The sequence below is a fragment of the Mustela nivalis genome (assembly GCF_964662115.1).
Source record: "Mustela nivalis genome assembly, chromosome: 1".
Classification (NCBI taxonomy): Eukaryota; Metazoa; Chordata; class Mammalia; order Carnivora; family Mustelidae; genus Mustela; species Mustela nivalis.
In genome coordinates, this window is record NC_139020.1 from 10,138,926 (window position 1) to 10,280,767 (window position 141,842).

General features: G+C 47.7%; 5 protein-coding genes and 3 long non-coding RNA genes across 15 annotated transcripts; 6 read left to right on the forward strand and 2 right to left on the reverse strand.

The window, feature by feature from the left end:
• Nucleotides 1–31,047: 31,047 nt before the first annotated feature.
• On the forward strand, nucleotides 31,048–43,560 carry KCNE1 (potassium voltage-gated channel subfamily E regulatory subunit 1). 4 transcript variants are annotated; one of them, XR_014315481.1, is made up of 3 exons: nucleotides 31,630–31,715; nucleotides 40,365–42,262; nucleotides 42,392–43,560. XR_014315481.1 is itself a non-coding variant. In XM_082745258.1 (3 exons), exon 2 carries the CDS (start codon nucleotides 40,416–40,418, stop codon nucleotides 40,806–40,808), a length of 393 nt encoding a protein of 130 aa, XP_082601384.1. In that variant the 5' UTR covers nucleotides 31,630–31,715; nucleotides 40,365–40,415; the 3' UTR covers nucleotides 40,809–40,815; nucleotides 41,733–43,560. The 4 variants fall into 4 exon arrangements, 3 of the variants coding, with proteins under 3 accessions (XP_082601385.1, XP_082601384.1, XP_082601383.1); XM_082745258.1 differs by having other exon boundaries at nucleotides 40,365–40,815; nucleotides 41,733–43,560; XM_082745259.1 differs by lacking the exon at nucleotides 31,630–31,715 and adding an exon at nucleotides 31,048–31,226 and having other exon boundaries at nucleotides 40,365–43,560.
• An 8,650-nt stretch (nucleotides 43,561–52,210) lies between these two features.
• On the forward strand, nucleotides 52,211–53,537 carry LOC309843392. Its single transcript, XR_014300113.1, has 3 exons — nucleotides 52,211–52,425; nucleotides 52,796–52,920; nucleotides 53,113–53,537. It is a non-coding gene; the product is annotated as an uncharacterized lncRNA (long non-coding RNA).
• A 6,039-nt stretch (nucleotides 53,538–59,576) lies between these two features.
• On the forward strand, nucleotides 59,577–62,996 carry SMIM34 (small integral membrane protein 34). Its single transcript, XM_082688743.1, has 2 exons — nucleotides 59,577–60,358; nucleotides 61,821–62,996. Exons 1-2 carry the CDS (start codon nucleotides 60,352–60,354, stop codon nucleotides 62,231–62,233), a joined length of 420 nt encoding a protein of 139 aa, XP_082544869.1. The 5' UTR covers nucleotides 59,577–60,351; the 3' UTR covers nucleotides 62,234–62,996.
• A 5,841-nt stretch (nucleotides 62,997–68,837) lies between these two features.
• Nucleotides 68,838–71,780, forward strand: LOC309843421. Of its 2 annotated transcripts, none has more exons than XR_014300136.1 (3): nucleotides 68,838–68,952; nucleotides 69,583–69,677; nucleotides 71,472–71,780. It is a non-coding gene; the product is annotated as an uncharacterized lncRNA (long non-coding RNA). The 2 variants fall into 2 exon arrangements; XR_014300137.1 differs by lacking the exon at nucleotides 68,838–68,952 and adding an exon at nucleotides 68,976–69,428.
• A 9,835-nt stretch (nucleotides 71,781–81,615) lies between these two features.
• LOC309860702 (uncharacterized protein C21orf140 homolog) lies at nucleotides 81,616–82,579 on the forward strand. Its single transcript, XM_082723082.1, has one exon. It carries the CDS (start codon nucleotides 81,638–81,640, stop codon nucleotides 82,391–82,393), a length of 756 nt encoding a protein of 251 aa, XP_082579208.1. The 5' UTR covers nucleotides 81,616–81,637; the 3' UTR covers nucleotides 82,394–82,579.
• A 7,564-nt stretch (nucleotides 82,580–90,143) lies between these two features.
• SMIM11 (small integral membrane protein 11) lies at nucleotides 90,144–100,650 on the reverse strand. Its single transcript, XM_082723150.1, has 4 exons — nucleotides 100,542–100,650; nucleotides 96,772–96,867; nucleotides 92,558–92,735; nucleotides 90,144–90,537 (listed from the first exon to the last, which is right to left on the reverse strand). Exons 2-3 carry the CDS (start codon nucleotides 96,781–96,783, stop codon nucleotides 92,571–92,573), a joined length of 177 nt encoding a protein of 58 aa, XP_082579276.1. The 5' UTR covers nucleotides 96,784–96,867; nucleotides 100,542–100,650; the 3' UTR covers nucleotides 90,144–90,537; nucleotides 92,558–92,570.
• A 3,630-nt stretch (nucleotides 100,651–104,280) lies between these two features.
• Nucleotides 104,281–110,866, reverse strand: KCNE2 (potassium voltage-gated channel subfamily E regulatory subunit 2). Of its 3 annotated transcripts, none has more exons than XM_082723123.1 (2): nucleotides 110,689–110,866; nucleotides 104,281–104,980 (listed from the first exon to the last, which is right to left on the reverse strand). In XM_082723123.1, exon 2 carries the CDS (start codon nucleotides 104,966–104,968, stop codon nucleotides 104,597–104,599), a length of 372 nt encoding a protein of 123 aa, XP_082579249.1. In that variant the 5' UTR covers nucleotides 104,969–104,980; nucleotides 110,689–110,866; the 3' UTR covers nucleotides 104,281–104,596. The 3 variants fall into 3 exon arrangements, with proteins under 3 accessions (XP_082579249.1, XP_082579250.1, XP_082579251.1); XM_082723124.1 differs by lacking the exon at nucleotides 110,689–110,866 and adding an exon at nucleotides 107,604–107,685; XM_082723125.1 differs by lacking the exon at nucleotides 110,689–110,866 and adding an exon at nucleotides 105,101–105,241.
• LOC309860746 lies at nucleotides 107,220–115,767 on the forward strand. 2 transcript variants are annotated; one of them, XR_014309600.1, is made up of 4 exons: nucleotides 107,220–107,404; nucleotides 107,490–107,575; nucleotides 112,335–112,452; nucleotides 115,500–115,767. It is a non-coding gene; the product is annotated as an uncharacterized lncRNA (long non-coding RNA). The 2 variants fall into 2 exon arrangements; XR_014309599.1 differs by having other exon boundaries at nucleotides 107,220–107,575.
• The last annotated feature ends 26,075 nt before the right edge of the window (nucleotides 115,768–141,842 follow it).

Sequence of the window (141,842 nt, forward strand, 5' to 3'; positions counted from 1 at the left end):
ACCATTATCCAGTGCCCCAGCCCAGTCTGGGCTAACTCCATAATGCTAGACACCCCGTGAGAGCAGGCCCACGTCTGCCATCTGAAACTCTGGCAGCTACCACTGAGCCCTGCCCGCAGCAACCGATAAATACTGCTGACATAATTAACGGACTCACTGATACTTGTCCTATAGTTCTGCATCACCGATGCCTCTTCCTCCTGAGAATCGTTTCCAGCCACTCCTGCTGTGCCATACTTTCCCTTTAGAATACACACTGACTCTTCTAGCATAATTGTTAAATTGTTTGTCTTCCCGGTTAGAACCCAAGTCAAGGGGAGACAGGATGTTGGGGGACCTGTGCTTCAGAGCAGACATTCAACACAACTTAGACGGATGGATGGATGGATGGATGGATGGACGGATGGGTTGGGTGGATGAGGATTTCAGACAGAGGAGTGAGAGGTCATTGAGAAAAAATAGGAAAATAATGAGGCATACTCTGTCCTAGTCAATAGAGCCAACAAACAGCTCAGTGCTTTAATCCAACAAATTGCCAGTCTTCTGGAAAAATAACAAAACAGGGAGAAAAGGAGACATAATCGTGTGGGTAGAGTAATAGATGAGAAAAGAAGAAAAATTTTGCTTTTACGTTTCTTTTCTCCAACAGAGTGGTCAGCCAGAAGGTGAGTGACCAGGAAGAGCAGGAAAGAACTTTCCAGGTTATGGAAATGTTCTCTGCCTTGAGTGAACAACACAGTAGCAGCGGCAAGGGTGCATTTGCCCAGAACTGATCCAACCACACATTTACACTGGGTGCATTTTGTTGTATGTCAAGTGTGCCTCAATAAAGTTGGCTTAATTTTTAAAAATCAAGATAAAGGAGAAAAAATGTTCAAATCTTTTTCAATGGACAACAGTTGGCAGAAGGCCTCCATTCTTCACATCCCTAGTAAAAATATTTTCTGAGTGTATAATGACTTAAAAATCTTCCTAAAACAATATTAAACAGCAAGGCAAAGCAGCATCCCAAATTAGAGCGTGAAAATTCTAATAAACTTAATAAAACTCAGTGTGTCCATTGCAATTTGTCCGTTTGAGAAATCTGCATGGGTCCTATTTACTTAAAGTTTGATGCATAGGACTAATGTTTTCATATGTTCAGAACGAACACATTGCTGACTTAAGAATAATCTACACCCACATATAATCAGCGGTCAATGGCATTGACTTTAGTGTGTCTTTAACGTCAACCCCCACTCTCCATGAGACCTCGGGTAACAGCGACATATCCAACTAGGAAAGGCATTTGCAGTAATGCGTTTGGAATGAATGTACTATTGGGAAAAAAAAAAAAAAGAAAAAGAAAAACCCCACTTTTCTGCTAGGTCAGTTTTATTTTTGAAGCTTCCAAAACACTTTTCCTGCAAATCATGCAAAATGTGCATCATTCTTTTTCTCTTGGAAATAAAAAAATTTTAAGCACCACAAATGTTGGAGAAATCATTTTTTTTTTAAATAGGAGACATTCACAGAGGAACATGTTTTTTTTAAGATTTTATTTATTTGACAGAGGGAGCACAAGAAGGGAGCAGCAGAGGAAGAGGGAGAAGCAGGCTTTCCACCAAGCAGGGATCCCAATGTGGGGCTCAATCCCAGGACCCTGAGATCATGACCTGAGCCAAAGGCAAATGTGTAACGACTGAGCCAGCCAGGCGTCCCTGGAGAAATCATTTTTAAAAACCACACTGGATCATCGATAACCATTACAAATAATGCGTTATACCATATAAGCATCTTTATGCCGTCCAAATTCTAGTACTTTTCATGTGGTAATTGTAGGCTCAGTTGCCAAATATCCTCTTTTAATTGAGTTAAATTCAATATTTTTATACAGTAAAAACATTTCCAGTTTTTGGTATTTGTAACAAGTCTTTTGAGAAAAAAAAACAAAAATTCACTATATAGAGGTACTAATGGGTGAGCAAGGAGAATTTTCTTAAAAGTCACTCATATTATAGCACACTTGGGTGGCTCCGTGGGTTAAGCATCCGCCTCTTGATTTTGACTCAGGTCATGATCTCAGGGTCATGAGGTCGAGTCCCACCTCGGGCTCCATGCTCAGTGGGGAGTCTGCTGGAGGTTCTCTCTCTCTGCCTCTCTGCCCCACCCCCTCTCGCACCTGCTCTTTCTCTCAAATAAATAAATGAATTTAAAAACAAACAAAAACCACACTCCCATCAAATAATCACGAATGGGGGGCATCACATAGATTAAATCGCATATGGCATGATCTACCTCGTTTTTATAAACATGCCTCACATCCTCAAACGCATGAAAGAGAAAGGCTACCAAGGAAGCAGATGCAAGCCAGGGAAACGTGCTCACAGCCTTCACCCGTACCTGGATTTGCTGCAGGCTGCTTCGCTGGCCCTGCGAACAAAGGAAGCTGATTTCCTAGGAAGCTCAAGGAACCATTTAACCTTCAGGAAGATAGGAGATCACCTGGGAAGAGAGATTCAAAGTGGACAGAGCTGCCTGCCCATCTCCGAAGCTGCTCCTAAGCCAGACTTCATTTTATCCTGGGCTTGTTGGATCTGTGTGTTCCTTTTCACTCATTCAGGCAAAAGGCCCCAAATCCAAACTTCTCTTTTGTTTGTTTTAATATCTTTATTTCTACACAAAACCCTTAAGCCTGAGTCCCTCCTCCAGTGACTGGTGACAGCATTCACCCAGCTCAACCCAGACACCCTGAGGTCACCCCGACTGTCTGCTTTCTCACTCCCCATGTTCGATGAGATTCTCCTGGGGTACCTGGGCAGGCCCTACATGCAGTCACAAGGGTCCTTATAATAAGGAAGCTGGAGGGGCACCTGGATGGTTCAGTGGGTTAAAGCCTCTGCCTTCGGCTCAGGTCATGATCCCGGGGTCCTGGGATCAAGCCCCGCATCAGGCTCTCTGCTCAGCAGGGAGCCTGCCTCCTCCCTCTCTCTCTGCCTGCCTCTCTGCCTGCTTGTGATCTCTGCCTGTCAAATAAATAAATAAAATCTTAAAAAAAAAAAAAAAAGGAAGCTAGAGATATTTGACAACAGAAAAGACAGAGATGCTATACTCCTGGCTTTGAAGACGGAGGGAGGGGCCCAGAGCTCAGGGAGGCAAGGAACACTGCTCGTGAAGCTGGAACAGGCGAGGAAAAGGAGTCTCCCCTCGAGCCTCTGGAGGGAGGGCAGCTTTGCGGGTGCCTTGACTTCAGCCCTGTGAAATTCATGTCCCTCTGGCCTCTGGAACTGAAAGAGAATAAATATGTATTAAACTCCCAAGCATGCCGTGATTTGTTACAGCAGCAGCAGGAAGCTAATACTCCCTTCAATCTGGAGTGGAATTTAAAATCCTTACTGGGTGTTGCGGCTCCCTCTGTCCTGCTCATTGTCCTTCCTCACCGACCTCCTCATGTACATATGCTTTCCCTGGCTTGGCCCTGTCCAGCAACACCAGTGTGCCAAACACACTCTCCAGAACTCAAGTTTGCCAAAGGTAATGATTTCTGTGCCATTCCCAGGAAAATACTGACAGGGGCATGGGTGATAATTCCAGGCTTTTGCCTGGGACCCCGAATCCTGGAAACAAAAGAATTTCTTCACGGGGAAGAAATTACACCATGGATGGATGATACCAGCCACCCAGGACATGAGATAACCCCCTATTGCCCCAGAATGGTTATGCCACATGGGCTAGGCAGCACGTGGGCCACTGAGCCAGCTTTGGAAATCATGAATTTAAAAAAAAAAAAAAATCAGAGTAACTTCTGGAAATCAACTTTCCTCCCCAGAGAGCAAGGTATTTGAATCTTGCCTGGGATAAACTCCTGGGATGCTCTGACGACAGTTGTTCTCAGGGAAGCAGAAGCCTGTGACCAACAGAGGGCCAGCCCTAAATGATGTGGGAAACAGAAGCAGAGGAAAATTATGAAATTTCCTTATTACCTACAGCCCACTGACAAGTGCCTGAAAGAGGCAGAGTATCATTCCTCTAGGGACTCAACTGCCTTGGTGTTGATATTTTGCGAAGGGCAAAAGGCAATCCTAGCCCCACCTCTACGCCACCCCCCAGGATCCTGTAAGTTGATTTTATCATATAAAAATTCCTTTAGAAATTCCCTGTATCTCTAAACCCTCAAGATACATGTTGGCAATCATCCCCCAAGCACATGGCCCACCGATACACATCTGAAAGATCTCATGACTCATATTTTATTAGACGGTAATAAATGACCTTTTCCCAACAATAGCCCCCTCAAGGTCCTGGAAACCTTGCTTCCAAAATTCCTAGAGACTTGTGCTATCCCTAAGTCCCTTCCAACTTGAAATCATATAATGCACCACTCTTCATTGTCTCCCCGTGCTTTAATAAAACCACCTTTTTGCACCAAGACTTCTTTCTTGGCTGTCGGCTTCGAACCCTAACGCTCCTTCTGACAATCCCACTCCCAATACGCTGTCTTGGGGATTGCAGCAAAGAACCCAAGTCGCTGGGAGCAAGGGTTTGGGTGGGTGGGGTGGAGCTATACAAGGCCATAGGGACAGATTCCTGGCAGAGGCGCAGACTGGCGGAGAGGAGGCCTCAGGCATAAGCATGGCCAGTTCCCTCCCATTGCCAGGGTTCTGACCGCGGTAAGAACCTCTGGGGGATCTAGGAAGCTCAGCTCCCACGGGGACAGGTTAAGCGCCTGAGCGTCCTTCGGTGCCTGCAGACCAGTCAGGCCAGCAGCGCCCCCTGCTGCCCGAACTGAGCGGCACGCACTTAGTACCGGGCAGGGAAATAAGCTGGACAGGGAGGAGGAGAGAGGTAATCTGGGCAGGTCCCGCAGGGCTGAGTGGAGAACGTAAGGGCGCTCAGCATCTGGGTGTCCCTGGCCAGAAGAAATAGTTCCCACATCCCCAGTCACCAGCGAGACCCCAAAACTGTGTCCCAGGGTTGGAGAGAATGGATTAGCGAGAATTTCTGAAGGTGTGTTTGGAATGAGGGGTGGTGGTAGGCAGGATGGTCAAGATGGCCCCAAGATTCCCAGCCCTGCTCCTGGTGAACAGGACCTGTGGCTATGATGGGATCTTATATCCATGGTTATATTATTTTAGGTGGAAAAGGGGATTTTGCTGATAGAACTCAGTGCCCTACTCCTGGACTTAGAGTTAATCAAAAGGAAATTCATCCTGGGTGGGCCTGACCTAATCAGGGGAGCCCTTAAAGTGGACAAGAAGCTGCAGCAAGGCTCTCCTGCTGGCAGGAAAGGGTGAGCTGCCAGGTGATGAAGGAGGGGGTGGCGTGTGACAAGGACCTGTGGCAGCTTCTCAAAGTTTGAAGCTGTCCCTGACCAGCAGCCAGAAAGAAAAAGTGGACAGTTGTCCCAAAACTACAAGGAAATGAATTCTGCTAATGACTGAATGGGTTTGGAAGAGGACTCTGAGCTCAGGTAAGACCCCAGGTCTGCCTACCATCTTGATTTCAAGGTGATCTCACCTAGGGAGAGACCCTGAGCAGAGGACCCAGCTAACCCAAACCAGGACTTGTGACCTACAGAAACTGTGAGGTGATAAATGTGTATGTTTTAAACTTCTATGTTATTAGTAATTAGTTCTGCAGCAATAGAGGTGCAAGGTGCCACCTCAGAGAGGTCATGTGCCCTCTTCATCAGGTCGTCGCTCATGACCATAAAGCCAGCCCCAGGCCAGCCCAAGGGCTGAGTGTGTGTCCTGGGAGCCATCAACCCCAAATGAGCCCAAGCCATCCTCAAGCCATCCCTGTACTACATGCCACAGGCCATGTCCACCTAAGTACTGACCTTTTGCCCCCTTTTTAAGTGAATACACTTAAAATATTTTAGAAATCTCCTTCTTACACAGTTTTGCAAAAAGGTATAGCCATGAATTTGGCTTTTGTTTTTGTTTTTTTGTTTTGTCTTGTTTGTTTTTATTATTTTTTGTTTTGTTTTTATTTTTATTGAAAGAGTACGATCCTCTTGGTATAAAGCATTTTTGTAAAATACACCAAATTTAAGTTACTATGATTTAAGAGGTCAGGCTTCCCCCGATTATTTGAGCTACTAGACCGACGACTCCACACACCGGCTGTTGGGCTATTGCAACGCTGCGATCAGTGCTCAGGCAGAAGTTACTGACTGACCATCCGGACGTGCGGGCGCTGAAGGGGGGATGAGAAGGACAAAATGGCGCCAGCCTCACCGAGCTTAGTCAGAGGAGCTAGATGGCAAAATACAAACGAATAATTTCAGGAGAGCAATGCTGTGAAAAAGATCAACAAGACCCACTCGTTTTCTGTTGCCACCGGTTAACCAATCACCACAAACTTAGTGCCTCGAAACAACGCAGACTGATGCCCACAGCGGCGGACGTCAGAAGTCTTTAAGATCATGGTGTTCGTTTTCCTTCCAGAGACTCTGCGGAGAACCCATCTCCTTGCACGCTTCTGCTTCCAGAGGCTGCCTGGCTCCTCGGCTCCCCTTCCCAGAAGCACTCCAGCCCTGGCTTCTGTCATCTCTGTTTATCACCTGCTCCTCACCCCAGGGGTGAGGGAGGGATTCCTGGCCCAAAGTTACGGGGACGGTGAACACGCCACACCCGACAGGGCCAGTGAGGCCATCAGCCTGTTTTTTTTAGTTTGACGTACTGACAGCCAGAGGAGGGGGGACCTGCGAGCCACGCAGGGCCACGCGGAGTCAGGCTCAGGAACAGTGTGACCAGGCAGGGCCGCGAGAGGGGCAGGCTCGGTAGTACCAAGAGGCGAGGTGCCCCGGTTCCCAGGGGAGGGTGTGAGGGGCTTGTCTGAGTCGTTCCACGAGCTGGGAGGGAACCGGAGCCCACTACCGAGGGGGTCAGCAGGCGCTGCTTGTCCTGTGTGACAAGAAGGGGTGTTTGGCTGCAGGACCTTCTCCACAGGAGCAGAGCGGGGGAGGGGAGGCTGCTGTTCACAGCCCTCTGATTCCTCCAGACATCAAGGCAGCATGTAATATTGAGTCATACTTTATGTCTTGTGCCATATGATCATATTTTCTATGACCGCAGGAAGCGGATGAAACCATTTTAGCCCCTATTGGTCTGACTTAGAGCTGTTGCTCTAACCGCCACACCACTCGGACTCTTCCACGCCGTGGGTTGTGACAGCCAGTGGGCGAAGACGGCCGGCGGGAGCCACATCTGCCCCCGCGTATGTCCTGGAGACGTGTCCTCCCACAGTGAGCCTGGGTTGACTCAATTTAACCAATAAAACATGATCAAAGGGACACCGTACTTGTTCTGGGGCCTAAGAAGGCCTGGCAGCTTTTTCTTCTGTCACCTTGGCATCCAGCTGCCATGGAAGGAGTCTAACTACTTCCGGCTGAGAGAGGCCACAGGGAGAGGCCTCGTGTGTGAGACGCCTCCACAGAGGGAAAGGCCACAGGAAGGAGCACCAAGGTATTGGCCATGTAAGCAAAGGAACCACCATGGAATGTTCTAGAAAAACAGAGCCCCCCAGGGCCTGCAGCCCCAGCCCACCTCACAGAGCAGAGAAACTGGCAGCTGAAGCCGGTCGATCCACAGCCATACTGTGAGAGAGTACAGCTGTGGTTGTTGAAAGCCACCGCCTCGGGGTGATGTGTTACTCCAACAGATAATTAAAACTCTGATTTAAATCTTTCCTTACTGGGGCACTTGGGTGGCTCAGTCAGTTGAGCGTCTGCCTTCAGCTCAGGTTGTGGTCCCCGGGGTCCAGGGATCGAGCCCCACGTTGGGCTCCCTGCTCAGTGCGGAGTCTGCTTCTCCCTCTCCCACTCCCCCCGCTTGTGCTCTCTCTGTCTCTCTCAAATGAATGAATAAAGTCTTTAAGAAAGAAATTCTCCCAACTCTCTCTGTGTGTGAGAAAAACACTTGGGTGAATATACTTACAGATTAATAAAGAGGGATGAAGAAAGACCTCTAGTTGTATTGCATTTTTTTATCATTTCTAGTTCCTTCCATGGATTTTTTTTTTTTATAGTTGTCTAATGGCTGCCTCCTCACTCTTTGCCAATTTATATGCTTTCAAAAACATATTCTGGGGGCACCTGGGAGGCTCAGTGGGTTAAGCCTCTGCCTTCAGCTCAGGTCATGATCTCAGGGTCCTGGGATCGTGTGTGAGTTCCGCATCAGGCTCTCTGCTCAGCGGGAGCCTGCTTCCTCCTCTCTCTCTGCCTGCCTCTCTGCCTACTTGTGATCTCTCTCTCTGTCAAATAAATAAATAAAATCTTTAAAAAATAAAAAATAAGATAAAATCAAGTTGGGGGCACCTGGGTAGCTCAGTGGATTAAGCCTCTACCTTTGGCTCAGGTCATGATCTCAGGGTCCTGGGATCGAGCCCTGAGTTGGGCTCTCTGCTCAGCGGGGAGCCTGATTCCCCCTCCCTCTGCCTGCCTCTCTGCCTACTTGTGATCTCTGTTTGTCAAATAAATAAATAAAATCTTAAAAAAAAAAAAAAAACATATTCTGTCACAACGCTTGGTCATTCTGAAGGCTTTCCAAAGAGTTCCTTCACAGATGTTCTTCCAGAAGCACTGAGAGCACGAGTTACAGAGACCAACTAACTGTGACATGAGGTCATGCCTTGGGCTGTTTGTATGACTCCAAAGAAAGATGGTGTGTACCTCCAGGTAGTGGTATCATTAGCACAGGCCCTATTCTCACTGATACTCTAAAAGCCAGAGTGGGTGTCTTGACAATTTTGCAGATACATGCCCAGGCAGCTGAGTCACTGGCAGCCCTCCCACCTCTCACAGGGCTGGTGATGTGGTGGAGTTTTGAGGAAGGTGCTGCGTTAGGGGGATATGGCCTGCTCAAAGTTTCCTCATCGCTGTTCACTTAGATCTTCTCTGGGGCAAGGCAGGTCCCGGGATACTCCACCCCTAGACCCTCCCTTAATCCCCAAGAAAGTTGTTCAAGCCTGACACGCTGACGTGTGTTTGTTTCTGTCGCCGTTAGAGACGAGCTTCTCTGCCCTCAGAGAGACGTCTTGAAACACTCCTGGGGGCCCAGACCCTTGTTCTGCACAGCACTGCCGCCCAGCCCACTCCCAGGGGCTCCACAACTGGGCATCTTCCATATTCCCGCATCTCAGCGATGGGGAGCCCTGCTCCTGGTGACTGAAGGGGGAGCTGGTGGGAGGTGCCCTGTCCTTGTCCCCCCCTCACGCACTCAGGCCTTCCTCAGGTCTCCCTTTATATGGGCAAAGCCTCCCCACCCACTGTCACCCTGACGCCAGACCAGGCTTTCTAACACGTATGTCTGATCTTCATACTTCCGCTCGCTTTCGTGCTCCGTCCCAAGTCAGTCTGCGGACGCACGCCCGTCCACCCTCTTTCTTTCTCACCTCTGCAGAGACTGACGACCCCGTGGGACATCTGCTCTACTCAGACCATGCCGCCCTTGCCTCCGGGTCCTCACCCCCAATGCCTTCCTCTGACTTTCCAGGTTCTCGTCATTCTCCAGGATGCTTGTCAAGCATCACAGCCTTTGGAAAGATGTGTCTGAGGCCGCAAGTCCCCCTGAACAGAGCTGTGCAGCCCTGCTCTGGGTTCCTGCAAAGACGTTGTGTCCCCAGTGCAGGTCTGACCGCTGCTGTGGCTTGGAGAAACTCGAGTGAGACCCGAGCGTCGCCGGGTTCTGCCCAGGTGTGCCCGCCCTGGGGAAGACCGGTCACCCCAGGAAGCCCAAGCCTCCCCTCGCCATCCCTGCTTCCACGTCCCCACCGGCCTCTGCCGCTCTTACCGCCGCGCCGACAGGGCCACAAAGCGTGCCTCCGTCAGTGATCTCCGCAAGAAGTCAAAATGACCGCAAGAAGTCAAAATGACCGAAAGAAGACCTGGGGTTTCATTCTGCTTGCTTCTTCTTAAATGGCTTTGTCAACCCACAGTCACGTAGAATTCATCCATTGGACGTGCACAACTCAGCGGTGTGGGTGTATCCACAGAAATGTGCAACCAGTACAACCGTCCATTTTCGGACATTTTTACCACCTCACCAAGAAACCCCAGGCCCCTTTGCTGTTATGCCCTGTGTTCGCTGTCCCCCCGCCCCCCCGCCGCCCCGCCATGCCCACTCCCGGCCCATCCCTCAGCAACCAGGAATCTACTTTGTTTCTCTCCATTTCTCCATCCTGTAAAGGTTTGTAAGGGTTTTCCTCTTGGGGCCCCTGGGTGGCTCAGTCAGTCAAGTGTCTGCCATCAGCTCAGGTCATGATCCTGGAGTCCCGGGATCAAGCCCTATATCCGGCTCTTTGCTCAGGGGGGAGTCTGCTTCTCTCTCTGCGCCCCACCTCCCACTCCTGTTCTCTCTCTCTCTCAAATAAATAGATAAAGTCTTATTTTTTTTTTTTAAGGGGTGGTTTCCTCTTGGCGGCCTTGTCCCTGCCTGCCTTTCTTCCAACTATCCTTCATTAATTACACGCACCATAGAATTACGTGGTTCATCCACGCCGTATCACGTATCAGTACTTCATTCCTTTTTATGATGGAGTAACAGTCCATTGTGTATTTTTAGCCCATTTTGTTTATCCGTTGATGAGTTGATGGGTGTTCCATCGCTCCTGCTTTGGGGCTATTACTCACAATGCTGCTCTGAGTTTTTACATGAAAGTGTCTGTGTGAACATTTTGTTTCTCTTGGGTCTCTGTGTAGGAGCAGAATCGCTGGGTCGTATGGTAACTCTGTGTTCAATCACTGGAGGGACTGCCCGACTGTTCTGCAAGGCAGCTGAACCACTTTATGCGGCCAGCAGGAGTGGACGAGGGCTTCGATTTCTCCACATCCTTACTGATGCTCATTGTTCTCGGACTGTTTCATCCTAGTCACCTAGCAGGTATGAAGTGGTACGTCCCTGTGGTGTGCATTCACAGTTCCCGGTGACAAGTGATGCGAAGCATCTTTTCCTGTGCCTAACTGGCCACTGGTGGTGGGTTAAGAGGAGGGGGTTCATCTTGCAGAACATTCTACCATCTCATTCTCCCTTCCGCACTCCTCCTCCTTCACCCTCCCCAATTCCACCCAACCCAAACATACAGCAAAGTCTAGACTTTTCATTCCCCTTCCTCTGACGGCCTGGTGCCAGTCCACACAAGGGTGCAGGGTCTGCCCCCAAGGGCTTGCCTAACAAAGGCAAGACTTTCCACCCCAGGTGCTTAGATGAAAAGTTCTCCGTCTTCTTCCATTTGTGAAGCTGGCACAGGGGAGGGGCCTACTGGAGGATGGCTGTTGATATGGACATGTGTTTGGATGTTCGTGTTCCTGCTTTGGAGTGCTACAAATTCACAGGGCTGAGGAGCTCCTCCAAAAATTCAGAGGGAAGCAAAGGATTTGGTGGCATATGTTGAAATTCTGGACCCCCAAACAGCCCACTTTTCATAAAGATCTACTTCCCTTAAAGTAAAATAGATGGTTTTTGATAGAAGAAGGTGCCTTTGAAAGATGAGAAATTCACCCATGCCTCATGGTAGCCATGATGAGATTTGTATGGGAGCTTGGAAATTCTAGAGCCAGGCTTCTTAAGGGAAACTGCTGTGGCCAGCTAGGAGTATTGTGGTTTCTGATCGTTATGTGAATACCGGCCTTGGCTGAATTCCAGTCCCGGACGTGAGCTGACCATCTGTTTGCACTTCCCATGTGTTGGTAAAGAACAATTCACAGAGGGCCCTCCACGCAGTCTTGTTGACAGATGGAGGGACCCGCAGGCCAAGTCTTCAGGTGGAGTCAGGTGAGGGGCTTCAAGAGGGCGGAGTCCGGGGGAGGATGAGCCTCTCCAGTCAGAGTACAAGGTGAACGCCATACGGGTAAGCGCCAGAGGGCATTAGGAGTGACTAACAATAAGAACTCCAAGGTACATCTTCACCATAAAAAGGACAGCACCTGCCTTGGCATAAAAAATCCCATCAGCGTTTTGGTCTTTATTCCTGGTTGGTGCAAAGACACAAAAAATAACAAGCTAAGTGACTTTGTCTGGTAAACAAATCACCCTCAGGCCAGTTTCTTCACCTATGGAATTTATTCATTCACCCCTGAACAGTTATTGGGGACCAATGAGGTGCCCCAAACAGGGCTAAAAGTTGGCGTTAGAGAGGAATCGAAATCTTCAGCATCCAGCCGGGATTAAATGTGAGAGGAAAGGTGAGGCCTTTGTATATGAGGGGGGCCAAGAGAGGTTCATTGGGCAAGATGATGCTGATGCTGATTCTCGACAGATGGGAAGGACTCTGTGGCACAAGGATTAAGAAAGGAAAGGCATTGGAGATGGTTGGCCTAACAGCAAATACTGGAGAAACAGAGTTCATGTCTTCTGTCCCCAGTTCCCAGGGCATCAGCATTTCCATTCATCCCAGGGCGTGAGACTTCCGGGTCCACACCCACTGGCTGGTGACAACAGCAAGTCAAAGGCCACCTTGAGATCCAGTGATCCCCCAGGGCTTACAGAGGTCTGGGGTTATGATGGGGATCATTGTTTCTGGAGCCCAGCAGGTCACAGAGGTGTGCCTGGACCAGAGGTTAACAGATGCTGTCTTTAACCTTCAGAAGCTACAGACACTCCAGTTGTAGAATAGGGGCCTCCTGGGAATGAGATCATGGCTCGGGGTGGATTATGGTGTCTTGGTTTTTTTTTCTGGGACACTGGTGCTGGCCTGAGTTCTTAAAGCTTTTCTCTGTCTACCAACCCTTACTCCCCAGGCTCTGCTGGTTCTGTCCTCTTAGACCTAGAAACTGTCAACCTTGGCATCCACCCCCAGGAGCCAGAGATGCTGTTTGTAGGGCCTGAAACCAACAGCATGAGGTCATTTTCCTTCTCAGACAGTTGGGTATCTCCCTCCAGGACATGCTCTAGCTGGGGAGGTGCCCCCCTCTTCTGCCTGGGGCCGACTGCTTCAGCGGTGAAGAATGTGCGGGCCCCTTTTCCAGTTCTTCTCTGGGCAGTAACTTATCAAGGCGGATGGCCTTGACTTGCCCGGTCCGACTCCCTGCTGAGACTTGTACATCACCATCCCCTTCCTTGAGACGGATTCCAGAGCCTTCCTCTGATCCGCCGCATGGGTTTCTTGGCAGCCCAACTTCCATAGCAGTGTCCTCTGCCCCTGGCATTTACACAGGCTTGATCCCACCTTTGTGAAAGCAGGGAACAGCCGTGGCATGGGCCAGAAATCCAGAGTCTCCGGGCCAGCATAGCTGGCTCTGGAGGGATGTCGCCCCAGACCTTGCCTCCCTCATTGAGAACCCAGAGCAGAAGTTAGCAGGCAGTCGAAGCACCTAATTTTATTTATTTATTTTTTTAAAGATTTTATTTATTTGTCAGAGACAGAGGGAGAGAGAACGAGCGAGCACAGGCAGACAGAGAGGCAGGCAGAGGCAGAGGGAGAAGCAGGCTCTCTGCCGAGCAAGGAGCCTGATGTGGGACTCGATCCCAGGACCCTGGGATCATGACCTGAGCCGAAGGCAGCTGCTTAACCAACTGAGCCACCCAGGCGTCCCAAAGCACCTAATTTTAACGAACACGAATCTTCTCCAGCCTTTTCGAGAAGTAGGAAGTTACAGCCGGAAGCAAGTACCTGGGCTAGCCTCCCAGAGAAACAGGCAGAGAGGGTCCCTTCCTTCTCCACATTCACGGTTCAAAGAAGGGGCTCTGAGGCCCCCAAGAAAGACATCCCTGAGAAGCAAAACTGGTAACTAGGCTGAATTCTTTTTTTTTTTTTTTTTGAAAGACTTATAGAAGTCTCAAAGAGACTGAAAGAATGCTAAAGGAAACACTCCAAGGGAGGGAGGAGTTTCTCTTTCCCTTTGACCCCAGGGAAAATCCTCTTTCTCCTCTTTCTTTTGACTTGTATTTATCCTGACTTTGGGGATAAATTGGGTTGGGGCGGTGGGGGTTGGGGGGAGGAGGAGGGAGATGGTCGTAGGCCCACTGCTAGGGCACCAGCCCTCCATGCCCTGTTGGCTGGCCGCCCCTTCCTACCACTGGCCTCCTGAGCGCTCACAAGCCCTCGGGGGTGCAGGCTCCCACATTTCCTTCCCTCATTTTCACCGCCTACCTCCGTCTTTCCATTGGAAATCTACTGCGTGCTGTAGTGGGGTGATCTTAGAGCCACAAAAGGCCTGCTTCTATCGAAGCCACTGGAATCAGAATCTGCAAACAGTTCAAGGAGGTGTCAGCAAGTCCTGAGGAACTGAACGAAAAATCTAGGTACCTGGGGCTCCCTCCACCAACCCCCATCACCTGATTAGACCAAAACCACCGGACCGTCCTTAAAATGGTCCCCTGGATACTGAAGTGTAGCTGAGTATGAAAAGTGCCAGCAGGGGGCGTAAAGAAGAGGGCTATTTTGCGTATCACCCAGGAGCCCGGATCAGAGCCTGAGAGCAAGGAGAGGCCTTGTCGGGGAAAGGGATAGTGAGATTTGGGGTTTTGAAAGATCCTCTGGCAGCCGCGGGGAGGGTAGAGAGGAGAGGGACAAGGCCTGCAGACCGGGGAACTCACCCAGCGATGCAGGTGTGGGCCATCTGGGCCCGGCCAGGGCTACAGGGCAGGACAACAGGAGAGAGTCCTAGAAGTCCTAGGACCTAGAAGGACCCTCAAGGTCATCCTCTCCCACTTTTCCCTGACCTCAGGTTCCTACAGTCTTGAAGTCAGTTTCCAGAAGAGTGCATGTTAGTGTTTGCACCCAGAAGGGAAGCAAAAATCTCCTCCTGAAGGGGCAGAAGCACCTCCTTCTATCACTCAGCAAAGATGAATTCAAGTGTAAGGTCACTCTAGACAGGCTGTGGTAGGGAAGAAAGGCTCTGGATAAGTTTTATCTACTGTCGATTTTACAGATTGTCATAACACGGTTTTACTGCTTAACTAAAGAAAAACCAAATTCATGATAATAAAAAGTATCACCACACAATTTCTGCTCATGGTTAACATTCTTGTGGCTGATTCAAAGTTCGTGGGATGGCTTGCTATCTTCAGTTTTCTGTCCCCTGCTCTCAACAGTCTGGGAAGGAGAATGACCATGTTCCCAATCATCTTGATAACAGAATTCTCTAAAATGGAACATCTGGGCCTTTAGTATGTGGTCCAAGGCCTGGGTTTGGGTTTCAGGCTAATCGCAGTCTGGGATGTGGTCATCCTCCAGTCGTGGAACCCAGCGCTGGGCTGGAAACTGGGAAGCCTGTTTGCTGTGCAGACCTCACCTGGGATGCAAGGTGCCCCCTTTGCTTGCTAGCTCACCGTGTTGCTTCCTGTTGCCACTGGAAAATGTTTCTCATGCTTGGGAACTTTTGCTTTTTGTGTCCTCAGTGTGGGAGGCCACGTTAAGGACCTCCTTAAAAGCTGAATAGCGAAACAAAAGGCTAAGGTCGATAAAGTCGAGTAGCACTGAGAAAGGGTCTGTGCTCTGTGTGGGGCGCTCGCCTACGTGACTTTCCACACGTTTGCTAGTCAGCTAGAGACGATTTGGCCGGGGTCAGAAATTCTTGGCCGGACCTTGCTGCCCTTGCACGGGCTATAGACTACACCATTATAAGACTGAGCTGTGCTAACACAAACTATGTCTTGAGTGGCCTTGAAGTCAGTACATCTGGCGCTAGAAGGTCTGCTATTGGTGTTTGGGAAATAGATAATGGGAAAGCTTGAAGGGTTTTCTGTGCATGTTGCAAACTCTTTAGTAATCAGCTAAAAATAGATACTTTTCTTATGATTGTTTCTGTTAGCTCTATAATGCCTCACAGCCTTGAATAAAATCGGCACTATGGGACATCCTCCTTGGTGCTCCTCCTGCCTTCATCTCTTTGTCTTAATTTCTTTTCACCATCCTCTTACCCTCTCGACCCTGGTCGGTTTGTCGCGCCGGCCGCGACACCTCAGCTCATCAGATGTGACAGCGACATTGGACAGAGTTAACCAGCCCCTCCTGTTTGAGACACTTCATTTTCCTGACTTCTGGGACGAGACTCTCTTAGTTTTCCTGCCACCTCTCCAGCTGCTCCTTCTTAGTCTCTGTTCCTGGTTTATTCTCTGAGAGACTGACTATGCAAATGGACAATGGCCAGATCATCTCTAGAGAGAGGGCTCTGACCCACAGCGGGCAGCAGACTTCCCAGGAAGCCAGCCTGCTGGAAGCCAGACGGGATCTCTAGTCACAGTACAGAAAGATAATAACTTCCACAACACTTGGTCTCACATGGCCAGGACTTGACCAATAACTGATAGCTTCCAATCTAGGACCATCAAGAGAAAGCCAAATATCCACCCCTAACCAATCACGTGAGACACCCCACTTCTAGCCAGCCCACCTACCGTTTGCCTGCGCCAACAATCTCCAATCAGGGCACACCTGAAGTCTTCTCTTTGGTCTGCCAGGAAGTTTTCCCATTCCTCCGCCTGCCTTTGAGCCTCTGCCAAAATGCAAGTGATGGTGGCCCACCCCCTTGCTACCACAAGTTCCCAATCGAAAGCTTTTGCTGCAGGCACCTGAGTGGTTCAGTTGGTCAAGTGTCTGCCTTTGGCTCCAGGATCCTGGGTTCGAATCCCATGTCAGGCTCCCTGCTCACTGGGGAGCCTGCTGCTTCTCCCTCTGCAGCTCTCTGTGATTGTTCTCTCTCTTGTTGTCAAATAAATAGATAATTTTTTTAAAGGACAGTAATTCAAAGGCAGAGAGGCAGGCAGAGAGAGAGAAAGAAGCAGGCTCCCCACTGAGCAGAGAGCTTCATGTGGGGCTCAATCCCAGGACCCTGGGATCATGACCTGAGCTGAAGGCGACGTTTAAAGACTGAGCCTAGATAAAGGCTGCTCCTAGATAAAATTTTTTTTAAAAGGCTTTCTTATCTCATTGGGCTCCTCTATGAAACCAATCACCGGAGCATCTCAATATGTGATCCTCAGACCTCTCTTCTCCAACAGGGGACTCAGCAAGTCCCATGGCCTGCAGTCACCAATACACTGATGACGCCCGAGTGTGTGTCTCTAGCCTGACTCCTCCCCATGCTTCGGCTCCAATGTGCAGTGGCCCCCATCTAGACTTGGACTTTGAAAGGCATCCCCAACTTCATACTTTCGAAAGACACACATCTTAAAAATCTCCCCCATGGTTCCCATCTCCGTGAACGACCCAGCCTCCGCGCGGACACTCGGGTCAGCTCCTCCTGTTCTCTTCAATTCCTCTTCTCACTGCTGGGGCTCAGCCACATTATTTAGAGCCTCTCAGGGACCTGGAGCCACTCTGCCTCCAGAGGTTTCCCAGAGCTCTTTGCTTCCAACTCTTCTCCACAGCCAGACTCGTTCAAGCGCTGCCATGTCGCTGTGGACCGCGTGCGTGGCTGCTCAGTTCTGGAGTGAATGAATGAGCCACTGGGTTGCTCTGTCCTTGCTCACTCTGACCTCCAGCCTCTGACTATTCCCAGTGGTTCTAAAGAGACTTATCAGCAGTTAGAATTTGTCTCCCCGGAAATTTTGAAATTACTTTTCATGAAAGATACGATGTTAACAAGGGGCTGGTGAAACGCCAAGGTCACCAGTTTTTGAGTTAGAACTCGCCTTATTAAAAAAGAAGCTAAAGGTTTCTGTGTTGCCAAGAATCTGTGGACCTCTTCATCCTCAGCAACACGGAGGCCAAGTGTGGATCATAAAATGCTAGAAAAAATAGAGGTTGGATCTCCTAGAGCTGTTACCTGTTCTTACAGACATAGACACACATGCATATATGAATATATTGCAAAACTAGAAAAAAGAATAGAGATAATATCATGATTACCCATGGAGCTGAACCCAGCTGTATTATAATTTAATATTTTCCAATTTGTGCTTCATATTTTTTAATATGTATTAAATATTATAGGTAGAAGCCGGACCCTCTGTCCCCGCGTCTGTCATTCTATTTCCCTTCCTCCCTCTGCAGAGGTAACTGCTATCAGGAATTTGGTATTTATAATCTCATGTGTGTTTCTATACAGTTTGACTAAATCTTCTAAGTCTGCAAGCAAGCTCCTCTGTGCCACATTCTTTCCTTTTGTTTAGCCACAACTTTAGTACACCTTCAGGGCAAAGCATCCTTGATCTGGCCTGGGGACAAGGACAGTGACACACCTATTTTCCAACATTCCCATCTGAGGTGGTCCCTCTGCTGTACTCCCAGCCCCTAGGGTTATGAAAGCTATTCTTAAGGGACATAGGGGCTGGGAAGCTCGACTTGGCTGGTGGCCCCGAGGAAGATGAGCTTCTGTCTATAAATCCTCTTAAGAAACCGTTTCTTGTCAAACTGGATTTGGTGGCCTTTTTCTTTTGTCTTTAGTCTCCTTTGGCCTTTGGAAGTCTTTTAATATAAACCCCCCTTTCTCAGAACAGAAACATAGTTTGTTCTACCAATAGTAAATTTTAGAAACTGGTATATTTTAGGCATGATTTGTCAGATTACTATTTTCTTTGGCAGATTACTTTTTAAAAATTTAACATTTTTAGTATTCATTCCTGGGGATACACATTCTGATTCATTCCTCATGCCTTTTTGCTTTATTTCCACAGTTTGGGTTTGTCCAATCGCACAGCGAAGGGCACAGGTAATGAGCATCGCCTCGATTAATGGCGGTAAAGTGAACATATCCATGGAACCATGGGACTGGAGCGAGAAAGAAAACATGAATGACCCTCCAGAAGCCGCACGCGTGACGTCACGAGCTCCCTGCTGCTGCACGTTCCCCAGAGAAACACTTCACTGACTCCTCATGCCGCAGTCGCCAGCCTTGGAATTCCGCATGCAAGAAATCATACAATATAAGCTTGTCTGGCTTCTTTTGCTCAACTTCCCATCAGAGAGAGTCATCTATCTTTCTGTGTGTGCCCGGAGTTGGTTCATTTAATTTTTTTTTTTTTTTCTTTTTGGCATGCCTGGGTGGCTCAGTTGGTTAAGCGTCTGACTTCAGCTCAGGTCATGATCCTGAGGTCCTGGGATCAAGCCCCACACTGGGATCCCTGCTTGGCCAGGTGTCTGCTTCTCCCTCTCCCTTTGCCCCTCCCCCTGCTTGTGCTCTTTCTCTCTCTCTCTCTCTTAAATAAGTAATAATTTTTAAAAAGATTTTATTCATTTATTTGACAGAGAGAGAGAGACAGCGAGAGAGGGAACACAAGCAGGGGGAGTAGGAGAGGGAGAAGCAGGCTTCCTGCCAAGCAGGGAGCCCGAGGCGGAGCTCAATCCCAGGACCCTAGGATCCTGACCTGAGTTGAAGGCAGATGCTTAAGGACTGAGCCACCCAGGTGCCCCAGTAAATAAAATCTTATTAAAAAAAAAAAAAAAAAAAAAGACTGGGTTATAAGTTACTGGGAGGAAAGTCACAGAGGTCAAGTGCTATTTTTGGCACATCGTGGCAAGGGTATACCGTCAACATGATTGATGACTATTGGTGGCCTTGGTCAGCGGCCAGAGGTAGTGTTGGTCAGGCCTCTTCCAGAAGTCAGCCTTTCCCCCTCCCTTTCTATACTGTGCAGTTTAGGAGGAAGTCAACTCAGAGTGGGGAGTTCGACTCTCCTTCAAGGCAGAGTAGCTGCTTCCACCCTTTGGAATATTTCTGCATGGGAGATTTTGTCTCTTCCTCCTCATTGATAGATTTATCCAATCATTTATTTATATCCAAATGGACTTGTGGGTATTTACTTGATACTTTGGGTTATAATCTAATACTACCTTATTTTGTAACTCAGAAGTTCCCGTGTTGACCCCTGGGAACACTCTGTAGGCTCCTGTGGTCCTTTTGATGTGGGAAACAAAGACAAAAGATTTAAATAAATATCTCCTTAAAGCTTGCAGCCCAGAGCATGACCTTCCTCGAGGAATTCATGCCTTGATGTTTAAAAGTAACCTTATCCTGGCAGCAGCTGGCCCCTCAAGGTCCTGAAAACCTCCCTTCCAGATTCCTTGGACGCTTGCACTATCCCTAACCTCCACTAATTAGAAAGTACACAGTCAGTCACTCCTCACAATCCCAGTGTAGCTCTCTCTGCCCACAGGTCCCGTTCCACGAGTAGGGAAGGGGTGAAGGTGTAGGGAGGAGAGATAGGACGTCCCACAACCACGAGGTGCTGCATAGGTAGTGTCCTGTCCCTTTGGTACTCAAAGCTACAGAGAGATTCATTACGTAATTGCATTTGGGCCATAGTACCCAGTCCACATAAAACTGACATTTAAAAAATGTGTTGGGGGGTGCCTGGGTGGCTCAGTGGGTTAAAGCCTCTGCCTTCAGCTCAGGTCATGATCTCAGGGTCCTGGGATTGAGCCCCATATTGGGCTCTCTGCTCAGCAGGGAGCCTGTTTCCCCTCTCTCTGCCTGTGTCTCTAGCTGCTTATGATCTCTCTCTCTGTCAAATAAATAGTCTTTAAAATATAAGAAAATAAAAATGTGTTGGGACTTTTTTGTGACCAAGTAAGTGGCCCATGTTTGAAACTATTCCACAGATACTTGGTGAAGAATGAATATTCTCAGAATGCCTGGTTGGCTCAGTCAGTTAAGTGCCTGCCTTCAGCTTAGGTCATGATCCAGGGTCCTGGGATCGAGTCCCGCATAGGACTCCCTACTACAATATTCATATATATATACATATATATATGTATATATATATATATATACACACATACATACCACATCTTCTTTATTCATTTATCTATCGATGGACACATTATCTATCGATGGCTGATTCCATAGTTTGGCTATTGTAGATAATGCTGCTATAAACATAGGGGTGCATATATCCCTTTGAATTCATATTCTTTGGGTAAATACCCAGTAATGTGATTATTAAGCCATAGGGTAGTTCTATTTTTAACTTTTCCAGGAACCTCCCTACAGCTTTCCACATTGGTTGCTCCAGATCATATTCCCAACAATAGTGGGCGAGGGTTCCTTTTACTCCACATCCTCACCTACACCTGCTGTTTTTTGTATTATTGATTTTAGCCACTTGGATAAGTGTGAGGTAGTATCTCATTGTAGTTTTGATTTGTATTTCCCTGATGATCAATGATGTTGGGCATCTTTTCATGTGTCTGTTGGCCATCTGTACGTCTCCTTTGGAGAAATGTCTGTTCATGTTTTCTGCCCATTTTTAAATCAGATTTTTGTTTTTTTGGTGTTGAGTTGTATCAGTTCTTTATATATTTTGGATACTACCCCTTTATCAGATATCTTTTGCAAGTATCTTCTCCCATTCAGTAGGTTGCCTTTGAGTTTTATTGATTATTTTCTTCATTGTGGAAAAGCTTTTTATTTTGATAGAATCCCGATAGTTTATGTTTGTTTTTGCTTCCCTTGCTTCAGAAGTGATGTCTAGAAAAATATTGTTACAGCTGATGTCAGAAAAATTACTGCCTATGCTTTCTTCTAGGATTTTTTGTGGTTTCAGGTCTCACATTTAGTTACATCTTTAATCCATTTTGAGTTTATTTTTGTGCATGCTGTAAGAAAGTAGTCCAGTTCTTTAATAAATTTTGACTTTATTTTTGTGTATGGTGTAAGAAAGTAGTCCAGTTTCATTCTTTTGCATGCAGCTGTCCAGTTTTCCCAACACTACTGGTTAAAGAGATTGTCTTTTTCCCATTGTATATTCTTGCCTTCTTTGTCAAAGATTAGTTGACCATATAATTGTGTATTTACTTCTGTTTTTTTTTAATTGTATTCCATTGATCTATATGTCTATTTTTATGTCAGTACCATGCTGTTTTAATTATTACTGTTTTGTAATATAACTTCAAATCTGGAATTGTGATACCTCCAGCTTTGTTTTTAACAGCTTTTTTTCCTTTTTTTTTTTTAAGATTTTATTTATTTATTTGAAAGACAGAGATCACAAGTAGGCAGAGAGGCAGGCAGAGAGAGAGGAGGAAGCAGGCTCCCTGCCAAGCAGAGAGCCTGATGAGGGGTTGGATCCCAGGATCCTGGGATCATGACTGGAGTCGAAGACAGAGGCTTCAACCCACTGAGCCACACAGGTGCCCCAACAGCTTTTTTTTTTTCTTAAAGAATTTTCCACTTCTATTTCCTATCAGTATGATAAAATATTCTATATTCACTTTCATTTTTATTTTTTTAAGATTTTATTTATTTGTGACAGAGAGAGAGCAAGTGAGAGAGGAATGGCGTGAGCAGGGAGTAGGGAAATGGAGAAGCAGACTCCCCGCTGAGCAGGGAGCCTGATCCGGCTCTCCATCCCAGGATCCCAGGAGCATGACCTGAACTGAAGGCAGACACTAAACTGACTGAGCCACCTAGGCACCCCTCTTAGAAATTTAAACATACAACTACAACTAGTCCTAAGTATTCACCCGATAAAAATGAAAACATAGGTCAATCCAAAGGTGTGTAATTAGATGTTTTTATCAATTTTACTTATAAGAACCCTAAGTTAAACCTTAAAGTAACCTAAAGTGAAGTAAAGACCCAAAGTAAATGTGAATGTTTATCAACTAGTGAAGATAAATATCATGGCACATCCATTATGAAATACTAGCCAGCAATATTAGTAACAAGCTACTGATACCTTAAACAGCACATATGAATCTCCAAATCCTTATGCCGAGTGCAGGAAACTAAATGTAAAAGTTTACATACTATATGATTCCATTTGTACCGCATTCTGGAAAAGGCGAAACTGTATGGACAGAAATCAGATTAGTGGTTGCTGGGGGCTGATGTTAGGAGAACAGATAGATACAAAGGAGCATATTGGAAATTTTGAAGTGAAGGAAAGATTCCATATCTTTATTATGATATGACTACACTTGATTATGACTGTACACTTGTCAAAATTTCTCAAGTTATACCTCAAAGAGATAAGTTTCATCAAATGTAAATTATACCTTAATAAACATGACTTTAAATACACATGAATATAATCCAGACTTTGACCATTTCACACCATTTCCTATAATACCCTCTTGGTCTGAGCCAACACCATCTCTATTTGGCCTCTTGACCAGTCTCCCTTCTTCAGTATCTTCAACTGATTCTCAACATGGTATCCACTTACCATGAATTTAAGTCATTCCTGCTTGACACCTTCCCATTTTTCCCATCTTACAAAGGCTTATGAAAGTACCTACAAGATCTTCTCCCCATCTCTTAAACACTTCCCTTGTCTTCTCTCTACTTCTTGTCCCTTCTTCCCAGGCACAGTAACTAAATTCTTTCTCCTACCACCACACCTTTCCCAACCTAGGGTCCAGGCATTCATAGGCCCCTCTGCCTCCCCGCCAGGTGCCTGAATTGCTTGCTCCTCGCTTCCTTAAGACCCTCACTGAAATCTCACTTTTTCAGTGAGAGTTCCCCCTGCCACCCTAATTAAAATTACAATCTTCCCCAGCCCCTGGCCAATACTTCCTGTCCCCCTCTCCCTTTGATTTTTTTCCATGGTACTTCCACATTTTCAACATATTAGGAATGTTATTTATTTTATTGATCCCTGGGGTCCTTCTCTTCCTCCCCCCACCAAATTGAACACATGTTCCATCAGAAAAGAGATTTTTGTCTGCTTTGTGGATCCCTCTCTCACTGTGTATAAAACTGTGTCCACACAGAATAGGGTTCAATACGTAAGTGTTGATCAAAGAAATGAATGCTCATATCTTTTTTCTCCTTTGAAATGAATCACTGAAATAAATTTGATAATAATACCATCTGCATTTCTCTCCAGAGAAGCAGGACCAATAGGAGATTATCAAAAGATTTATTTTAAGAAATTGGATCACTTGATTATGGAGACTGACAAATAGAAAATCTACAGAGCTGATGTCCTGATACTGGTCTAAAGGCAGGCTTCTATAGAACCAGAAAGAGCCTATATCCCATTTCAAAGGCTCTCAGGCAGGAAAATTCTCTCTTACTTGAGAGAGAGTCAGACTTATGTTCTATTCTGCTCTTCAACTGACTGGGTAAGGCCCACCTACTTTAAGGCATGCAATCTGCTTTATTCAATCTGTAGATGTCAATGTGAATCTCATCCAAAAACACCTTCACAGAAACACCCAGAATAATGTGTGACCAAATATCTGGGCACCTTGTAGCCTGGTCAAGTTGTAATATAAAATTAATCATTACATCAAAATATTAATATTACTACTACTACTACGTTACTTATAGACATTTAATTTCTTATATTACACCATGTGAAACCTGGCATTCCTGGAATAAACTTCTTATTTTACTTGTTCTGATACAGTGTTGATTTAAGAGCTGTTGAATTTGGTTTGCTAATATTTTTACCTAGTGTCTCTGCAATAGTTTTCAGGGTTGATGTTGATGGATTATTTTCCGTTTTTGTCCTATTGTCATGCAGTTTGGTATCAGAGTGTTCTAACTTCATAAAATGAGGACTTTCGACTGTCCTTAATAGTAGGTTTCTTCACATGTTTTAGAATTTAATTTTAGGCTCATTTCAAGTGGGTTTTGTTTCTTAACTTCTTTCCATATTTCATTTTCATTTCCGCTTGGATCCACTTGGATCCACTTGGATTCCACTTGGATCCACCTCACCTAGCCCACACTTCCCTGACCAACATCTTGTGCCAGCTTCCATCTGGACCCTGGAATGTCATCCTGGACCAGAGAATGGCAGTTTGGAGGCATCCTGACCTTGGTAACAATAGTTGGGGGTCTCTGTCTTGTAGTGATCCTGAGGACATCCATGCAGTCTTAAGGCCAGTATATGACTAGGCTCAGTGTTTGGTGGGGAGTTGGGTCTCCACTCCACATTCCTAGACCCTCATTGTTCTAGGACTGTGGTCTCCAGGCAATGGTTTCTTTCCAGGAGATCTTTCTTTCAGACTCCCACTCAGCTTCTGACTTCAAGTAACTTGGCTCCTGTCTGTCACCTTGGTTGTTCACCTGCTGTGCTTGCCCAGAGGAGCTAAGCTCCCTGCTGACTTCAGACAAAGAGCCCAGTGGGTCAGAGGCTTCCAGGAAACTTTCACTGCTTCTCTTGAACCAGACATCTCTTTTTAGCTTTCTATTTTTATACCTTATCCGTCATGGCTGTGTTCAGAGCTGAAGGCTGGATCAAAGCACGAACTCATTGAGCCGTCTTGCCCAGAACACTCTTCCCTATCTTCCTTGTTTTCAGTTCACTGCCTTGTTGCACAGGGATTTAAAGGAGCTCTTTCATATGTGCTATGGTGAGTGCTGTGAAGTGTGTAAACCTGGCGATTCACAGACCTGTACCCCTGGGGTTAAAAATATATGTTTATGAAAAATAAAAAATAAATTAAAAAAAAAAAAAGAAGCTCTTTCACTCATCACAATGTCTTCTTATCACCTGAGTCATAAATGAGCAAAACAAGAAAGGGAGGGTTCAAGTGCCTCAGCTCAGGGTTAGTGACCAGATTGTTTACATGCACAGCCATGACCCCACATAGGGTTCCTGGCCTTTCCCATTTTAGTCCCAGGTCACACTCGCTGCCAAGGGACATGGAACACTGAACAATCATGACATTTGTTATATACAATTCCCTTGTCCAATAGCTGATGCTTATGATACCTTGGGCATTTTGTGATTTCCAAATGAGCAGCATCAGAAGAGATAAAGTTTGATCTACTGTCACAACATGGATTTTTCATTTAGATACTGTCACTCACACTTATTCCAGCTACTTAATTTTCTAGTCCACACTCTGACAGTCCATTAAGTTCAACCTGACTCAGCAAATGTTCACTGAGCTTCTGTCATACACAGGTGTCACCAGGGGATCCAGTCTGGTCTACGACTGGCCCAGAAAGGGGCCCCCCCAATCCTGGACAAGTCACCAGTTATCCACTCAAGAAATATCTGTGAATCCCTGTCTAGTTGCTATAATCCTCACTCGCCTCAACAGAGCACTAAAGGCAAATGAGTTGGTAGAACTTGTCCTTCAGGAGCTTACAGCTGACAGCAGACAAGGAAGGTCGATGTGACTCTCAATTGCTGGCAGGTGAGGTAGAAAAGGAAGCACAGTATAATAGATCTCTCAAGGAGAGAGGAAGAGGGCCAGGCTGGGGGAAGAGATCAGCCTGGAAACCCTTGTTAGATTCCTGGCAAAAGTTGATACGTGCTGGCCTTTGGTGGGGCCTTCAGAAATGAAAAAAGAAGACTAGTTTTCAGAGCTCTGGAGGACAGAGTGCCATGGTCAAAGGTAACACCTTGTGCTGTTGGAACCGGTTGGGTTTAAAAACAATAACAACAATAACAAACGTAAAGGTCATGTTTGCACAGCATCTCTCCAGCAGGAAGGGACCACTTCTGCCAGAGATACTTCGTGTGTGTTGAGGGTGGGTGAAGACTGGCAAGAGAAGGGGGTAGCATCTCAGCTCTACTGGGCAAGGTGGGTAAATATGGACATACATCTGATTGGGTGCTCTCCACCCTTCCCATCTAGGAACTTGGTAAATACTAAATTAGACTGACCAGTCATCAAGAGATTTATTTATTGAGAAAAATTTTAATGGAAAGGGTTTGAGTTCAGACTCGATATTAATTAGAATAAGGATTCAAAGATCAAGGGTGTCATCAAAATCTTTTCAGTATGTACACATTTCAAACTTAAAAAGTATTTTGGAATTTGCTCTTCTGAAGACTTCCTCTGAATATAGTTCCTCCAGTCCTCCTCTGAGTCATGCCAGACACTACCTCTGATTTCTTCCTTCAGTCCCTGTGGAGGATTAATCCTCATTAATCCAGACTGCCTGGCAGAAGGGCCTGTTTGAAATAGCACAGAAATCATGACAATGGCTGTGGACAGTCCCATTTCTACTAAAAAGTGACCTTCACACACATTCCCAGAAAGGCTACCTGCACTGGTTTCCAATTCAGGCTTGCCAATGTCCTTCCGTTTCAGGGACATGGGCCACAACAGTGTTTCTGTGTTATAAGGAATTGGAGGAACACCAAAATAATATCAGAAATGCAACGAACTGAAGAGATCCTAATCTTATTCCTTCGTTACCCTGTTCTTTGGCTGACTATAACACCCAACACATTGTTACTTTCGTGATTTTAAATCCGCAGGTTTTAAAAGGATTATACATATAATCCTGCGTAAACTGGCCCCATTGGGTTAAAAAAAAAAAAAAGCAAAAACATAAGGGCAATATTTGTATTCAAATGTCAAACACTGTATTTGTCGATTTAGTGTTCTTTCCTAGCAATAAATAGCATTCCAGAGTGTAATTAATTTATCATGTTTCTATCAGCATAGCATTATTCCGGGACAAAAAGGGGGCTGGGAGGGCACAACGATGTTATTTCTTTTGGCAAGTCTTTCTTAATTGGATTTGTGCTCTTTTCATAACAAGGTGAAGGTTATGGTTATTTGTCAAATGCAAGGGCAGCTGTGATGCTTGACTTGGTGGGTCTGGAGCTGGTATCTCATCTTCCTTGGGTGACTCAAAGGTGCTGAGAACTTGTGCTTTGCTCCCGGGACCTAGGTAGAGGCAGCTTGGACAACTATGTTCATGAACAGTCTTGCTGCCCACCAGTCGGGCAACGCTCAGCATTTGTTGAGCGTAGTACACAGTAAAGACCCAAGACTCAGTCCTACAGAGTTGAATTGGCTTCACGGAAAAGATAGTCTTTGCCCTGCAGTTGGTAACATGGCCTCCATAAATCGCCCAGCACACCAGCACACATCTCCTGAATTGTAGGCAAAATGTTGCACGTCTCTGCCTTTGGAGAGAAGGGAGGAAAGCCATAGCTTTTCTCAAATTCCCAGGAAGATTCCTGAAAAATTAAGAACACTTGCCCTAAAAGGATCAACAAAGCATTCACCCCTGACACAGCTGAAGAGTACATGCAACACAGCGAACCAGCCGGGACAAAACACGTGCAGAAATGAGTTCCCAGGCACGCAAAGAGAAGGACCAGCCAGACAAGGGGCTTTGTCCTGGGAGGGAAAGTCCTGGGACAGAAGTGACCCACTCGATATCTACAGACAGGCAGGATATTGAGTAAGTGGGTCCTGCTCATTGTCCTTGTCAGGGAGGATATGGTGTGGGAGGCTGTGTGGTAAACTCTCTAGCGTGTCTTTGCAGAAAATGCAGCCCCGGTCATTGGTCGCTGTGCGAAAAGTGAGCATAAAGTTTCTAGATCTGTTGAGTTTTATAAGAGAAGCCAGACATCTTGATGTTTAGTATGAGACATCTCAATTTTTTCATCTTGAAAAACGAATTCAGAGCTAAAGCAAACAGACAGACCCTATGCCAAGAGGTTCAGAGCTGGTCACTGACCCCACATTTTAACCCTTTGCTGAAGATCTGGGATTTGAAAATATCCTGGAGCCAGTTAGGGGACGATCATCAACCTATCTGGATGGGGGAAGGCCAGGTTGTACACAAAAAACAGAGGCGTGTCTTTTGCTGGTCCGGAAGCTTGGAGGAGCCGAGCAGTGGGAAATAAGGTCATGGAATGGGAATGGCCTGTACCCAGGTTGTGGATGGTTTCTTTTTGGAACAAGAGCAATCCTCTAGGGGGTGTTAGGAGAATGCCAGGAGACTGTGGCGTTTGAGAGGGATGCCCCCGGTGTGCAGGGTCCCTACACAAAGAGGAGCCCTGGGAGGAAACTGAGGCTAGGCTTCCTACAACTGAGTGAATCAGATGGGGAAATGCTGGCCAAGGGAAGGAGGAGAGAAGAGATGAGAGCACCATGTGGCCGTCAGAGAAGACGCAGACATGCCGAGACACCTGCATGGGGTGTGATGGAGCCATGGACAGCCGTGGGGGGACAGCACCCCAGGTGACAGGCAGGGGACAGGGTGGGGCTCTCTGCCATCACTCTACACCTCATCTGTCACCAGTGGGGTGAGAATGAGGACCTCAGTGCCCTTCCTCTCTTTGTCCTTCTGGGGGAAATATCACAAGGGAGCATGTGACCGCACTCCGGATCTGCTCCACTGCTACTAAAGAACGGTTGTTTGCCTTACAAGTGTTTCTCACTGACAAATGGGGGTTTCCAGGGGACAGTAGAAGCCATGGCATAGAGGGGTGAAAAAGCAGGAAGAAAGAGGGGTCAGGGACCAGGGAATGTCCTGAAGCTAATGCAGGGGCATCTGGACACCAACAGAATCGCAGCCAGGGGTAACAGCCAAGAAGTGTCTACATATCTTGGTCCAGAGTCCATAAGAGCATCCTGGGTGGGTGGATTCCACTGCAGACCAGTCCTGTTGGCAGAGCCGTTCTCCCTCCTAGAGCATGTAAGCAAGGTCAGGAACATAAGCAGGACAGCCAAGTGTCAAAATGAGATATGGGATTTTCCTAAGAAAGAAGGAAGAGTGGCTGCAGCTCTGGCTTCAGGTGCCCCCTGCAGTGAGGTGGGAACTCACAGAAGAGGAATGTAAACCCACTGAGAAGAGCAGGGCTCAACGCTTGCCACCCCTTCCCCAAGACCCAGCTCCCGCAGAAGGAACCAAGAAGAATGGAGAAGGTGGAGGAACCAGAGAGAGCAGAGAAATGACCCACCCAAGGGCTATGCAGGCTGTGGCTCTATTGTTATGATTATTTTAAGCTTGGTCACACCTGTAAGGTGGGAGAAAGGTGTGTCTAGAAAGGTAGAAACAGGAAGAGAAAGAGAAGGAGAAACCATTTCAAGAAACAAAACACAGTCAGGGCACCTGGGTGGTTCAGTCGGTTAAGCAACTGTGTTTGGCTCCGGTCAGGACCCCCAGAGTTCCCAGGATCCGACTCCTGCATCAGGCTCCCTGCTCTATTTCTCCCTCTGACCCTGCTCCCTCTAGTGCGCTCGTGCGCACTCTCTCTCTCTCTCTCTCTCTCTCAAATAAGTAAAATCTTTAAAAAAAAAAAAAAAGAGAGAGAGAGAGAGAGAAAATACAGTCTTTCTTGGCTATAATCATGTCTTATCATTACAAACAAGAAATGACAAAAACGGTATCATCATAATGAAATAACCCTTCATCTGTGGGATGGAGAGAACCAGGAAGAGAATTAAGAGCGACATCACTCACATCTGTCACACCTTTCGCAAACACTGCCATACACACTGGGTGACAGGTGACAGGTGGGCAGGCCCCGTTCCCCCGCCAGGGGACACAGTAATCTCACAGCTGGTGTGGGGCGCGCCCCACACGGTCACCTGGCCTGCAAGCTTGCCCTGAAAGGGCTGCGCACAAATTTGACAGGACAAACATCTTTGCTTCAATCCATTACCCATTTCCCTCCAGTGTGGAGTCTTTTGTGGCAAGATGGGCAAAAAGAGACCACCTCCATATGGCATGCCCAAGGGAATTTCCAGATAAAGTGTATGTATTTTTTCCCCTAAATATTAAAGAACATAGAGCTATTGCAACAAACAAACAAAACAAACAAAAATAAGAACAACAAAAAACAGGAAATGGAAAATACAGAATAGTGTAAATAAGGAAATAGATCCCACATAAGCCACCACATAAGCCCAGCAGACAGTATCGACAGGGTGGTGTGCTTTTTTAGTCTATCCGAGGTACCCTCATGAACCACTTTTTGCTTTGAGACATTCAGATTCTAGCTATTGCAAGAAAATCGACAAAGAACGGTTTATGCATAAAGCTTCTCTAAGTTTCAGACCCTGCCGGGGGAATAGACTTCTCAGAGTACAACTAACGCATCCAGGCCAAGGGCACTTTAGGCTTTCCCAGGTGTCTGGGGTGGGTTTGTACCGGTACCCACGAAACAGGGAGGTGCCAACTTGGCCTTTGCCGGCTGAGCTGAGCCGTGGAATGTCCCATGCCGCGGCGGACCCCTCTGAGGTCTTGCTCCCCAGGACAGCACCCAGCCAAGAAGGAGAGTGAAGGAGGAAGACCAAGCCAAGGGAGCATCTTCAGGCTCTACGTCAGGAACCTTCTTCCTCTGCTTCCTGCCTGCAGAGCTGAGCCTGGACCTCATTCCCCAGAGCTTCCACGGGCCTGTCATTTGGAAATGGCCCGGGGCCCAGCCTCGCCCCCCACCCTCCCCCCACGCTTGTGGGCAGCGGCTGTGAAATTGGCTGGCAGGTCACTCGGGCCCTTGTGCAGTTTGTCCCTCGTGGCCGGTCCCTCTGCCCCCAAGGACTCTGGAGTGCCCCAACCAAGGCGTGGGTAGCCCCAGCGACTGACCCCCCGTGGGCGGGGACCACACCTGTCCCATGCCCAGCTGCACTTCCAGCTCAGAGCTGGATGCCCCCCACCCCCACACTGCATAATTCTGGCGCTTGGTTGCATGGACACAGCTCAGGTAGGGGATGCGGCTAACGCGAGTCTGCTGGGGTTGTGAGCGGCTTTGAGTTCCTGTTGGGAGCTGTTGGAAGGGACGTTTGTCCTGGCTTTTGGCCGCGGGTGGGGTCTCCCGGAATGCCTTTCTCTTGCTTCTAGCCTGCCCACTGCTAACTGCCACAGGAGGGTCTGTCTGGCTGGCTGGCTGGCGATTGTAGTAACAGGGACTTTCTGCAGACCCTGAGCCTACCGCGCGCGATCCGAGGCGCTCGGCAGGGCAGCGGAGGGCCGGGTGGGCGGGGGCTGGTCTGGGCTGGGTCGGTGGGCCCGGGCTCGGCCGGGCCGCGCGGGGACGGGGCGGGGCGCCCGCGGGCTCCGAGAGGCCCCGCCCGCCCGCCTGCCTGAGCTGCCACCCGCGGGGGAGCGCGCCGCCTCGGGCTCGGCCGTCGGTGTCCTGCGCGCGGCCCGGCGGACCCCCTGCGCACCCGGCCGCCTCGGCGCCCCGGACCCGGTAAGTGCACGCTCGCGCCTCCCGGCTCCGCGCCCCGCGCGCCGGCGCCCCAGTCGGGCCACTCTGATGGGGGCTCCAGGGCCCGGGTCACAGCCCCGGGGGCCGGAGGCGCCGCGACCACCCCGCCCCGGGAGACCAGACGGGACGGAGGATTCGGCCCGCGCCTCCCTTCTCTAGGCGGGGCTTCACTTAGAGGCACACGCGTCGGGAATGGTCTCACCACCAAAGAACCACCACATTTCCCCGTTTTAATGAAATCTCAGACATTCTTGTAGAAAATTTGGGAACTACCTCCAAGCGCCCAAAGAAAACTAAAACCGCCCGCGATCCCAGTCCCCTCTCGGTTTCAAAGACCACCATCCAGCTCAGGGGGTACCTGCAGATACATCCGGCCTCAAAGGGAACTTTTGAATTTCTTGACCAGAAAGGTTCTCGGGCCTTGGCATCTCCCTGGGGAAACGGCATGGGACGTGGAGTACATTGATGGTATCTGCTCTTGACTGTAGTACTTGGGGAGCTTCTGGAAGAAACTTGACCGAATAGCAGCCATGTGTACGTTCAGGATCTGTGTCACCCGTTACATTGTCTCCCGCACCCCCAACCCCAGCCACCCCGGATTGTTCAAACTGCTGTATGTGAACTGTTTGAGTCCCCATTTAAGGTTTAAGAAGGAGCTTCTAGTTCCACTAACGAAAGTCCTGATCAGTAACCACTGCTGTCATTTAGCATCCCGGTGGTGGGGAGCTTTGGTGTGATGGCACAGCTGTTTAAACTCATATGGGGTGACTTGCCAGAAAGCATCTTGACTCTGATCTATGGATGGCTAAGGAGGGGCCAAAACCCCCTTTCTGTGATGTTTCATAAACCCGTCAGAAGCCAGCAAAAGGATGGTTGTGAGGAAGGCGTTCTCCCTTTTAAGAATATCCCTGGAGGTCTGGCTTTGGACTGGCTCTTAGAAATTGGATTGTTTTGAAAATAAAGTACACTGTAAAGACATCAGAGGACTCAGTCTTGTCTCTGACAATAGAGCTGGTGGTTGGGGCTTTCTGGTAGTCGAATGGGACATTTACTCATTCATGCATTCCTGTATGCACGCCTGCACACCATGAATATTTATCGTGTCCCCTACCGTATGCCAGATGCTGTTCTAGACCTTGAGATGCATGCAGAAGAACACAGGCACACAAAAGCTTGAGTTTCGGTGGAGAAGTTTTGGTGAGCTTACCACCGGGATGGTAAGACAAACAATAAGCAATGGACATAATAAATATGAAAAACGTATTAGCATAGATTAAGTAACATGGAAAAAAGAAAAAAACAGGATAGGGGTTATCAGAAGTGGAGAAGGGATACAAATTCAGCCATACTGTCAACGAGTACTGACCGCCTTCAACCTTTTTAGGAAGAAAGTAGGTTGTGGATACGTATGTAACTATGTTAATAATACCAATTTTAGGAACACCTAGGTGGCTTAGTCATTAAGCGTCTGCCTTCAGCTCAGGTCATGATCCCAGGGAACTGGAATCAAGCCCCGCACAGGGCTCCCTGCTCAGCGGGAAGCCTGCTTCTCCCTCTCCCACTCCCCCTGCTTGTGTTCCCTCTTTCGCTGTGTCTGTCTCTGTCAAATAAATAAATAAAATCTTAATAACAATAATATCAATTTTCATATACAAAATAAATAATACTAATGAAATACATAAATACAAATAAAAATTGTTTACCTTTTATTATATAAAACCAGACTATATTGAAAGAGGTTTTCTTTTGGCTACTCACCAATTTCTTTCAAGAGTGTATTATACTTCATTGGTTATTTGCACTCAACACTCACATTGCATTTGTGTTGAATCTAATACTTTGCCTCCCCATTTAATTCAGCCATCTCTTATAGAACGGTTCTGCGTTCTATAAGAACGTGGGGACAAGGTGAGCAAGACAGTCTCTGACCTTCCTGAGCTTCTGGAAGGAAATGCCCAGACAAATCCATAAATCACTACGATACACATTAGAATATGGGCAGTACAGCCAAGGCACCAGGTGATCAAAGTGGGAGAGGAGCATTTGCACCCAGGTTGGCATAGGACTAGACGTTTAGAGGACCAGTAGAATTTTGACAAGCAAATATGGCGCTCACGCCCCTCTTGCAGAGAGAGCAACAAAATTTAGAGGTAGCAAAATTATGGGTTTGTTCCGTGCCTCACGGGGGTATTATCGGGGGAGATTCCATTATGCTCAGGGGAGATTCCATTATTGCCAGTTTTTGGATGAGAAAACTGAGGGTCCTCACATTTATTTAAGTTGCTGAAGGGGATCGTCCACTTGCCCTCTTTCTGTGTGACTTCAGCTGCCCTCCGGAGTATGAGAATCCTCCCGTCCCTTCTCCACGCCAAAATGCGTATCCTTTTTCCCATAACTGAGTTTGGCAGGGTCCCCCTCACCAGCTCGCTGGGTCACATGGCCACCCTTCACACCCTGGAAGGGTCTGGGGGCCCCTGTTGGCTTTTTATCTGCTTGGAGGTAAATATGTCTCCAGAATTTGTCGAGATAAAGATGAAAATAATTGACAGTGGCTTCCAGGCAAAATATGCTTGCAGAATTCCTGACGCAGTAAGAGCATATTTACCCAAATTAGGCTAATCCATAATTGGTTTTGCCCTAATTCTGCTTCCTCCAGCAAGTAAAGCCTGATGATGATGTCAGGACTGGCTGCTCTTTGAGGAAATGCTTGAAGAATGCCGTTAAGATGATACGAACGTGGGGCGCCTGGGTGGCTCAGTCAGTTAGGCATCTGCCTTCAGCTGACGTCATGATTCCAGGGTCCTGGGATCGAGCCCCACCTCGGGCCCCCTGCACAGCAGGAAGCCTGCTTCTTCCTCTCCTCTTCCCTTGCTTGTGTTTCCTCTCACTGTCTCTCTGTCAAATAAACAAACAAAATGTTGAAAAAAAAAAAAAAGATGATAGGAACGTTATGCCTGTTTACCAAGATAAGTAAACTGAGGCCCAGCGGAGGCCTGAACTCAGATCTCTTGGCTCTGAACTGGACACCCCCCAACCCCCGCCCCAACATCTAGCACTCTCAGCAGAAGTATGGATGGAGTCAGCCCACAGAAACCTTCGTTGCTCCGTAAATGCTTGAGACAGAAGGCAAGGTGGCAGGGCTGGGAAATCTGTTCTAAAAGCTTCCAGGCTGCTATCAGTGCTGACAGCGCTCGGAGCTGGAACATGTGAGAGAAATGCAAACGGGGTGATGTGTGCCAGCACCACGTGACATCGCTCACGGCCCTCTTTTCCTCTGGGTGCAGCTGGGGACCTTCCAGAATCCCAGGGTGCTGGAGACCCAGTTGGTATGTGTGAGCTTTGGAGAAAAAAGAAAATGGTACTAACCTTGGTTAGGGGCAGTATCTGTTCCGCACGTGGAGACTCAAACCCATGCCAAAGCAGACGCTTCTAGAAGCCCCCTCTTTCTAGACCCACTAAGGCCAGTCTGAGAATGTTCAGCATGGGCGGGGCATAAAACAGGTTGTGTTTAGAGTTGGACCTCCCCGGTTCCTGCTGCTTGTGCCCCACCCCCCGCAGCCCCCTTGTCACTGTGCAAGCTACAAAAAGTAGGGAAAGGGGTCTTCTAATGGCATCTTCGGGTCCCAAGCCAGTCCTCATCTGAGTAGACCTGGTTTTACCTGATATAAATGGCCAGGTCCTCAAGTTCCCTTGACCTTAATTCTAGAATCCATCACCTTTCGGCCGAGTCCTGAGAACTCCCTATTCCGTACTAATAAAACGTGAGTTCATGGCTACAAGATTACATTTGAGATGTATTTCTGGTAAGAGGCATGACCTTGGGCAGGTCAGCTGAACTCTGTGGAGTCCAGTTTCTTGTAAGTTAAAATTGCTGACTTTGTTGCTCTTCAAATCCCTGTGGGTCCAGTGGTCTGAAACAGTGGCCACTGGGCAGTGCGTTGGCATTATAATGGAAGTGAACTTGGAGAATGGGACATACACCCCCAGCTGACATGCAGATTGGGTTCGTTTACACCATGCTGATTATTAAGAGGGCATTGCCAAACACATTTTGAGACTCATTACCCAAAATACCAAGTGACCCAGCAGGCAGGCCTTGGGGGTACAGAGGGCATTTCGCAAAAGCAATACAATGAATTAAATGTAAAGTAAGAAGGAGATTTTTTTCTTTAAAAATTCAGTCATTACTTGAAAGGCAGTTAGTGAACCTGACTTTTTGGGTCTGGCGGAAGCTGTATCATTTAAGGTGCCTGTATGAGTTAGGTGGGAAGCAGCTGGGCTTATGGTGAAGACTTGAGAATTTCTCCTTGTGTCTCCTCTTCAGATTATATCAGGGACGTAAAAGACCAAAAAAGAAAATCTAAAAAACAAATGAGATTTCAAAAAGTATGTTATGAAATAATTTCTCTTATTAAATTCTTCCTGGCACCTTGCAGCATGAAAGATTGGTCAGTTTCTTAAGGTTCCATAGCCCGGTAGGTCTCAGCCTTAACTACGAATCAGGATCACCTAGGAAGATTTATGCCAGAAAGGAACCCAGATCAAGGACCTCACAGTCTTTGGAGGGGGGAATCTGACCATCAGTACCTCTCTTAAAGCTCTCCAGATGATTCCCACAGGTCACCAGGTGGGGGTCCCCAGGCCAGCAGCTTCAGCAGCACCTGTGAATTTGTTGGAACGCAAGTTCTCAGACCCCACACCAGCCATTCTAGATCAGAAACTCTGGGAGTGGAGCCCAACACTCTGCATTTTTAGAAGGTGATTCTAAAGTGTGCCAGGGGCGCTGGGGTGGCACAGTCGGTAAGCAACCGACTCTTGGTTTCAGCTCAGGTCCCGATCTCAGAGTCGTGAGATCGAGCTACACGTTGTTGGGCTCTGCACTCAGGGCAAAGTCTACTTAAGACACTCTCTCCCTCTGCTCCCTCCCCCACCTAAAATAAATAAATAAATCTTGGAAGGAAGGAAGGAAGGCAGGCAGGCATTTAAAGCGTGCCAAAATTTGAGCACCACTACCTTAAAGCAAGACTGAGGATAGTTGGCCTGCCAGGTTTTTTCAATGCAGATGTCTCTGGTTGTTTCCTCTGGCCATAGGAAAGTTCATCTCATTTTAAGTAACAGGTCTTCTCCGGGATCCCACGCATATGAATTAGGTGCAGAAGTTACTGTTAAATTCACTTGCTGTGTGGCGCTATTGGTTCTAAACCAGTTACCTCCGGAGGTTGTCTACCATCATTCTGTTTTTGTTTTTTTTTAGATTTTATTTGTTTATTTGAGAGAGAGAGAGAGCGCACAAGCAGGCAGAGCAGCAGGCAAAGGCAGAGGGAGAGGGAGAAGCGACTCAATCCCAGGACCCTGAGATCATATCCTGAGCTGAAGGCAGTTGCTTAATGACTGAGCGCCCCTCCTTTTTCCCCAAAGATTTTATTTATTCATTGAGAGAGAGAGAAAGCATACACACAGGCAGAAGGAGGGTTGGGGAGAGAACACAGGGCTCGATCCCACGACCCTGAGATCATGACCTGAGCCAAAGCCAAGAGTCAGGTAATTAATCCACTGAGCCACCCAGGTGTCCTGGCTGATTTTTCTTTAAAAAGCTGGAAAAACCAATGCACTCACCCTCAGGACCCTAAGTGGGCACCGCCATGTGTCCTATGTTACATCGCCGTCTCTGCACGCTGGGTCAGTGATCCAACAGCTCCGGATGTCAGTGATGTTTCTCCCCATTTCCAGAGGGAAAAAGACGAACAGGCCAAGGGAACGTGACCAGAGTCATGTAGCCGGAAAGCAGGAAGGCCAGAATCCAAACCTTGGGTGGAGGTGTAATTCCAACAAGGGGTCTCTTTCTCCGCCTCCACTTCTGCTCCCTGAGTCTGGGCTCTCAGAGGGAGACAGTGGGAGCATCTGTTCATTAGACACTGGGTTATGAAGAATCAGGTGTTACACCGTCAGGAGGTATTAAGGAGCTCACGGACAGCTCCTCAGCTGCTGCGTGCCAAGCGCCGGGCTAGCGAAGCTGCGGGGCACCAGGTGCGGGACAGGGATGACGACTGTTGTGACGTCAGCAGGGAGCCCAGCAGCCTTTGTGGGCATGCTTGCTGGTGCTGAGCCAGCCCCACACATCAGAGAAGGCTGAGCTGGACTCAAAAGCATGAGTACGTTCCTTGGGCCAGGAAGGAGGGGCTGCCTCTGCTGGAGATGTGGAAAGTGGGGGTGATGTGTACAGGGCTGGGCAAGCAGCCAGCCAGGCTGGAACACAGCGTCTGGGAGACTAAGTAAGAGGAGGAGGCCGGGGTCCTTGCATTTGGCCCCATATCCATGCCGAAAATGGGGTGTTTCACCCTAAAGGGGGAGCGGAACCTGGAAAGGCCTTTGAGCGAAGGACCGACCTATTGGTCGGCAGGTTTTGGGGTAGGGGGTGGGTACACGGCCCCTCTGCTCATTGAGGCGCATGGCAGGAGGGGTGTGGCTGAGGTGGAGGGGCCTGGGGTTTGGCTGAAAGTACATGAATCCTTGGCAGGTCACGGGACACCCAGCTCTGGCACTCAGAAGGGCCCCTGGGGTCATGGGCATGTGGGGGAACCTGAAGGGCAGGTGCAACCACCCAGGGAGAGGGCAGAGTGAGAAGAAAGGGCCAATGGGAATTCTGGGGTGCACCGACATCCCAGGGACGGGTAGAGGGAGAGGTGCCTAGGGCAGGTACCAAGCACCTCCCCCCAGGGCTGGGTTCAGAGGTTGCCAAATTTAAGCAATCCTAAGAAATAGCTCTAGATTGACATCTGTCCTAGCGAGACAATTTGTGATGTCACAGCCCCCACCCTGGCTGGGAGAGGCTGAGCCTGCACCACCCCCCGATCCTGCCCAACCATGTACATCGGAATTTCTCTTTCCATGGGGTTTCTGACCAGAAACTTTGGTCCCAAACCATCACCCTTAGTTTCAACAGCCACTCCAAGGTACCTCGAGTGAATGCTACACACAACGGCTTTGAGAGCCCTGAGAAATGGGTGAGGCCTGGGAATCTGGTCAGCCCTCTGTAGCCCCTTGTGGGTCCAGTTTCAAGGGAGGCCTCATCAAGTTGGCTCTGGGTATTTTGTCTCCCAGCAGGGCCTAGGAGGCAGGGTGGGGGGTGGTGGGATAGAGGCCAGCATGTTCTCAAAGATATGAATAAAACCTGTTGAGCTTATCAGTGACTCATGAACGCCCTGACAGAATTCCAGAGCTTCTTGGAAACGCAAGCTCTCCCAGTTCCCAGGCCTGTTCTCTGGGTTTTCAGTGATGCTGACATCCAGACTGAAGTGATGGGGATACTGTCTCTTTCCATATGGCCTGTGAGAGCCACTCAGCAGAGGACAGGGGGGCAGGGAGGGGGCCAACACAGCACAAGCTAGAACACTCTGACCCCTTCAAGGCCAAAGGCCAAAAAGCCACAATGGAAGGAGGAAAAGGAAGGTGAGGCACATACGTAACCCTGTGCCACTTACCCGTCCTAGCTCAGGCCACTGTGACCAAATCCCACAGCCTGGGGGCTTACACAACAGACATCTGTTTTCTCAGTTTGGGAGCTGTAAGTCTAAGATCAAGGTTCTGGAAGGTTTGGTGAGAGCTCGCCTCCTGGCTTGCAGGTGGTCGCCTTCTCATAGGGTCCTCGTGTAGGAGAGATTTCCCTCTCTTAGTAGAAGACCATGGTCCTAGCAGGTTAGGGCCCCATCTGTACGGCCTCCTGTAACCTGACTTAGCTCCTGAAGACCTCATCTCCAGGTGCGGTCCACTGGGGCTTAGGGTTTCCAGATGTGAACTGGGGGACTAAATTCGGTCCATAACACAGAAACTAAAACACATACACATAATCCAGGGTGTATATTAGAGGAGCTCATTCTGGGGCTCGCCTGTGGAGGTAGATGGTGGGAGTGGAAATAAGAGGGAATCGGGGCGCCTGGGTGGCTCAGTGGGTTAAGCATCTGCCTTCAGCTCAGGTCATGATCTCAGGGTCCTGGGATCCAGCCCCAAGTTGGGCTTCCTGCTCCGTGCGGAGCCTGCTTCCCTGCTTCCCCCTGCTTGTGCTGTCTGTCAAATAAAAAATAAAACCAAAAAAAGAAAAGAAAAGAATGAGAAATAAAAAAAGAAAGAAAGAAAGAGAAAGAAAGAAAGGAAAAGAAAGAAAGAAAGAAAGAAAGAAAGAAAGAAAGAAAGAAAGAAAGAAAGAAAAGGAAAATCAATTGATTGGTCAGTCAAGAGAGGCTCTGTGCATGGGGCACCTGAGTGGCTCAGTGGGTTAAGCCTCTACCTTCAGCTCAGGTCGTGATCCCAGTATCCTAGGATGGAGCCCCACATCGGGCTCTCTGCTCAGCCGGGAGCCTGCTCCCCCGCCCCCCCCCCCCGCCCCCAGACTCTCTTCCTGCTTGTGCTCTCTCTCTGTCAAATAAATAAATAAAATCTTTTAAAAAAGAAAAAAAAAAAAAAAAAGAAGAAGAAGAAGAAGAAGCAGCTCTGTTCAGGTTCAACTGGGCACCTGCTAGGAACTCGGGTGTATGTCGGGGCCCCCCTCTCCCCGGAGAGGTCACAAAATGCGCATGTGTGCGCGGGTCTGGGCCACCACACCGTTTCCGATTTCAGATCACTCTTCTCTTTCAGAACATTTTCTTGGCAAGCTCGAGCCCCCGCAGCTGACGCTAGAGGCCCGGGATGGTTCCGTCCAACACGACCGCGCTGACGCCCTTCCTGACGGCGCTGTGGCAGCTGGGGACGGTGGCGCCGGGCGGCAACGCGTCGGGCGTGGCGCGCAGGTCGCCGCGCAGCGAGGACGGCCAGCTGGCCGCGCTCTACATCCTCATGGTGCTGGGCTTCTTCGGCTTCTTCACCCTGGGCATCATGCTGAGCTACATCCGCTCCAAGAAGCTGGAGCACTCCCACGACCCGTTCAACGTGTACATCGAGTCGGACTCCTGGCAGGAGCAGGACAAGGCGTACTTCCAGGCGCGCGTCCTGGAGAGCTGCAAGGCGTGTTACGTCATCGAAAACCAGCTGGCGGTGGAGAGGCCCCGCACGCACCTCCCCGAGATAAAACCTCTGTCGTGATCCCACGGTTGGTTAAAGCCAGACCGATTCTGCCTGGCGATCTGGTTTTTCTCATCCGGTGCCTGTTGTGCTCTTTCTGGTAGCGATGTCCTTAGGGTGTTTTGCAGATCGTTAAGGGGTGAGGGGTTAGTTAGCATCATAGCACTGTTGCTCTGCAATCCCGTTCCTTCCCTGGGGACTGCCAGCTGCTCCCCAGTGTCTGTCCCTGCCTTGTTGATTTTAGCAGCAGTCCTGAGATCACGGCCTCTGAGAAGAGCTCTATTTCCCAGACTCCCTTGCAGGGTCCTAGCCAGGTCCCGTAGTGACGTTTGGGCCCATAGAAGTGGGATTCTTGAGAAGGAAAGGCTGCGTCCTCCACTTCCCTTTGTCCCCCCTCCCCAGTGGCTGGGACAGGGATGTGGTAGTGAGCCAGCTGTGACTCTGGAAAAGGACAGCACCCTCATGGATGGCAGAGCAGCAAGAGTCTGGGCAGCGTCGTGGAGCGGGGTCGCCCTACCTTCCTGCTCACCCATCAGCTCAGGCATTGCGGGAAACAAACTAACTCTGACCTTCCTTAGACCCGTTATTTTGGTTCCTGTAAAATAACAGTCAGTATCCTAACTAGTATCCTATTTTAGAGGACTGAGACCAGACGCATAATAACTCCCGTATTTATCACAAGCTTACCCTCTGCCCTAGTCACAGGACAAGACCACTCTGCCCTTGTCACTAATGCCCTTGCTTCAGTGACTCTGGCCTCCTCTTCCTCCCTCCCTCCCGCCCCTCCCCTACATCAACCCCTCACACATACCCCCTCCAAACACACACACTTTCACACCCACACGCACATGCATACCCACAGAGGCACACACGCGCACACAGAAATACACAAAGAGACACTTCCTACTCACACGTGTTAATCTCAAAATAATTCACTTCCTACAGGACTGAGATGCTGGAGAAAAAATTTCCACTTCAGAATGGGTGCCAAGGGGAGAGAAGGGTGCCCCTGCCTCCCCAGAACCCCGGAGAAAGAGTGGGTCTGGGTAAGTGGTAACACATGGCATCAAGGGGACAGGGCCTTTTGAGATGAAGTGCCCATCGTGGTTGAATTGTGTCCCCCACCCAGAGAAGACATGTTCAAGTCCTAACCTTGGTCCCTGTGAATGTGACCGTACTTGGAAAGAGGGCTTTTGCAGATGTCATCAGGTGAAAATGAGGTCCCTGGGGTAGGCCCACATTCATTATGACTGATGCTCCTATAAGATGTGGGAAATCGGGTCATGGACACATGGGGAGAACCCTCGTGAAGACAGATGGAGACTGGAGTGACCCCCTCTGTGAGCCAAGGATGGGCAAGGACTGCCGGCCACCACCGGACTGGGAGAGGCAAGGAGAGGCACCCCCTACAGGCTTCACAGGGACATGGCCCTGCCACACCATGGTTTTGGACTTGGGGCCTCCAGAACTGTGAGGTGAGGAGTGTGTCATGTTTGATTTGGGTTCTGTTGGGACAACCACAGGCGACTCAGGTAGTGTCCCCCCGCCCCCCGCTCTGCCTCCTCCCTCAGAGAGAGCAGTTTTCTTGCCACTCTCTTCCTCAGACAGAAGATTCTCTGGGAATCATCCCTCGAAGATGAGAGAGGAGGAAAAGAATTAGGGGGGAGGCATGTGGTGCTGGCGCCATTGCTCAGGGCAGTGGAAGAAAGCCCACTTAGCGTTCCCTGACCTTTGAGAATCGCAGTCAACACGCACCGTGGTTTCAGCCTGCTTACCCACAAGCATCACTGGCCGTTCTCAGTGGACGAATCGGGAGCAGCCGACCGCAGTCCTTGCTTCACGGGCTGGACCATGCTGCCTGCAGGAGAGCTTGGAGGCAGGGGGTAGGACATCTCTGGGGCAGAGCTCTGGCCTGGACGACTATAGTCCCCATGATGAGTGCTTCTTGGGGTCCGAATCCTTTGAAAATCGAATAAGAGCTGTGATCCCCGAGACCCAAAAAATGCACATGGACACATTCTGCCCAGCATTTCGGGGGATCAGGGGCTCCTGGAAACCGTCTCACACTTGCTTGTCCCTCATGGGCCCTGCATGAGCTCTCTGCTTCCCACAGACACACGTTGCCCACGGGGAAGGCAGGTGGACCTGGAGCTCAGGTTTGGAGGGGAACCCCGAGTGCATGTGAGCCATGATGTGAGTCAGAGCAGGCACGGTGGCTGGGACCCCAGGCCCAGCAGCTGGCGCTTCCCCCCACTGGAACTCTTGGGGACTTCTACGGCAGAAGGAGGTCCCATGAGCTGCAGTCCTCCCGGTCCTCAAGGGACCAGATATTCAGAACCCTCCCCACAGCACCCCTCAATCCTTTTATAAGCCACACATTTTCAGATGCCTGTGACCATATGTTAAAATTTGGTTGAATATACCCAGAGCACTTGGCATGTCAGGCTATTGTTCTGAGCTCTTTAGACATGGAATCTCTGGGCGCCTGGGTGGACAGTTGGTTAAGCATCTGCCTTCAGCCCAGATCCTGATCCTGGAGTCCTGGGATCGAGTCCTGCATCGGGCTCCCTGCTCGGCAGGGAGTCTGCTTCTCCCTCTGACCCTCCCACTTCTCAAGCTCTCTCTTTCTCTCTCAAGTAAATAAATAAAATCTTTAAAAAGTACTAAACAGGATCTTAATACTTTGTATGGAATGTTCTATGTGTTCCCTGGATAGGGCAACATGCTTTGGAGGAGTTAAGTTCTTTCTAAAAATTAAAGTTTTTCATTATAATCTGTGGTGTGTGTTCTCTTCAGATCATTAGGACACGTTTAGAAGTGGAGGTGGGCGCTTGAAGGCTCTGGTGAGGCAGCCCCAGGGGCTCAGGAATTAGGAAATAAGATTGCCCATGGGTAGTTAAACTCTGCAGTCAGCCTTGGTGTCTACAGATAGAGAGCGTAGGGAGCAAAGCCAGCCATTTGGGAATTCAGGCACAGCCTTAACGGACCCCGGGAGTGTTAAGCTGGAAATGTAGATATTTATTTGAAATCTCTCAAATTTTGCCACCTAATTCTGTTTTTTAGAAAAATATGCAAGCCAGGGTGCCTGGGTGGCTCGGTGGTTAAGCATCTGCCTTTGGCTCAGGTCATGATCTCAGCCAGCCCCCCACCCCCTACTCCCCCCACTCCCCCACCCCCCCACGCATCAGGCTCCCTGCTCAGTGGGAAGCCAGCTTCTCTCTCTCCCACTCCCCCTGCTTTGTTTCCTCTCTCTCTGAGTCTCTCTGTCAGATAAATAAAATCTTTTAAAAAGAAAAGAAAAATATGCAGGCCAAACAAAACATGACCTTGAGTTGAATTGTACCCAGAGACCACTGATGTACAGCCTCAGCTTTGAAGGGACAGAAGAACTGCCCCAGCCCCAGGTCACACTTGCTATGGAGCAGCATGGGGGAGGGGTACGCACATCTGGCAAGCCAGCTGCCTCTCCAGGCCACCAGGCCAATTCACTGGCAGCAGTCCCCAGAGTGTGGTCCCCTGGCCACCGAACCCTGCGTCCCAGCCACATACCTTATGCTGATCTGCTTCTCAGACTCTCGGGACGCGTTGTGAGGGTCCACCCTGGAGAGGCGGACCCACTATCCGTGCAGACAAATCAGACTTCGGAGCCTCTTAGGAGACTGAGGGCTGAGCGGGGACAGTCATAAATTAGCCAGATGAGGGAATGCCATTTCCACCTCCGTGTCTCCTGGGTCTACCTGGCCTTGCTGGGCAAATGAGCTTCAGAATTTCTCTGGTGTGGATGGGCCGTGTGCCAGTCAGTGGACAGTGGCCCTTGAAGAATTAGCTCCCAGAAGTTTAATTAGACCTCCAGGAGGTTCGAGGACACACTCAAGGTCATTTGTTGCTTAAAGGAGGGAGCCTGCAGGAGCCCTGCTTCCCTGTCTTTGGACCCACCACCCTCTGCCCGCCTCTAGCTGCTCTACCAGGTCAAGGGCTCCTAGAAGCCTTGAGGTGGGATCGGTCATCACCCTTAGCCACCACAGGACCCAAGATTTAGTGGACACTGCAGGGGAGGGTGGGGCTGTGAATTTCCTGATTTTATTCTTTTGCATACGCTAAGCAAAACCTGAGCATTTTTTATAGGATATCATGTAGTAACATCAGACAATTTACACTCAAAAAAGATCCAAATACCACCTCCTCTTTATACCTAGAGATCTGCTTAGAAAGATATAAGGTAGCCCAGTATATTGTCCAAGCCGTTAAGAAAAGGGATGGGGTGCCTGGGTGGCTCAGTCGGATAAATGCCTACCTTCAGCTCAGGTCATGATCTAGGGTTTGCGTGGGGCTCTGTGCTCAACATGGATTCGGCTTGTCCCTCTCCCTTTGTTCCTCTCCCTCTGGCTTATGCTCTCTCTCAAATAAATGAATAAAATATATCTATATACACATATATATACATATCTATATGTATGTGTGTATATATAGAGAGAGAGAGCGAAGCAAGCCAAAAGGAAGGCAAACTGCAAAATAAGAGAATAAGGTTTGAACGGTTGCCTTTGCAGTGGCTCTGGACTTCAACCTCCCCTGAGGACGCTGCCATAATCCAACAGCAGTCACAGCAAGAGCTAGAAGTGAGCCGACAGGCAGAGAACATTCCTGTGGGTTCCATAACCTTTAAACTCCCAGGCAAGGCTGCGTGGAGCACGACGGCTGGTGCTCCGGCTCCGACGCCGGAGACTACACACTATCTTAAAGCCACATCAGCGGATGACGTCTCTGCGGGCACAAATGACATGTAAACACGAAATCAGACGAAGAGAGAGAACGGAGCCTCGAGGGCTTGCAGACAGAAGACGCGTACTGGATGGAAGCTGTGAATGGATGGACAAGGGGTGGCAAATTCTTTAAGTGAGCTGACTGGTTGGATACAGAGAAATCTAAATATGAAAAAACGGAGTCTGGAGATCGAGAGGGGGCGCTGGTGTGTCTACTTGGCCTCCGCAGAGTCGGAGCCCCGTATCGAGATTTCTAAAAATACTGGGTGTTGTCTGCGGGTCTCCGCGCGGGAAGGCGCTGTGGGCGCGGCTGCCCCCTGGCGGTCACGCGGAGGATATTTTTCAAGGCGCGGGGAGCCCGGAGCACCTGACGCCCCACGATGCTGGCTTGGGGCTGGTCCAGGCGCTCAGAGTGGGCTTTAGACACTCTTGGGAGGCCAAACTTCTTTTCGCTTGTTCCCCGAGACAGGGCGCCCCGTGGGCACCATCATGAAACAGACAAGTGCAAGCCTGGAAAGAGAGCAGCAGTCCTCAGGAAGTAGCTTCTCTGGGCAGGGGCCCTGTCGGCTCAGAATTCTGCGGAAGTCACTAGGAACCCCTCCTTTGGGCTGGACTCTGCTCACACCCTTCCCATTTCCAGAAATGATACTCTTTTTTTTTTTTAAAAAAAGATATTATTTATTTATTTGCAAGTAGGCAGAGAGGCAGGCAGAGAGAGAAGAAGAGACGCGGGCTCCTAGCTGAGCAGGGAGCCCAATGTAGGACTGGGTCCCAGGACCCTGAGATCATGACCTGAGCCGAAAGCAGAGGCTTAACCCACTGAGCCACCCAGGTGCCCCCAGAAATGATACACTTTATGGTCCTTTCCAGTTTTGGAAAATGGTCTCTCACTTAGACCTAAGCCCCTTTCAGTTTCAGGCCTGTGACCCCCTATGCTCTGTGTGGAGAAAAGTCTCCACAAGGTCAACCTCAGAGCGCCTCTGATGTTCTCCTCCTCCGCCCAGCAGCGAGCGAGGGATGCCTGCCCCAGGGTTTGGGGGACAGAGAACATGCCACAGCCAACCCTGGACAGCTGAGGGCAACCACAGGCTCCTGGTCTCCTATACTGACAGCCAGAGGGAGAGGGGATACCACACCCCATGGAGGGGCCACACGAGAGTCACAATCAGGAACACAGTGGGTCTGTAGGGCTGTTGACTCTCATTTCCTTTGTATCTTCCACACCTGCCACTGAGTGTGGACTCAGTTTCGAAGCTACGACGTGGTGGGAGGGCGTGCGTGAGGGGAGCTGGGTGGGTTCACGGCCCCACGCCCCCCCCAGTGGGTCTGGAAGGCTGCCCCCCAAGAGGAGGGAGGTGGCTCTGCGGTAAATCAGCAGCAAAAGGCCTTAGAATAGCATGAAGAATGGACGACGTGCCCGCTTTCAGGAAAGCCCGGGAGAGCCATAGGAAAGAACCTAGTGTTGTTCCAGGCTCCTTTTGAAACAGCTTTTCTGTGAGAATTCAGTGATGATATTAATTTTCTAAGGCTACTCTAACAAATTACCACAAAACTGGTGACTTGGAATGATAGAAATTTATTCTCTCACGGCTCTGGAAGCTAAAAATCTAAAATCTAGGAGCCAGCAAGGGCCGAACGCACTTCCTTGGATGGCTCACAGGGTTGGGGGGGGGGGTCCTTCATGCCTCTTCCAGCCTCTGGTGACCCCAGGAACGCCTTGGCTAGTGGCTGCCTCCCTCAAGTCTCTGCGTCTGGCTTCCCTTGGCCTTCTCCGCTGTGTGTGTATTTTTCCTCTTCTTCCGAGGACACGAGTCCTTGGATTGAAGACCACAACCTAATCGAGGCTGATCCCCTGTATATCCTCACCTTAATTACATCTGAAGTGACCCTATTTCTAAATGAGGGCCCACTTGGAGATTCTGGGTGCACATGGACGCCACTCAATCCCCTACTGTGATTCTAGGCGGAGAGTTTAGAAAGGGCCTTTCCCAGAGTGAGTGCAGGATCCTCCGTCAGTGTTTCCTGTTCTCACCGAAGGAAGGTTGCTACTCGACACCCAGCTGTGATTCTTCTCAAGTGACATTTCCCCGGCACGTTCCCATCCCATAGCAGACGTGCCTTATCACTTCCTCGGTAGCTATCAGTCAGGGTCTGCTCGGGAAAACAGAGGCCTGTTTATTCTGACAGAGAAATTAATGTGAAGCATTCGATATAAATATGAAGAAATGGATGTGAGAAAACAGAAGGGACAAAAAAGGGAACCAGAGATCCTAACTGCAGGGAGTGGCCTGCAAACAGGATGACAGGAAAAGGTGTGTGTGTGTGTTGGGGGTGGGGGGTCTGGCTAACCCGCTACTGCTATGTAGCCCATTGCCCTGTAAATCCTACACCCCTGCCTGAGCAGGGACTTGGAAGCAAGACTCTTTGTTTGGTACTGAAGTGTAAATGCACCCATGGGGGCTTACAGGCTGGATGCTGTCTTTGGAGGCTGCATGCGGGCACTCATTGGGTTGAGTGATCCTGCCTGTTCTACTTTAAGGAGTGGCCTTTCCTGGGGCACCTGGGGGGCTCAGTTGGCTAAACACTCAACTCTTGATTTCCACTCAGGTCATGATCTCAGGGTCCTAAGATCAAGCCCTCTGTTAGGCTCCACACTCAGTGGGGATGTCTGCTTCCCTTCTCCCTCCCCCTCTGTTTGCTTGCCCACCCTCTGTCTCTCTCTTAAATCAATAAATATTTTAGTAACATAAAATAAAATAGGGTGGCCTTTCTGATATTGGGGCAAAAAAAAAAAAAAGAAAAGAAAAACTCCACAGGTTTCAGCTATTAAGGAAGTCCCCAAGAGCTGGGAGCAGTGCATGTGGCCCAGTCAAGAATTTGTGAATTCGGGGAGCAGCTGCGTCACGCACTCAAGGGCTGGCCCTGCACTGGAAGAGAAAAGGAAAGAGATCTTCATGTGGTCAAGTCAAAGGGAAGGAGAGAGGTCCACATGCACCTGGGAAAACTAAGAAACTGAACCCTCATTTAAAATGGAGTCTGAAGGTGGGTTGGGGGACTCACTTATGACCTACAGCCAACTAAAGGGAAGACACACAGTTGGCATTCTCAGCACCAAGTCCATACTTCACTACCCCAATAGCAGGAAGAAGAATTTTCTCTGGTCCCAGCAACAGCCCAGCCAATAAGAGACAGACACAGCTCAGCCAATGAGAGATAAGCACAGCCCAGCCAATGAGAAGTCACTGCACTTCAACCTTGCAGTTTTCCGCACCAAGGGCTTTGTGTTTACAATGATGTCGTCCAACCCCATTTTCCTGTATAAAAGACCTCTCCTGTTTTCCAGACTTGTTTATGGTTTTGCCGAAGTTCACTTGCCCGACATTGTAATTCTATGTTATTCTTGAATAAACCCATCTTTTGCTGGTAAAATTAGTAGAGTTTTATTTTTAAGGTTAACGGAGCCATGAAGGTAACGAGGCAGAAGATGTATTTTTTTTTTTTTTTTTTTTTTTTTTTTTTTTGTGCACATGTGGTCCCAGGATCTTTGGGAGAAATTGAAGCAGATGTGTTTTGATGCAGCCAAATGAGGATGAAGAGGTGATGACTACCGTTTTGGAGCTGACTTCTTGAGTCAAAGACGTTAGGGCCAACTTCAGCATTGAGGGATTCAAGGCGTTGTTCTCTCCAACTCGCAAAGGTTATACCTTTACTCAGTCACCAGATGTCTGGACATACTGACCTTGGGACACACTCCAAATGGACACGCTAACTCAAAAGAGCAGTCACTTGTCCCACTGCTGAACTGCACTCAATTCTGGGACCGCAGACCGCAAAACATCACGCTGCCAACACGGTAACGTATCATTGGATTTTGAAGACATGGAGGGACATTCTAGACCAGAGTTTGGGCAACAATGGCCCACAGGCCAACTCACTCTGGCCTACTATCTCTTCTTATAAATAAACTTTTATTGGAAATATTTACACAGTGATTTACACATTGCCTAAGGCTGCACTGGTGCAACCGTCAGAGTTGAGCGCTTGTGACAGACACCGCATGGATCACAAATCCAGAATTATCGACTCTCTGGCCCTTAAAAAAAAAAAAAGTGTGCTGACCCCTGTTCTAGAACCATCCTTAATATTTTGATTATGTGGCCCAACTTGGTAACTTTGGCCACATATGGCCCTGCAGATGCCCAGGTTAGAACATGCAACTTCAGGAGTCAAGGGAAGAGGCGCGGTGAGCGCTCTCCCAAGTCAAGCTGAGGCTGATCCCGGCTGAACACGCCCCACGGATCTGCGTAGCAGTTTTGTCTGTTAAGCATAGAATACCAGAATTTGGAATTTAAAAAAAAAAAAAAAATCAGTGACTCATTAGGCCCAGAATAATGCACTTCGTAACTTTTTTTGAGTGCTTCTGTGTATATTAAAGTACACATATCTGACTATTGTGCTAAGAAAACACACCCCGCTCCTGCACAGAAACCTGGTTGGTTTATTACCTGCGCCCTCCATTGAAAACCCTTGGGCTGGACCCCCAGGGAATCATCGAGAGCAGCTTCTGGTTCTCATAGCAGCCGCTCGCCACGCGGGGGCAGACCATCCCCGGCTACCACGGAGCCCTGCTCCGCAAGAAACCCGGAGCCACAAAGTCTATGCCTTTGGGGCCCCCCCCGCGGGAGAGAGGAGGTCTAGTGGGGTGAGCATCGGGGCAGCTGCCACTGAATTACTGGATCAGTAATTACCAGCGGCACTGAATCAGAGGCAGGATGAATTACTGAATTTCAAAGGGCTTTTTTGGTAAATGTCAGGGCAACCTGGCGAACGGTTTCCATATTTCATTTGATTCTATTGTGAGGCAAGCTATTTCTCTTGCACAGGGGAAGGTTTCTACAAGAAGCAGCAAATGGAGCTTTAGAGGATCGGATTAAAAAATGGTTGAAAGCAAGTATTTTAAACATGCTGGCATGGAAAGAGCTGATCCCCTGTAAAAAGCTAATGTGTTTATTGCAAACTCTTGGCTCTTAAAGAAATAGATTTGTCTTTTTAAAAGGTAAGAGACACACGGTAAAATAAATAGATAAATAAATCATTAAAAAGGATACTGCTTAAAAAAAAAAAAGGATACTGCTTAGAAGCAATGCAAGGACTCTTTCGTCTCTTTTCAGAGACAGTCTGCTTTCATACATGAATAGCCATTTTTTGTGTACAAAGGGTGTTCAACACACCGATCTGCACCATGCTAATTTTTCCCTACTTAGTGATATATTGAAGATTGTTCCACATTAGTGCACGGACATCTTACTTCATTCCTTTGAATGCGTGAATGCTTCAATAGAATCCCGCTGAATGGATTTCCAAGCCGCCCTTTTTTTTTTTTTTTTTTTTTTTTAGATTTTATTTATTTATTTGAGGGAGAGAAAGACGGGGTGGGGGGAGGAACAGAGTGAGAGGGACAAGCAGACTGTCCTGAGTGCGAAGCCTGATCTTAGGACCCTGAGATCATGACCTGAGCTGAAACGAAGAGAGGGTAGGAGGGTGCTGGTGGGGGAGGGGCAGAGGGCGAGGGAGAGAGAAGGAGTCTTAAGCAGGCTCTACGTCCAGTGCCGAGCCACGGTGGGGCTTGATCTCACCATCCTGAGATCATGATCCTGAGAACACAACCTGAGCTTAACAGACTGAGCCACCCAAGTGCCCCATTTCTGTGTTTAAGAGACAACTGTCCTTTTTCTTTGTGACAACTTGTTTACATCGTTTGACCATCTTTCTGATGAGTTGCTGACCTGTTCATGTTAAAAGCCATGAATATTTTAAAAATGTGACACTATCATACAAGTTGCAGATGCTTGCCTGGTTTATCCTCTCTTGACTCTGCGATTGGTATTTCACTCTTACCCCAGAGAAAAAGTTAATTCTTAGGTAGTTCATTTTATCAGTCTTATCTTTTGTGATTTCTGACTCCGGTGTCATGCTTGGAAAGACTGCCACAATCTGCGATTATAAAAATAAACCTCCCATGTTTGTGCTCACACTTCCATGGCTATATTTTTAAAAATTATAACTTAGCTCCATCTGGAATTTATTTTGGTGTATTAAAGCAGAGATTCAATTTCACTCTTTCCCAGATGTCTCCGCAATTGTCCCGTGGCTTCATGAGATAACCCAGCCTTTCTATGCTAATTTGAAACATCCTTTTTATTTAATACTATTTTCCTGAATGTTTTTGAGTCTATTTTCGAACTTCATTCTATTCCATCGATCTGTCTGCTTGTTTGTATGCTGGATTCGAACCCTTTTAATTTCCGTGGCTTTGTAATACATTTTAATATCTCGCAGGGATATTTCATTTCTACTCCCCCTCCCCCGCAGAATTTTCTTAGCTCTTCCTCCATGTTCCGTTTCCCATATACTTTTCGACTAACTTGTCTATGTCAATTTGAATGAGGCCTGGCTCTCAAAGCCTTTGTTTTAAATAAGAAATCTAACAGATTTCTTACTTCATGCCTCCCGTCCCTTGAGGGAAGAGAGGAGCCAATGAAAGAAAGTTCACAAATGCTTAAACCTTTGGAAAAACAGAGGGATCGCTTTAAAATATTTCTGTTAGAGCCAAGTTCATTGTGTAAGAAGACTGGGTGGCATTAAAGCCTTTGGGGGAAGGTCAGGTTACCTCTCTCCGGGCAGAGCAGCAAACTTGAAAAACCAGGGAACTTGCCTACTCCTTTGTTGGAATAACGCTGCAAGGAGGGATGTTGATGCTGGAAAATGCTGTCTGCTCCCCTCTGTGGCTGCTGGGGGAAAGGATCGCTTTCTCCCTTCAATTCTACTGCACTTTTGCTGTGATTTTTCAAGCCTCCAAGCCGGAATTTTCTTCATTGGTACTGAGAGGGGGAAAAAAAAATGGGTCTGAAAAGCATAAAATACGGTCTTGGGAAGGAAAAGAGAGGAATAAGATCATTAATCAATAGAACGTGGGCCAGGATTCTTTGACATTCGGTGTGTTTCTGAAATACAAAACAAAACCAGAATGGCGACAAAAACTAAATACTAAATCCACAGATTTATTTTGGGAAGAATTTGTCATCTTTACACAAGTGAGTCTTTCTAGCAAAGCGTAGGAAATTGTTGTATTTAGTCAAATCTTCCTTCTTTTCTGTCTTTTAGATTTTTCTTTGTGTGTGAATCGTATACATTTATTGTGCTCTTGGGTGTTTTATCTTTTTTGGTTCTTATTTTTTTTTTTTTAAGATTTTATTTATGTATTTGAGAGAGAAAGAGCACGAGCAGGGGAAGGGCAGAAGGAGAGGAAGAGAGACTCGCAAGCAGACACTTACCTGGCCGAGCCGCCAGGTGCCCCATTTTTGGTTCTTATTGTAAGTAGAATCTTTTGTTTAATTATATCTACAGAGTGCTGTGAATACAGATCCTTGTATATTGTTTTTACTATATATTTTGTACACACTCGGCTTATTGAATTATTCTACCGTTGCTCATGGCTTTGCCAGTGACTCTCTGCATTTTTCTAAACAAACAGTCAAGAATAATTTTTGCTTCCTCCTTTCCAGGCTTCATGCTTCTTGTCTGAGTCAGAGGATTCCCCCAGCACCATGTTCAATGGCAGTGGCGGTGACGGGAGATTGCATCTCTCCCCTCAAGCACAAGTCTTGTTTCTGACGTGAGGTTTATTTAACTTGGCATTTTTAGAGACTTAGCTATCTTCTTACTTATCAAGACTTTAAAAATCAGGATGAAATTGGAATTTAACAAATACCTGTCATCTGTGAAGATGAGCACATTTTCCTTGGACTTCCTCGTGTGGTGAGTCACATTCGTAGGTTCCCTGATATCGGACAACTCTTTGCAACTCTACCAACTGCACGTATTTGTCACATTTATTCTTTGAATGTGCTGTGGGATCTGTCGGCTAATGTTGTATTTGGAATATTTACATCTGTCTCCCTGAGTAAAGGTGGTCTGTGGTTCCCTTTTATCACGGTGGTTTTGTTGGGTTATCGTTGATCTGCTAGCTTCACCAGAAAAAACCTGGAGGCCGTCTTCTTTCTCCAGACTCCACCGCAGTTTAAAAACAGCATTCTCTTATCACTAAAGGTTTAGTAGGTTTCACGTGTTGTGCTGAGCCAGTTGCATCTCTGGATGGATGATTTTTTTTTTTTTTTAAGAGAGAGCATGTGCACAGGTGGGGGTGGGGCATGGGGGTAGAGGGAGAGAGAGAATCTCAAGCAGGCTCCACCCCCAGCATGGAACCCATCCAGGGGCTTCATCTCATGACCCTGAGATAATGACCTGAGTCGAAATCAAGAGTCAGATGCTTAACCAACTGGGTGGGTGACTCCTTAGCAAGTTTTTTAGCGTAGTCTATGGTAACTGATATTTTCTGATTAAAAAAAAAAAATCTTTTTTCAAAACCATTCTGGTTATGTATATTTTCCTAGAAAGCCATTCATTTGGTCAAGACTGTCAGACCGATTTGCACAGAACTGAGCAGAAAGGCATCATTTCTTTGATTTCCTCTATAGCTATGGTTGTTCCATTCACGATCTTTATTTGGTGTGTTTGTGCTTTCTCCTTTCTTTCTTTATCAGGGTAAAGAATGGTTTCTCCATTTTATTCACTTATTTATTCTTCAAGGAGCCAACTCTTAGGTGCATTATTAGCATTATTGTTTTTTGGGGTTCTAAATTCTGCTCTTATTCCTTTTGATCTTTTTTCTCCCTGCTTTCTTTAGGCTCATTTCGTTATTCTTACCCGCACATCCGGAATTAGGTACTTATTAAAATTTAAAGCGACTTTATTGAGATATAAATTATATACCCTAAAATCTGCCCACTCGAAGGCTAATAGCTCAATGGCTCTTCCCACTCAAGCCTGCAAGGGGCAGAACTGCAGTGGGAAATGGCCGCGGGCTGGTTGTTTTGGCACTACTCCTCTGCTTCCACTCCAGTGACTCCTTAACTGTGCTGTGACTGCGCAATAGGCAAGTGTCTCCAGCTGAAGCTTGGTCTCCTGGGGACGCTCTTGAAACCTTTGACGACGGCCCCAAGCCAGTGCTCAACAGCGACCCCCCATGGCACCTGGAGGCAACAGCAGCAGAGGGTTACTGGGCTGTCTTCCCTACCCGCTCTGGACCAAATCCCAGAGTCCTGCTCAACCTGGAGGCCTTAAAGAGGGGAAATAAATATGAGATTTCCTGCTAGCCAGGCACTGGGAGCTCAGGTGGTTAGTTGGGAGAAGACATGAGGTGTCACTGTATTTGCATCTTGGATTTGTTGGGTGGTTCGTGTTATCACAATTTATTACCCTTGTTTTTTTTTTTTTAAGATATTATTTATTTCAATCTCAAGTAGGTGGAGAGGCAGGCAGAGAGAGAGAGAGGAGGAGGAAGCAGGCTCCCCACTGAGCAGAGAGCCCCATGCGGGGCTTGATCCCAGGACCCTGAGATCATGACCTGAGCCGAAGGCAGAGGTTTTAACCCACTGAGCCATCCAGGTGCCCCTATTACCCTTGGTTTTAAAGCTGAGGTTTGGGGTGGGGAAGTGACTTGACCACAATCCCATAGTTAGAAAGTAAGATAGCCCCAGCTAGAACCTGGAACTGCCAATTCCACAGGCTGGGAGTGTCCCTCTGCACCTCCCTGGAGACAGCATATGACATTAAATGTCCCTAAATGATGGAGACAATGCCATTAAAAAGGAAAGGCAAGGGGCACGAGGGTGGGGCACTCAGTTAAGCAACTGACTCTTGGTTTTGTCTCAGGGGAGGATCTCCCGGTCCTGGGATCAAGCCCCACCTAGAACTCCATGCTCGGTTCTGAGTCTGCTTGAGACTCTGTCTGCTCCTCCCCACTGTGAGTGCACTCTCTCTCAAATAAATAAATAAACGTTTATTTATTTTTAAAGATTTTATTTATTTATTTGACAGAGAGAGACAGCAAGCACAAGCAGGGGGAGTGGCAGGCAGAGGGAGAGGGAGAAGTGGGCTGGGAGCCCGACACAGGACTCGATCCCAGGACTCCAGGATCATGACCTGCGCAGAAGGCAGACGCTTAACCTACTGAGTCGCCTAGCTAGGCACCTCTCAAATAAATAAATCTTTAAAAAAAAAAAATTTTTTTTTTAAAAAGGAAAGGCAAGAATGACATATAAGTTAAAGTTTTTTAAAATACGCAAAACATCTTTTAAATGGCCTCTGGAAGTTTGTACATCCCACAAAGGAATCTACACCCCTGGTCGGGAGAGCCTGTAAGTGTCCATTGTCTGAGGCAAGGCAAGGGAGAAGTTCGGTTGCCATCCACAGGACTCCCAAACTGTCATTTTTAATGTCCTTCTGTGCTGCAAGGAGTCAGAATTGGTTGGTGAGTTCTGCCTTCCCTAGAAAAATTCCTTAGAAAGAATGTCAGGGGTGGTTATGAGCATGTGCTTATTGACCTTTTCTTAAAAGTGCCAATTCTGACATCCTGAAAGGTGAAGACAATTTGCTTCTTTTCCCGGCTAGTCAGATTTAATCCTCACATCTTCTAAGCTGACTGGTTCTTTAGTAGAGAAACAAAAAGAAAAGAGGGAAAAAAAAGGAAGGAAAGAAAGACAAGGGAAGGAGAGCGGATGGGAGGGAGAGAGAGAGAGAGACAAGCCGTGGTTCTCTGGAAGGGTTTCTTCTCTAATGTCATAGAGGCCAAAGGGTATGGGGGTCCCTTTCTCCCCGAACTGAAGCTCAGAGAAATATTTACCAGGTGAATGGCTTTGCTTGATTGCACTTTGTCTAGACTGAACCAGAAGGTCTGAAAAGACATACACAAATAGGAAGAAAATTCTTGGCCGTCGTGGTGGTACAGGTTGTTCCATTTCACTGTTATGTAAGCATTCGGGAATGACAATAGCGGGCGTCATCCACAAGGCATCATAAGGCAGGCAGCCGCCCCGTCCCTGGGACCATGACCTCGACCACCCCCTCCCCAGCCCCAGGAAGGGCATTTTTCATCAGATGGTACCATGTGGCCACAGCCATGAGAGACTATAGAGTTCTTTTTTTAAAAAATAACATTTGTGTTTTCTACATAAACCTTAAACTTTATTTTCCCACGGTCTATCAGGGCTTCCCATGTGAAAGAAACAGGGTACGGTCTACATCAAAGTGAGACATGCATCCCGAAAAGTGAACCGGGCGCCAGTGGACAATTCTGCGACCAAGCCCATGGAGTCTTCCTTCCGCTTCCTTTAGTTACTTGTCTTCAGCTGAAGGATACCCGTTCTCCTGACTTTTAACATCACGGTTTCATTTTGGCCAACAGGACGGGTTTCAAGGTCATGGATACAGCCCAGCAAGGACAGCCTGCTGTTCAAGCTGGGAAAATCCGTGGGACCCTGGGTCCAGCCTGCAGGTGACATTCAGGGTTTGGGAGGAGAAAAGCCTTTGGTTTCAGCCGTCTGCTCGCTGGAATCTGGGATCTGTGCGACACCAGGGCAAGTCACTTCTCTGAGCGTGAAAGAATGTCCCTCCCCCCCTTTAAGGGGGAATAACACTGCTGCTTCCCAGGATTAGAGAAGCCAAAACGGGGCTGAGAGCACCTTGCGCAGAGCTATGCGCGCCTTGTACGGTGGAGACCGGAGGCTGCCTTTCTTTGTCGCCCCCATTTTTCTGGATCTTCTTGCTCCCCACACCCCATGCTGTCGTCCTGCTGGGCCGCATGCTGAAACCTTCTGACCTCAAGCTGACACACAGCCTTCCCCTTCAGACACCTCCACTGGGCGGGAGCAGCTCCTCCCCACGCCTCCCCAGGCTTCCTTCCTGCCTTCCTGGGACCAGATGGGAGCAGGTCCCGCTGCTCCTCCCCTCACAGGCCAGGAAAGCGGCTCCAGGCTGGGGAGGGTCTTGCCCAGCATCACAGGGGAGGGCACAGCTGGGACAGAGCCCTGACTCCTGACCCTGTTCTACCCTTTGCTCTCGGTCACCCGGGGTCCTCCTTTCTGCCCCTTCTCACCTCTGCAGGTCAATGTGACAAATCCCTGTTTGTGTGACAGAGCCTGAAGTGTGGGTCCAGCCACCCCCACCCCCCAAAAAGAGAGAGATGGCAGGAGTCGAAATACAAGTGGAATGAAGAGTTGCGTTTAGTCCATGGATGTTTTCGCTATGCAACAGGGAACGCACAGACATGGTTAAACTTCTTCAGATTCATAAAGAATATACAGGGAGAATTCTCCCCCGACTCCTGCCTTCCATCTACCGAATTCTCTTCTTCTCCAAGTAACTTCTGCTCTGATTTTCTCCGGCTTCCTTAAAGCAGCTTTCCAATGCCTATACACGCAAACTAGGTCTGTGTGACTTCCCCCTACTCTTTTTTGTTTAAAAAAAAGATTGTATTTATTTATTTTAGAGACAGTGACCTGGGTGGGGGGGGTTAAGATGGGGGAGAAGCAGCAGGAGAGGTAGAGATAGTCTCAAGCAAACTCCACGCCGAGCGCAGAGCCCAAAGTGGGACTTGATCCCATCACCCTGAGATCAGGACCTGAGCTGGAATCAAGAGTTGGATGCTCAACCCACTGAGCCCCTAGGCACCCCTCCCCCTCCCCCTTACATGGAGGGTAACTTGCTGTCTTCTTTACAGTTTTCATGGACCCACGCATGTGGGGGAGCTCTACACACCAGCACACCAATAGCCTCTGCATTTCTTGGTCTGGGTTCCATAGTATTCCTTCGTACGCCTGTGTGACGTTATTGAAACGGAATCCATAGCCCATAAAGTTCACCCACTTAAAGAGCACAATTCAATGGCTTTTAGTGTATTCACTAAAGAAGAGCTGTGGAACCAGCACCACAACAAATTGTTGAACCCTATTTCGTCCCTGAAGGAAACCTTGTACCCTTAGATTTCAGGTCTCAAGCACTACCCCAACTGGAGGAAACCACGAATCTACTTCCTGTCCTTCTAGATTTGTCTGTTCTGGACGTTTCCTACACAAGCAATCACGCACTAGACTGTTCTTTGTGACTGGCTTCCTTAACTTGGCTTAACATTTTCTTTCTTCTTAAGATTTTATTTATTTATTTGAGAGACAGAGAGCATGAAAGGAGAGAAGGAGCAGGGCGCCCGATGCGGGACTCCATCCCAGGACTCCGGGATCATGACCTGAGCCGACAGCAGACGCTTAACCAAGTGAGCCTCCCAGGTGCCCCTGGCTTAACGTTTTCAAGCTCCATCCGTGTTGTAGCATGCGTCAGCACTCCATTCCTTTTCACCGTCAAGTAATACTCCATTCTAGGGATCGACAGCATTTTATTCACCCCTTTATCAAGACATCAAGACATTTGGACTGTTTTCTTGTTGTAGCCATGACTAATAGTACCATGAATATCCTTCTGCAACTTTTTGTCTGGGTGTATGTGCCATTTCTCCTAGATTCGTGCCCAGGAGTGGAACAGCAGGATCATACGGCTTATTTGATAATTTTCTTGTCTAGTCCCGTGTTGATGACAATTTTATTAAATTACGTCTTACTTTTTCATTTTGTTAATTTTTAATTTTTATTTGTTTTTTAAAGATTTTATTTATGCATTTGACAGAGAGAGAGCATGCACTAGCAAGGGGAGCGGCAGGGGCAGAGGGAGAGGGGGAAGCAGGGTCCCCACTGAGCAGGGAGCTCAATGTGGGGCTCAACCCCAGGACCCTGGGATCATGACCTGAGCTGAGGGCAGAGGCTTAGCTGACTGAGCCACCCAGGCTTAAAGATTTTATTTATTTATTTGAGACAGAAAGTGCGCATGCGAGGTGGGGGAGGAGCAGAGAGAGACAGGGACAGGCAGACTCCACACTGAGCACGTGGCCCAATGCGGGGCTCGATCTCACAACCCCGAGATCATGAGCCAAGATGAAATCAAGAGTTGGATGTTCAACCGACTACGCCACCCAGGCTCCCACCAAATTACATCTTAAAAGCCAACAACCCTTACAAGTTTGGCAGGGGCCAGTCTTGGTGAGGATTCAGGAGTGGGGCTGGGAACATTGGCTGCTCACAACCTGCCGAAGATCCCTGCTTTTCTTTTCTCTCAGCCTCTTATTATTCTAGCACTTTCTGGTTAAAGGTACTTAGATTCCAGTGTGGGCTGTGACTCAGGAGTGTGGGGAAGGGAAGTGCCACTCCGCACAGCCAGGCCTATCAGCCCACTGATCCCTGAGGGGGTGTGTCCCACCGCCAACCCCATGCCTGTGCCTTCCTGGCTGGATTTCCTCATCCGGGAGACAGTCCAAGAGGAAGCTGGTAACTCCTGACCCTGGCGTTTCCTGACCCTATGACAACAGGTCTCTACCACACCTGACCATCTGGCACTCCCAGGACAGGTGCAGAAGAGGGGAGTTCAGGAACCAGGAACCATCCAGGCTATGAGCAGATGAGCCAGCCTCCAGCAAGCCTCCCAGCCCTGCAGGCCTGGATGGGACCGGGGAGAGCTGGAAACTCCTTGGTACCAGCATGTTTGTAAAAATTCTATTGCTTTAGACCCTCTCGACACGTGTAAGCCAGGAAGTGTTTTGTATTCTGAGCCAAAAGCAGACAGATCAATTGTGATCCCCTGATGAACTAGAGAAAGATAGTCGGAGTCTTCTCTGCGAAGTTTCTCTTTGGCACTGCCTTAAAACGCTCTGGGTATCATGTTACTCCCTGCTCAGGAACCTCTGGGCAGCCGGGCTTCATTAGAACTGTGACCACCTGCAGGGAAGACTTCTCCTTTTATCTTCTCTGTCCACCGCAGCTGCTTAAATTTGCCTCCCCAAGAGTCAAGGAAAAGACCGCCTCATGGAACGTGAGTAATCGGCGTGGATACAGGGATGGGCTGTTCTAGAAGGTCTGCTGTATTTTCCATCAGTAAATTATTAAGTGCAAAATGCACGGAGGAAAATGTTTGTCTTTCTACAGGGTATGTCTATCCATTAAGATACAACCAACTTATTCTTATTTTTTTTTATAAAAAGAAAAGAGTAATGGACTGCAATAATTAATATAGTGAGATTCTTTCAAGTGGAAATGGACAGGTTTTAAAATAATGTCATGCCCTGTAGTTCTTGCGTGGGTGTATTCTCTATGTATTCGAACATATCACATCGTTCTATAACAACTCTCGAAAAGGTCTGGGTTTATAAACATGTGTTCTCTTGCTCTAATTGAGATTTATGATGTCCTTGTTGGGTTGACTTTTTTGTAGTTGTTGTTGTTAATAATGATGGGAATTTTCACTCGTCCATACTTCAAGTTGTCAAGCCCCTCCACCAACAGTGGTATAAAACTCCTCATTATTGTATTGTTTGTTCTGGGTGACCAATTTTATACAATTAAATCTGTTCATGTAGGCTTTGTCACATATGGTTTATAGAGTTATTTTTAAACTGTTTCTCCCTTCATCTCAAAGTAATAAGATCATTCGCTTATTCCAGCAATTAATTGTAATAAAAAAAAATACCAACCTCTCTGCATCTTGCATTAGTAAAATGAATTAGCAACAAACAAATGCCAGATAGATAGCATTTGTGGAGAAGCTGTGGCCCACGCAGCAGGCTCTGGGCTATATCCCATGACACATCTGAATGCCTCTGTGTTTGCAGAGGGCGAGAAACAGGGATTTGAGCCAGTGAAGTTCAATCAGAAAATGTCTTACAGTTTTATGTACTATTTCTGTGGCTTTCATTTCATGTGCACTGGCTCTTCGAGGAGAGAAAACAGTTTTGAATTAAACAGCAATTAAGATTTTAATCTTCTGGTCTCGGAAGGGCACACAGTGTCACTACCCAGGGGCACTTCTCCAAGGAGACCGGGAAAGTGTCCACTTGTATCGTTTCCTTTTTAAATCAACTCCTTTTTGAAGATAAACATACATGGTACGAAATGTACACAAGTGCGCCAGTGAAAAGTACGTCTCATCCTTCAATTCTCTTCCCCAAGAGCAACTATAGGTACCGACTTCTTGTGTATTCTTGCAGAGATATTTTATGCATATATGGGCTTCGAGCAAATACCCAGCCTCCCTTCTTTTATGCACATGATTGCACACTATACCACGGTTAGCTCACTTTTTCATATATTCATATTTAGTATCCGTCCTCCCCCAAAACCTCTCTCTATATATGTGTTGTTAGATTCCTGCCCATTCAACAGAGAGAGCCCCTTGAAGCAGTACCCCTTCTCCCCCATGTTTCCCACTGATCATTGGCTTGGCCAGGCAGCCCTGAGCCCAGGATGCTGGGTCTCATCTGGATCTCTCTGTTTCTCAGTGACCAAGTGGACACCTCAGGGAATCCCCAACCAGACCCAGGCCAGCACTGGTCTCAGCTCCCTGCTGAGGGACCACATGGAGGGGAGGAGCAGCACCAACTCCACCAGGGCCCTGAAACTTCCAGATGGGACCAGCGCCGCCTGGTACATTCTCACCATCATTGGCATCTACGGAGTGATCTTCCTCTTCCGGTTGGCCAGCAACATCCTCAGAAAGAATGATAAATCTTTGGAAGATATTTATTACTCCAATCTGACCTCCGAACTCAAAAAGAAAGGTCTCCAGAGCAAGGTGGCCGAATGCTCTGCACTGACTATCAGCAACAGAGCTGTCCTGCAGCCCGGCCAGGCCAGCCTGGGGCCAAAATATAAAAACAGTGAGTGCCAAACTGAAATCCAGGGGATCCCTTGAAAGTCGAGGCACGCTGAACTCCACAGAAGAGGCCCAACCTTCCTACCAGGGGAGACAGCTTTGAGTTTACCTGGAATGTTGAGAGAGGAGTCGGGTACTTGAATGAGGCTGGAAGAGCATCCCTGGGGCACTTAGGCCAGTGGGAGTGTGATCGGAGCCAGTGTCCCATTTCCTTCTCAGGCTTTGTGGCACTTTGAGACAGGACAGCAGGGGCGGCAGCTTCTGGTCATACCCTTCACCGGGAAAGCTTGCAATCTGGGGAAGGACTTGGAGCATTCAGTGTTCTCAGAGAATCTAGGAGATTCCTGAGGGTATATGTGAATGTAGCCTCTTGTCATGGAAAGAAGGCTGAATTTGGAATCGAGCATCCTGGATTCAAGTTTTCAACTTCCAGGGGGTCACATGAACTTTGAACAACTTGTGGCTCTCACCTGCAACACACAGCAGTGGGCTGTATGGTTTCAAAGAGCCATTCATTCTAGACGTTCTCACTTGACTATAGAACCAAGGTTCTTCATTTTCATTGAGGTCATGGCATCTATTGAAAAAGAGCATTGGTTCTGGAGTCAGAAGACTCAAACTCTAGTTAAGGACACTTTGATGTCCTTGAACACACCATCTCATTTCTCTAGACCTTAGTCTGCACACAGATAAAATGAGAATAATAATGTCTGTTCTGCCAATCTTGTAAAATAGATAAGAGCTAATGAAATCATGCACATGAATATATTTTTCAAAGTAAAAATAAATATGTAAAATATAAGTCCTGTGTTCATAGTGGTGATGGTAGTTGATGTTGATGGTGGTATCAGTGTTAGTGGTGATCATAGCGATGGCTGATTCTAGTGGTATTGATGGTAGTGGTTAATGTTCATGGTGGTGTTGGTGGTAGTGATGATGGTGGCAGTCAATGGTTGATGTTGATTATGGTCATGCTGGTGGTGGTTCATGTTGATGGTGGTGGTAGTGGTAGTGTAGTGATGGTCAATGTGGATGATGGTGGTGGTGGTTGATGGTTGATTTTGATGGTGGTAGTGTTGGGTTGTGATTTGATAGTGGGGGCTGGTGGTTATACTATTGTGGAAAAAGACATGACTATTCCACTGGCAATTAGTCTGCAAGCAATGGCTACAGCACCTTGTTCGATAAGAGAACCAATCTGCAAAACAGTTGATGACCTGAGCTCTGAATCAAATCCAGGAGATTCAAGTTTTACATGTAGACAAAACAAAGAGTTACTTTTAGGTTTTGTTATATTAGACATCATATGATTCAACTCAAATGTGTTATAAATATCTGTTACTTATATACTTGTCTCAGACTAAAAAGAGATAAGACCTCGCCTAAATGAGTAATTAATATAGAGAGAGCATGATTAGCCAAACTTCTGCAAATGGCTTTCAGCAGGCAAACTGATAAATTATATGTTATACCAACATCTATGAAGTTTATCCAGCTCCGTTTTTGGAGACATTCCCTGGACTACAACCAAAATAATTTTTTTTTTCCCCTGTCTGAAAACAGTGGTCTGCAACCAGCACCACAATTTCATAAAAGTCAGACTTAAATCCCAAGCTTATGTTTTCAGAGGATAGGGTCGACTTCCAAGTATTTTTCTTTTTTACTTTTTTAGGTTCTCCAACAAAAGTGTTGGCTTGTTTATATAGTTAGGGCTGGGCATCATCCATATGTTTGAGATGTTTATAGGGCAGGATGAAACAGAAGAAAGAAATAAAGACAAAAATGTAATCCAGAGCAAATAGGAACATGGAATGTATTACAATAGGAGTGTAAAGTCAGAACTTCAGTAAATCTGGAGATTCCATCCTCTCCTGTTGGTTGCTTCTCCAGCAGACATTTCCCCCTTCCTTAACCCAACCACCCTTGATTTGCATTTGGAGATCCATATGGCAGTGAGGAAGCTGAAACTACTCCTAGCTCAAGGGCTGAAATAAGAGACATAGGTTAGTCCAATCAGTACATTCCATTTCCTGGCTTCGCTGATTGGGTCCAAGATGGACTCATGACTTAAGGGAGCTGGTCCACCCACTCAGAATGACTGGAAAGATTTTAAAGGGAGATCCTGGAACATTAAAGTTCTGTCTTGCTCAGGATAGTGTTAAATGCAGATCTGAGCCTGTAACTGCTGGAGCCTTTTTGTCAACGTTAGAAAAGCCAACTTGAGGGCAAAAGCTAACATAGGCAAGGAACTGAGAAAATCATAGAGACTAGAGTCCCAATCAAACTGTTCCAAAGCCTTAATTTGCCACAGGACTGTTTCAGTTTGTGAGCCGATAAATTTCCTTTATTAAGCTTTCTGACCCCTCTCAACCGAAAATATCCTATATGATACTACTGGATAAATAATTTCCTGAGGGAAGTGGGTCTTGAAATAGCATTTGAAAAGAGGAGCAATACGATGTGGTAAGTTGGAACCCCTTCTTTCACCAAGTTTTTTGTATTTCTAGGATTTTTGTGTTTTAGGCAAAAGAAGATTTGGTATGCTTCTTATGTCAGCTCAATGATCACTTTTAATACTTCACATCACTTGACCTCTCAAGGAGCATTCAGTGTAATTCTGTTCCATTTAATCCCCAACTCTTGACTCAAGTCCCCAAGGAGGACTTGTCATGTTAGACATGTGATCAGGAACAGGTTCCTGTGGTGTTCCCTAAGGTGCAAAGCCGCCATCTTCCCATTGCCACTCAGACATCATTAGTTACATGAGATCCAAGGACATTTTCCCAGGACACCTAACTGTTTCTTGATCCAAATTAACCTGTTTTCTGGGGAGCTGGACTTACAGTTTGCATGGAAGATGTGTTCCTGGATGGGGACAACATCCATGAAGTCCCCATTTTAAGCAAGACTGGTGGGACACAAGTATTATGAATATTTTATGCAAATGTCTTAAATCTAAAATGCTCAGGCTGAGAGAAGTCCACAACTATCTTGGCAAACCCCACGTAGTTGGACTAGTAGGAAAGGTACTAGGACCACCGTGTGTGGGTGTTCAGTTCAGCAAGTGGGGAAGAGATTTGCACATTCCATCAACCCTCGTGGAGACAGGAGTAGAGAACGCTGATTCCTAACATTCCAGACACCTTTTCTTTCTTTGTCCCTATTGTAAGTTAACCCCAAGATTAGGGGATCAGGTCAGATAAAGACCTTCCTCTGAAATGGAAATTATTTAAAATCAATGCAGAATGGATCTGGTTAACAGTTTCCAGGAATGGTTCCTCTGGGGATTTGTGGCTGATGGTGCCATGATTTCTACCAAATCAAACCCAGGTTACCAGAGTTTTCCTGTGTGTTTGGAACAGTTCTAATTTAAATAGCATTCTAATCAGCTCAGCTGCATTTTCATGTGCGATGTAATTATCACAACATTTTATTTTATTTTGTTTATTTTTTTAAGGTTCATTTTAGAGAGAAAGATACAGACAGTGGTGGGGAGGAGGAAGGACCAAGGGAGAGTGGAGAGAGAATTCCAAGCAGACTTCACGCTGAGTACGGAGCCGGAGAGAGGGCTCAATCCTAGGACCCTGAGGTCATGACCTGAGGTGAAACCAAGAGGCAGGTGCTTAACTATGCCAGCCAGGCACCCCATCACATTTTTAAAAATTAATTAAAAAATTAAAGACTAAATATTTGTCAGTATTTACCAGCTGTTCCTAGAGTGGCTGGTGGCTCTGATTCTTTTAACGGATTCTGATTGTCTAGATTTTCACTAGAGCAGAAGAATGTCAACTCACTCTTCAATTAAAGTTAAAGTTCTTCTCTTGGCAACAATAGAAACCGACTGCAGCCAACTTTTGACCTCTCCTCACAAAAAGAGGATTTGTGAGAAGGCAGCTGGGGTAGCTCCCAGAATCAAAAGGACAGCAGCATAACCAGGCCTTGGGAAGGAGAGATGTTAGTCTGCTCAGAGCCTTCCCTCAGAGGCCCCTGCTGGAGAATTGTGTCTCTAACCATGTCTCTATGGTCCTCCCAGAAGATGGCTCACTTTCCATTCTGCCTCTCTGCGCCTCTGCTCAAGTGTCAAATGTCAGAGAGAATATTGCTTTGGATCAGGTACAGTAGGTGTCTACCCCTTAGACCAATCACTGAGGGTGGGCCCAAGGAATAGAGAACTCTGGCTGAGACCGAGTCATGTACTCCCTCCTAAGGAAAAGTCTGTGGAGAAAAATACCAATAAAAAGACTGTTGCCCAGGTGTTACCTTCCTTGAAAACATCTTGACCCCTAAGGCAGAACTGGTGTCTCCTCCATGGCTGCTCTAACACTTCGTAAACACTTGGATGAGCCAAAGTAAAAGTTTTATTTAACAGAATCTCTCCAAGGCTGGGAACTGCACTTGTTTGCCAAATGTTTGGTACAGGAAGTGAGACCCCAAGGGCTCATGAACGTGGGGGAACCGTTCTATGGGAGACCAAGAGAAGAATTCCCTTCTCAAGGGAAGGAGAAAAGATACAGAGGGGGAGTAGGTTAGGGACCTAGCAGTATGGCAGAACACATTGAGAAATGTCTTTCCAGTGACTTGCCCATCACCAGAGAAGGACAATCATAACTTAAGAATAAAGACAAGAGGGTGTGAGGGAGACCTGACTGTGACATCTGTCACCCCATTGATCACCAGGGTTGATTTGGCTGATCTGGCTGGCTAGGTGGGTGTCCCCATCCTCCCTCCCCACTCCACGTGCCCCCCTTCCGAAGCTGCACACTGGGTCAAAGAGGACAACCTTCCCCGATGGAGGAGGACCATTCTTTGGTCAAGGGTATAGAAGTAGCTGCCCACTCGCCTCCTCAAACCTCAAGATGTCAAGCTCAAGCTCTCAAGATTAAGAGAGAGAATAATTTTGACATTACCAATTCCTTGCAAAACACAGAATCAATATTTGCTGAATGAAGAAGGATGCCCTAGTGTGTCAGTTTCATTACTTACAATGAGAGCTATTTCCTTGGGAACAATAGATCCTAACAATTTTCACTGGGCACTTCTTCTGGTGGATATGTCCAGTCCCCAGACAAAATCTAATGAACATTGAATTTAAACAAGGAAGTTCGTTGTTCTTAAGGAAGAAGGTAGTTCCAGCAAGCAAAAGTAATTGGATCACTATTGTTCACAATCTCTCTGTGCATTTACGAAGTACATTTATCTGTGTGTCTCACTTGGGTCCTTATAGTGGCCTTAGGAGCCGGGTAAGCTTCCAGCCTTGGCCATAGTGGCTGCCCTGTTGCCCAGATGCCCCATTCATTCGTCTGTCTTCAAATCAGCTCAGATATCATTGCTTCCAGAAAGCCTTCTCCCCTTGCCCAGCCTTCTACAGATGTGCTTTAAAAAAAAATAACAATACTCCTGTGAAAATAATAAAAGTTAAAATAAAAGGACTCAGTATGGACCAGGTACTAAGCGTCATTGTACCTTGATTGTTCCTTCTGTCTGTTACCCATCCTCTGTATCCCCACGTGCTATGCCGCCTCCATGGTAACACCCACAAATAAAGCTGGAGACAAACCATACGGTCATGTGAACAGAGGAAGTTTCATTAAACAGACTATTCAACAATGATAAGAAACTATAAAAATATAAAAAGAACTCTAAAGCATATGGGAGGGCTGAGGGAGAGCGCCCAGAGAAGGACAAACTTGGAAGGGAGTCCCCTCACCAAGGCTGGGGTTTAGACCCCATTGGTAAAGCTCTGGATGCAGCCACTGGAGGGTGGAAAAGTTCGTGGGGTTGCCTGGACCTGAGCTGGGCCGTAGTCTCTGGGCAGCAGGAAGCAGTTTCTCAGGGGACAGGGGAGCCAGTGCCGGTGGCCAGGTGCACAGAGAGCACTGGGATGTAGGAGGCCCCCTCACTGGCAGGAGGGCATCTAGTCACCCATGATGGAAGGCAGTGGTAACAGCTGTCCAGGACAGAGGCCGGTGGAGCACGGCACGTACGGGAGTCAGGGCGTTGGCGGTGTCCCCTGGGCTGAATGTTTGTGTCTGCTCCAAATGTGCATGTTGACATCCTAATCCCCCCTGTAACGGTATTTAAAGATTTATTTATTTCTTTGAGAGAAAGAAATGTGTGCATGGGCAAGGCGGGATACAGAGAGAGGGGGAGAATCTCACGCTGACTCCACGCCGCGCACAGAGCCCGATGTGGGTGTCTGCATCACACAACCTTGAGATCACAACCTAAGCTGAAACTAGGAGTTGGACCCTTAACTGACTGCACCACCCAGGTGCTCCCCGGCCCATTATAGTGGTATTTAGAGGTGAGATCTGTGGGGGGTGTTGGGGTTAGACGAGGTTAAGAGGGTAGAGCCCCCATAATGGGTTTAGGGTCCTTATCTAAAGAAAAACACCAGGGCTCTCTTTCCATTGTGTGAAGCAATAAGGTGGCAATTTCCTCACCAGACACCGAATCTGCCGACACCTTGATCTTGGACTCTTAGACTCCAGAACTGTGGGAAGTAAACATCTGCTGTCTAAGCTCCCGGCCTGTGGAATTTTGTTATGGTCATCTGAGCTGACTAAGGCACAGTGTTAAAGAAAAAACAGCAGCGGACCCTTACTAAAGGCAGTAAGACAGATTACGTTAGGATGACCACAGAAGAAGGAGGAGACTGCCGGACAGACTGAGCTCCACTCCAACTGAGACAAAGCTGAAAACAAAAAAGGAGTAAGAAGGGACTGGAGCCAGGGGGACATGGAAGGCTCCAGAAGGGGGTAGGTGGAGGATTGCTGAAAACAGTTCGGAGCAAGTGGATCGTACACAGGATGCACCTTATGGGACCACATACATGTTGTGCTTGGGCAGCACTGTGTTTTCTTGAGCAAAGACTCAGCACAGGGCTGGGGTCATCTTTATAGAGAGAGCCTAGTGCAGGGGTTGGGGAGACGCCAGTTTGGTCAAGTCTCTTAACACAGTATGTGGGTGAGTCCTATGTGCCAGATGGAGTTCAAGGTTCACAGGAGCCCACTCACTGGCAGGGGGAGCCTGGCCTGGGCTGTGGGGTGTGTGGCATCCCCATCGGAAGGGCCACAGGAAACACCACTGATGGCGGTGCCCAGCTCCCCTGCACCTGCCCACCAGCCTCGGCTCTCTTGCACCTGGGGAATCACGTCCTGCTGCTCAGAGACCACAGCTCCATCCCGGGACCTGCAGACTTCTCCTTACCCAGAGGCCACAATCCTCCAACGAGGTCTGAACCCCAGCCTGGGGAAGGGGACCCCCTCTCCTCCAAGTCCCTTCCCTGCACTCTTCTTCAGCCTTGGCTCACCTTTCGAGTTCTCTTTCCATCCATAGAGCTTCTTCCCTGTTTCAGTTTTGTAATTCTGTATGTTAAACACCCACAGCTGATCATGCAACTTCTGTCTCCTGACTGCCCCCAGCAAGGTACAAGGTCTGAGCTGAAGAATGCAAGTTCACGGCCAAGCAAGCTTGACCAGTGGTGAGTGAAATGAAGGCCAACGGGCTTCTGGGCCCTGAGGTTACAGGAAGCCTTTAATATAATCTCCAGTGTTACCCAGACAATGGACCACTTCTTCCATTGAAGCAAAAGGTGCCCTTCGACAGCATCGAATGAACTATAAGATAGGGGATGGCAAGCGCTCAGAGGTCAGGAGGGGACCAAACCCTGTATTTAATTGCATTGAGGATGCTTCCCAGGGAACAACTTATAACCCATTTTTTCTTCCCCCCCCTCACTCCTCTGCTCTCAACCTCATCTTTCTAAAGCACCCCCGTGTGACACTCACTGCGCAGGGTTCCGGCCGACCCCACGGGCTGAGAGCTTTGCCCCCGAGGACCGCCGCTACTCCAGATACCAGTTGCTAGTTCCCAGGTGTCACCAGGGCGATCAGCGGGCTCCACATCCGGGGTTCTCACAAGCCTTTCTCAGGCTCAGTAATGTGCTTGAACAGCAGCACTCAGCTTGAACAGAACTCGGGAAAAATTCTTCATTACTAGCCTGTCGAGTTTAGACACACCCAGGAACGGCAGGATGGGAGAGTTTATGGGGAGAAGCGCGCAGAAAGGGGTGTGAAGCATCCAGGCTCTCTGAGAGGCAACCCCCCAGCCCGCATTTCTCTGTGTTCACCAATTCAAAAGCTTTCTGAATCCCGTTTTTAGGGGTCCCGATGCCAGCTTCATTAAAATTAAATCCGTGCCCACTGGTGATTTAACTCAATCTCCAGCCCACCTCCCCACCGTGAGGCCCGGTGTCAGCCCTCTCATCACACTAATGGTTCCTATGGCAACGGGCTCCCAACCTGCTATCTCTGGGCTCACCAAGGTCATCTTAGTAGCATAAACTCAGGTCCAGTTGACAGAGACTAGTTACCAACAATAAAAGATGTTTCTCTAACTCAGGATATTTGCAAGGGTTTTAGAAGCTCTGTGCTAGAGGGGCACCTGGGTGGCTGGGTCAACGCTGGGGCGTCAGACTCTTGGTTTCGGCTCAGGTCAGGATCTCAGGGTCCTGGGATGAGGCTCTGCACTCAGCAGGAAGTTCTGCTTGAGATTCTTTCCTTTTGCTCCCCTTGGTCCTCCCCCTAACCCCCTCTGCTTGCTTGCATGCTCTCTTTCTGTTTCTCTAAAATACATACATACATACATACATAAAATCTTAAGAAGAAGGAGGAGGAGGAGGAGGAGGAGGAGGAGGAAGAGAAGCTCTGTGCTTGGAACTGAAGCAAAGACCAAATACAGATTTCTTTTCTTTTTTTTTTTTTTTTTTTAGATTTTGTTTATTTATTTGACAGACAGAGGTCACAAGTAGGCAGAGAGGCAGGCAGAGAGAGAGGAGGAAGCAGGCTCCCCACTGAGCAGAGAGCCCGATGATGCGGGGCTCGATCCCAGGACCCTGAGATCATGACCTGAGCCGAAGGCAGAGGCTTTAACCTACTGAGCCACCCAGGCACCCCCCAAATACACATTTCTTATATGGCGGGCTGGCAAAGGGCCAGGAACTGAGCTAGGAACAGCAAGACAGAAAAACACAGTCTCCTGGAGAAGGTCAAGGGACCACACATGGCAACACAGTGAAAGCAAAGTTAGAGGAGAGCCAGGATCTTTGGGAGCAGGGAAGGGGCAGGTACCCTTGGTCAGAAATAATCTGTGCTGGATGGAGGGGGGGATGATGTAAGAAAGTGCTCCGGGAGAAACGTTGCCTGGCGTGTAATAAATGTCTCTCCAGAGGGGCAGATGCTGTGCAGGAGTAAGAAGGTGTCATGGTCTCTCTTAGGTTCTGCATCCTATGGACCGTCCCCCACTTAGGCTCCTCCTCCCAGACCTGGTCAGGTGACCACAGCAGCGTGTGACAGAAGGCAAGTTCTCCCCAGCTGGGAACTCTGTGTAAGAAGAGCACAGGCAAAGTGTTGGTGATTTGGGACGATACGTTACAACACGGCTGAGAAATTGTACAGAAACCTCAGGTCAGGGCAGATTTATGTCCCCCACCATCGGCATAGACCCATATAATTTGACGCACTGGAAAATTCAATACAGTGAAGCCGACAAGCAGGATTGTGTCGATACGTCTTCAATAAAAGTCGTAAATGTTATTTACGTAAAAGTCATTTCCATGACATGGACTTCTGGTTGCTCTGCCATGCGCACAGATGCTAATGTTCTTTGGAGAGTATTATTATTGTAATTAGTATTTGCCAGGGAGATGCTGAGCTGTCTGCTCTCCAGTCATGTCCTTCCTGCGTGGTTTGAAACCCTGATTATCTCGAAAGTTTTCTGCCCCAACTGTCACCAAGGCCCAGACAAGCACTTGCATGCACGTCCCTTCATTAGCCCGAGGTGTGGAGGAAGCTGTGGCCTCACCAAGCCAGGCGAGGACCTTTATCCCACACTCCCTCCCTTGCAAACCCACTAGGTTTTGTTATATTAGGAAGTTTAATTAGCAGAAAACAAGTGGGGGTCCCAGCGGGAGCCCAGGCTGCATCCCTCACTGGGATTGGATGCGTTTGAACAAGTATTGGTGAGGTTTTTTACATAGAGGACAGATCTATTCCTCGGGAAAGAGAGATGCAGGGAAGCGAGATGAGCCCTCTCTTGGAGCCTGAGTGCCCAGAAATCCAAGCAAGAATCGTGAGATTCCCTGGAGGCTGTTTCCGTCACAGCACAGCCTGAACCACGTGATGGCTGGGGAGTGGAATATGGGGGTTGGCTTGAGTCTGGAACAGGAGTTGTGGCATCCTCCAGAAGAACCTGAGCATCATGGGAGTTGGGTGAACTCCTGAACCAAACTCATGGTACTGTCAGGAGGGGGCAGGGGAAATGCAAGCAGGTGTACAAGCAGGTGCAAGAGGAAGAGAAGAAAACCAAGACTACATGAATGTTACCAAATGCTAGGAGCCCTGATATAGACCCAGGCGGTCCTCTTATAAATTCTGGAAGGTGGGAACTGAGGCTCAGAGAGATTTAGAATCCTGTCTGTCATTACACAGCTGGGAAGAGGTTCAAAGCTAGACTATCAGATTCAGAAGTCCATGTGATGTTTCTATCAAGTCTTTGTCCAAAATACACTTCTGTTTTCATTCAAGGTAAGGAGTTGGGGAGGCTACTTGTTTGTTTGAGGTTTATTTCTCTGTCTTGCCACAGATGCACTGCAGGTCAGCTGGGACTCTACTCCCAGTTACTACTGTCTTTACTCTGAGTCCCAGGTTTCTGGAACAGTCCATCTCTAAACACTGCTGGTCTCGTTGCTGAAGGGAAGAGCTGGAGGGTCTCACCTGGACCATTAAAGGCTCCAGGCTGAAAGGACACCCATCATTTCTGCCCACCACTCCCTGGCTAGAATAAACCCATGGCTGCTCCTAACCACGGGGGGGGGGGGGGTGTACTCCTTGTACTCCTACCTACCATGTGCCTGGAGGGCTAAGAGCCAAAGTCCAGGGAACAACTCTAATGAGCCCACAGAGTTGAACTAGATACGGAGTTCTTTTTTTTTTTTTTTTAAAGATTTTATTTGTTTATTTGACAGACAGAGATCACAAGTAGACAGAGAGGCAGGCAGAGAGAGAGAGAGAAAGAGAGGGAAGCAGGCTCCCTGCTGAGCAGAGAGCCCGATGCAGGACTCGATCCCAGGACCCTGGGATCATGACCTGAGCCAAAGGCAGCGGCTTAACCCACTGAGCCACCCAGGCACCCCTAGATACAGAGTTCTTAAACCGCGTGCTATGGACTGAATGTTTGTGCCCTCCAAAAATTCACGTTGAAATCCGAACCTCCACTGTGATGGTATTAGGAGGTAGAGCTTTGGGAAGGGTGATTGGGTCACGAGGATGGAGGCTGCCTGATGGGACTGTGACCTCCTAAGAAGAGATGGGAGGTCTTGCCATCTCTACTCTCCCCCATGTGGGGATATGATGAGAACCTGGTGGTCTGCACCTAGGGGTGGATCTTCACCAGACACAGGATCTACTGGGAAGTTGATCTTAGACTTCCAGCCCGAGCTGTGAGAAATAAATGTTTGTTGTTTAAGCTCTTCCCACAGCCTGCCACCCCAATATGTGGTAACTTGTTATAGCAGCTGGAACGGATTAGGATACCGTGCACCATGGGGTTCCTCAGGCCACCAAAGGGAGCAAGGAGAAGCTCAAACCCATACCCTGTTTTCTCTCTTCTGCACTTATATAAAACAAATATTTCTATATTCAAAAGTCATTAAAGGGCACTTGGGTAACTCAGTTGGTTAAGCATCTGCCTTCGGCTCAGGTCATGATCCCAGTGTCCTGGGATCAAGTCCTGCAAGGGGTTCCCTGCTCAACAGGGAGTCTGCTTCTCTCTCTGCCCCTCCCCCCACTTGTGCGCTCCCTTCTTCTCTCACAAAAATAAATAAAATCTTTTTTTAAAAAGTCATTAAAAATGGTTCTTTTCCTTTCAAAATTAACCCTGTCAGCTCTAACATGCTGCACCTCCTGGGCTCCCCACTAGGCCCTAATTAAAACTTGTTCTAAGACATGGGTTCTCACCTTGGCTTCACTTAAAAATCATGTAGACAGAGCGCCTGGGTGGCTCCATCGTTAAGCATCTGCCTTTGGCTCAGCTCATGATCCCAGGGTCCTGGGATGAGTCCCACATCAGGCTCCCTGCTCAGCAGGAAGCCTGCTTCTCCCTCTCCCACTCCCACTGCTTGTGCCTGCTCATGCTGTCTCTCTGTCAAATAAATAAACAAAATCTTTTAAAAAGAGAGAGAGAGAATCATATAGACACTTGGAAAAATCTTTTTTTTTTTTTTAAAGACTTCTATTTATTTACTTGAGAGAGATAGAGTTTGAGCAGGGGGAAAGGCAGAAGTAGAGAGAGAATCTCAAGCAGACTCCTCCCTGAGTGTGGAACCCAACATGGGGTTCAATCCCACGACCCTGAGATCATTACCTGAGCCAAAATCAAGAGTCACATGCTTAACTGACTGAGCCACCCAGGCACCCCCACTTGTAAAAATCTTCATGATGCCCAGACCTATCCTAACCCAATTCCATCAGGGCCTCTGAGCTTGGGGCCCAGATGGAAACAATTTCATAGAGCTCCCCAGATGATTCTTCCATGTACCCCATTGAAGATTAGGCAGACCCTGGAGGAAACTTTAAACTCAGGCGGCTGTTTCTTATCTGCCAGGTGAGGGCTCACAGAGAAGTTAGAAGTGGGAATTTTGTCTCAGCCAATGAGGCAAGAAGTGAGCTAAGGACAGTTGAAGAGAATTCAGTAGTTTCCCCTGACTACTAGTTCTGGCTCCTTCCCAGCAGTGAGAACTGGGAATAATGTGGGAAGAGAGCTGTGGGAGGCGTGCATAGTGGGAAGCATTGTCACTCCCGGCCTGGCCTGAGTAAGGCATTCCCTGGGAGCTGGTCACTCAGTTGCCGAGAAAACAGGAAGCATATCCGGAGGTGGGCGTCCCGCACTGGGTCCGGGGTGATTAAAATTCACACACGTGTATATACACATGCACACACACACACACACTCATGTAAACACACCCCCCATCGACACACACACACACACATATCTCCACACACACATACACACACACACACTCTTACATCTACACTCACACACATCTTACATATTCACAAGAAAAACATCAAATTTTAGGGCAAATAAAACTCAGCCTTTGCCTGGTCCAATTCTCTCAATTTACATGTGAGGAAAAGAAGCCCCAGAGAGAATCAAGGAATCTGAGAAGCCCCCATGGACCTTCCTATCAACTCTCCTTAGCTCTATGATGAATCCGTTTTGTAGGAAGAGAGGCAACTGAGAATTCTTCTCTGGGTCGGCAAGGCAAGGAGAAGGAGCCCCTTTGCCCTCTCTTCCTAAATTGGTCCTGACAATGAAGCAAGAATCCTTCCAACACCATGGGCTGCATGGAGGGCTCCCCATGGTGTTTTGCAGAGAGGGCCCAGGGCGGTTTCCAGAGCTCAGTGCCCACAAACATTATCGTTACCACCCCCAGTCACTGGCCAAGCAGGGGCTTTGTGACCTCCCACGCCACATGCATTTCACTGGGAGTATCTTCCCAAGAGCAAGCTTGGGGAGGAGGCAGGAAGTCTGACAGGTACCCACTCACACATGTACAGGGGCAGATCGCTTGTGAGTTGCAAAGTTGGAGTCGTTCTCAGCCCTTTTCCTTTCCCGCTCTGCCTCCAGTAGGGGATGCCAGGCTCTGGGCCCTGGAGGAGGCTCAGGGGGCCTGGTCAGAGTCTGAGGGCAGCTGCTCCCCCTGTGTATGGGAGACTGTGTTGCTGGCCCTGTGGAGGGACAGGTGGCCAGGGCTACCGAGCAGAGACAATGGGGCAGAGCTATCTCCCAGCCCAGCCTAGAGCCTCTGTCTTAGGTGAGGGTTCTGGGGGTCTTCAACTTGCTCATTCTTGGTCCCCCTCTGAATGTGACTGGGCCTCCTGGGCAGTGGTTTAGGGCACACCTAGAGGTTCTCAGTCCCAGCAAATCTCCAGGGCCCAGGTGATGGGACCACAAGAATTGGATCTGAGTGTCTCCTGGAGTGCTCATAGTGAGCAGCGTGGATGGGTGACCTCAGTGCCCTGCCAGTGCTCTAAGCTTGGGAATGGGGGGTTAAGAAGCCCCAACAATGCCTGAGTCCAGTGCCATGGATCGAAATAAATAAACATGATGTTTCCTATGCAACTAAGGAAGAGTCAAACTAGCACACATACGCATATCTATTCATATGTGTGCCAACTGTTTTAGTTTTGTTTGTTTGTTTTGGGGTTTGGGGGGTTTTTTTTGTTTGTTTTGTTTGTTTTTTGGTACAACCAGTTTCCAGATGTTTTCTTTTTCTTTCCTTCTACTTCTTCCTTTTTTTTTTTTTTTTTAATCCTAAGCATGATTTGTGTCGGGCAGAAATCAATAAAACTATAGCAATCCTCACCAAGTTTAAGATGCCCCTACAACCCCTCCCCTTGTGAATTCGAGTTAGGACTTCTGTCACTTTTTGTTTGAATCAAACACACTTGATTTTCCAATTATACGAAATTAATTTAAAGAAATGCACTACAGTGTTCTACCTTAGAATATCAGTTATCCAGGCTATAGGGAAGAAAGAAGAATTTTCTAGAAAAGCAAAGGGTAGTTACTATTAGGACTGAGGGAGAAAGCTGTGATTGGGAAGGGGTATGGGGTGCTTCTGGGGCTGGCAAAGACTCCTCTCCTGAGAGGTGATTATGGTGTTGCTTATAAGTCATCATGGACACAGATCCAGACTGCCCCCTGGTGGTCCCTCCGTCACCGACCAACATCTCCAAAATGGAAGGTGACTGGTGTGGTCATATCCTCTCTCCCAGGCCCTCAGGAGCTCCCAGTGGAACCTACAGCCAAGGAGGGAAGCGGAGGAAGTGCAGAATCAAGGGAAGAGGAAAAATGGAAGGTTCTCGGGGTTTCTGTGGTTGTGTGTGGTGCAATGCTTTGCTTGAGTCCAGGCTCCTTGGCCACCCGGTCAGGCTACTTCCTGGTCCTGCCCAGACACTGGCAAGGTCTCCACCTAGACCAGTGAAGGCGGGGCACACAAGGATTCTCTGCCAGGGCGCGGTGGCTTGGCTTTGCCTCCCTCTGTTGATTGCTCTGACTCCAGGACCCCCTCTCCAGTTACCTTCAAGGCCTGGTGGGCACCCCACTGGGAGTCCATCTGGGCCCAGCCCCATAACTCCTCCTTTGGCTGGTTCCTCCACACCCATGGCCCCTGTGCCCTCTCTAAAAATAATCCCTAAGGCCATCTAAATGTGTGTGTTTTGTTCCAAATTCCTCTTGTCTTTTTTTTTTTTTTTTTTTTCTAAATTCTATGACCAGGGGTGCCTGGGTGGCTCAGGGGGTTAAGCCTCTGCCTTTGGCTCAGGTCATGGTCTCAGGTCTTGGGATCGAGCCCCGCTTCCCCCTCTCCCTCTGCCAGCCTCTTTGCCTGCTTGTGATCTCTTTCTCTGTCAAATAAATAAATAAAATCTTTTTAAAAATTCTATGGCCAGATTTACTTATAATTAATGAAGTAAAATAGTGAAGTGCCCTTTTTGCCTATCAGATGGGCGAAAATTAAAGATTACTGATATCAAGTGGTGATAGCAATCCGAGGGGTCCAAACTGGTAGAAACTTTTTAGTGGATGATTTGGCAATATCTACCAATATTTAAACCATTAATGACTTTGAACTCTCCTTTTCCCTGCCATCTATAGATGCATATATCTACATCAGACCTTCGCAACTATGAGGAGATATTCGTCATAGCATTATTTGAGATAGCAAAGACCCTGAAGCTATCTAAATAACCACAAAATAGGGAATTTGCCAAATAGAGTGTGTCACATCCAAACAATGGAATACAATATAACCATTAAAAACAATGAGGTTTTCCATATTAATGACATGGGAAAATGTCTGTGATTTATTGTGAGGTTTACAAAAGCAAGTTACAGAATATAGAGTATGATTTTTTTTTTTTTTAATCAAACGTCTGTGCCTGGATCTGTATCTATACTCCTAAGTCCATCTGTGAGACACAGAACAATTCCAACAGCATTCTGGCTGGTGAGTGAAGCAGGTGTGGATATAGTAGGAACGAGTGATTTCTGTGAGGCTGGAAATTATCTACAGTACCTATGCATTGTGTTTAAAAGTCAAAGGTAATAGAACTTTTTTTTTTTTTTTAAATGCTCCACGCCCAACATGAATCCCAGTGTGGGGCTTGAACTCTTAACCCTGAGATCAAGATCTGAGCTGAGATCAAGAGTCAGAGGCTTAACAGACTGAACCCTCCAGGTGCCCCAACAATTTTTTTTTTTAATTTCAATTTTGACAGTTAACAGACCCTGCCCTTCCCCAATGCCCGCTCTCTTCCCTGCCTCCTCACTTCCTGAAATAACAGGAAGTACTTTCACCTCACCAGTGGGGGTAAAGATTTAATCAACAGTCCACTTAGCAAGCAGGAAGTGTACAGACAAGGTATAAACAAAGAGTGTGCTTCCTAAATAGCCATTGGTCCCCTCCATGCCAATGAATTATATTTGCCTCAATACTCTGCCATAGGTAGTCTCCCATTTCATAGAGAGAGAAATTGAGGCTACTGAGAGTGGAGCTAAGATTTGACCAGTAGGTTTATCTGGTACCAGAGTCTTTGCCCATGACCCCAGTACTCAAATTTATTCCTTGTCCCTATACAGCTCAGTAGGGCCACATTCACACCCATCACCTTGATATGACATCCACTTGGTCTGGCCATCCTGTCATTTCCCAGTCTGAAATGGAATTCACACAAGAAAAGGCAAGATAAGCATTTGATTCTTCTATGTTCTAATTAGCAGAACAGTGCAGTAGTGCTCTGCAATGTCACCCCCAGGCAACTAACAGGCTTTTTGAATATATATTTTTTTAAATTGTCTGTGTGATTTGTTGTTTTGATTGTTTTGGTACTATAAGGTACTCAAAATTTTTTATACATTTATTCTACTTCAATTTCTTGGAGTCGTTATTTATTTCCTTATTGACTGATGCTCAAATTCTTCCATTGTTGGTCATGGGAGGCTTTTTAAATGGACTCTTAGGTCCTTCCAACAGATCCTGGGAGCCTCTGATGGCTTCCGTGCTTTCAGGCTGGACAAGATGTCCCAAGCTCATCTTGTATATTTCCTTCCCTTCGAACAGAAGGACTTTTGGTTCCCCTAATAGGAGACAATATTAGGGACTGCAGTCTGAGGGGCAGAAGTACACATTCCAGCTGAATCGAGTGTTTTTGTTGATTGGGTGTGACTGGATTGGGTGTTTTGTTTTGTTACTGACATGATAAGTAGATTTATTCATTTCAGATTTATTTGCATATTTTTGTTTTATCTTTCCTTTTTAACTTTTGTTTTTTTAAAATGCCAAATATTTATATTCTCTGGTTAAAACAATAAAACGGGATATGTTCAGAAAAGTCTGTATTTCTATTCTACTCTGCCTCTTGTAGGTAAGCAATTTTAACTCATCCTTGGTTCATTCTTCTGTTTTACCTAAATGAAAATATAAGAAAGTATGTATATTTACTTATTATTTAGTTATGTGTATATATTTACACAAAAGATAATATAACACTTTTTCTTCTATGCTACTGATCACATTTCTCATATCCATATCCAAACACTGGATGAAAGAAGCAAAGAACTGTTGTCTTAGAATTGACTTCATTGCTTTATATAGTGTTTCACACTGCCATTCCAGAGCCCAGGGGACCTTGGGACAGTGGGAAAGGGAGTGGCTGAACAGGGTGACTCTGGGGCCACCATGACCACTTCAACCACAGTAGCCACACCTCTGTTCTACATCTTTCGCATTCCTATCAAATTTGGTCTGAAAAATGGTCCCCACTATAAAAGAAATCCTAAGAGAAAATAGCCATAAGCTACTGACCAACCCAAACTCACTGATCCTGGCTTCTGAGAGGCTGTTCAGAGAACACATTCTTCATGTGAACCAGTCTGGGGAAATCTTACTGTCCAGGGTTGCCTAAGTTGAGTCCCAAGAAAATCACGGTGGGAAGAGAAAGGCTCAGCCATTCAACAGTCAAGCGAAGGACCTGTCAAATCACTGAACTTCAAACAGTCCAGTCATCCGGTCCCATTGTCATATGAGGGAATTGGTTTTGCACACTTACGGAACATCCGTTTTTTGTTTTGTTTTGAAGATTTAATTTATTTACGTGTCAGAGAGAGAGAGCACAAGCAGGAAGAGAAGCAGGCTCCCTGCTGAGCAAGACCATACAGAACTTGATCCCAGGACCTTGAGATCAAGACCTGAGTTGAAGGCAGACACTTAACCACCTGAGCCACCCATGCCCCCCTATGAAGCATCTTTATCTCTAAGAACAAGAAAATACAAAGGCAATTGAAGAGCCTATTGGGATTTAAAAACAAAACAAGACAAAACTCTCTTTTGCCCGGAGTATATATAATTAAAAGTAATTTCCAGATCAGTTACTGAATTAGCCCAAGATTTGGCAGTCCAATAAAAGGCATGCAGGCTGACTTCCTTATACTTTTTGTTACACCTTCCTCTGCCACCTGTGAACTCCACGCATGTGCAGACTTAAACCACACACCTGTGCAAGTCTCACTGGACATGTCATAGCTGTACCACTGGTGCCTGGAATAATGCCCAGTGCTTAGTATGAGCTCAATAAATGAATTTGGAATGGATGCATGAATGTAGATATTCTTCTTCATCCTCATGAACCAAATGAAAAGGGGTCATCAATGTAGCTCGTCGCTATTAAAAGATTTTTATGGTAGGTAGGATTGTGTCCCCCTCACCCAAATTATATGTCAAAGCCATATAACCCTGGCTCCAGTACCTCAGAATGTGACTCTATTTGGAAAGAGGGTCTTTAAAGAGGTGATTGAAGTAAAATGAGATCCTATGGGGAGGCCCTAAACCAAGGTCTAATGACCGTAGGAAGAGATTAGGCTAGAGCCATAGGTGCCCACAGAAGGAAGGCCATGTGAGGACACAGCAAGAAGGCAGCCACCTACAAGCCCAGGTGGGAGACCTCAGAAGGAATCAAAAACCTGCTGACACTTTGATCTTAGACTTCCAGCCTCCAGAAACATGAGAAAATGAATTTGTTGTTTAAGCCACCAATCTGGTATTTTGCTATGACAGCCCTACCAGGGGCTAATACAATTGCCAGTCCCAAACCATGGGAAAAGCGATGTCAAAGAAACATTTTTTATAGTTAGCATTTCCCATACCATATAAGCCAGAAGAAAATTGTATTGAGTATGTGTTTCATGGTGCTTTGAAAGCCAAAGTGTATCTCTGTGACTGGGCTAGTTGTAAGAAAGCCCTCTGTGAGGTCATCATGCCACTTTTGCCAGATGGGCACAGAGAGAGACATGCAAGCTCTTAAAAACCCTGGAGGAGACACCATGCCTCACTTTGCAAACACTCTTTTAAGAAACATCATTACCAGAAATTCATTTGATAACGTCAGGAGGAAGCAATGTCTCCAATACTTGAAAACCCTGAGAACGCTGCAATATGATGGATTTAAGACCATATATTTTGGAGAAACCGATATCGCTGAAAGTCTCGTAACTGGAGAAGACCTAAGTGATGGGTATTTCGTGCAAACTCCAACATGGTGTATTGTGCATGCTGGTGGTAGACACGGATGGGTGCCTTGGAAGTATCAGATGTTCCTAAGAGATGAGTTATGCATCAAACAGGAAGATAACCTCTTCTTTGAGTTCTGTGATGTGGTGAAGAAGACCTATGGGAAGTGCGCCATTGTGGTCAAAGAGAGAAGGCAGCAGGACAAGATGAGGTCAAAAGAAGATGAAGAGCCAGAGGTCCAGGTCCATGCTCCATCTGTCATTAACTTAACGAGCATTGTGTGTTGCCCTGAGGTGGCCAAGTCCTGTGGCCATGAACTACTCTCTCTGCCTTCCCCTTACAATTACCTAAATCCTTTAGACTCAGCCTGGTCTTCTCTGAAATGGTTTATCATCAATAACAGAAAGGAGTTTTGTTTTCACTACATTGATAGTGTCTATTCTTACCAGTATATACTTCTCAGCGATTTAATTAGCAAAGGGATTGAAAGAATAAACCTAAGCAAATGGAAAACAATAACCAACAAAGTACGGAGATGGGAAAACTACTATCTTGGTACATTTTCTTAAGGGTGATTCCTCTGACAAGCGGTTGGAACCATGCTGTGGGCATAGTCTTTGCCAACTCTGCTGGGCTCAACTCTGGACCATGGCAGCCCAAGATGCTCCAACAGCAACTTCACAGAGATGCTGTGAGGACTGAGGTTTCTAAGGCTGTTGGCAAAGTGCTTTAGGTTTACTGGAGGTTCCATTAAAGCTTGTTGGTAAATTAGGGATCTCGACTCCCATCTTGTTAAGGCCACCTTGAGAGCTATGTTAATGGGAGGATTCCAACTAACCCAGCCCAAAGGAGCTCAGTGGTGAGCAGGGGTGAGCAGAGCTAAGGGCTGTGTAGTCAAAATTTAGGTCAGAACCAAGTGTGTGGTCACCAAAAGTTGAAAATAGTGTGTCAACCAGTTTCAGCCAACCAAAATAGTCTACAGGGAGACGGTTTGCAATGAGCAGGAGATGTGGTCCAGACAGTGGCTAAGAAGGTTCATTGCTTCCCATTGCTTGTCAGAGGCTGAGTGAGAGACATCTGAGGAGAAACTCCATCTAGGTGCTCAAGGCAAGTTGGTGGTCCCAGTAAGGCACCTGGAAAGCTGTAGCCATTGGTTGATTCAACTGGGACTTGGTAGGTGAACAGGTGAAGTGATTGGGGGTCTGTGGATCCTAATATTTCATCCCAACTCCAAGAATCCCACCAGGAAGTTGTTAGACTTTGCCATGGAGTTGAATCTTGGGACCCTGAGAGCTGAGACACCTGTGGTTGGTATGGCACACCTGACTCAAGTTTAAGGCCATTGCTAATGCAGGTTGTAGGGAATTGTGGTAGTATGTTTCACCTTTATTGAGTTAGGTATGAAAATCTCTACCTAACTCCTAACAGAATTACCCATAGGTAAGATTGTGAGGACAGGTTCCTGATAGCCAACTGCAGAAAACATCAGATGATTTGCTTGTCTTCCTGCCCTATTTCCTTCCAGGTCCTCCCTGAATTATTAAGAAATAGGTGGTCTGACGAGACTCGATGTTCAATGCTTTTTAGCAGTCAAGTAGCAGACTTCTGCACCATTTTGTTGTCATGCATTTTATCTGGGGGTGAACCTGTTGCACCCGCAACCACCAAACCCCCAGAAACAGGCAATCTCAGTTGTTACATTGCCCACTTCCCAGCCAGTGAACTGTGTTTGTCTCCTGTGGCTGCTGTAACAAATACCACAAATTTGGTGGTCCCAAACAACAGACACTGTCTCCCAGTTCTAGAAGCCAGAAGTTTGAAATCAATTCCACTTCATCAAAATCAAGGTGTGGGCAGGGCCATCCTCCTTCTAGAGGCTCTGAGAACCAGTTCCTTGTTCTTTTGGCTTCTGGTGGCTGCTGGCCTTCCTTGGCTGGTGGCCACAAGAATCCAATCCCTGCTTCTCGTGGCCACATTATTTTCTCCACTTCTGAAGTCTAATTTCCCCTTTGCCTCCCTCTTGTAGGGACACTCGTGATGGCACATGGGGCCCATCCACATGGAGATGGGAAAACTACTACCTCAAAATCATTAATGGAACCCCATCGGCAGAGACGCTTTTTCCATATAAGGTAACGTTTCAGTTTCCAAGGATTAGGAGTTTTTTCAATGCAGAATTGAGCAAGAGGCAGAGCGCCTTGCAAAGACATTATTTTGCAGGGAGGGCTAAGACATGGAAGGTTTTTAAGGTTCTCAGACAAAAAAGCTAAACCAAGAGGAGCTATTTTTGTTTGAAAACCAAAATGTAAGAAGTTTAAGGTTCTTTTCCCTTGGGACCTTATTTCATCTTTAGGAAGGCAAGGAGGGGAAAGAGATGTCAGGACAACCAGAGAGATCAAAAGGACCTCCTTTAATATGTGATTTTGTTACATAATACTGTATGCATAATTAAGAAATGCTGCTTAACACTAAACATGGGAACTTCCAGCAGAAAGTAATGGAAAGTACACTGGGCTTTGGGAATCCAGTAGACCTTGCTGGAATCTCAAGTTTCCAACTTATTAACTATGAGACTTTGGCCAAGTTACTTCACTGCCCTGAGGTTCAGTTGACTCATTAGTAAACTAGGGTTGAGGACTTTTTTTTTTAAGGATTTTTAAAATTTTTCATTAGAGAGTGCACACAAGCAGGGAGAGTGGCAGAATGAGAGGGAGCAGCAGACTCCCCACTGAGCAGGGAGTCCCGATGTGGGGCTCGATCCCAGGACCCTGAAATCATAACCTGAGCCAAAGGCAGATGCTTAACAAACTGAGCCATCCAGGTGCCCCGGGATGAGGACTTTAAGACACTTCTCATAAGCTACGCCACTAAACAACATTCGGCACCTTCTGGGTGTCCCATACACTCAAGCTTCTGATGTTATAGTCCAGGCTGAGGGCCAGCAAGTGTGCCCACACCCATACTGATGTCACTGACCTCATCTCCTTTTCACTCTCTTGGGGAAATTCTTGCTGCTTTTTATCACCAGGACCTAATGTGAGCAGACACATTTTAAGATACTTTGATCAAAGAAACTTTGTTCTCGCATTTCTTTTAAGACCATCTGTGACAGGTCAGGCAGCTAATGAGAATAAGTTTTGTCTGGTGGGGTGACAGGGAGGATGGTGAGCAGAGTCAAGACTCTTCGAGAGCAAACTTGTGTTGCGTTTATATGAACCGAAGAGTAAGTAATAAGGCACAGCAGTCTTGCATGTGCGGACAAGTCCCCTGGAAGAGCTTTCATGATGTTGGTGGGGTTGTTGTCTTTCTGAGGTTGGCTGATGACACCCCGTACCCTCTCTGGCCCTTTACCTACCAACAACCGTATCCTCACTCCCTCTCCATGGACATGGAGTCTCCCAAGTAGGTGGTGTGTCGGAATGATCTGTCCCAAAATGAACCTAAAAGTAAACGGGCAAATGGAGCTGGATGCTCAGTGGATCCCACCTTGTCTACCCAAGGAAGGTCCAAGCTCCGCTGGGTTGAAGGAGCTGCACCTGGCCAGTTGTGGGGTTCAGTTGCCTACCCAGGCAGTACACACGTCTTTCATTTGTGATTGTTTTAGACATACAAACTGTTTGTACATACTTGACCTCATTCGGTTTAGACCATCAGCCTATACACAGGCAGGGCAATGATCATGGAGGTCATTTATAAATGAAGGCAACTCCAGGCAGTCACTGACTCAGCTAGGGGCATGCACACCTGTAGTGATAGGGAGGCCAGAACCAGAAGCCACATCTTCTTCTCAAGGAGTCCTCACACCTGTCTCTAGCTGGCTTCATGGGTTGGTTAGGATCAGGTCAAGCTGTGAGTAGTGGAGACCCAACCACCAAGTTAAGAAGGTAGCCCACCTCCACCGCTACAATCAAGAAGCACCAAAGGGGCAGTTCAAGGCTAATAGGATGGATCAATGGTCATCAGGAATTCAGAGTCCTCTTTTTACTCCAGTGTCCTAATCTGGTCCCATCTTCATAGTCCCAAATGGCTGCTGAGTTCAAGCCATTGCATTAGCACTCCAGGCAGCAAAGGAGAAAGGAAGGGAAAAGAGTTCATTTCTCCCCTTTTTAAGGGGACTTCCTGGAAGTTCTACATGATACTTCCACTTGAATCTCATTGGCAAGATTTAGTTGCAAGGGAAGCTGGGAAATGTAGTCTTTTGTTTGGGGAGGCAATGTGGACAGCTAAAATCATGATTCTATTAGTAGGGAGAAGAGAAGGAATACTGAGGTAGGCAACCGGCAGTCTTGGCCACATTCCCTGCTCCCCTTCCTTTTGGTGTTACCGTCATCCGCTCATCAACATTCCAACACCTTCTGGGAAAGAGATACCAAAGAAAATAAGTCTGGGCCCTCAAGACATTCAGAGTCATGGCTTCCAAGGCCTTCAGGGCCGGTCCCTAGATGGCCCCCCAGGCTCCCTCCCCCTTCCTCCCGCAGCAGGTCGCCCTTCCTCTGTGTGTCCTTCAGCCTTGACCATGCCCCAGCTTTCTCCTTCCAGAAAAGCCTTTCCTTCAATCCTGCCTTCCCTGATGGCTACCAAGGTCTCTCTCCCCTCCCTGCAGGCAGGCCTGCAGCTCCCTGCAAAGTTGGGAATCACGTGATACTTCTTTCCCAGTTTTCAAGTTCTCAGCTCTGTGTTTCCAGGGGAAGTATCTCCAAATTTAATCTGATGGGGCAACCTGCGAATCTGAAAAAAAGCACAATCTATACATTAGAGAGGGTCCCAAACATCTGGAAACACACGGAAAATACTGAGCTGGTGATTTGAAAACTAACCAGTTATTTGTAATGAACACATCGTGCAGAAACCTTTCTCTCCTGGCTTTGCAGACACCACACACAGGCGTGCACACGCGCACACACACACACACACACGCTTGAAATAGCAATGCCAACAGCCCCGTTTCTACTCCCTCGCACCCTCCCTCCTGCTCTGCCGCCCACCGTAGTCTGGCCTCTGTCCCTGCTTTGTTGCTCACACCGTCGCCCGGCGCACTGGCCAACCTAGAGCTCCTTCCCACCTCCCTTTCCGCTGTGCAGGAATGAAGGGGGCTGACCCCTGTCTCTGCCTCTGGCCAGCTGGGGGCCTTAGATGGGGCTATTAACCCCTCCATGCCTCTGTTTCCTTATCTGAGAAGGGGATAATGGCAGCTGGTGGAGGTAGCAGGGGTAAAGCAGGTGGGAGAGTTAGGGCTGAACAGGGAGTCACGCTGCCTCGCTGTCTCCGGATCTTCCTACCCTGGATGCTCTCTCCCAGGCTTGGCTTCTGGGGCTCATCTCCCCGTCTAAAGCTCACGAGAAGGTCCAAGCACCACCCCCTTGCAATCCCCTGTGGCTGCTCCCTGCACAGATCCTGGGGTGGGTCTGGGGTGGAGCCCAGGAATCTGCATTTTAAAAGGCCACTCACGTGTGCTCACATTGGAGAACCCGTCCGCAGTTCTCTTTTCCCTCCAGAATCTCTCCATCATCCCCCGGCTTCACCCCGACACACAGGCAACCCACACGGGACAGCGCATGGCAAGGAGCACCCGTGTCATTGACTCAGGTGTCAAGGCCAGAGATCTGGAAATCGTCAGACCGCGTCATTCAGACAGCTGTGTTTCCCTGGAGACCATCATCTGGACACTGTCTGGGAAGAGGGGACCCTTCCTAAAGCACCCGGGAATTTTTGTTTGTACTATTCGGTTCCTGAAATACGTTGTGTCTCTGCCTCGTGAGGCAGAGTACGTAAACATAGCTGAACCTTTCCTTAGCGACTAAGGTCATCGTTGTGATCATAACGTCCTAATGTGCGGCGTTCCCCGTGTGGGGCTGTGACCGCCATGCAGTGAGTTCTCAGGCTGGGGCGGCTTTATAAGGACCACCTCTCTCGCACTAAGGTATTTCAATATATCATCAGCTTGAAACCAATAAAGAGGTGTTAGGGTGTGGCTAGTTAAAGATTAAAGGGGATCTGTGTAAGGGGCTCCTGGGGCTCCTCTGTGGCCAGAGAACGCAGATTGCAGCTGATGTTCCCTGAAACATCTTTCAGCTACCAGGGGCGGGCTCCTTCTTTGGGATTTGCTCACGACTGTGGTCCAGAGAGGGGCTGTCCAGCTGCAGTCCACGTGGCGTCCCGGTGTGGGCTTTCCCGAGCTCTCTATCCACCTACATTCGCCCACGCGTGCAGGCATCCCACCAATTCTTTAAACTCAAACTGTAAATCTACTGACTTCGGCATGTGCAGTGGAGCTGTTGAGCCGTAACTCCGGGAGGAGCTCCTCATCTCCCCCTAGTGGTGGAAGGGAGTGTAAGAAAGGTGACGGGAGCCAAAAACAACACTGTACCAAAAACCCCGGAGTGTGGTCAATGGTTTAAGTTCAATCCTTAGGTCACCCTCTACCAAATTTTCCAAGATGACCCCATGTTCCACAAATTCCAAAACCGAGTTTTAAGTCCCCCTAGGAAAGTGCCTGTGTTTAAGATAAACGTGACCATCTAGGGCTTGGGCATATTTAGAATCTCCAGGAAAAGTCAACAGCCCCCGTCCTTGGGTTTCTGAGGTGCCCAGCAGGGAAGGGAGGGAAGGTCTGGGGTTGGAGGAGTGGATATGGTGTCGGGTGGCCGCCAGGCATGCTGGGAGCCAGGAAGACCCTAGATCCACAGAGAGGGAAAGAACCATCCTAGATGAGGGTGGGGCGGTGGAGGGTCAGGCTGACCAGGGCCCCCTAACCAAGGCAGGATGGTTGGCCCTGGGCCCAGGGTCAGTTCTGAGCCCAACCCGAGCAAGTCAGGGAAGCACTGGGGTCGGAGGGCAGAAATCCTAGGGCATGTTCTGGTGTCTGTTCACGAGCCACGAGACCCAGGCCACACTGACTGGGGATTAGCAGCTTGTTGGGTCAAGCTACACATGTAAACGCTGCCTTCTAAATTGTTATTAAGAGCTTCAGAAATCACAGTAAAATCTGAGAAAGAGAGAATTCCTTGTACATCTCATTTAAAATTCAAAGTCCCACCAACCTGGGCCGGAGTGGGGAGGACACGTTAAGATACAGTTGGTCCTTCAACAACGCAGAGGTTAGGGGTGCCAAAGCCTTGGGCAGTCAAAAATCCACGTTTTGGGGGCACCTGGGTGGCTCAGTGGGTTAGGCCTCTGCCTTCAGCTCAGGTCATGATCTCAGGGTCCTGGGATCGAGCCCCACATCGGGCTCTCTGTTTGGCGGGGAGCCTGCTTCTCCTTTTCTCTCTGCCTGCCTCTCTGCCTACTTCTGATCTAATAAATAAAATCTTAAAAAAAAAAATCCACGTGTTTTAACTTTTGGCTCCCCAAAACTTAACGGCCCTTTGTTGACTGGAAGTCTTACCAACTAACCTAGAATTGATTAGCACATATTTGGTACATGTATTATGTGATATATTTTTGAAGTAAGCTAGAGAAGAAATTTAAGAAAATCATAAGGAAAACACAGTACAGTGCTGTACTGTCTTTATGGAAAAAGGCCTGCTTATGAGTAGAGTCCCGCAGTTCAAGTCCAGGGGGGTCAAGGGCCAATTGGACACTCATGCAAATTTCCCACGTGGCCACCAGCAAAGGGACCGGAGCAAACACTGCACCGTATGTTCGGCTTTGGTTCCTGCTTCCTCATCCCCGACCCACTCTGGTATCAACAGAAATGAGACAACAGGGATCTTTTAATAGAGATCTCAGGCTGTTAGGTGCTGAGTCAAAAAAAATCTTGGTATCACTTCTCTCAGATCTGGAAGTCTCCTTAGCTCAACTCCCCACTCATCTCTCCTCAGCAAATCCCAACAGGCAAACGGGGGGAGAGGGCAGCACACCCGCTCGTCTCACTCTCTCACGACAGGGCTCAGTGACAGGAGTCCTTCCGAGACTCCCACCCAGGGTGGTCGGTGGGTCTCACCCTGTAGCCCACCCCACGAGGACCCTCCTGGCTCAGCAGAGACGCCAGTGCTCCCTGGGGGAGTGAGCGTGCAGCTTCCCTCCACCCCAACAATGGAAACATGGCGGAAAGTGGGCAAGAGAGAGACTGCGGGAGGGCAGCCGCGAAGAGGGCTGAGGGGGACTGGGGAGGACAGGCGCTGAGGCTTCCACCCCTGGAGCGCGTGCCACGTCTCCTGCGGCCCAGTCCTGCGTCAAGAGCACCTGAGACCTGGCACCCAGCGCTGGGACGGGCTGGGAGGGGTGTGGGCTTGCAAAACACCACCCCCCCCCACAACAAGGCGGGCGTGTGTCTGTGTGAGACCTAAAGACTGGCTTATTCCAGAGACAGACACTCCCTTTTTTACAAAGCTGTTTTATTTTAATAAACAAAATACAGGTTCTTTTAAGAGCATAAAAAGTTCATATAATTTTTTTTAAAGATTTTATTTATTTATTTGACAGAGAGATCGCAAGTAGGCCGAGAGGCAGGCAGAGAGTGGGGCTGTGGGGGAGAAGCAGGCTCTCCACTGAGCAGAAAGCCTGATGTGGGCCTCGATCCCAGGACTCTGAGACCATGACCCGAGCTGAAGGCAGAGGCTTAACCCACTGAGCCACCCAGGCGCCCCAAAAGTTCATATAATTTTAAGTTAACCCTACAGGTTGGGAGTTTATCCTCTGACACATCATTCCGTAATTGTCTCCTCTTTCTTCTCGGCCAGAATCCACTCAGGCTGACATGTAAACGTAAATTCTAGAAAGGAAGATCAAAAGGATGAGTAAGAAACGTCTGAATGTTTTACTTGCTTGGCATTACCCCTCATGCTCTGCCATTTCAACTTAGCCAGCAGAAACCACTGAAGTCTATCTACTAAAGAATGTATTTTCACAAACTCCTGATCTTCTGCCCATCTAAAAATCCCCCTTCTTTAAAACGGGGCTTGATAATACATTCATATAAAAATAAAACATTTTAAAAAATAATAAATAATAATACACTTTAAAAAGGATGACATGGATGGAACTACAGGGTATTAATACATTAATAAAAAATTAAAAATTTAAAAATAAATAAATGAATAAATAAAAGAAAACCGGGCTCGAGGCTGGAGGGAAACGCAGGGCCAGGCCTGCCGCACCGGCCCCCTTCGCCGGAGCCCTCCGTGGACGCCTGTGGGGGGCAGAGGCATGTATGACCCACGCCCCCCCTTTCCCTTCCTCTTCTCGGTCTCACACACAAAAGGACGACTCTGCCCGGGGCAGAACTTCAACCTGCAACATTTCAGAGGACCGGCCTCCCTTGCCCGTTTTAATTTTGTTCTCCCTTGTGCCAACTCCTGAGTTTCAGTCAGTAAAACACCTTTTCCCTAAAAAGGGAGGGTCCCTGACAGAAACTTCTTTGGCCTGGTAGAGGCCTCCAGCCTGCCAAGGACCCACATGGTGCCGATAGAGGAGGGGGTTCCCGGCCGGGGGGTGAGGACGGGACAGCCACGTGGACTTCCCTGCGTTCGGGAAGGTGACGGGTCAGGGTGAGGCCCCGGCGGCACAGGTCTAACCTGAGTTCAGTTCTGACCCTGCTCTTCACTAAATAGTGTGTCAGCCCTTCCTCTGAACAGGCCTCACAGAGCCATCAGAAGGGGAACCGCCACCGTCTAAGAAACACTGAGCAGACACTAGCCCCCACAACGGTCGTTCACTAAAAGTGTTGCTACGAGTGCTCGTTAGTGTGCTGTTCCCCTCCACATCTCTAGAAATCCTCCACGGGAATCCCACTGACAGAAGTGTGGCACCTCAGGGCAGAGAGGGCTTTTGGAGATCGCTGGCCCACTGCCTCCCAGAGCGACAGTAGACGGGGCCGCCTCAGGGTCCCCTCACATAGGACGTTTGCACCCAGCCAGGGGCTGGGGCCTCGAAATCTGCACTTCGACCAATTCTGATCATCAGCCCAGTGTGGGGACCAGTGATCGAGAAACCCCTGACACCATTTCTGAATCCTCTAATTTTTAGAGAAGCACAGAATTCAACCTGATCCATGAAGAAATGAGATCAGTGTGGGAGAATGACCGTCATAAGCTCAACCTGTAATGGGGGCTTGAACTCAGCAAACGTGTTCTGGGCGCCTCCCGTGGGTCCACCACGATGAGTAAGACTTCGTGCCCGGTGAAGACGCTGCGAGGAAGGGCCCTCTGGGACTAAGCGGCAAAGGCCGAGGGGCATGAAAGTCTATCATGGCTGAAGAATGGCCTGCGGAGTGTGGGGAGGGGGCGCTAGAGGGGCAGATGGGACCCGGTGAAGGACACATGTGGGGACTGTGATGCCATTCCTACAACTCAGACTTCATCCTGAAGATACAGCAGGATTTTTAATCTTAGGTGAGGGCATGGGTTTCAAAAGACCTGTGGCCACCACACGTCCTCCGTACCTCCGTCTGACTGCCATTTTCTGTACAATGGTGGGTGATTCTAACACGCTTCCTTCTGCTGGGAGAAGGTCCCCAGCTTTCATGAACTTCTCAGGAGCCCTGTGACCCAGGAGCGGTTAAGCACCAGGGTCCCTAAGGTCGCCGCAGCACAGGCTTCGGGCAGGTGTGAAGAATGAGCCGTGTGGCCTGGCTGGTCCGCACCAGGGCGCAGGGTCAGGGTCTGCACGCCTCGCCTTCCACAGATGTTCTGCTTCAGACACCAGAGGAGCCCGAGGGCTGAAGGGTTCTCCGACTGCCTCATGTGGGGACCAGTCCAGCCCACCGGCGCTCCGCACGCGCCAAGTCCCCATACCTCTGACTTCCCTTTAGTTCTCCTTCTTCTCCGACTGCTTCTTTTTCTCAGCTTCCAGTTGTTGCTGTTTTGCTTCCAACCTTTTCCTCTGGTATATTTTGACTCCGGCAAATGCTAGGCAGAGAATTAAGGTTTTGGCTGCCAAGATATACAGTAGCAGGGGCACGTGTTCCAGAACCTTAGAGAACAAAACAAGCATTCTCAATGTTCCATGATTGATAAGAAAGGTTTCTTTCGAGTTCCTTCATCTAACAAACCTTTACTGTCCACCTCTTACGTAACAGGCACTAGGTGAGGCGCTGGGGCTGCACCAGTGTCCAGGACAGGCAAGGTCCCCGGCCCTGCGCCAGCCAGCCGAGGTCTACTTCTGTCTCCACTGTGCCCCGCATCACTCCCCCACTGCTGGCTGCACAAGAGAACTGCTCGTGGACCGCGGACATAATTCTGGTCTCTCCCAACCGGACCACATACTTTGCCAGTCTCCCAGGCCCTCTACTCCTGAGGCAGCGCCACGGTCCAGGAGCCAGAGCTGGGGGCCTGGGTGACAACTCTGCTCTGGCCCCTGCTGACCACGTGACCAGTGACAGTCACGTGACTTTCTGAGCTTCTGCCTCTTCAGGGGAGGCTGGACCAGACCTCCCTTCTGGATTCTCCAACTTTGGCATGCTACGCTTTCCTCTCGGTTGTGGCTACTCATTAGTTCCGGCACTTGAAGGTAAAGTAAACATAAAAAGAATAAAATTCAAAATACAAGGGGCGCCTGGCGGGGCTCAGTCGGTTAGGCATCTGCCTCTTGATCTCAGCTCAGGTCGCAAGTTCAAGCCCCATGTTGGGCTCCACACAGAGCATGGAGCCTACTTAGAAAAAAAAAATTCAGAACATGAAAACTTAGCTACCTATTAACTGTTCCTGTAATTTTCTGTAGGAGGGAAGCTTTAGCCCATGGGCTAAAATGATACGCAGGGAACAGCTATGGATTTGAATTACTGTCTGTACTAGTACGGTACACTATTACGATAATCTCGGTAGTACAATAGCATCTCTGGGCAAACACGATACTCGTTTCAGAAACATGAGTAATGGGACCTGAATAACAACGATGAGCTTTTAGTGTGATTGAAAATTCCTTCCCAAATAAAAGCATGCTTTTTCTGAGTGATCACCATTCTAGAGGACTAGGCAGGATTTAGTCCGATGCAATCATTAAATCTCCAAACATCACTTATGCAATTCCTATACAATGGCTTCTGGCACGGGAAGAACGTTTGTCTCTGCTTGTAACACTTGAACTTGACCGGTCAGAGGAAACTTCAGCTGGGAACGACATGCTCACAGAGCTCGAGGCCCGGGGGGAGATTTCACAGATGACTTAGTCCCCCACGTTGTTTCACAAACAAGGAGAGCGAAGCTCCTCGTCGGTGGGGAGAGGCCAACCCGAGTCACACAGTGAATAATTCATGAGGCGGCCAGACTCAGAAGGAAGCGTTCTAACCTCTATGCCAGGCTTCTTCCCCCTGCATCCTGATTTCCAAGGAAACGGAATTAACACAGTCATAAATTACGTGCATAGGTGTTCGTCCAGCTTTATTAAAATTCTCGCTGACGGAGGCCTACACGCAGATTTCACACGCAGAAGACCGAGCATCAGTTAGGTCCACTGGGAGCTTACTGCGCTCAACGACTCCCCTACATTTTCCCCGGGATTCTCATCAGACCCCCGGGAGACAGGGACACTGTCCTAATTGTGTGGCTGAGAAAGTGTAAAGTCTGGGAAAGTGCTCTGACGGCTCTGAAGCGTGAACTCTCTTCATCATTACACAACTCTGGAACATCTCCCACATTTTTCCCAGCCCTCCTCAGTTTTACACCTAAATTACGCAAAGAAATGAAGCCTTGGCTACTGAAATTTCCCAAAGGCAACCAGAATCACTCCCTCTGAAATCATTTAGCCAGTTACTTACGGATATTTGAGGAAGGTTGCCATGTGATATAGCAGGAATATACCAGAGAGCAAAAGAAGGAACCCGAACACTTAAAACGTCTGAATTTAACCAAAACGGTTAAGATTACAAGAACATGGCGTAACTGGATAATAGTTTCCAACCACAAAGTCATTTTGAGAGAAAAAAATAAATATAACATACATGCTTCAGAAAGATCACTCTAGTAAGAGCATGAAAGGTTAAAAAAATTGCAGCAGTGAAACTTTTTCTCCTGACAAATATAAGCGGCTTAGAGCACAGACCTTCCGGGGCTCCTGGGTGGCTCAGTCAGTTAAGCGTCTGAGTCCTGATGGCAGCTCAGGTTGTGATCTCCGGGCTGTGGGATCGAGCCCCCAGGTGGGCGCTGTGCTGGGCGTGGAGCCTGCTTGGGATCCTCTCACTCCCTCCTCCTCCTCTGCCTGCCCCCACCCCCATGTGCATGCTCTCTAAAAAAAAAAAAAAGAAACTTAAAAAAGAAAATCAGTAAAATAAAAGCCTTCTCTGTGCCCTGCCTTCAACCTGTGTTAACCCCAAGACCTAAGTGGTCAGGAACTGGGGGTGGGCCCACAGCTTGTGTTTTGACAAGTCTTCAGCTCGTTCTGATGCACTGAGGTATGAGAGCCACTGCCTTGAACCATGACGCATAACACTCTGAGCCCTGCTGACGTGGCCCTTCACACCAGTGACTGCCTTGGACCGTGGTCACCGCAGACTGTGGTCACTGCCCTAAATCCCACTGCCTGCTGCTTTCCGCTTCTTCCCCTCAGACGCCCTCACCACCTGGGCCTTCCTTCCCAGCCGTTCCGCTGTGAGCTCTGGAACCCCAGTGTCCGCGCAACAAACATTCCTACGTTTTCGACCCCTTCAAGAAACCCTCACTCTGCCTCTTTTTTTCTTTTCTTTTTTTTTAAATTTTATTTATTTGACAGAGTGAGAGAGAGATCACAAGCAGGATGAGAGAGAGGGGAAACAGGCTCCCCGCTGAGCAGAGAGCCCGATGCGGGGCTCGATCCCAGGACCCTGAGATCATGACCTGAGCTGAAGGCAGAGGCTTAACCCACTGAGCCACCCAGGCACTCCTCTCACTCTGCCTGTTAACTTCAACCAGGCTCGTCCTGGAGAACAGTCCCCATGGCCTCTCTGCGTGGCCCCAAAACCCCTCCCTAAAGTTGCTGAGGAAGGAGAGGGGTTCTCTATCTCCCATTTTCCGGGTCCTGCTTCCAGATCTTTCCAGCAAGCCTTGCAATGGAACGCTGGTGGGTGTTCTGAACTAGGAAACGTTCATAATTAAAAAAAAAAAATACATACAATGAGATTGTTAAGTTTGAAAATATACACACTACACTTACATGTATGGAAAACAGACTGGAAAAAAACACACCAAAATTGTTAATAGTAACTATCTCTGGAGGGTGAGATAACATAATTTTTACCGGATTTTAAACTTCCAAAGAATCAACAATAAAATATATTTTGGTGGCTGTTCTCTTAACCTTTACCGCACCCCATGCACGTTAGGGATTTAACGTGACGACTCTCCTTTCCCTCTGTGAGCCCTGCTGACGGCTGCCCACGGCCCACTGAAGGCCCACAGCTTGCAGGCTACTGTGTGACCGCCCTCGGACCTGTGCTCCTGGAGGCTGAGTCTATCCTACAGAGGACAGCTGGGATTATTCCCCAACCAGTTGAAGTTGTACTTGATGTTATAATGGGTAATTTATCTAAATACAACACTTATGAAATATGGCTGTATCACACAAGGAAAAAATGGTTTCCATGAAAACTAAATTGAATGCTTTCAATGCATTTTCAAATTTGGGTTGGAAAAAAAAAAAAAGTGCTGTTGGCAACACAAATGTAAAAGATTAGGAAGAACATAAAAATCTGGAAATATCTTGTATGTAGACTGTTTCCTAAAATATGAACCCACTTTAAAGAAACCAAAATGTGAAACTGTAGGAAAACTTTAAAGGCATGATTTTTGCAAGACGAGTGAGGCAGATGTGAAGTCTGTAAAGCCAGTCAAAGAAAGGGCCGCGACTTCCCCCCAAAAGTCTGGGGAATAAATGTACTTTATATGTTTGAACTTAAAATAAACTATTAAGTATTATTAGGGTTCCTGCTTTAATCCACTTTTTTCTTTTTAATCAAGCTGTATCTATAGAACTGTTATTCTGAATTTTTATAGTGAGGAGAAGAAACCCAAGCCATAATGGTGAACACTGCTCTCACCTTCCAGTTCATGTTGGGCGGATTCACTCTGGGTCACTGCAGGCCCCCTCAGACAAGCACATGAGGAGAGCAGCCCGAAGGCCAGGTCTTGCTGTTCTGGTGGGAAAGAGAAGAAACGGGTCACTCAGGGTTTTCTGGAGCAGATCACCATAGGAAGACCTCTTTGATGGAGAGAAAGGGTGCACTGAGCAAAGAGAGTGAGGGCTGCTCACAGGAGGGGTCAGTGTCCCTAACAATGTGACCCAGAGCCTGATGGAAAGCAGATGGCCTGGCTTAGGGCTGATGCAGGCCTGGGTCTCGGTGAGCAGAAACGTCCCCCTGGCTGCTCTCTGCCGGGGGTGGGAGCACAGCCCGGGAGCAGAGGTGGCAGTGCTGCTCCTAAGGGGACACACGTTCCCATCCCTTTCATCTGTGCATGTAACAGCGCAAATCCAAAGCTACTTCTCCCCCACCTCCTGGCCTGAGCAAGAGCTGGGTTGTGGATGAGTGTCTTTCTGTTTTTCAGGTCCTCTGAGTGTTAATGAAGCAAATCTTGGTTCTTAAAAAATATCTGGAGGGGAGTAAATGATAGGAGGAAAAAACTGTCCTTCGGAAGCAATTCCTATCTTGAATTTCATCTCAGCTGTGAGGGAGACCTAGGGGAAGGCGAAGCAGGGGTGGCAGGTCAGGGACACGGCTGGGGCGCAGTATGTGCACCAAGCCTGTATGTCATTATTTTTAGAATATGGCACATAGCCCCGAGTCAGAAGACTTGAGCTCTACAGGAAGAACCTACACACTCTGGTAAGTGACTTCCCTCTCAGGGCCTTGGTCCCATCTGTCAATGAAGAAAGGGGTGTCAACTAGATGGGCCGCAGGGCCCCGATTTTTTCTGAAACTGGGCAGCTGAGAGCAGAATCACAGCTTCACTTCACGGTGCTGGGCAGCACGAGAGCACATCAGCTAGATGAACTCATGCAGCCCTAGGAGGCAGAGGTTATGGTTCCATTTCAGAGATGAGGAGTTAATGGAACGTGTCCAGGGTCAGACGGGGACTGGGATTTGAACCCATCCAGTGTGACTCTCGAGTCTTATCCTGATGCAGGCAGAAAGCTTTGCATTCAAAAACCATGGAGATGCTTGTCTTGACGTGTACTTAGAATTAAGAAAAGCACGAGACAATGTCACAGGCCTTTAGAATGGGGATAATAAAATGGCTTCAGGGAAAAATATTTTACTAAAAAACTTTTACTTACAAAAACATCTAAATATAGAAAATTCAGACCTCATCTAGTCAAGGTCATAGTATCTGGAAAACAGGCTGGTGGTTGGCACAAGATAACCCAGTTTTCCCCATGACTTCTTTCAAAGCCAGGTAAGTTAATGATAGGAACGTACACCATAAATCTGTTTAAATGCGATAGCGGTGATTCTCTTCATGGATTAAGGGCCTGTTTATCTTCTAGTAGCAGCAGATTCTGACTTGCACCACAGAAATATGTTCCTAACAGGTTATAACCTATTGCTAGAATTTTCACTTTCAGGAATCTTGGATAGTCTCGGGGATTAGCCATATTGTAGCTTACAACGTTTAAGGTTATGTAAATTTTATTTTTACAACTCTTGCTCTAATTGAGTTGGGTACAAATATAGTAGGTGAGTTTAGCTGTTCCTAATTTTCTGAGGTCTTATTAATGTAATTAATATATTAATTACATGAATTAATCTAAGAATTAATGGCTTAATGTAAGACGCAATAATGGATTAATGTAAGATATTGATTCCCAAGGTCAAGGTTGACAAATAGGTCCAGAAAGCTTACAGGAGGAAATAAATTAAAAAGAACACCCAGCGGGGCGCCTGGTTGGCTCAGTCAGTAAAGCATGCCACTCTTGATCTTGGGATGGCGAGTTCGAGCTCTGCATTGGGTGAGCAGATTATTTAAGGAAATTAAAAAAAAAACAAAAACAAACAACAACAACACAGGACATGGATTATGACTGGGGTGACCTTGGACAAGTTGGTTGGACTCTCTGAGCCTCAGGTCCCTCATTTGTGAATTCTTTGGAGGTCTGATTGTAAACACAAAGCAAAGCACCATGCTCAACACACGAAAAACATTATATAAATACCGTTATTATCACGACAAATCTTTCTCTCTCTGCTAATGGACATGCCAAGCTTAAGAACCATGAACAAGAGGCAAGCAGGGCAAAATGCCAGCGATGCAAGACAGCAGGGCCCAAGAGGGTGGGACTCTATTTTTGGTGGCAGCCCTGGCAGGCATGTGACCTGGGGTAAGCCATTCACCTCCCTGAACCAAAATGTTCTCACTTTAAAAACCAGAATCCAAAGAACAACTCTGCAACTCTGGCATCCGTAAGTCAAATGGGACGCCACAGAATCGGACTATGAAAATGTACTGGCAGTCTCCACAACTTCATACAGAGGGAGAACATTCAAGCTCTTTAGAAACAGACATATTTAAAGTCAACCTGCAAACAAGGTAGTGGAAGGGAGGCAGGGAGAGAATGAGAGACAAGGCAGCTGATCAATCCAGCTCATTCCTACCCACTGCCTCCAAATGCTAACCCCCCCCCCCCCCCCCGCACTAACATACTCCAACTCAGCCATTTCTGTAGCACCCCAGCAGGACTTCAGCAAATGAGAACAACTGAGAAAGCTAAAAATATCAGCAGGCTATTAACTCCAAGCCATAGGCACACACCTGCTGCAGAATCAGGCACAGGAGTCAGCTGGTATCTGAGGGCTGAACGGCAAAAGCCAGTCAGATGGGGACACTTCTGAGATATAAAATCTGTGAAGTGCGGGAAGTTTTTAGACTTTCCCTAGGACTATCCACAAACCCAGCTTAAATCTCAAAAATAACAATGGTTCAGGCAGAAATGGTTCTGTCTCCTTTACTGGAAAAATAGTCTCATTTTTCCTTTGCCAGTTTTCTCCTAAAAACCAGAAAAGCTCTCCGCTTATTTGGGTTAGGTCAGTGAACGCAATATGGATGACATATTGTCCGCAACCTAGGTTTTCTTCTAAGCCCACCTAACTCTAGGACCGTCTGTCTCTTCGTGTCTACACTCTTGGAGCCGCTGAGTATGTCAGCCCGAACTTTCCGAAACTGTTCGCGTTCCCAGTCTCCACCCCTGTCACCCCAACTATTCCCCCCATCCTTGGAAGCTGGAAGGTGCAGGGAGGAGGGAGTTAGTTGCGGGTGGGCCTTGGGCATCACTCCGTGGACCCCTGAGCCGTGTCCTCGGTCACCTGGGATTCCCAGGGCCAGAGACACTGGAGCTCGGTTCCTCCGTAACCGGGGGACCAAGCCAGGGTCCCCTCCGCCCCGACACCTGGGGAACAACACCTATCCCGCTCAGACCCGGAGATGGGGGCCGCGGCGGCCGTTGCTTCCCCCACCCATCCACGGAACAGACGGTCCAGAGCACTCGCTCATCCGCCCTAACTCTCTGGCCAGAGCAACTCTGGGCCTCGCGCGGACCTCTTGCCAGCTTAAACATTGCGCCCCCGGCGCCGGGTCGGGCGGATTCCGCGGCGACTGGACGCCGGAGCCAGGCAGGGGCGCTCCGCGGGTGGGGACCGCCACGGCCCTCCCCCTCCCGGTCCCCACCCGGAGAGCTGGCGCCGCGCGGCAGGGGGCCGGCTGGCGGACATCCTGGACAAAACGGGCCAACGGCGGGCCGTCCACCCGACTCCCCAGCGCCTCAAAGAGCTGTCGGGCTTCGGGTCAGGATCCCGCTGACCGGACGTCACCCACTTACAGCTCCAGGACGCGGAGGTTCCTGCGCCGGGACTGTACAGGAACCGCAACTCCCACAATGCTGCGGGCAAACTACAGGTCCCGAAATGCACCGCACCGCGCGCCGGCGCAGTGGGTCTGGGCCGCTTTTCAGCGGTGCTGAGCTGGGCGCGCCGGCGCAGTGAGCCGCTGTGGGCCGCGCGTTGGGAGACTGCGCAGGGGTCAAGGGTCACGATGGGCCCGGGCGGGGGCGGCTGTCCAGACCACGGTTCTGAATTTTCCTGGGCTGGGGGAGGAGGCGGCCGGAGTGCTGGGGCTCTCGCGTCTCCTGCTGTCTGCGACTGAGGATCTTTGGCTCCCCAGAAGTTTCCAGATGTGGAGTTCATGTCCTCTGACGACATGCGTGCATGTCCCTTTGGGAAAGCGCTTGCCCCCATCCTGGGTTCCCAGACTCCCTCAACGAAGGCGCAGCACGCGCCTAGGGTCTGGGCACGCTCAGTCCCTGCCCCACGGGAGGGCGCAAGCCGGACCCCAAACAAAGACGGGGTGACGACAGGGAATGTCCACGGAGTCCTTTCTGTGGACTGAGGAAGCCAGCAAGGGGAGAAGAAGTGGCTGGCGCCAGAAAACGCGCGACTTGGCAGGGGCAGAATCTGGATTCGGACCCAGGCCGACTGACTCCAGATCCCACTCGGACGTTCTGCGGCGACGAAGGACACGACGTTAGGACACACCGAGGGGGGAGGGTTTAGTTGCGTCGACCAGCGACGTTTTCCCATAGAAAGGAACGAAGAGCGTTGTCCTGAGCGCTGTGAGGCTCTGGTTCGAGGAGGTCTCACCCCGAGCCTGTAGAAGGACGTAAAAGACCCAACGCACAGATGAAGAAGCGGAGAGCTGAGACTTTAAAGCGATTTCCCAGAGTTTTAAAGCCGGAAAGTGCCCCAGCTGGGACCTGGCTCTCACTGGCGGATGTAAACTCGCATCAGGGCAGCAACGACCATGGGCTCCTTTTCCAACCACCTGTGAACTCTGCTTGTAAGAAGGAAGTGGGGTTCAGATCTTAGGGAGTCAGTCATCCAAGCAGATGGAGCTCTAAAAGCAAACCCCGTCGGGAGTGGCAGGGGGGTGAGCAGGGCGAGTTGTTTGAACAGCGGTCTTTGGTTGCCCAGTTGAAAGTGGCCAGCCTGGAATTTGGGGAATCAGTGCTAAAGTGGCAGGCAGGGGCAAGTGGTTTCAACAACTTCTACCCAACATGCTTCTAAACATCGGCCACTCCTCCCATCCCCCAAAAGTAAAGTTGGCTGATAACCATCTACCTTGGCACTACTTTCAGCGGTGATAATAAAATGTACTTTCTTAGAAAAGTCTAAATTTCTTTCCCTTCATTTGGTTTCCTGTGTCAAAGATCAAGCCGGGCACCAGTGAAAGCCTTAAGCATAGACTCGACTTTATTCAGGAACTACTGCAGTAGAGAAGAGGGCCCAGTCTGTTTTGATTTATGTAGTGGTAACAGGGCGTTTTAAAGAAAAAATGAGGGGTAGATTCAGTGGAGCAGAATCAGGGATGTGGATATTTACAAAACCCAGGGGATTACTCATTCTAATCTTGTCAATAGGCACTTATCTGAAATAGAGACTGTCTTTACGACCAGAAGCAATGGTGCAGGTTAGAGCAAAGTCCCCTGACTTGGTCGGGAGAGTTATCTCCTTGAATGCTGACATTTCAGAGACGAGACAGTCCTGGGTGGTAAAAGGTTTCTATCCCAAAGAGGAAGAGAAAAGATTTATAATTCCAAGTTTTCTAAAATGCCTGCTTTTAGAGGGGATTCAGGGAGCTGATCCGCTTCTCTCTAGGCTTTGGCTGGAACCAAGAGTTAATTCTCCTGGACACTTGTTCAGTTTTCTCAGGCAGGCACTCCAAAGAGGTTTGGGGTCCTGTTAGGGATGAGACTTTGAGCTGTTAGAAGCTATGCTAGAGTTTGTTCAAGTCTCTTAGCATGGAGAGGGGGACAAAATCATTTATGCCAAATGCCTGCACTGTTTGTAAGCCAAGGTTGAGGCCTCCTTGAGGGCCCAGAAGAGCCTGGCCAGAGGTTAGGGATGAAGATAGTCTTGGTCATGTGGTGGAAATCTTGGATCTCTGCCTGGATCCAGACCCAAGGCCAGGATTTTGTAGCCAGGGTGCCTAGTCTGGGCATACTGGGACAAATGTTCTGTGTGCAGTTGCATTTCTGGGTTTCTGATCTGAGAAAGGAGGCCACTCTTGCCCCATCTGCTCTGGGAATATAAATGGTTTTCAGTAACATTCTATGGAAGGCTTATGTTGGCATAATTGCAGATTTGTTACTAGGAATCAGATACCTTGTAGATATCTCGCTCTGGAGATAGAATCCTTAGGGTCAATGGGAGACTTCCTATAAGCATGCCTTAAAAAAGGGCTTCTTTCTTGAATTTTGTCTTAGTACCCTGATGCTTGAGGTCCTACTCACAATTTCTGTGTTTTGGCTGAGTAGATGGCAGAGGAGAAAGCCAAGCGGCAGGGGGTGGGGAGGGCACAAAGCCACAACTTCATACATCTATCTTGGCTCCGACTTCCTACTCTCAGTGACTCTGACACTGTATACTTAGGCCTGCCCTTCCAACTCTGCTCCAGCTCTGCCCACTCTGTGCTGATCTCCTTTATAACCTGTCATGTTCTATCATCGCGATGTTTCTGTACCTGACCTTCTCTAATGAGTAGGTTGACTCCAGCTAAGGGAGTCTCATTCATCTCCACTCTCCTGGGGTCTGTGCCAGTGGCCCAAGTAGAGTAGACAGGTGCTAAATATTGCTTGATTTAATTAACAGATGAAGTCACCTAATCTGTGGACTGCATCTGTAATGCAATCTCTGGATGTAATGAACTGTTTAGTTTTTCAGCGGACACGGGTAGTTCACTTTCTGTACCATCAGTCCCTTGAAACATAAGTGAAAACAAGTAATTATAAATGGAAGGAGATAAATAGAGTTGGAAGAATATGTTATTTATAAGACAATGTTACAACTTTTCCTTATTTTTTTCTAAGTAACAAAACAAAAATTTTTTAAGTAACAAAAATTTTTCTAAGTAACAAAACAAAAGTTTTTTCTAAGTAACAAAACTCTCTTTGGAGAGTTAGTTTTCTGGAAAACTTTAAGTGTTAATTTAAAAATAGGTTTCTGGGGTGTGGGTGGCTCAGCCGTTAAGTGTCTGTCTTTGGCTCAGGTCATGATCTCAGGGCCCTGGAATCCAGCCCTGCATCAGGCTCCCTGCTAAGCAGGAAACCTCTTTCTCCCTCTCCCACTCACCCTGCTTGTGTTCCCTCTCTCTGTCAAATAAATAAAGAAAATCTTTAAAAAAATAAAAATAAAATAGGTTTCTGTTGTATTGCGTAGTTCTTAAAGATGCTACGTTTCCGTTGGGGACGATTTGCCCTTGTGAAGTGTTTGTTCTGTCTTCAGACTTCCAAATAAGCAAAAATGTCAGGAAAACAATACCCATAAAGTAACCTGGTGTTTCTGTTCATTCATCACTTCAGACTCTGCATTCCTGAATTAATGAATAAACACTCTGATGTCAAGCCAGCGAGCGAGTGATGCGGTTTTGAACCACAGCTTCTGGATAATACAGCTGGGTTATTTATAAAGTGAATTTATCACATGCAAAGCCGTGTTTTGTAATAAAGAAGGTTTGTGATTTATTAGTCTCCCCCCACCCCCCCTGCACTGCCATCACACAGGTCCTTCACTTCAAATTTGACTTTATTTTCACTAACTTGACAACATTTGTCACAATGGACATTGATTAAAATGCCATTAACATTGCCCAGAACTTAAAAGAGGTCTTCCACATAAAATATGGCTCCAATGAGCAAGTATAAATCACCGAGAGTAAAATGTCATCGATCTTGGTTGAGCGGCCACATGATCTCCGTGAAAGTTCTCCACAGCAAGCAAGGAACTGAGTGTCTCCTAACCAATGACAACTTGGGTTTGCTCCACAACAGGGCATCTCTTCAGACCCAGATATCAGATGTTGGCTTTGTAACTATTCTGTTTCTCAATGTCCCATTTTGAACCCTGCTGCACCCACGTTCTCGTGGAAGGTGGTCTTTGATTCTTCTAGATTCAAGATTTGACTCTTGTACTTCTCTTGCCAGTCTTCCACGATGTACTGGTGGTAGGGGTCGTTGGAGTGCTCCCGCCGCTTGGATTTCACCGTGCTCACCAGGATGGCTACGATGATGAACGAGAACATTCCTATCATCACCATGAGGTACAGGATGACGTAGTAGAAGTTCTCAGCATCGAGTTTGGCTTGTAGGGCTTCTTGCTCAGCTGTTGTGTTCCTGCGCCAGTTATCCATATAAGTAATAAACACCCTTTTGAAGACATCTTCCAGGGTCTGTGTCAGATTGGATAAAGTAGGCATAGCTCCCTCCTGCTGCAATTTGAGTGATAAAATAGATGAGCAAGGTGGAGAACACTGACTCTTTCTGCATTTGGCTACTTTAGGGGATAAAGTGAGGGGGAATACAAAGGGAGAGTTAATATTTCTTCTTACCTAGCTGGTGATTGATAGATCGAGTGCACTTTGTTGCTGTTGTTCTTTAAGCGTTGCGCATGCAAATTGATACATTTTTTGGATGCGGGTTACCTTACCATAAAAATTTGAGGGAGGGGGTGGCTGGGTGGCTCAGTGTGCTAAGCCTCTGCCTTCGGCTCAGGTCATGGTCCTGGGATTGAGCCAGCATTGGGCTCTCTGCTCAGCAGGGAACCTGCTTCCCCCTCTCCCTCTGCCTGCCTCTCTGTCTACTTGTGATCTCTTGTGTCTCTCTCTGTCAAATAAATAAAATCTTTTAAAAAATTCAATGATCAGTTACTTTAAGAAAATTTAATGGAGGATAAAACTATATATATATGTATATGTGTTAATTATGTGTGTGTATTGCTGGTGTGTGTGTGTAATTATTGGCTTAGGGTGTCATCTTTCCTACTCCACTGTCTTCTCCATGAGGACAGGACGCATATCTTCTTTGCCTGCCTTGGGACAGCTAATGTGCGCACAGAGCCTGACACATCAGAGACACGCAATGGATGCTGAATGAATAAATGGCTGTGCCGGGCACATGAGGGGCACTGGAAATGCAGAGATGATTAATGCATATGAGATTTCTGTCTGTGGAAGCTCAGGGTCATGGGAGAACTGCAAACAAACAGCAAGGAGAAGTAACAAAGAATTTTAAGAGGTCTGAACAAAGCAATAAGAGAGCTCAGAGAATGGAGCCGAACATGGTGCATTGATGGAGCAAACAGGTGCCAACAGAAGTGGAAGGAATGTAGGCAGGAAGAGAACCTGGGATTATCCAGAACCTACAGGTTTGCCCACTCAATAAAAGCCTGAACAACCCAATAGTGTGTTTGCCTAATGCCTTTCTGAAAACAATGCCCCTTCTCTTTAACAGGGCTTTTGTTTCCTCTTATGAGAAGAGAGGTTTCCGATCTCCCCACCTGCGGAAAGGGCACAAGTACATACCCAGGTCTTTCTCTGACGCCTTCCCAACATTTCATTCATTGAGAATTATGGTAACTAAGTTAATAGATTTTTTTCAATCGTTGTATTAGTCCTGTTGTTCCAAGAGCTCCCAGGTCTTTCTCTCACTCTTCCCTCCACCCAAAGCCTAGAGAGTTGAAAGGAAACTTGACAAATGAATAAGATTGCCCCAAAGTACATGCCAAGCACATGTTCAAAGCAACGTAATAAAGACTGCTTTCTCCTCTCTTAAAATAAAACAGTTTGCTGTGAGGAGTATAGCTAAGGTAGCTTTAATCCTACTCAAGACCTCACCGCTGGCTCCTTAACCCTCCCAGAGATGAGATCTGCTTCATTTTGGAGGCGTTCACACTTATTTCATCAATCAAAAGACAACCCACCCCTCTGTGCTATGTCGAGGCTGGTTTTACAGGGATGATTCCTTCACCTGTAAGCGTTCTCACCCTCTTTCTGCCAACCCTTCTCCACTTCTTCATCCAATAAAGAAACTTGTGATTTCACCAGCTTGTTTATCTCCCTGTTTCTGCACCATCTAGAGAAAATCCAGTTTCCTTTTGTGAAGCCAAATGGAAAACTCAACAGAACATAGAGACAAGTTAAGGGAAAAAAAAAAAAAAAAAAACACAGAAGCGCTAAGTGTACAGAAGAAAGGGCTGGTGGAGGGGTAGAGAAGTCCCAGGAGTGACTGATGAGGGAAATTTGGTCTGGGGGAGGCTGCTGAGCAGAGGCAGGCAGCAGAAAATTAGCCAGAATAAGGGGGAAATCCCCTTCTGGGCTGAGAATCAGCTCCCCTGCAATGTTTTTGCTAAGGTGCTGTCAAGATTGGAATTGTTCTAGTTATTTTTGCTCATCAGACGGCACTTTTTGGAAACTACTCCAGTAGCACTGGGCTGCACGGGGCCCAGCCTTGGATCTGAGTCTCTCCCCAGAGAGGTGACAGCACTGCAAACTCCTGAGTGCTCTGAGCTCATCTTCCCACACTGCCTCCCACATATCTCCTCTGTGGGCTGTGTCCTATGCTCAGAATTCCACCAGTGACGACTCTGAACAGAGGAAGGGCAGGAGCAAAGGGTAGGCTCACTGCCAACCCCCTTCTGCAAATGTTTTCATCAAAGCAATGGTACCACCTGTGAAAAATCTAGGCCAGCGCCTGACGATAAGAGTGCTCCATTGTGAGGCCCCGTCTTTTCAGGGCTGTGAGAGAATGGGGACCTAGGAGAGCTGTGTTTCGAGTCTCGGCAAGGCCATCCAGGACAGGGTGCCTCAAGGGAAGCCTCGAGATTCCACAGCTAAAACAGGAATGAGCCACTTTCAGTAAGTATTGAGGGGAAGGGGAGATGGAGCCCAGAGGAGAGAGGAGAGGGCGTTGGAGTAACCTCTGTCTTCTAATGTCCCTGAGTCACCCTGCAGAGAAGAAAGAAATGCAATTTCTACAGGACAAAGGAGCTGAGTCTCTCCAGGCTCACACATAAAAATGGCGGTACGGTACGTTCAAACCCTCCTACCCTCCTACCCTGTCTGTGGTCACGTCACCCACGAGCTTTTCCCCCAGGCTTCTGTCTCAGCCGGAGATCCTTTTCTGTGCTGCTTCTGCAAACTGCCAGGCTTGTCTATTTGCTTGTTTTCAATTACCCATGTATTGTGAATTATTCATGTGATACTCAAAACCACTCTACGACCCTGGGATTTTCACCTCCCTTTTACAGACCAGGAAACTGGCGTTCAGAGAGCTAAAGTCATTTGGATCACAATTATATGGGAACTTGAGCTGCTGGGGGGCAGGGATCTACGGTTTTACTCATCTTTGTATCCCAGGGCCCTGCATCGTGGTTGGTACATCGCAGATCTTCGCCAAATGGTGGTGAATCAATGACTGGTCCTCTCTCATGTACTATGGGTTTCGACTGGAAACTACTAGAACGGTGATTCTCAGCTTACTTGCAGGAGAGGAGGGGATTCACGAATTCCTTGAAAAATGGAATTCAACAAACCGATTCTATTCTTCTCCCCAGAAGTATGCATGTGCACATACAAAGCTCCACATTCAGTTTCAGGGGACTCCTGGTCCCCCAGAGCCCAACCGGGTATCCCCTGTGACAGAATATCTTTGAGTTGAGGGACCTCAGTGCCGGATTCCCCTGGAGCTCTTTGGGTTTGTTTAAGGTACGAGCATAGTAGCATTTGGCAACTTGCTGCTGGAGCTACTACTGGTTATTTGTTCAGCTTTTCCAACATGGACGAAGGCTCATGGCAAAACTTCTCGGGGCCTCTGGGTGGCTCAGTCGGTTGATTTTAGCTCTGGTCATGATCTCAGGATCGTGGGATCTGGCTCTGGAGGTTCTCTCTCTTTCTTCCTCTCCCTCTGCCCCTACCCACTTACCTCTCTCTGTCTAAAGTAACGAATAAATCTTTTTTTAAAGATTTTATTTATTTATTTGACAGAGATCACAAGGAGGCAGAGAGAGAGGAGGAAGCAGGCTCCCTGCTGAGCAGAGAGCCCGATGCGGGGCTCGATCCCAGGACCCTGGGATCATGACCTGAGGCTTTAACCCACTGAGCCACCCAGGCGCCCCACGAATAAATTTTTTAAAAAGCAGATTGGGAGGTGCTTCTTGATAAGACTTACTTATAGAGTGAAAAGGGCTCAAGTAGATTAAGTACCTGGCCCCTGGTACCAGGGAGGTGAAAAAAATTTTCAAAAAAAGTTGAGTCCAAGGGTGATTCATATTTTGAACACTGTTGCATGAGATATGGTTGAATAGTCCTTTGTTTGTTTCATAACAAAGGAGAAAGCGAATTGTTGTGTGAAAGCAATTTTACTGATGGACATTATGCTGGAAATTTCCAATAGGCTTAAATTCTTGATACTCAGAATAACTACTTAACTGATAGATACTGATCATATTCATTACACATAGTATCCCTCTCTGAGTAGAACACCATGGTAGGTGTTTAGTAATGTGAAGACCGTTACTTATGTTCTATTGAACCATATGAAATTGCCATTTCTGCATGTTAAGTATGGGCAGTGTCGGCAATTTCATATGGTTCAAACTAACATAGGGGAACCTATATTTTTAAGCATTTTCAATAAATAATTCTTAGTCAAAGAACAGGATGGGCCTCTAGAGATTATTTAGGCTGGCCTCCTCATCTGGCAGTTGCCGTAAGTATAGCCCACAGAGCTTAAGTCACCTGTCAAGCATCATAGGACTTACATGTTGGCCACGGCTCTGGAACTAGAAACCCAAGTCACCCAGGTTAGCACCCAGCACCCTCAGTGCCCTAGCAGAGGTCACACATTCCAGTAATGCCCCATTTCCATCGCCTGTGACCAGGCAGCTCAGCTGAGTTAAAGAAGTGAGACCAAGACCCCCGTTTCAGCTCCTGCACATCAAGTAGCTGCGCCCTATCTTCAGGACACAGAATGATCCCCTATTTCCAGCTGTGTTTGTCACAGGTGTGTGTCATTCACAACAAAGACAATCTGGACACTGTGAGGAAGGTAACACCCACTTGATCCCAAACCCCAAAGTTCTGAGTTCTTGAAAGATGGTGGTGGGGACCTGGGGTGGTGCCGTCAGTTATGCGACTTGTTCTTGGTTTCAGCTCAGGTCGTGATCTCAGGGTCATGAGGTCGAGTTCCGCATCTCAGGCTCCTTGTTCAGCAGGGAGTCTGCGTAAGACTATCTCCCTCTCTCTCTGCCCATACCCCCATCAAATAAATAATAATAATAATAATAATAATAATAATAAATCTTCCAAAGGAAAGAAGGAAAGATGGTGGACCGTTAGCATCACCTGAGTCTAACAAGGAGCGAAGGCTTTTGTTGTTTATCTTTTTGTTTTTTTAGAGTTTCAGAAAGAGTGGGAGTGCATAGTAGCAGGGAGGGGTGGGGGGGGGAGAGGGAGAGAGAGGATCTTAAGTTGGTTCCACATTCAGCACGGAACCAGACACAGGGCTCGATCTCATGACCCCAAGATACGATCTGTGCCAAAATCAAGAGTCAGACACTTAAACAACTGTACCCCCAAAGTCTTTCATTTTTTATATCAAGAATAGAAAAGGATGTGATTATCTGCATTTACCATGAACATTCCACCAAAACACTTTCAAAATTTTTATCAGAGCATGAAGAAATGAGGAAGGCAAACAATACCAAGAATTAGAATAAGAATGAGGGGGACAAGGAGAAAAAGAAGAGGAAGTAGGAGTGCCTGGGCGGCTCAGTTGTAAGCGTCTGCCTCTGGCTGAGAACATGATCCCAGGGTTCCGGGATGGAGCCCCACATTGGGCTCCCTGCGCAGCAGAAAGTCTGCTTTTCCCCCTTCCGCTCCCCCTGCTTGTGTTTTCTCTCTCATTGTGTGTCTCTCTGTCAAATAAATAAATAAAATCTTAAAAAAAAAAAGAAGAAGAAGAAGAAGAGGAAGTAGAATAAGAAGGAGTAGAAGGAAAAGAACAGAGAGAGAGAAAAAAGAAGAAAAGAAGCAAAAGCCATCTTGTACCAGGAAAATCACTCCTTTTATAATTTCTGGGAAGGGAAATCGATCGCTTTGTTACTTAATTTCTCAGAAACTAATTTGCTGTGGAAGCTTACCTAGGCAGTGCGTGGGCAGTACAAAATCCCCTGCTACAAAGCCAGGCTGTTCTAAACCTCCTGGTTGGTGTTGGCAAGCTCTCAGGAACTCTGCATAAATCTCAGCCTGCCAGGCCCCCCTCTGCTTGCAGCCAACCAAGCCTTTGTGAGCCGCGGTCTGCAATCTAGGCTTTTATGAACCCAAATATTTAATCTAATCTCACGTGGAAAGTTAAATACGGGCCGGCCTTTGGGAATTAACCTTGGTGCCTGATGAGGTGTACCTACTTGGAGGCTGGCATTAGGTAGAGGAAAATTCTCTCCTTGGGCCCCGTGATGCCAGCCCCAGCCAGGACACTGCCTGGCCACAGTGAGCCCCCCTCCTCAGGGAAAGGCTTGGTGGACAGCACCGTTCCCTGCAGGACTTGTGCCGAGGGCAAGCATCCCAGAGAGATGAGATAAACACGGCCATCTCTGGGAATGTGGGTTGAGGGGAAGGCCAGTATGCCTCCAGGCCAACACCCCTATGCTAACCACCTGCTCATAAACCTAACTTTATTTGTTTTTAAAGTTTTTAAGTTTATTTTTATTGATTTTACAGAGAGAGAGGGAACGCAAGCAGGGGGAGTGGGAGAGGGAGAGACAGGCTTCCCACTGAGCAGGGAGCCCCATGCAGGGCTCAATCCCAGCAGCCTGGGATCATGACCTGAGCCAAAGGCAGATGCTTAACCGACTCAGCCACCCAGGTGCCCCAAACCTAATTTTCTTTAAATACCCACTCTTTGAGACTATTTTCATGTGGCTTTAGAGCGACATTGTTATTTTACACAATAGAAACTGGCCACAATAAGGGTACTGTACAAAGAACACGGAAGCAAGTCCAGGGAATTATGGAAAGACCCCAAAAAAGCTAAATGCTCTCTGCTTACCAAAAGATCCTTTTCTATCATGGTGGGAGTCCTTGGAATTAGGGTGTTATCACGTGCCCGGTCCTTCTCAAATGCTTTCATTGTCTTAGGCTCATGCAGTCATAACAACACAATGTAAGGGACCCTGAGCTTTACAGCTAAGGAATCCAGGCACAAAGGGTTCCAGAGATCGGGATGACATAGAGGTAGAGCCAGGATTTGAGCCTAACCCTGAATGGTGGCCACAGTAGTGACATACAACCAAAATCACGCCAAGGTCAGAGGGCTGCCCATCCCTCTGTCATATAGCTGTGCAAAGTAAGAGGACCTGTGTTTTACAATGGAATTTTGTCATCAAACGGTGATCTGAGCGATGTGGCTTGAGGTGCACTGGGTGGCAAGAGAAAAGTGGCTGGGATCTCAAATTATCTACAATTCGTAGTAGTTAACATAGTGGGTGTGAGCTAAAGAAATGCAAGTTTCTCTGTAACTCCACGCCAGCCTCTCATGACGTCATATGTCCTCATAGATTGTCTTCACTGAACACAATTAGGCAACCTCAACCACACAAAAACGGTTGGATGGTCCAGCGGGGTGGAAAGCATCTCCATAGAAACGGAAGCCCTTCCAAGGGCTCCCAGGGACAGTCCACTGGGGCAACTCTGCCACCTACTGGTGGAAGCGAGGAGCAGAGACCAAAGTCTCCCTCACTCCTGAACAGGTCTTGACCATTTAATTTGGTGTCTTGCCTTCTCCTAGGGCAAAGTTGAGGAGAATCAAAACGGCGTGCAAGTCTACACTTCAGTAATTTGAGGCCGAACTGGAAGGCAGTACATCACAGAGGCTGAGAGCTTGGCTTTGGAGGCTGACAAACCAGGTGAGCAAATTAGTTATATTCCCAATCTCTGGATTTTTTTTTTTTTAGTATTTTAGAAGTAGGACCTTCTGCTGTTATTTTTAAGAGAAGGATGCAGAAGGACATGGCAGTGAGAAGCAGATCTTGAGCAGACCTCACCAAGGAAAAGAATATTTAAGCACTGTGTGAAGAGTACCTCCGTAGTGGTTTATTTTTAGATAGCTCCTACTTGTGCCCTGATACTCAATTCACACAACTGGAATGAGATGAGCACTGACAAAGTGGTTGCAGAAACAGAGTATAAACACAACCCAAGCATCTGCTGCAGGCTGGGGAAGACAACGGGAGGAGGTCAGAGCTGTTTCATGTCTCCCCCTGAAAGGCTTCAGTCCACCTGGCCTCTGCAAAAGGCTCTCGGTAGATCCGCTCTGCATTGTCTCCAACAGGAGAGCAAAGTGGTATCTGCCAGAAAGCGAGTTTCATAAAAGCAAATGTTCTCTTTGAAAATCAAATTACAACCCACACCTTTACAGAACTCCTCTGCCTACATATGGCATATGTTTTTAAAGCCCAGAGAGTTGAGTCTGCTTTGGGTTTAAAATTGGATGTGACTCAGTTCCACATCCAGCACTAATAAGCCCAAAATTCCTTCGAAAGATAAGAACAGTGGAAGACTGTCTAGAATTGAACCTGCCTTTCAAGCTACTAGTACTGTTTTTAGGGCACCACTATGTTACAAATCAAAAGGCTCGCAACTGCTAGTGGCCAGTAAGGGGGAATGTAGGAAGTAGAGTAATTGACTTTGGAGAATTTCAAGTCAGTCAATGTCACTCTGCTCAAGCCGATCCTAGTAGGAGATAGCCCATGTAGGCTTTACCTACTGACCTACTATTACGGTGGGTAACTCTATGTCCACAGCCTCTTAACTTCTCCACACCCTTCCAGTATATCACAGTTTACAGTTAAATCCACATTCAGACTGCATTTCTATGGTGATGGAAATATTGTTCTTTGATGACCCAGTCACCTCTCTCCTATACAAATTTTGGTTTTCAAGGAGTAAATTATGATTTTTTTTCCTTTAATCCCTACCCCTCAATGGCTCCCATTCAGTCTACTTTCTTCAAACCGCCCTCCTCCCATTATGCACTGCCCAACCTACGCCACAGTACATGGCATCCCTGCCCAACTCAGACTATAAAAAAGACAAGGAAAATAAAGTAGGGGGACTGGTGACAGATTGGGAGAGCAGGAAAACACCTGTCTGAGAAGATGTCATTTGAAGTGAAGAAGAAGTGATCCGTGTGAAGATCTGGGGAAGAGCATTCCAGGGAAAGGGAACAGCCGATGCCAAGGTGCTGTGGTCAGCTGGATAACGGCCCGTCATAGATGTCCGCACCTTAATCCCTGGAACCTGTGAACATGTTTCCTTTGTGTGGTAAAAGGGAATTTGTGGTTGTGATTGAATAATAGTCTTGTGATGATGAGAAAATTACCCTGGATTGTCTGGGCAGGTCTAATACAATCACCAAGGTCCTCAGTAGAGGACCGTAGGAGGGTCAGTTAGACGTGATGTGAAAGTAGAGGTTGGTGTGGTATGAAGAAAGGCCACCACCCTTCTTCAATTAGGGCAGCCTAATTCCAGAAGAAGCAGGCTCTCCCTCCAGAGCCTCCAGAAGGAGCCATCCTATCCACACTTTGGACTTCTGACCACCAGAACTTCAAGAGAATAAATTTGTGTTGTTTAGGTTACTTCGTTTATGGTATTTTTTTATAGCAACAATCCGAAACTATTACAGAAGAGCAGGGAGACAGGATCAGACTACAAGATGAAGAAGAGGTCAGAGAAGGGGACCAGGGGCTAGGTCCTCTATGGCATCAGGCATTCTGGACTTTATTCTGAAGCAGCTGGGAAACCAGTGGAGAGATTCATACAGGGACGAGCATGTGCTGATTTATGAGGTCCCTCTTAGAAGTGGATGAATGGGGACAAAGAGTGAAAAGTTGCTACACAAGGCAGTGTGGAGGGTCATCCAAAAAATTAAAACTAGAACTACAGTATGATCCAGGAACCCTAGGTCTGGGAATTTATCCCAAAGAACTGAAATCAGGATCTTGAAGGATATCTGTATCCCCATGTGCATTGCGACACTGTGCCCAGCAGCCAAGATATGGATCATCGATAGATAAATGAGTGAAGAATGTGCGGTGTACACGTATGATGGAATATTAGTCCACCTTTAAAGAGGAAACTCCTCTGTGACAACACAGAGACACCCAGAGGACATGATGCTGAGTGAAATCAGCCGGTCACAGAAAAACAAACACTGTCTGTTTGCACTTCTCTGAAATGTCTAAACTAGTTCAGAGAATCAGAGAGTAGAATGGTGGTTGCCGGGAACTAGCAGGACGTGGAGATGGGGAGCGACTGCCCAACAGGCACAAGGTTTCAGTCAGGCAAGATGAGAAATTTCCAGAGATCTGCTGTCTATCATGGTCCCTGGAGTCAGCAATGCAGTGTCGTGCACGTGAAGATCATTGAGAAGGTAGAGCATATGTAAATGTTCTTACCACAGGAAAATCAAATAAAAAAATGAAGGAATTCTCTTCTGGTTAGCAACGTTAAGGAGAAAGCACAACTTTACCGAGTATCCAGAAAAGGGATGGCTCAGGGGCACCTGCTGTCCAGTTCTGGAGAATTCCTGAGGACCACTTTCTATTGTATGGTCCTTCAAGCTTGATAGGTTCCCCTCCTCTAGGGCTAGAGAAACAGAGTCTACACTAGAGGCTGCCATGTTCAGAACAGCCACACTGTGTCCCCACAATGCTGTCAAGCATGCGTGACTCATAAAGCTACTGAGTCCAGAGGTGTTCAGTTGTACAAAGCTGATAAAAATGGGCTCGTGCTGCTCTGGGTGGGAGAGTCCTTCTCCCTGCCTGCCCTCACTGCCAACACCCCTCGGGAAGACTTTGGGTTGACCTCTTTTTTAATTTTGGTTTTAGAACATAATGAATACAACCATGCTATGTCTTTCTTGTTTATTATTTTTATTTTGAAATCATGATAGATTCGGAGGAAGTGGCAAAAATGCTGAGTCCCACCTGCCTTCCAGCCAGCCTTCCCCAGTGGTGACATCATACACAACCAGAATATAATATCAAAACCAGGAAACCAGGGGCCCCTGAGTGACTCAGTCAGTTAAGCCTCCTACTCTTGGGTTCTGCTCAGGTCATGATCTCAGCATCGTGAGATCAAGCCGAGTCTGCTTAAGACACTCTCTTCCTCTGCCTCTACCCTCCATGTCACAAATAAATAAAGCTTAAAAAAAAAAAAAACCTGGAAAATGGATATTGATACAGGGCTGTCAACTAGCCCACAGACCAAATCCAGATTTCACCATTTTTAACCTGCACTCATCTGAGTGTGCGCGTGTGTGTAGTTTGATGCGTCTTCAACTGCTACGTCATCTGTGGAACCAACACCACCATCAGGGTAAAAGCTTCCCTCATCACCATTAATAAATTAACCTTTCCACGTCCCCCTTTTCCACTTGCACCCCTTTCTTGTATCCCTATTCCCTGGTTGCCCTCTCTATAAATCTGCCACTTCTAGAATGTTCTATAATAAGTAGGATTGTACACTATAAAACCCTTTGAGATGGGCTTTTCACCCACTCAGCGTGATTTCCGTGAGATCTGAGTGAGTTGGGTACATCCACGCTGCCCACTGACTTTTACTCCAGTCGACAGATGTTCAACACTCTTCTGCCGAAAGGTATTTGAGTTGTTTTCAGCTTTTTGCTATTGTGAATAGAGCTGCTATGAACATTTATATACAGATTTGGGCGTGAATGTAAGTTTTCATTGCTCTGGGGTTAGCATTCAAGAGAGCGGTTGCTGGATCAGATCACAGAGGCATGTTTGGTTTGATAAGAAACTGCCGAATTAGTTTCCAGAGATCCTGCACCATTTTACATTCTGACCAGCAACGAATGAAAATTCTCGTTGTTCCATATTCTCACCAGCGAAGCTCTATGTTTTGTACCCAGAGTTATGAACTCTTGGGATTCTAAAAGATTAGAACTATAAGAGATTAGAACTATATTCTTGTGCAGTCTACTCCATTGATTCTGCTCAGGGAGGATGCAGATGTGGGGGAGGGTTCTGACCACCCCTTGTCCCTTTGTCCAATTCTTCTGTTACTTGTACCGCCCTCCCTGAGTCCCAGGCTCGGGCAAAACTGCCTCCACTTTACGACATCTCTGGAAACTTGTGAAAGGTCCTGCTCTCAGGGCAGGACCTGAGAGCCTTGTTCAAGCCCCAGGGGGATGTCTTGCCCCGAAAACTTGACCTTGTGCTTTGCTGCCATTGAAGAAACCAGGCTCCGGCTGCACCTACCAAAGCGCACACAGCTCTCAGTGCATCGTCTTCTTTCAGGAAATTACTAACAGCACCGAAGTTCAAATACAATCTGAAGTTACAGCCCACAGCCCACTTCCCCAGGCTCACCCGGCCTCCTGCCCAGCAGTCATGTCAAGACCCATTGCCTCTAGCTCAGCTACTTCCATCTGTGGCGCACCTTCTGTGTGTCAGGCAATGTGCGAGGCACTTGATGTTTTCCTTCACCCCAAGTCTGCAAGGCGGAGGCAATGAGCCCCATTCGACAGATGAGGAAAAATGGCTGGAGAAGTCATGACCAAACTCAAAAGTTTCAGAATACGAAACCAAGGTATAAGTCGTTATTATACAGAGCGTGCATAAAATATTCTTTGGGGTGTAGGCGAAGTGGCCTTCCCGGTGGTCATCGTCTGAGTTTCAATGCGCAGTGCACCTCTCCCTGGGTTCCATGCCTGAAACTCGCATAGCGGACACCAGGTGGCGCCAACGCTAAGCTTTTCGCTCCGCGGGGACCAGTCTGACTTCCCTGAAGCCGCTGCTGATTCCATCGCTGGTGCGAGCTTCCAGCACAACTCCAGCGTTTCTAGCACGTTATTTTATTTTATTTTTTTTAATAGCAGACATCCTTAAAAATCAAATCATCACATAGTAACATCTGCACATCTTTCTGAAAGGCTTACACTTTACAGCAAAAAGCCAGGAAATGCAACCTCAAGGTGGAACATAGCACCTTCCCACTAAACATCAACTGTTTAAAACTGCTGGTTCTCCAAACTTCAACTTTTCCATATATGGATATTCTTGAGAAACAGATCACTGTTCCAGACCCTTCCTGCATTTTGAATGCTTAAAAGCTATGAATTTCCCTGCAGTTCTCTGCGGAGACAGAGTTCAGACCTATCTGCACTTTTGTTTACTACTGAGCTTGTTTGGGGATATTTTAAGAACTGAAGCCCTCTTGTTTTGCTGCGATGCCCAGCTCCTTATAATCTCCTAATTGCCCTGTTTCTTTCTGTGTGGATGAATTACGTTCTGGTTCTTTGTTCTCCGGAACGAAAACACACGGACGGGGCAAGGCGAGTGCTTCTTTCACACCGGCCTCTGGCCCCAGCGCCCCCTTATGTCCCTCTATTCAGGAGTTCTTCTCCCTAATTCTCTTTTCTTTGCCGTTTCAACCAGCTGCCCCACTTGTACGGGCTCGTCTGGGAATTCTTTTCCAGTCTGCACCCACGAGAATCCCCTTGATCCCAGGCAAAGTGGGACCGTTTGCAATCCCGGCTGTCGGTTTGAGCAGAAGTGACCCTGCGCTGAATTTTAGGTTAAGATTTGACTTCAGTCCTGGTGACAGGCTTCCTTCTCCGCGGCGTTAGTTGTGACTCATTCATTTGCTCAGCAAATGGGTGCCCAGTAAACCTCAACACTCTGGCATCCCGGATCTCTCACAATGGGTCCTGACGTGCCACCTCTGCTGGACTATGAGGCCAACGATCCGTGTCATATCCCTTCTAAGACTTGCAGTGCCAGACGCAGCATCTAATCTGAACAGATACCTCAATAACGGTTATTAAATGAAAAGAAAAACAAATGAATGCCCCTCTCCCCCTCGAGGTTACTGCTTCTCTATGGTTCCCAGAATGTCATTACTTTGGAAACTTACAAGCCCTTGCTTGGAGCCAAAGATGTCATGCGGGGTCTCGGCTATGAGAGGGACAGCAGTGTCCAGTAGTGTTCAGAACCTGCCTCCAATTCCAAATTCCTGGTTACCCTTCTGGGAATAAAATCTCCCCGAGTTTGTTTTCCGTGGGGTTTAGATTTAGGTTTATGAGAAGCTAGCATTTAGGAGGGACCCATAACTCAAGAGCCCTCTTCATTTCGCACCAGACCTCAAAATTTCAGAAGAGGAGGTAGTGGTTGCAGGAGTGGGAGAAAGGAATTTGCCGGAGAGATTGTCCTCTATTCCCAAATAAGTTCTGTCTCTCTTTCCCAGCCAGACTCTCTATAAAAGGGAAAACTGGACAACGGGCGGTGGGAAAGCAGTGAGTCCTGGCAACTAGCTTCAAGCCTCGTACACCACGCTGTTTACAAATTCCAGCAGCCAGCCCCGGGATCCAAATGTAGACAACTCTGTTTATGTAACTAAAATAGATGCTTATACCGTGTGATTAAGGTGGCTCGGGGAGCTGGGCCACTGCGAGGCGACGTTCGCTGCAGCCCCGGGCAGAATATGGGAGCCCTGGGCCCCTGGCGGGTGTGAGGTTGATTAGATTGGTTTTCTGGCCGAGCTGTCTCCCGGGGTAGGCACATGGCAGGTGCATGGGAGAGCAGAGGAGCCACAACCTGGCGTCTTTTGTTGCTGTCGGTCACAGAGGATGGAGTTGTCATCCAAGAGAGACCGGCACTGCACTGTGCCCTCTGGGCTGCCTCTTCTCCCTGCATGGGGTCTGGAATGAACCCCCGCTCCTGCCCCACCAGGAGAGGATTTGTTCCAACACTCGGTGGCACTCCCTGGGTCCATAAAGAGGCTCAAGCGTTCTAGGGACAGTAGATGTACAGCTCCGTGAAACGCTCCGTCCGCTCACCATGGCTTTCACATCTCTGCACCCTCCACTTTGTGACTGGGAGGCCTGTTCTTCTAGAAGCAGCGCAAGCTTCCCTTCTGGACATTCCCCAAACCCTCCCAGGCTGGAAGCGGTCACGGTGCCCTTCTCTGGGCACTGAGATCCCCCAGCCCTGGGTCTACCCACTGCACTCCTGGGAGAGCTCTTGGGGGTCAGGGTCTGCATCTTAACATCTTTATACCAGACTTGGCCCCAGCAGAGTGGCCGGTGTGGGCAATCAAGCTGGCCAATGGCTTGGGTTATTGAGTCACGGGAAGACGCCATCCAGGGGCCAGGGGACTAGAGAGCAGGAGCAGAAGGGCCACAGGGGTGCTGATCACTGCGTGGACTCCCTGAGGCCCAGAGAGGCCCTCGTTCACACGGCTCCCTGGCTGGGTGTGGCCGCCCATGCTGGGCCCCTCATGGCTCTTCCTTCTCCAGCCTCCTTGGTCTTCTCAGCTTTGGAAAGAGCCATGTAGCTTGGGGCCCTTTGCACACTCTTTGTTCTCCCGAGAATTGCTGTCCCACTGACCCAGATCCACTGTCCGATTCATCGTAATCACCGCAAATGCCAAGGGAGTTGAGGCCAACATCCTTGACAGCACCTCCGCTCGGTCTAGACTAAGTTCCCTCCTTCTATGTTTGCCCCCCACACCAGGGGCTACTATAATGTCTGATGTGTGCTCACTGCCTTCCTGGGGACAGGGTTTAATCCCTGGGATTAAACTCAATCATTGTGTGATCATTTGCTTACTGTCTATTTTCCGTCTAGAATCTGGAGGACAGGAAACCCGTCCTCCCTAGCTTCCCATGCCCAGCCCAGTTACCTGGCTTCATAGAAGCAAATGAACTAATGAGTGGATGAATTAATTAACCAACTAAAGGAGGCCTGGAAAAACTCAGGAGAGAGAACCTGGAGCAGTCAGATTCAAGGTCACCTTGAGCCAGGAAAGAGCAAGCTAGAACTTGGTGGCGGCCCACCACAGAAGGAGCTTCCAGGGAACAAAGGGGCAACTGTCCTCTGCCCCAATCAACAGGATCTTCCAAGGCAACACATCTGAGGAGAAAAGGCAACAGAAAGACCCCACAGTTTTAAGCTGAGTGTCTTGTACTCTTTCTCTTTGGAAAAAAACAATAAAGGGTTCTTCTCGGAGTCCTTAAGGGGGTGGCTGAGGAAGGCAGAAGGAAAAAGAAAAGTTCTGGACCCTCCACATCTCTGATCACAGATACAGAATGAGGGGGAAGGAGGCCCCACTGAAGTCACACTTGGATGCCAGGCTCCCGGGGCAAGGGAGGGCACAGCGGCTGCCAGGCCCGGTGCGGGCACACATGGGGGTATTCACAGCCCAGGGCCTCTGCCACTCCCGCCCGCCCTGCGCAGCCCCCGGCAGCAAACAGAACTCTCTGTCTCGGTTCCTGAGTCAGGCCTGCACAGAATTAACTGTAATAATTGGCAGGTGTGCTGCTGGCTTCTGGGTTTCAATTCACCGGGGGCTCATGAAAACGGGATGTTCTGCAGCAGCCAGTGTTTAGCTTGGGCTCCGAGAAGCTTCAGCTTTCCATGACGAGAGACGAAGTGTGTGGCTGCAGCTGCCCTGGGCTAACGAGAGTTCCAGAACGGCCTTGGAGAAAGAGGCCCCTCTGGCCAGCAATCCAGTTCGCTCCTTGGGGAGAGAGGAGGAAATAGCCCTTGACCTGCCGCCCTTCTCAGGAGCACAAGATGACGGAGAAGAAAGGAGTCTTTCTGGCAGTTGCTTTCCCCCGCCCCACCCCCACAACCGCCCCGGTGATCATCACCTCCAGAAATTTTCTAGCGACACGCATGTTCTGGGACTTCTTTCCGTGAACAACTAGGATGATAAGGAGGTTTATCGCAACCCGCAGCTGAGCCACCATTTCACAGGAGCCGGCCACCTCCGCGGCTAGGTGCCCACTGCAGACCTCACTGACCAATCAAGAGCAGTTATCTTTCCTCCTGAGTCTGAGACACGGGCTCGGAATCCTTCTCAGCCCTGCGCCCCAGGAAGCCATGACAATGAAGAGGCGTTGGCATGAGAGTATTTGCCACTTTTATTTTAGTGACTCAGAAGAAGCCAAAGTTAGAATCTCATCAGCGAGTTTTTTGCAAGGACAGGAGTCTAGGGGACATCCTACCACAGACTGTGGCTTTGATGCCAGTTACGGACCAGAGACTCCTTATTGCTGCCCTCCAAAGAGCAGGCTCTGATGATCATCTTCAGAAGGGGGAACACTGTATGGGATTTCACTGGGGACCCAGGCATGGTGGCCCAGGGCTGGGACGGCCAATACCAAGGGTACATCCTTTCTGTTTATCATACCTTCACTTGAAGCTTGTCCTTCAACTGGAGTGCTGGCCACCAGTCTGTTATAGAAGGGACAGAGCTGGCCATCACCCTGAAGTCCTTTCAGGGGACAGCTGGCCATGCATGGTGGCCCCCTGCCTCGTGTCACTCCCACCACTCTTTCTCAGCTGGCCTGCTTGGGCCCTTTTTTGTAGGAACTAATGTGTAGTGCTGGAGAGGAAGGACTCTGGCCTCCAGGGCTGGGAAACACTAAAGAAGCAGTAACCCTTGGGTTTAGCCCACATGTTCCATGGGGGAGGACCTCTGCTCACAATCCAAGTATCGCCATCTACTCCTTCAAGGATGATTATCCTTGTGACCTTTGGCTTCCTCCCAACAGGCTTTGGGAAGGTGTCTCCTTCCAGATGTCCTTTCCCATCGCTGTTTTACCTTTCATCAGAGACCAAAGCCTGAACAGGACCTCCTGATGCTCAGCCTGATGACGTGGGGAGGATCTTCCTCTGTTACCACAAGTTGGTGCTGTGTCCCAAGCTCTTAGCTGATATCCTAAGGAGGAGGGAGGACTTAGAAGCCTTTCGCTCTTTCTTACCTTGCTGCTTGGGTTCCTGAGTCACACTCCCTGGGATTTGGGCAGTCCCATTAGTTCTGTAGATCTGTGTCCTCTCCTGCAAACAGGAATAATGACATCGCCTCCTAGGATTGCTATGAGGACCAAATTGAGAGAGTCTACACCAAGTGCAAGCATGCAGTAAGCACCTAGTGGGTACAAGTTTTAATATGGGGTCAATATTCCATTTCATATAGGGTCAATGTTTAAAATGGGATTGGTATTTAATATGGGGTTGATATAAAGATACACATAATATAAAGTTTACTATTTTGAATCATATAATTCTGTGGCATTAAATATCTTTACAATGTACAACCATCACCATGATCTCATGCCAGAACTTTCTAGAACCCCAAATGGAAACCCTATACGTACTAAGCAGTCCTTCTGCTTTTCTCCCTCCCTACAAGCCCCTGACAACCACGAATCCGCTTTCTCTGTCTGAGATTTGCCTAGTCTGGACATTTCAAATAAATAGAATCATGCAATATGTGGTCTTTTGTGTCTGGTTTCTTCCACTTAGTGTCATGTTTTCAAGGTTCTTCCATGTTCGAACATATATCAGTACTTCGTTCCTTTTTATGGCTAAATAACACTCTACACTGTGGATAAGACCATATTTCTTTGATGTATTCATCTGTTGATGAACAGTTGGGTTCTTTCAGCTTTTGGCTATTGCTAAAAATGTGCTATGAATACTTGTGAGCAACTATGTGCTTGAACACCTGTTCTCGGTTTTGAGGTGTATATATACCTAGAAGTGGAACTATTGGGTCAGATAGAGACTCTATGTTTAAGTTATTGAGAAATCACAAACACTTTCCCACAGTGGACCTGCCATTTTACATTCCCATCAGCAACGTACAGGGCTTCAAATTTTTCCACAGCCTCAACAAAACTTAATGTTTTCCATTTTTTTTTTTTTAAATCTGGCCATCCTAACCCTCTTACACTGTTGGTGGGAATGCAAGCTGGTGCAGCCACTCTGGAAAACGGTATGGAGGTTCCTCAGAAAGTTGAACATAGAGCTACCCTATGAGCTAGCAACTGCACTACTGGGTATTTATCCCAAGGATACAAATGTAGTGATACAAAGGGGCACCTGCACCCCAATGTTTATAGCAGCAGTGTCCACAATAGCCAGACTGTGGAGGGAGCCCAGATGTCCAATGACAGATGAATGGATAAAGAAGATGTGGTATATATACATATATACACACACATATACATGTATATGTGTGTACTATATACATGTATATGTGTGTACTATATATGTATATGTATGTACATATATATGTATATGTGTATATATATATGGCAAATACACACACACACACAACAGAATATTATGTAGCCATTAAAAATGAAATCTTGCCATTTGGAATGATGTGGATGGGACTAGAGGGTATTAGGCCAAGTGAAATAAGTCAATCAGAGAAAGACAAGTATCACATGATCTCATACATATGTGGAATTTAAGAAACAAAACAGAGGATCATAGGGGAAGAGAGGAAAAAAATGAAACAAGATGAAATCTAAAGGGAGGCAAATCGTAAGAGACTCTTAATCATAGGGAACAATTGAGGGTTGCTGGAGGGGAGGGCTGGGAGGACAGAGTAGCTGGGTGATGGACATTAAGGAGGGCACGTGATGGAATCATCACTGGGTATTATATAAGACTGATAAATCACTGGATTCTGCCTCTGAAACTAATAATACACTGTATGTTAATTAATTAAATTTAAATTTAAAAAAAATTTTAAATCCGGCCATCCTGGTGGGTTTGAAGTGGTATCTCTTTGTGAGTTTGATTTGCATTTCTCTGATGACTAATGACACTGGACATCTTTTCATGTGTTTGTTGGCCATTTGTGTATCTTCTTTGGAAAAATGTCTATTCAAGTCCTTTACTCACTTTTTAATTGGATTGTTTGCCTTCTTGTGGTTTCTCCTATAAATTTAAGGTCATCTTCTAACCAATGGGGTCAGAAAAAAATCAAAAGACATAAAAGTGTGTGTGTGTGTGTGTGAGTGGACGGGTGGGTGCACGCGCGTGTGAAAGGTTTTCCAAACTCCTTGTATAACCTGGATGAGCAGGGAATAAAGCTAGTTCCTTTATGTTGTCTAGAACTTACTTGTCTTCCTTCTGGTCTTTACTCTAATAAGCTTTATTACCTAGATCTTAAATTTAAAAGGCCCTCTCAATTATGCTCAGTCTTTCTAGAAGAAAAAGAAAACAAAATAAACCCAAATTCTAAATTTCTGAGATTTCTCTTCCCTGGCCCCAAGGTGGTTATGGCCTCTGACAGTATAGGGTGGTGGTGGTGGTGTCGTAACCTTAAGGCAAAGGGGACATCTCATCATTCTTGGTGTGGTGACTTCTATCTTCTCTAGACTCCTAGGCCATATCCCTTGTCTGCTGGCTGAGCTCACACCCTGGAAATGGAGGCCAAAGGCTGTAGCCATGTGGTCAATCTCCTTGGCTCCACCAGAGGCCACCTGCTCCTGGGGATTGGTTTCCCCTTTGAGGTCTGGCTGTGAATTCCCCAGGAGTCTTCTTCTCAGCAATCCCACCTTGTCCCCTCCAGAACTTTGGCTCTTCCTGAGTCTCACCTTCAACACAGGTAAACCAAGGACAGCTATAGCCTCAGGCCTTCCTGCCAAACTACCCAGCAACACTGTGTTTGTATGGATGAGCTGCTCCTCCAGGGAAGCAAAGAATCCTCCCAGGGACTGGAAGAGGGAACAGGTGGAGTGACAGCATTCTAATGGCTGACAGGAGGGAGAATTCAGGATGTGGCAATCAAATAGATTCTTGAAAGCCGGGAAGGTGTCTTGGGGTGGGAACTCTGCCCTCTGAGTCTCTTTCACTCATCAGAGCACCTGACAGTGTTAGAAAAAGAGGAGGTCCTCAAGCCACCAACTTCTTGAGCTGACTGTGACAGATGAAAGCCTTGGGAGATTGAAGGAATGACGTAGTGGCTAATTATTTTTGAATTAGAGGAGACATTGAAATGGCCACCCAAGCCCATCTCCATCACTGACCACAGACTCCCCTAACTTACTGCCCATAAAATGACAAAGGTACAAGGTCTATATTTATTTCCCTTCCCTGCCAGTCTTGCAGGTTAGAAGAAAGAATATTCCCCTCCTCTTGGAAGCTAATTCTTTTACCTGTGTTCGTAATTCCCAACCCTCCATCTTCTTTAAGATCTAGACCTTAATCCCAGGAGCTCAAAGAGAGGATGCCCTTCTCAGATCTACAGATCAGTGGTTGACCAGTTGGTTTACTGCCGACTCCTGAAAGCAGAAACTGCTGAACCTTCCATTACCTGCTTTTCTGTCCCTGCTTGATAAATGTGTTTATCCTGATCTGCCTGCCAATGGACTACAAAATCAGGAACACTTAAGGGTCTGTGATAAGAAGAAGAAAGATCAAGCCTCCAGCCCAAAAATCCCCTGTTGGAGGAGGACTGACAGAAAGGGATTGAAAAAACAAGTAATGAGGGATGCCTAGGTGGCCCAGTTGGTTAAGCAGCTGCCTTCGGCTCAGGTCATGATCCCAGCGTCCTGGGATCGAGTCCCACATCGGGCTCCTTGCTCGGCAGGGAGCCTGCTTCTCCCTCTGCCTCTGCCTGCCATTCTGTCTGCCTGTGCTTGCTCTCTCCCCACCCCTCTCTCTGATAAATAAATAAAATCTTTAAAAAAAAAAAGAAAAGAAAAAGTTTAAAAAAAAAAAGAAAAAACAAGTAATGAGAATGCTTAAGAGGACACTGTCTAAGAACAGGACTTCTAGGAACTAAAAGAAAATTATTTTTTATCTTAAAAACTTGGAAATAAACTGAAAGAAAGACAATCCCTGCTTATCAGTGAATTAAAGATCTAGGGGATCAAGTAGAAGAAAATCTCATAATATGAAAACAAAAATTTGGAAAACAGAAGGAAACAGTAAGAGATTTGGAGGACAAAACAGGAGATATGACGTTCAAATAATAGAAGTTCCAGAAGGAGAGAGAAGGTGAAGAACAGATGGAGGAGAAGTAATATTTAAACAAAAAACAGAAGAAAATTTCTGTGGTCTGATATAAGATTTAACACTGTGGGTTGAAAGGCCCAAGTCTTAGACAGGGTTATTTTTTTAAAGACACACACCTAAATATAACTTGGTGAAATCTTGGAATTCCAAGGACCAAAAAAAAAAAAAAAAAAAAAAAAAAAAATTGCTTGCTGAGATAAGAGAGAATGAAGAGCCGTGAAGGGAGATACAACTTTTTCTTCCTACATCTTTGCATTGTGTCACTAGTAAAAACGAGTACCTGCTATGTTAAAATTGACAAAGAAAAATGTTTTATTTTATTTTTTTAAAGATTTTATTTATTTCTTTGACAGAGGGAAATCACAAGTAGGCAGAGAGGCAGGCAGAGAGAGAGGAGGAAGCCGACTTGCTGCTGAGAAGAGAGCCCAATGCAGGGCTTGATCCCAGGACCCTGGAATCATGACCTGAGCTGAAGGCAGAGGCTTTAACCCACTGAGCCACCCAGCCACTGCCCAAGAGAAATATTTTAATGGGTTTCTAGTGATTCTCATTTTTCTATGGACCTTCTTGACCCAATGTCTCAAGACATGCATAGCTTTGGACTCAATGCCCGATTGTCCTATTTTTCTGATTCTGCCTCTCACATCTGGGTCCTAACCAGCCTGAGCTCCTTCAGACCAACAAGCTCTTCTTGTGCCTTTATTTTGAAACTGTAACTGTGCTTGACATTGATATACAAAGATGGAGAAGCGTAGTTCCTACACTCAAGGAGCCTATGTTGAGAGTGAGCTGAATGTGTTCATTGGGAGAGGCATCTTGTCCTTTGCTCTTGGCTGATTATCAGGGTAAGTGGTGACATATAAAAGGTCATGTCCACTTCTTCCATCAGCCTGCCTAGGAACTCCCCCTGACAAAGGAAGGGGGTGAATACTATAGTCCTGTGGTTTCCATCACAATCTCAGGATGGCATTAGCTGTAACACAGTTGTGGTTCTTCTGAAACTGGGTGGGTGACTTGGTCTTTCCCCACCTCTCCCAGCTCCTTTTCCTTCGCTCTGCACCTACTTCCCACATCATCCCAATAGCAATGTATATTGGGATTCCCTTATTTCAGGAACACATTCTATTTTTGAAAGTCATCTCACCCCCTGGGTTTGCTTCCCAGGGGCAATGGAAAACAGTCCCCAAGGCAGGCCTCCTGAAGCAGTGTCACCCAGGGGGAACAAGGGACTGGTTGAAGTTAAGAACCAAAGAGAATTAAAAGAGGGAGCCCTCTGAATGGGGGGGCTCCTCCCTTCTTCTCTGGTCAGGGGAGCAAGATGAAGATATAAAAAGCTTAAGGGAAGCTAGCAGGAGAAACAGCAGGGAGTAGAAGTGGCCTCTATAGGAAGAACCATGGAGGGCCACCACCCAGAAGAATGACCTCCAGAGCCAGGATCTGCTAAGGGCAGCTCAAGAGGGTTGTAAATGATACCCAATGAAACAGGAACACTGCCATATAGGACAAGGTAGGGTTCCCAGTCACTGCATGTGGCTGCAGAGCCAATGCATTTACATACCCGGGGATGCCTGGCTAGGCAAAGGGGTATGACTTCCCAGGTGTTTAGTGACTCCAAGTAACACCAGATGCATCTTCAGCACAGGTAGGTAATAAATTCACATTCCCTGCTTGTTGGCCATCACCCTCCCCTTCTCACCATTCCAAAGCCTGCCTCTCTGATTCCCTCTACACCTTCTGGTCAGAAACCGGTCAAGGCCCAGGGTTTGGGACTCCTCTTCATCCTAAATCTTCTTCTCAACCCCAAAGGCCTAGAAAGAAGACCATGGTTACCCCTCCTTTCTTCTCCCTGAGATATGCAGCTTAGCTGGAACAAAGACCCCAGAGGCCCAAATGAGGAAATGTCAAGGCATCCCAGGGCAGCTCAAGGCCACGTTGCCAACCCTGGCCAAGGTCCGAGCCAAAGGACATAAAGAAATAGGCTTTCCATGGAGAGTATCTTCAAGGATTTGCACTCCTGCCCAGTTGACAAAAGCCCCAAAGTGTTGGCCCAGGGAGGGAGTGCCAGCTTTATGTTTAGTCTGGCACTGATCTCACAGGCCTGCAAGGATCAGCAAGCTGCGAGTGTGGGTTTCAAGGCCCCTGAGTACCCATGTTTATCTTCAGGCTCCGATCCAAGAGCTCAGAAATGTGTCCATTTCAAAATAATAATTACAATGGTCTGTCTTCAGTAAGATGCAGACCTTGGAATCCATGTCAAAGTACAGTGGGACAAAACAGCCTAAGGAAACGTGATTTGGGTGCCCAAAGAATGGAATTTAACATAAGAATTCTCAGAATTCATGCAGGCCTCACACACCTCAACAAGAAAAGGCTATGAAGACATTACAATTGGAAGAGATAATTAGGGGGAAAGACGGGAGCATGATGTTTTTGCAAAATTGGGTGTTTCAGCTGGTTCTGGTCATCGGACAATGGAAGGACCAGCATTTGGATATTCAATTACCTCCTGAAGCTGAGGACCAGTTGAATATATTTGGTTCCGGAAATGTCCCAATGAAGCAAGAGAAAAATGGAACAAAAGGCTTTGGCAGGGACCAAGCCATTCTCACAGCTGCAGAAATGGAAGACGGATCCCAGAACACCCTCCACCCCGCCCCAGACCCAGCCCCCATATGGCCTAAGGGGAGCTCATGAGGCAGAGAGCCTTGCCATAGCTTGGCTCACCATAGCACAAGCCCCCCAGGAAGACTTCCTCTGGTGGCCCACCCAATCCCCAGGACACACCATCTCTGTCTCCGTAAGAATGAGAAATACTGAAATAACCTCTCTGACTGTTGGCCTCCCAGCCCCCAGGCACCCAGGCCCTTACCAGTTGGCCTCCCTGCCTCCTTAGAGAAAAATGCCAACTTCCCAACCACACACTGACATTCCTGGCAGAAAGAGCTTTATTATTCCACCTGAACCAACGAGAAACAAAGCCAGTCCAGAAATTTGCCTATTGGGAGTGCAGAGCTTTGAATGCCATCAGTCATGTGGAAAATGTTGAGCCGAGCCTGGCAGAGTCCTCCAAGGCCTCCATGCAAACAACAAAAGGCTGCTGAGAGCGTTCCGGCCCTCGTGGAGGAGGAATCACTAATCACAAAAGCAGGCCCTGGCCTCCTCCGATGGCCCTAATGAGGACCAGGTGACCACCGATGAATGCGACCACACTGCGTTTGCGTTTGTCAAATCTGACATGTCCACAAAGCCTGGAATGAATGAGCCTACAAACAAGAAAATCTCTCTGTCCAGGAGCTGGAAAGGATAGGATGTGGAAAAGGCACGGGGGTGTCATCAATTACTTGTGGTTCTCGGAGAGCCAAGAATTATGCTTGGAAGTACAACTTCTGAGCATCTGGAGAAGTCTTTGGTCAGCATCCTAAGTCTTCTGGATAATATCAAAATCATTCCGACCATCCAAGCGAGGCCAGATGGAGGCAATATTGCGTAGTGTGCAAACTTGACTTGGGCGCCTCTCTGCCCTCCCCCTGCTTCTTGCCCATCTTCCTTGGGGTGCGGGGGGGGCACACCCCCTCCTCCACCACCACCACCACCAAGAGCAGCTCAGGGTCTCCCCTTCTCACCTGCCGAAATCTGCTTCTAACAAAGGATCTGATACAACTACTCTTGCTCTGATCACAGGATAAGTATTAATGTGTTTACATTGTAATGGGAGTAAATGCCTTCAGATAAAGGGTCACAATTCTCACTGTGCAAACTGGGGAATTAGCTGACAGCAACAGGAGGCAGGGTTCACGGGGACAAAGCCAAAGAGGCTTTGGAGGAGGGAGGAGTGACACTCACTTCTTGTGGGGCCTTAGACACTGGCCTCTCTCTCTTGGTCTCAGTCTTCTTCTGTCTAAAAGGAGGGGTGTGGCTGTGGGCGCTTCCACCAGCACATACATTAAAATTGGAGCTATGCAGAGAAGACTAACATGGTCCCCTGCGCAAGGAGGGATAGGACTTCAGGCACTTGAACGTTCCTTCGATCTTGACCAGTTCAGGGACCGCCAGGCAGCAGGAGCTTTTGTGAGCCCCTGAGAAGTAGGGAGGCATGGTAATGGAGAAGGAGAGAGCCAAGAGGAGGTGCTACAGCATCCCTGTGGAATATTCCAGAAAGACGGCCCATGGGGTCCGCTGGGCCTGGGGGACAGAGCACCAGGGGGGACGCTCTTGGGGCCCATGGGAGCATTTGGGGGTCCTACTGATGATGTGATAGGACTTGGGCTGGGGCTGCTCCTGAGTCCTCAGGAGGGCCCCTCACCCAGGTGTACCTGGATTTTACTCCCCTGCAGGGTTTCCACTCACACTGAGGCTTCGACAAAAGACTCAGCTCAGCCAGGGTAAAATTTCTACTGTCCCCGAGACCCTGCCACCTTCGTCATGCTTCCCTCTCCTCCCTCACAGCCAGAGCTCATCCACCTCCTCTTTCTCTCTCTTCGCACATCACCTAGGAGGGCACATTACCCAGGAGGGCACCCCAAAGCACAGCAACATGATTGGACTAGAAGTCCGGGCCCCAGATGACCATCTTCATTATTCATAAAGGTTGTGGGCTTTTTTTTTTTTTTTTTTAATTTTTATCTTTTTTTTTTTTTTTTAATGAGAGGTATTTGGGTGTCAGGGCAAGGGATTTTTAAATAACTTTTTACAGCTCATGAAGAATTTTTAAATATCCTTTAAAACAAAAGACCTCTTTGAAGCCCGGTCTGCAGAGCAGGAACACAATGGATGCCCTGTTTACTTGCTACAAATTGTTTACTTTGCTACAAATTGAATGCAGAGAGAGAGGGCTTTTTGTGCCTAGGGTTGCATACATGTCAGCCTCGAAAAGAATTCAAGTAACTTTAGCCCCATTCCACACACTCCACCTCAACTATGTGCTACGGAATGATGTTGTGTTTGGAGCAGCTTGCCATCGATCGGATTTGGCCCCGGAGTCGGGTGGGGGGTGGCCGGGTCTCTTATTACAACTCTGTATTTAGACCCTAGGGTGAAGAAAATGAATTCAGCAACTCGGTGTTTTTGACCTGTAGAGAAGCCTCAAGATTTCACTGGAGAGGGAAGGGGGAGCGTGCAGGAAGGAGGGAGGGAGAGGTAAGCTCTCCCCTCACACGTTCTTTTGGGGAGATATTCCTCACCCTCTGACCTCCCCCACACGCCCGGCCCACCTTCCGGGGTGGGAGGGTCCAATAGACTCTACAACCAGGCCAGTCCCTTTGTTTCCGGTCCTTCGTCCTACTTGCTATCTGCTTTGGGCAACATTGTGTCCTCCCCTCCCCAAATTCATGCATAGAGGCCCTAACCCCCAGAATCTCAGAAGGTATTTGGCAATGGGCTTTTTTTTTTTTTTTTTAAGATTTTAATTATTCATTTGACAGACAGAGATCACAAGTAGGCAGAGAGGCAGGCAGAGAGAGAGGAGGAAGCAGGCTCCCTGCTCAGCAGAGAGCCCGATGCGGGGCTCGATCCCAGGACTCTGGGATCATGACCTGAGCCGAAAGCAGAGGCTTTAACCCGCTGAGCCACCCAGGCGCCCCGGCAATGGGCTTTGAAAGAGGCGATGAAGTCAAAGTGCTGCTGTGACCCTATCTGATGGGTGTCCTCATAAGATGAGGAAATTTGGACAGAGACGCCAGGCTGCACATGCACAAAGGAAGGTCCGCGTGGGGACGGAGTGAGAGGATGGCCACCTACAAGCCAAGGAAAGAGGTCTCAGAAGAAACCAACCCCACCGGCACCTTGATCTTGGACATGTAGCTTCCAGAACTTGATTAAATACATCCTGATGTCTAAGCCATCCGGTCTGGGATCGTTTTTATGGAGCCTTCGTGATTTAAAACACTGTCAAAAGGACAAAGCCCCTGGAGCCTTCTTCAGCTTTTGTTCCTTCTCTTGCAGGACTCTTGTAAGAGTTAGGTTTGTAGAGGACAAGGCACCCAGGGACCTTTGATACGTAATTGTGAATGCTAATATTGTTATTACTTCTAGAGACCAATCAAAGTTTCTATGTCTTTCCTAGAAGCTCTCTCTATTGATTTGATGATTTACTGCAAAAGAATTTAGTTTTGTGGGCCACCTGGAGGTCCCCTACTCGTTGCACATTTCCAGGTGGCCGAATGGCGGGGTCTATCGCCCCTACACCAATCCCCTCTTCATGACTTTACCTTCTCACCGACTTCACAGAAAGTCAGTATTTCACAGTAACCATTGACAAGACAAAGGTTTGTTGAAGGTCTATACAATTTATATCCACAAATCTATTCACCTCCATGTCAAACTCTAAGAAATTAGTCAGGTGTGATTTTGCCCTGATATAATCTGTCTTCTTTCCCAAAGAAATAACTTTTTTTTTTTTTTTTTTAAAGTACTGGTGATTCTGTCTCTGTCTTCTCTCCTACCAACGCTTTGTGACATGCAGGAGGCAAGGCTGGCACACTGAGCCTTCTGTGATGTAGGAGGGGACTTCTGGGGTCACTGTGACCACAGGTAATGATGGATTACATCCTTGACCAACAGTCTCAGCCATTGATCTACATTTAGCTTGCTTGTCTTTGGAAACACTGGACTTTGACCACCTTCGAATTTAAACCTTCAGTCTGATACATTAGCATCTCCCTCAGAGTTCTCCCACCCAACCCTGGCATGGAGCCTGGCCGCACACCACTTCTCTCCCTTAATATCTCTAAATGAAAAGACCCTCTTAGCCCTCAGTGTCTGATGGCCATGGAGTCTTTGGGACTAATCTTTCTATAAACACTCCAGCACTGCAAAGTTAGCTCACCACGGGAGCTATTTCGGCTTCCCCTCTAGCTATGATGGGCACAACAACAACAACAACAAAAATTGGTCAACGGTGCCTGCAGAGATAAATGTACGGTATTTTGTTTAATTAATATTTTTCAACGGTTACGAGCTGCTCTCACTCCTGGCAGATAACTTCACCCTCAGGAGTATAGAGAAGGCGGTGACCATAAAAAGAGAGTGGTCTTCATTTACGGCAGCCTTAGCTCTGCGTCTTTGAGAACTACCTCCCTCTGGATCTGATGTCTCTTCCTTTCCACTGGGGCCCCAGGAAAGCAGTGCACCCCTCTGCCCGGGGCCACTTCTCCTCCTAAACTCCTGTCTGGTGTCTATCCTCACCTCGGAGAACCTTTCCATCACCCCTTGCTCGGCCTCTCCCTCCCCACACGCCGGCTCCTTACTGACATCACAAAACCATCTTCTCCTGAGCCCCCGGTCTTCCCCAGCAGGCCATTTCTCACAGCTGACATTCTTTTTTAAAAACTTAATTTTTCGATTTGTACTGAGATAGAATTGACATGTCCCCTCGTGCAAATCTGAGGTGTACAGCATGCTTGATTGATACATTTGTATATTGCAATAGGATTACCACCAGAGCGTTAGATAGGGCTTCTCTTGTGCCATATAATTACCATTTCTCTTTGTGGTGAAAACAGTTAAATACCTCCTCTCTCAGCAACTTTGAACTTGACTACAGAGTATTGCTAACTATGATCTCTATGCTGTGCATTAGATTTCCAGGAGTTTTTTTATCTGCCACTTGCAAGGTCATACCCTGATATAACATTTCCCAGTTCCCTCCCCCTCCCACACCTACCCTCACTCCAGCCCCTGGTAACCACCATTCTACTCTCCGTTTTTACAAGTTCTGCTGTTTTTCGATTCCATATATAAGTGAGATCCTGCAGTTTATGTCTTTCTCTGCCGAATTTCACTTCGCCGAATACCCTCAAGGTCTAGCCATAACGCAAATGGCAAGATACCCTCGGTTCTCCCAGCTGGGTCACGTCCCACTGTATGTGTCTGCCACGTCTTTGTGGCCAAGATTCCTAATTACAGGCTCGTTACCCACCACCACTCCTCAGACCCACGCATTTGCTTCTGAATGTCTGAAACCTAATGGCCCCATCCGACCATTCACCAAAGGAAACTCTCCCTCTCTCTGACAGCTTCCGCCACCCCATGTCCGCCCGTCCCTACGTGCCAGCCTGCCCGCATTCATCTCTCACCCACTCCCAGGCTGCCTCACCCCTCCCCAACCCCTTTCCACACCCATTGGAGACCCCAGAGCCCACTCTACACTGAGAGCCGCTGGGTCAATATTTAACACGTGCCAAGCCATTGCGTATTTTTCTGTCCTCACCGCAAACCTCCAGGTCACATACTGCTGTTACCCTCCTTCTCATTGCACAGGTGAGAAAACTGGGTTCCAGAAAGACTTTTGAAAAGTAGCCGAGCTAGAACTCAGCCACGAGGAGTCTGGCTCCCTGGAGCCCATCCTGCCTCATATCTGACTCTGCTTCCCTCTTAATCTGTGTCCTCTCAGTTGCATGGCCTTTGGGCAAAGAAAACTCTCCAACCCAAAGCAACCCTGGACCAGCGGGGCTGTCTTCCTCCAGGGAGCTCTGAGCAGTCTGGAGAAGACCTTGCTGTTGGCGGCTGACCCCTTGCTCTTCCTCCTGGATTCTGCTCCAGCCCTACTTCCTCCCCACACCCCACTCCAAACCAGCTCTGCTACACCCACTTTTCCTGCTGGGTTGCCACTATGGGAGAGTAACCCAATTTTGTCACCAAAATGCAGGAAAGAGGACAGTTATGTCACAGACTTCAAGTGGACTGCCCAGTTTCAACTCTGGCCCCTCTACTTATTTGCTGTGTGGCTTGGGACAAGTTATTGAACCTCTCTGTCCCTAGTACTCCATGTCTGTAAAATGGGAATGATGATAGCACGTCCCACTCAAGGAGATTGTGAAGATGAAGCAGCGCAGTACAAACACTGAAAAAGCATTTGCTCTCATTGTTTGCACTAATGGTCTTAGGAAATATCCCTTCTCTTAGAGATAATATTTTGGTGGGAGTCTCTTAAAGAGGGAAAACACTCAAAGAGCTGGAGAAATACAGCTCTCCCTGTAGAATTACTGGCACCCTGGAAGGCCAGGCGTCCTTCCTTGCACCCCCCCCAAATCATATCACCCCCATTGCCCTGACTGTGCCCACAGTGCAGGTAATAACCACCAAGCCAGTTTGCCCAAAGGGGCCAATCGCCTCTTACCCAGCACTGACTCAAAGTTTGCATTTGTTTGATCCGTGCAGGGGAGGTGTCCGCGCTGTTTAAAAGAGCTCTGTGGAGGCCTCACCCCTGCAGAAGTGACCATTACTCCAGAAAGGCAATTGGGGGCGCAGGGCCCAGCCCCCATCCACCCCCCTAGCTTGCTCAGCCTTGCATGAATTCTGTCCACAGAGTGGGAGGCTGGGCAGAGGGGACTGTGCAGAGGGAGAGTGAACAGCTCTGGAGCTCTCCCCTCCTTTTTTCTGCTGTGCACTTGGACCTGTTACTGGTCCTGATCACGACGCCTTGTTTATTGATTCCACGGGCTCAGGACCAGAGCATGACGAATATCACTTTTCCACTGGGGCTAAAGCCACAGGGCCAAAAGACTGAGGCAGTCATCCAGAAAACAAAATTGTTTTTGTCTGAATGTGCCGTTGGAGATACTCTGAAAAACAGGCTTTTCAGGTGATTATGGGACTTAAGCAAAGCCAGCCTCTTGCTTGAATTATCCTCATGATTGCCCTTGTCCTCCAGTGCGTCCGTGCAGATGCGACCTCGCAAATCTCCAGTCCTCTAAGGGAGCATCCGAAATCGGGAAAGGATCCTAATGATGCTATTTTAATAAAGGAAGAGCTAGGCTCAGCAGAGCATCCCTCTGTAGCAACGGTCTGGTGTGGAAGGACTTAGGTATAAGGACTTCCTCTGGCAGAGGTTTGATGGAGGTTTTTATCACTGGTTGTCCACAATAATGCTGGAAGGTGTAGCTCCCCCCTGGAGGATCATCTTGGTCCCTCAATGAGCTCATCATCTGGGATATCTTTCCCTGCTGGGAGAACCCCTGCTCCCCTGCTGCTGGGGGGGGAACATGGCAGGTGGTTCCTGAGGTCAGCCACCGGCACTGTATGGACCAAACTGGCAGCCATCTTGCAAAGTCTGTGTACTTCCTCTGACATGCCCTCCCCGTCCCTGCCTTTGGCTAGCTGGGCAGTTACCCAGCCCTGGGGCATCCAAACTATCCAAGTATATGACCACCCCCACCAAGGCCACAGCCAGGATCCCAACAGGGAAACAAGGATCATTCAGGGAGGGGGATCATTACGAAGGTGTGGTCTGGCTGAGTGGCACCTCGAGAGGTAGTGCAGGAAGGCAGCGCTGGTGCTGTCTTGGCTCCTCATCCTCACCTGCCTGAACGAGGGAAGGAGTGGTCCCTAGAACATGGAACATGAGGGTCAGGAGGAACAGACCAGCTCGAGAAGAGCTATGGGGGACACATCCTGCCAAGACCACTTCAGTGAAGGGCCAGGGAAGTCAGACCAGGTGCCAGCCCACTGCCGGTCTCTGATCGAAGGTTGAGCGCCCTGCTAGCTGAACCCAGCTGGAAAGCAGAGGCTCCTCCATCCATCTATGAGCCCATATATGTCAGGCCCTCAGGGCAGACAGTCGGGGTGCAGGAGGGTATAGGGTGGATGCAGCAAAGTATAGAGAGAGATTTTGCAAACATAGAAATCAAAATTCCATCATAAAAAAGGAACCCAGCTTGGAAAATTTGGAATTGAATTCCCTTGGGTGTTGTAACCACACCCTTCCTCCCAACAAGGGTGAGTTGGTATAGAACGTAGAACCCTAGGCTAGGCTGAGAGGATACTTTGACTTTGATACAGAGCAATTACTATCTTGTACAGTCACTGAAATCTCAGCAATGGATCAAAATAAAAATAAGTAGAAAAATAATAAAGAAACAAAGAGTTCCATGATACTAGTACTTTTATCCTTGTTTTAAGTGTAACAAGGTATCATTATCATTGCGATAATATACAAATTTTTTGAGGTATGTAAAAGAAGTCAGTATAGTTGAATTATGATTTTTAATTGGATGATTAGGCAAATTTGATTAAAGAACTTTGTCATCAATGTTTAAATATCAGGGAATTTTTTCATTTGGATATTCCTAAGTTTTAGGTTATTGGTTGGGTAAGTAGTGTTTGGATCTTTAGAAGAACAATATTTAATAGGCTTATGAGTTAATAAATTGTGCATTAGATTAAGCACACATAGGGTTGAGTGTTTCTCTTTATGCTTAAAGCCATTGGGCGTTCACAAGTCTGTCCTCATGTGACTATGGACCTCGTCACATAAGGTCCTTTCATGTCTGTGACATGTTCATTGATTCTTCTAGGAATTTCTCGTCTCCTGATTCCTGAGCTACTACACCCTCTTTTTGGTCTCTGTTGTGTAACCTAATTCTTGCCCTCCTATTATCTGGGATATGTACTCCCCAACTAGACTGTAACCTCTGGGAAACAAGTCCTTCTCCAGAAGCAATCTTCATCATTTCTTTTCCTTTTTCCATTTCTCCAAGCCCAGCTAGACACATATTAGGTACTCACTACATGTGTGTTATTTGGTTGGTTGTTTTTAAGACATGTGTGGAATGATGTTATTATGCTACCAATACCCCAGTTAACAAAATCAAAGTTTTTGTCAAGGGAGGAGTTAATATAGAGGACCAAGATGTGGTTGGATTGAGCATTTTTTTTGAAGATTTTATTTATTTATTTGACCGACAGAGATCACAAGTAGGCAGAGAGGCAGGCAGAGAGAGAGAGAGGGGAGGAAGCAGGCTCCCCCCTGAGCAGAAAGCCCGACTCGGGACTCGATCCCAGGATCCTGGGATCATGACCCGAGCCGAAGGCAGAGGTTTCAACCCACTGAGCCACCCAGGCATCCCTGGCTTGAACATTTAATCATGAGAATGTTTTATTGGTATTTCCATAACTTCCATAAAAATACTTTGTCAGTTTCCATAAAAATACTTTCTCTGTATCCTTTCCCCACATCATCATCACCATCATGTACAAACACCCACTCAGCACCATGGATTTTTTAGATTCTGGGGTTCCCTAAAGGTGTAAGGCACAACTTCTTTTTTTTTTTTTTTTTTTAGGATGCTCAAACATTGTTAGCAGAATTTATCTATTAAGAAAATGTCTGATGAGTATCTACTGTGTGTCTGGCACTGTGCTAGGTCCTGGGAATACAGCTGTGAAAGAGGCAGAGTCCTTGTCCCCTTAGAAAGTCATGATCTAGTCAATAGCTCACAAAATAATACCAAGCAGCCCATGTTTGGTGACATGTGGGTGACGATAAGTGCTCTAGGACTTGAGAACGAAGCCATGGCGGACTGACAAAGTAGTTGGGCAAGTTCCACAAAAGAGGTGGCAATGTGGTAGGGTAGAGCTTTGCAGATCGAGGGGATATGGAGGTGGGAGATGTCCTCTAACTCTACAGGGGTGAACAAGGTAATAAGCGAGGTAGAAGTGGATTTTCATTCTGGCCATGCTACATTGGAGGCACCTTCACCTCAGGGAAACCGCTGAGAGTGAAACTCCTCAGAAGTGATAGGAGCACACCAGAACTGACTGAGAGCCATCTTGGAAAGGATGTCAGGGGGTCAAGTCCCTGTCAAGGGTTGGGAGTAGATCTACGGGGAACCCAAGGACAGGGTGATGTGTTAAAAGCAGTGTTTTTAGTATCAGACACTCCTTTATGCTCACCAGCTCCGTAAATTGGATCTTCCCAAAGTGAGGATTTGAAAACCTGACCCAGCCAAGGTGGTGGGGGGGGGTGGTGTGGGGTAGGATGGGAAAGACAGAAATGCCCAAGGCTTGGGGAATCGGTGAGCGAAGCGCCTTTTCTTTAGGGAGAATTATTTCCCGTGAACATTCCCGAAAGGGGGCAAAATGGGGATGGGGTACCTCCACGCCAAACATGAGTTCCTGGAGAAACAAAAGCTGGGTGGCATGTCACCAGACAAATGGCCCAGGCACGTCACAGTTTCCCTGGATCAGCGTCTATGCCGAGAGTAGCTGGATGTTTCCCACGTGTCCTAGAGTAGCACAGAAGTCACAGAGAAGAGAGAGCGAGCCAACTCTGACAAGAGCTCGGGGGACCCAGGAGGCCACTGTGGTGACATACATTGCTAAGGACAGGGACCTGACAGCAATGTCAGAAGCCCCAGGGTGTGCCAGTGTGTGAGTGCCAGAGGAGACTGAGTGCGAACCGGATGCGCGCCCCCTCCACCCCGCCCCTCAGCATAAGAATCCCAGGGGAAGAGGACACCAGCAGAGCGGAAGGATCTGAGATGACCCTGAGTTCACCGCGGTTCAGTTTCCACTCCCTGGCAAAATGAGAGCCTGAATAGAGTGCAAAAGGGGCTATTTTGAAAATTAAAATAATGAACATCTCTGAGTTTGTGATCTGAGGTCTGTGCCACCCATTGAAGACCAAAAGGAAAAGTAGAGACACTGAAATAGACACCAGAAAGTAGGACAAAAACCAAAAGAGACAGTCGATGTCACAGAAGTCAGGAGAGGGAAGAGAGCCACCGACTCTGGGGGCAGTGTGCGGCACCTCAGGAGGGAATGCCTGAAGAGGGGGGGGATGGGGGGGAGCCCCAATTTCCCGAAGTCTGCTGTGAGAAATGGGGAGTGAGCTTCCGGGGCACAGAGGCCACACATAGCATGCTTCTCCTGACTCTACCAGCTGTGTCCGTGTGCAGCAAGTCACACATCTTGACCTTGAGACCCCATCGCCGGCGCACGTGCTCTCCCGCGGGGAGGCTTGCACACTCCTGCTCAGACCGGTTAGCCCTTATCTGAGCCTGATACAAATCTCCCTGTGCGCGGGTTTGACCAGACTCAGACTACATATTGGAAAGCCACCATGAAGAGGATTAGGTCCAGTTTTAATGTCATAGAGAACTTTCTAGACATCATGACATCTCATGACCAGGAGGAGTGGCTGCCCAAATATAAGGCTTCAGTGACAGGACGCAAGGGGAGTCAGGTGAGCTTGGGACAACTGTTCACGATCCAACATCGTGACTGGGATTGGTCACTGTGTTGCAGGCCAGTGACTACGCTCAAGTCCAGTGTCAATGAGACTCCAGCTGCTTATTTGTGTAACTTTGAGCAAATCACTTACTTCTCTGGGTCTCACTCTCCTCCTTGTGAAAGATCCATTCTGTATTTGCAAAGTTTTCCTCTGTTCTCCCCACCATTTTCAGTGTCTGGTTCTTGTCTACTGGCATATCATTGTTAAATGCAGAATACTACAATTGTCACTTGGCCAAACTATAAGGACATGTTTTCCAGTTAGTGTGGATTTGGTGAAATGCGCACTCCTATACTCTGATGGTGAGAATACAATTCTAGAGCAGAATTTGACGATAATATAAAAAGTCTTGAAAAAAAACCCCAATTGTATCTGTGACTCAGCGATCACATTTCTAGACATTTATCCAGCAAATAATCATGGACATGGAAAGAGATATACAGGCAAAGACGGATGTTCATAGTTAAGAAAAAAAAAATTGGAAACAAATGTCAAACAATAGAAGATGATTACCTAAATCGTGATACATTCACCAACAGAGTACAAAATATAAAATTATCCATAAAAATTATAATGTAGGTGAATAGTTGGTAACAGGAGGAAATGTGTATGATATGCTACAGGACAGGGGTTACCATAAGATCTGATCTTTGGAACATTATCTATTCCACTCATAAGAATAAAAAATGAAGAAGTGTGTATTCTCTAGGTGTGAGGGTCGAAGTGGTTTTGATTTTCTTCTTTGTGCTCTTCTGGGTTTTTCGAGTTTTCTGCAACGAATGTGAGCTATGTTTGTAATCAGGTTTTTAAAGACATCTTTTATAGAGGACATTTTTCACCCAGCTCCTCTTCATGTTCCAATGCCAATTAGTCTCAGAAATATGTCAGGCAATCCTTCCTCGACAAAGCGTCTTTGTCTCTGTTGGCTCTGAATCTTTTAGAGTGTGGTTTCTCTGGATGGCGGGGAAATTCAGGGGGATTTTGGTCAGATGGTTGGGATGTTTTTGTAGAGAAAGGTGAGAGGAGTTGGAGGTGGTCCTAGTTGATTGAAGGACAGAGTTGAAAGAGTTCGGTCGTAACTCCTGTCTTCTCTCTGCCAGTCATGCGAACAGCTCGCTGCCAAGTCCAGCATAAGAACCTCCAGCTCTATAAACAGGGACCAGAGTGGGTGTCTGTCCATCAAGATTATGTAGCCAGTGATATTTTTGTAAACAAAATTAAAACGCATTATTTCTACATGCCAACCATGGAAGCAGTTGCCCTCTCTGGCAGACCGCCAGGTTTCCTAGCTTCAGAAATCCTGAAGCATCTCTCCTGCTGCCTTATATCAGTTGCAAGCAAATCACCAGTCAAAATCCAAAGAGGGAGGAATTAGACCCCATCTCTTGGTGACAGAGCGACATGGCCACATGACAGAAGAGTATGCAGGAGGTGACAT

Excerpts from the sequence above, each read along its gene's own strand:
- KCNE1 (XM_082745259.1), top strand. The coding sequence starts at position 40,416 with ATGGTTCCGTCCAACACGACCGCGCTGACGCCCTTCCTGACGGCGCTG.
- LOC309860702 (XM_082723082.1), top strand. The coding sequence starts at position 81,638 with ATGCCTCACTTTGCAAACACTCTTTTAAGAAACATCATTACCAGAAAT.
- KCNE2 (XM_082723123.1), bottom strand. The coding sequence starts at position 104,968 with ATGCCTACTTTATCCAATCTGACACAGACCCTGGAAGATGTCTTCAAA.